Source organism: Eulemur rufifrons, chromosome 14, assembly GCF_041146395.1.
Source record: "Eulemur rufifrons isolate Redbay chromosome 14, OSU_ERuf_1, whole genome shotgun sequence".
Classification (NCBI taxonomy): Eukaryota; Metazoa; Chordata; class Mammalia; order Primates; family Lemuridae; genus Eulemur; species Eulemur rufifrons.
Window position 1 is genome coordinate 17,700,240 of NC_090996.1, and position 125,049 is coordinate 17,825,288.

The 125,049-nt window shown below is 52.5% G+C and overlaps 4 protein-coding genes and 1 non-coding gene across 11 annotated transcripts; 4 read left to right on the top strand and 1 right to left on the bottom strand.

The window, feature by feature from the left end:
* The first annotated feature begins 4,532 nt into the window (after window positions 1-4,532).
* On the top strand, window positions 4,533-16,320 carry NFATC2IP (nuclear factor of activated T cells 2 interacting protein). Of its 5 annotated transcripts, XM_069485884.1 has the most exons (8): window positions 4,533-4,943; window positions 5,709-5,781; window positions 7,276-7,396; window positions 8,389-8,469; window positions 8,566-8,752; window positions 9,738-9,882; window positions 10,015-10,124; window positions 14,339-16,320. In XM_069485884.1, the coding sequence occupies exons 1-8, from the start codon at window positions 4,566-4,568 to the stop codon at window positions 14,495-14,497; spliced, it is 1,254 nt and encodes a 417-aa protein (XP_069341985.1). In that variant the 5' UTR covers window positions 4,533-4,565; the 3' UTR covers window positions 14,498-16,320. The 5 variants fall into 5 exon arrangements, with proteins under 5 accessions (XP_069341985.1, XP_069341986.1, XP_069341988.1 ...); XM_069485885.1 differs by lacking the exon at window positions 8,389-8,469; XM_069485887.1 differs by lacking the exon at window positions 14,339-16,320 and having other exon boundaries at window positions 9,595-9,882; window positions 10,015-10,079.
* A 7,512-nt stretch (window positions 16,321-23,832) lies between these two features.
* SPNS1 (SPNS lysolipid transporter 1, lysophospholipid) lies at window positions 23,833-31,585 on the top strand. 2 transcript variants are annotated; one of them, XM_069486754.1, is made up of 13 exons: window positions 23,833-24,166; window positions 24,254-24,458; window positions 24,556-24,621; window positions 26,304-26,440; window positions 27,406-27,557; window positions 27,651-27,717; window positions 28,480-28,625; window positions 29,109-29,264; window positions 29,583-29,772; window positions 30,120-30,185; window positions 30,425-30,523; window positions 30,848-31,019; window positions 31,247-31,585. In XM_069486754.1, exons 1-13 carry the CDS (start codon window positions 24,068-24,070, stop codon window positions 31,339-31,341), a joined length of 1,650 nt encoding a protein of 549 aa, XP_069342855.1. In that variant the 5' UTR covers window positions 23,833-24,067; the 3' UTR covers window positions 31,342-31,585. The 2 variants fall into 2 exon arrangements, with proteins under 2 accessions (XP_069342855.1, XP_069342856.1); XM_069486755.1 differs by having other exon boundaries at window positions 23,833-23,919; window positions 24,167-24,458.
* Window positions 28,862-29,010, top strand: LOC138394937 (small nucleolar RNA SNORA57). Its single transcript, XR_011235446.1, has one exon. It is a non-coding gene; the product is annotated as a small nucleolar RNA SNORA57 (small nucleolar RNA).
* An 865-nt stretch (window positions 31,586-32,450) lies between the features above and the next one.
* Window positions 32,451-36,442, top strand: LAT (linker for activation of T cells). The gene is given in 12 exon segments (XM_069486756.1): window positions 32,451-32,587; window positions 32,771-32,798; window positions 32,900-32,934; window positions 33,205-33,292; window positions 33,427-33,491; window positions 33,601-33,690; window positions 33,693-33,777; window positions 33,851-33,945; window positions 35,556-35,618; window positions 35,805-35,864; window positions 35,955-36,040; window positions 36,226-36,442. Coding segments are annotated over 11 exon segments (792 nt in total). The 5' UTR covers window positions 32,451-32,484; the 3' UTR covers window positions 36,035-36,040; window positions 36,226-36,442.
* Window positions 36,443-68,169: 31,727 nt separating this feature from the next.
* SBK1 (SH3 domain binding kinase 1) lies at window positions 68,170-118,092 on the bottom strand. 2 transcript variants are annotated; one of them, XM_069486763.1, is made up of 4 exons: window positions 117,297-118,092; window positions 73,927-74,159; window positions 72,477-72,679; window positions 68,170-71,797 (listed from the first exon to the last, which is right to left on the bottom strand). In XM_069486763.1, exons 2-4 carry the CDS (start codon window positions 74,150-74,152, stop codon window positions 70,964-70,966), a joined length of 1,263 nt encoding a protein of 420 aa, XP_069342864.1. In that variant the 5' UTR covers window positions 74,153-74,159; window positions 117,297-118,092; the 3' UTR covers window positions 68,170-70,963. The 2 variants fall into 2 exon arrangements, with proteins under 2 accessions (XP_069342864.1, XP_069342863.1); XM_069486762.1 differs by lacking the exon at window positions 117,297-118,092 and adding an exon at window positions 92,495-93,226.
* Window positions 118,093-125,049: the final 6,957 nt, after the last annotated feature.

Sequence of the window (125,049 nt, forward strand, 5' to 3'; positions counted from 1 at the left end):
TATATATATATTTTTAGTTGTCCATATAATTTCTTTCTATTTTTAGTAGAGACGGGGTCTCGCTCTTGCTCAGGCTGGTCTTGAACTCCTGACCTTGAGCGATCCACCCGCCTCGGCCTCCCAGAGTGCTAGGATTACAGGCGTGAGCCACCGCGCCCGGCCAAGAAAGCCATTTTTAAAAAATTCTGAGACAGGGTCTTGCTATGTTGTCCAGGCTGGTCTCAAACTCCTGGGCTCAAGTAACCCTACTGCCTCAGCCTCCCAAGTAGCTGGGTTTACAGGTGCACATCCCTGTGCTCAGCTCTAAATAGCCCTTTTTCAGCTCCCAGCTTTGTGCAGGAAGCTCAGTTTCCGCTCCCTGCTGTTCTGGGGGCCTCTCAGCCTTGACCTCTGTCCCTATGTGGGCATTAAAACTCCAATCATAGAGATTCCAGGATTCCAGCATTCCCACGGGCTCCTTGACTTCACACCCTGAGCTTTTGAGCTCGGCCATCTTATTAAAGAACAAAAAAGGCTGGGCTCGGTGGCTCACGCCTGTAATCCTAGCACTCTGGGAGGCCGAGGTGGGCGGATCGTTTGAGCTCAGGAGTTTGAGACCAGCCTGAGCAAAAGCGAGACCTCATCTCTACTAAAAATAGAAAGAAATTATATGGACAGCTAAAAATATATATAGAAAAAATTAGCTGGGCATGGTGGTGCATGCCTGTAGTCCCAGCTACTTGGGAGGCTGAGACAGGAGGATCGCTTGAGCTCAGGAGTTTGAGGTTGCTGTGAGCTAGGCTAACGCCACGGCACTCACTCTAGCCTGGGCAACAGAGTGAGACTCTGTCTCAAAAAAAAAAAAAAAGAACAAAAAAAAACAACACTTCTTATATTAATATTTTGCTGAGTGTATGTATGTGTTTGGGGTTTTGGGTATGAACTTCCACTATTTCCTTGGGCTTTCATCTTGAACACAAGTCTCTGTGACTAAAAAAAGAACAAATTCCAGGTCTGCCTCAGGATTTATCCCCCCAGCTCTTCACATGGCCACAATCCCCCACCTTCCCCTTCAGCTAAAATGAGCTACTCACCACCTTGCACCCTGCCTGCTCCATTCATTTCAGTTTCTTGCCTGTGCTGCAACGTGTAAGGGTGTGACTCCCGGTGAAAACATTCTGCCTTCTTGGAGCCGGATCCATGTCCAAGTCATCTCTGTGTCCCCTGGTACCTGGCCAGAGAGTGGCAAAGATCAGGAGCTCAGGAAAGGATAGGGAGGGGAAGGAGGAGTGAATGGAGGACTGTGGGAAGTGCTGGGGTGGGTGTTTCATGCATTCAGGGTGCAGAGGAAGAAGGCACCCCGTGGTCTCGCCCACCCAGGGCAGTCTCTGGGGAAGTTGAAGTTGGAACAGAGGTGTACCAACTTCCAGCCCAGTGCTCTGAATCCCAACACCACCCCTTTCTAGCTATGTGGCTCAAGCTCTCTGTGCTGCAGTTTCCTGGTCTGTAAAATCGGGATAATAATTAGAGTTTCCTTAATGAGTCTGAAATGACATGGAAAGCACACGACAGTGGCAATTATAAGGACTCAAACATTAGCCATTATTATTATTTGGCATTTATCAAGGGCCTACCGTGTGCCAGGAGCCAGAAAGCACCCAGGCCACTGTGCAGAGAAAGACCTTCCCCGGAAGAAGCCACACTCCAAAGTTTCTCAACGTCCTGTGCCATGACTTGGTTTTCTGGCAGGACCTGGACCACTTTCAGCTCTTGAGCAAGGCTTAGGGAAAAGGAGACTTGAGGGAAGTTTTGGGCCCTCAGGACCACCCCTGCTTCCCTAGTGTGCAGTGGCCTCCCAGGTGGGGCCCGGGGCTGGCATGGGGCCTTTGGTGCATTCTCCATCCTCCAGCCTGGCTACTAAGAGGGGCTGAAGGGCTCCTGGGCTGGGAAGGCCTTGGAGTACCCGCTGTGGGAGTCCTGGCACCTTGGTTCCCGGGGAGACAGCCCCACCTGCTGGGGGTTATGTGCCTTCAGGCTTGGCCTGGGCTGGGTCTGCATGGGGACCTGAGATGCAGGCTGACCCAGCTGGGTGGACACGTAGGGGACAGCATGTAGCGGTGGAGGTGGAGGTGTACGGGATGGGAGTGGGCGGCGGTCAAGATGCTGTTCGGGATGGACCTGTGAGCTACCGGTTACGTGAACATCGTGGTGTGTGAGGGGCATGTGGCATTGGGTGTGTGCTGTGGGGGCATCCTGTGTGAAGTGTGGCGTGGGATGTACGTGCGAGTGTCAGAGGGTTATGCAGTTGGGGGCAAAATGGAAGGTGTGAAGTACTGAAGGGGTGTTTGGGTTGTGTTGGGATGTATGTCATGCAGGAGCTGCAAAATACCATGGATACGTGGAAGGGAGGTAGTCTCTGAGGTGCATGATACTATCTGTGTGAAGTGTTGGTGAGTGTGTTGGGGAACTATAATTAAAAAAGAAAATCTCTGGCCAAGCTATGGTGGTTCACGATGGTAATCCCAGCACTTTTTGGAGGATCGCTTAAGCCCAGGAGTTCAAGGCTGCAGTGAGCTATGATTGAGCCACTGCACTCCAGGCAGGGTGACGGAGTGAGACCTTGTCTCAAAAAAAAACAAAAAATAAAAAATAAAAAAAAATAAAATCTTGCGACCCACGAAGATAGTAGAGACAGAAAACATTTTTTGTTTTGTTTTGTTTTTTAAATTCAAGCAAAAGGATCTTGCTCTGTCACCCAGGCTGGACTTCAGTGGTGCAATCATAATTCATTGCAGCCTCTAACTCCTGGGCTCAAGTGATCCTCCTGCCTCAGCCTCTTGAGTTAGCTGGGAACACGGGCATGCACCAACACACCCAGCTCAATTTTCTATTTTTTTTTTTTTTTTGAGACAGAGTCTCACTCTGTTGCCCGGGCTAGAGTGCCGTAGCGTCAGCCTAGCTCACAGCAACCTCAAACTCCTGGGCTCAAGCGATCCTCCTGCCTCAGCCTCCCGAGTAGCTGGGACTACAGGCATGTACCACCATGCCCGGCTAAATTTTTCTATATATATATTTTAGCTGTCCATATAATTTCTTTCTATTTTTAGTAGAGAGGGGGTCTCGCTCTTGCTCAGGCTGGTCTCGAACTCTTGAGCTCAAACGATCTGCCCGCCTCGGCCTCCCAGAGTGCTAGGATTACAGGTGTGAGCCACCGCGCCCGGCCTCAATTTTCTATTTTCTGTAGGGACGAAGTCTGGCTGTGTCGCTCAGGCTGGTCTCCAGCTCCTTGCCTCACACCAGGCCTCGGGCTCCCAAAGTGGTAGGCTCATATAGCCATGAGACACTGTGCCTGACCCCGGCAAATTTTTAAAAAAAAATTTGTAGATGGGTCTGAATATACATTTTAAAAAAATACATATGTTTTTGGTAGAGACAGAGTCTGGCTATGTTACCCAGGCTGGTCTCGAACTCCTGGGCTCAAACAATCCTCCTGCCTCAGCCTCCTGAGTAGCCGGAACTATAGACATGCACCTCTGTGCCCCGCTAATTTTTCAATTTTTTGTGGAGACAGGATCTTGCTCTTGCTCAGGGTGGTCTCAAACTCCAGGGCTCAAACGTTCCTCGTGCCTCGGCCTCCCTAAATGCTTGGATTACAGGCGAGAACCACCGCGTCACAGCATCTTTAAGGGCTAAAGGCAAATCTCGGGAATTTGAGGTTGCCTTGAACTATGAATGGGCCACTGCACTCCTGCCTGGGCGACAGAGAGAGACCCTATCTCAAAAAAAAAAAAAAGAAAAAGAAGAAGCTTTTGAAGTGCGTTATGCTGAGGTGTACGTAGTGGGAGCGTGTTCTATGGGTGTTCGTTGTGTTGACTTGAAATATAATCGTAGGGGATGTCTGAGGTGAGGGAGGATTTACATGTGCGAGAGTGTGTGTGGCGTTTGAGTGGAATTACTCACCCATCATGCGGCGGGGCGGACAATACTGGGGATACCCGCGAAACCTCAGGCCTCATTCTGGGGTTTGTAAAATAATTCCCATCCCGCTTTCCTGCTTTCCAGAGCCTTAGGGATTGAGGACTACAATTCCCAGGATGCTCCGCTCCTCCACCAATCGGGAAGACGGGTCTCTTTAATGGGCGGGTCCATGAGAGGTTCGTCAGAGAGGAGAGGAGAGAGAGGGGGGGGGGAGAGAGAGAGAGAGAGAGAGAGAGAGAGAGGAGAGAGGAGAGAGAGAGAGAGAGAGGAGAGAGGAGAGGGGGAGAGAGAGAGAGGAGAGAGGAGAGAGGAGAGAGGAGAGAGGAGAGAGAGAGGAAGCCCAGCCAATGGGTGAGCCGCCCCGCATCGGAAGCTACGCTGATTGCGCCGAGGTGATTGGAATCTTTGGCGCCTTGGTTTCAGTGGTGGATGCGTGATGAGCGGGAACACTGACCAATTAAAAGGCGGAGGGGCGGATCCAGCGGGTGTAGGCGGGAAGAGGTGCTGACTAGCAGGCTGTTCACCCAATGAAAGGCGGAACTCGCTGGAGCGGGGGGGGTCGACCAAAAGGAGTAGAAAAGGTCGTACGCGGCGGCAGAGCTTGTGTTATGGCGGAGACGGTGAGGAAGCGGGGTCCGCGGTCCCGAGGTGGCGGCGTCGGCCGAGGAGCTCGGGGGGCCCGGGGCGGCCGGGGCCGTCGTCCTCGCGGCGGCCAGCGATCTCCAGCCCGGCGCACTCTGGACTCTGTGCTTGTGGACTTGGTCAGCGACAGCGATGAGGATATCCTGGAGGTCGTAACTGCGCGCGATGCCGAGGACCGGGTTGAGGTTCCGCCCCCGGAGCCCCCAGTGCGAGCCGCTCCCCCGGACGACAGCGACAGCGACAGTGACAGTGAAGCAGGGCCCCCGCGGGAACTGGTCAGGCGGCGGCGGCGGCTGCTGCTGGATCCTGGGGAGGCACCGGTGGTTCCAGTGTACTCCGGGAAGGTGCAGCCAGGTCCCCGGGGAGGGCTAGCGTGAAAGGGCTGAAGGGCTTGGGCGACCAGAGAGGGGCCAGGGGTTCGGGGGAGGGGCTGGATTTAGGGAATGTGGAGGTCGGGGTTCTGGGGCTGGTATCGTGGGGCTACACGGAAGCCAAGGGGCAAGGGTGTTGGAGGCCGAGATGCAGGGCTCCTGGAATTTCTGTAGACTGGAGAGGTGAAGGATTTGGGGGCGTGTTGCAAGTCTGGGTTGTGTTGCAAATTTGGAATTCCTGGGAGCTGTAGTCTTGGGGGCATAGGGCGGCTTGAGGGGTGGGGGTCTCTGAGGGTTCAGAGAGGACCTGGGACTGGGATTTGGGGCGGGTTGGATTTTGAGGTTGGGACCCATTGCTAAGGAAGCCCAGGAGCCGGGGTATTGGGGGCTGGGGCCTATGGGAGTTCGGAGAGGACTAGGGGGCTCCAGGAGGCTGCGGTACCAAGATGGTAGGGTGAGCTAGAGGCCCGAGAGTCTAGAGTAGGGGAATGGCTAGCAACCTAGTTAAAAAGGAGAACTAAACCTGCCTTTTCAGAATGCTTTAGGCCAAGGGGGTACTAGAAGGTACTACAATTTTGGATTGTGGGGAAGCTGGACTCCCAGGGCCCCAGGAGAGGGCTGTGGAGTCCATGTCCTTAGGGAAGACTTGGGAGCTGGGTGTCAGGGAAGAATCATCCCATTTTCCCCTTCCGTAGAGGGAGGACTTGGGACTGACCCTCCCACTTTTTGCTTTTGCAGGTGAAAAGCAGCCTCCACCTCATCCCAGATCACCTATCCCTCCTGAAACTCTACCCCCCAGGGGCTGAAGAAGGTAAGAGAGGGCTTCCAGGGAGAGGCGCCCTGTGCTGGCTTCTTTGAGGAGACTTCCTAGAATTTATATCCCTGCAGTCAGTTGTCACCTGAGGCTCAGGGGAAGGTCATGGGAGAGGGGACTCCTGCATCCTCACCAGGAAAAGGTTCTAGACTGAAAAGGAGCTGAATTGTTAACCAGAAGGCACAAGAGCTGACTTAGGAAGTTATGTCAAACCACCCTCCTCCCTACTCTTACAGGCATAAGAATGTTAAAATACACAGATTTCTGGTGCCACCACCAGAGATCCTGATTCTGTAATCTTGGGAGGCAGGGAACAGGGAGGTGTTGGGAATCTATGATATCTTGTTACTTCTGCAACAAGTTCTTTGGGAACATTTGGAACCAGCAGGGTGTTCTTTGAATCTTATCAGGGCTGCCCAGTCTTTGTCCTCCCCCACTGGTGTCATTTTTGCAAACCACGCAAGGTCAGGGAATAGGAATCAAGTCTAATAAGGAAGTGATCCAGTGGGCAAAGGCAGACGTTGGACTAAGACTTCCGTACCATGAAAGGAGTATGGTCAAATGATTAAGAGCAGACTTAGGAGCCCTCTGGCCTGGGTTTGAATCCCAACTATGTCTTCTCAATAGCTGTGTGACCTTGGGCAAATTACTTAATCTCTCAATACTCCAATTTCCTCATCAGGAAAGTAGGGTTAGTAGCAGGTGTATGTCAAAGGATTTTGGTGAGAATTAAAGGGAATGTATAGAGAGCCATCTCTTGCTATGTATATGGTTTAGGACAGCACCTGGAATGTAGAAGTGCTATGTGAACATTACCTCTATCCTTGCCACTCAAAATGTGGGCCCAGCAGTATTGACTGTCCTCAGGGAGCTTGTTAGAAATGCAGACTCTCAGGACTCTGGCAGCTGCCATATTTAGCAAGGACATGATTTCTCAAACTCAGCATTACTGACATTTTAGACTAGAAAATTCTTTGGTGTTGGGTGCTGTCCTGTGCATTGTAGAAAGTTTAGCAGCATCCTGACCTCTATCCACTAGATACCAGTACCACACCCAAAGCTCCTCCCTTTCTGTGTTGTGACAACCAAAATTGTCTCTGGACATTGCCACATGTCCCCCTGGAGGCAAAACTGCCCCTGGTTGAGAACCACTGATCTAGGGTTTATCATCATTGTTTATTTTCACAGTATTTATGTTTATGGTCTATAATGATCTTTTATTAATGGCAAGCACACGAAAATATATTCTAGGTAATACCTGGCTTCCTTTTATAAGAAATTTAAGTTAAAATGAATGATTTAAAGAAAGATATTAAGCAAATAACAGTCATGCCCCTTGAGTCCTTTCCCATTATTATTCTGTGTGTGGGGGGGGGCTCCACAGTCCCTTCCTTTCTGGGACCTTCTTGAAGCCTCCAGCTTGTTTCTCCTTGGTCTCCCCCTGCCCTCTCTTGGCTAACCCTCTTCCACTTTCTCCTCCTCTGCCACCAGAGGTGGACATGGCAGATTCTAGCAGCCCCCACCCTGAGGATCCCCCATTTCCAGACTCTCCCTGGAAGAAGAAACTGAGGAGTAAGGATGAAGAAGAAGAGAAGAAAAAGAAGGTGTTTCTGTGAGTGAGGCCAGAGCACTTGTGCCCTGGGAGCAGGAAGGGAGTTGGAAGGGTAAGCTGAGGAAGGCAGGACCCTTGGATGGTTCCTGAAGTGTGAGAAGGGATGAAAGGAGTTTTGAGGCTAAGGTGGGGCGTGAAGCTCTTGGGAGAAGAGGTGGCCCACACTGGGGATGACAGAGGACCCTTCAGGACCAGCCATGGGAGTGGCATCTGAGATGCTAGTACTGTAGGTTAAGGGTGTGGTTCCAACCCAGACAGCTGTCTCTTCCCTGTCCTCTCTGGGCTTCTCTTTCCTCTTCTGTAAAATGGGGGCAATAGTGGCATCTATTGCTGAGAGTCTAAGAATTGCTGAGTAGATCAAAAATTAACACTTGATATATAAATACAATAAGTGCTCACTGGCCGGGGATGGTGGCTTACACCTATAATCTTAGCATTCTGGGAGGCTGAGGCAGGAGGATTGCTTGAGGCCAGGAGTTTGAGACCAGCCTGAGCAAGAGTGAGACCCCTGTCTCTACAAAAAATAAAAAAATTAGCTGGGCATGGTGGCACATGCCTGTAGTCCCACCTACTTGGGAAGCTGAGGTGGGAGGATTGCTTGAGCCTAGGAGTTTGAGGCTGCAGCGAGCTATGATGACACCACTGCACTCTAGCCTGGGTGACAGAGCGAGATCCTGTCTCAAAAAAAAACCAAAACAACAATAAGTGCTCACTGTCTGTTGGATGTTATTGGACACTCACCTAAGAAGTGACTTATCTTAAAAGTGAGGCATTTTCCTCCCTGATATTTGGGTCATGGAAAAATAAAAATGATGTCTCGGGCTTCCCCTGTCCCTTACCTACCCGTCTTCCAGTAAGATGGATGTTACCCGAAGGTGCCTCCTCTTGATTCTGTGTGACCCTCTGGTTCCTAGGGGTCCAGAGCCTATGAAGAGAGGTGTGGGGCTGGCCCTCTCCTTTGCCTCCATCCTTCCCCTGTCCTCTCTCTACAGGGATCGAGACACCTCTCCATTGCCCCCACCTCCGCCAAGGACCAAAAGCAGGAAGCATACTCGAGCACTCCAGAAGTTAAGGTGTCGGGGGCAGGGGCTCTGGCTGGGGTGGGGAGGGGCAATGGGGGAGGGTGGGTGGCTGACTCCAGCTGACCCAAAATCCTGTCTGCACCCCAGGGAGGTGAACAAGCGCCTCCAGGATCTCCGTTCCTCCCTGAGCCCCAAGCAGCAGCAGGGCCAAGACCACCAGAGCCCAGAGGATGAGGTGGTCCTAGTGGAGGGGCCCATCCTCCCAGAAACTCCCCGACTCTTCCCGCTCAAAATCCGGTGCCGGGCTGACCTGGTCAGAATGCCTGTCAGAATGGTGAGTGCCTGAGGCCCATGCGAGGACCCTGGAGCTGCCTTTGGAGGGACGGTGTCCAGCAGGGGTATACTGGCAGAAGGGACTGTGTCCTCCTTTTCCCACCCTGCCCTCTGAGCTCCCCATCACTCTTTAGCCCCCCCCCATTGCCTCTGTGCCTGCTGTTCCCCCTGCCTGCATTTTTCCTCACTTTCCCCTCTTTTTCTGGCAAACTTCCTGTCCATTCTTCAAGGCTCTGCTTAAGCGCCCTGTCTTCTAAGAAGCTGGTTTTGGTTGTCCCTCCCTAGGGGGAGTCCCCTCCATTCCTCCCTAGGACCCTTCTCCTGTGCTTACCTTACTCTTACTGCATTGGACACAGCAGATGTCACTCAGTCATTCTGAGCTGCCCCAGATTCCTGGCGAAGGCCTATAGTTTTGTAGGGATGGCCCCGGTTCAACACCAAGAATAACAGAAATGACCATTTAGTGAGCACTAACCACGCTGCAACTAAGCCCAAGGTTGCAGACAGGCAGCCCGTGGCCTTGTCAACAGTGTATCTGTTTCCTTTGCCCTGTAGACTGCTTTCGAAATAAGAGTTTGCTGCAAGCTTTTGCAATGGGTGACTTCATATAAAGGTCTAGACTTCTGGCTTCGCTTAAAAATAGGAAGATACAGTCTCACTGGCTCCCACGTGGCACCAATCAGCCGGAGCTGCCGAATAGCTCCCCTGTTTAGATGGGGCATGTGGGTTCCAGTTTGCTGGGGGTCCCACCACTCCTTTGCTTCTCCTAACCCACGGCTGTTGCCTTTCTTAGTGTTACTCTCCTGAGCCCCTTACTGACACGATTTTATTCTATCCTGCCAGGTAAATATGATGACACTCACAGCTGAGGAGCTCAGCAAGTACTTAAGGCCAGAAACTTGTGTTTGGGGAGGTGGTATGGGGGTGGGAGGGGTGGGGAATGTCAAGGCAGGAAGGTCTCCTTTGCTTCTTGTCCCCATCCCCAGTCGGAGCCCCTGCAGAGTGTGGTGGACCACATGGCCGCCCATCTCGGGGTGTCCCCAAGCAGGATCCTCTTACTCTTTGGAGAGACAGAGCTGTCCCCCACGGCCACCCCCAGAACCCTAAAGCTTGGTGTGGCTGACATCATTGGTGAGAGGAAAACAGGGAAGCGGGGCCTTGAGGAGGCTTTTGCCAGGGGAAGAGGCTCTGGGGAAAGCTCCAGAGGGGGCCCAGCTTTGAACCCCCCACTTAGGCCTGGCTTCTCAACCCTGCCTCCCACAGACTGTGTGGTGCTAGCAAGTTCTCCAGAGGCCACAGAGACATCCCAACAGCTCCAGCTCCGGGTTCAGGGGAAGGAGAAACACCAGATGCTGGAGGTCTCGCTGTCTCGAGTGAGTGGGAGAAATGGCTCCCCACGCCCCTCACCCTTTCTTTCCTCTGTCGTCTCGTCTATCTATCAGTTAATGGAGGATCCATTCTTCCTAATCCCGACTCACTGGGGACACTGTCCTCCGTACTCTTGGGTTCCCGTCCATCGTCCAGTGGAAAAGCCCATTGTTCAACTTCCCTCCCCACTACTGGGAACCTCTGCTCTGGTCTGTGGCCGCTCAGTCTCCTGACTCCTAATGGTTAAAACGGAAAGGACCTTTGGACAGTAATCAATAAAACCCATCAAAATAACAATGACAGCCACACATCTAAGTGCCAGTCTCTGTGCTAGGGATAACTATTTCACATTCAGGATGTTATTTAACTTCACAGCAATCTATATGGGAAAGCACTGTCGTTACCCTCATTTAGTGAATGAATACTAAGGAAATTGAGGTCTAGAGAGGTGAAGTAACTTGCTGCATTATCTTATAGCTGCTGTAACAAAATAGCACAATCTGTGTGGCTTAAAACAACAGAAATCTATTCTTTTACAGTTCTGGAGCCTAGAAGTCTCAAAGCGAGGTGTCAGCAGGGCCTTGCTCCCTCTGAGACCCTGGGGAGAATCCTTCTTGCCTCTTTGTAGCTTCTGCTGGTGGCCAGAGCTTCTTGGCTCATAGCCATATCACTTCAGTCTCTGCCTCTGTCATCACATGGTGTCCTCCCTGTGTCTCTGTTTGTTTTTTTTCTTAAAGAGATGGAGTCTTGCTCTGTCGCCCAGGCTGGAGTGCAATGGCACGATCATAGCTCGCTGTAGCCTTGAACTCCTGGCCTCAAGTGATCGTCGTGCCTCAGCCTCCTGAGTAGCTGGGACTACAGGCACACACCATTGTTTCTCTTCTAATAAGGACATAAGTCATACCGGATTAGTGCCCACCCTGATCAAGTATGGCCTCATCTTAGCTTGATTACATCTGCAAAGGTCCTACTTCCAAATAAGGTCACATTCACATTTACCAGGGGTTAGGGTCACCAGGTGTCTTTTTTGGGGGAAGTTGGGGGCTCAACCCATAACAGTCTGCCTGCCCTCTAGCCTCCCAAGATACATAGCCTTCCCACATGCAAAATATATTCACGCCATTCCAAAAATTCCCAAAAGTCTTAAGCCATTCCAGCATCAACTCTAAGTCCAAAATCTCATGTAAATATTATTAACTCGAAAAGTCCCAATCTTATCTTCTAAGTCTGCAGTCCCTAACCCCTGGGCTGCAGACCAGTACCAGTCCACAGCCTGTAAGGAAACACCCCCCACCCCCCAATCCATGGAAGAATTGTCTTCCATGAAACTGGTCCCTGGTGCCAAAAAGGTTGGGAACCACTGTTCTAAATCATCTAAATCATTATGGGTGAGACTCGGTGTGGTCCATCCTGAGACAAAATTCCTCTTCATCTGTGGACCCATGAAATCTAGAAAACGAGCTATCTATTTCTAAAATATAATGATGGGACAGGCATAGGATAGACATTCCCATTTGAAAAGGGACAAACAGGAAAGAAAAAGGAGTCACAGGTCCCAAGCTAGTCCAAAACCCAGCAGGGCGAATCCTATTAGATTTCAAGGATTGAAAATAATCCTCTTTGGCTTTGTTCTGTCCTCTTGGCCCAGTGTGACGGTGGCTCTACCCTCTTGACCCAAGGAAGTCTTATCGGCCCAGTCTCTGGGCCTGTGGCTCTGCCCTCTAAGTCATTTTTCCTTCATTTTGTCCTGTCCCTGTCTCCTTCACTCCAGGTGGACAGTGTTTATGCTGGGATACAATTCTCAAAAACCTTACAGGTCTTCTGTGCATATCAAAGGGATTCACACCATTAGACAAAGATGAATTCCTGACTTTTGCTGATGTGGTTGATTGGATCCATAAATCGGCCATCTAATCTCTTTAGCAAAAAGCTACACTCTTAGCCCTCTTTCCAGAGCATGCTCTGGCTAGGCTGAGAGTGTTCCAAATCACCACGCACTGCTTCCTTTTTGCTTAACATCCTTCCTCTGTTTATTTCTTCCTCCTGCATTAGGCGAATAAGCAACAAGGAGAAATCAAGCCACACCTTCCACACTTTGCTTGGAAATCTCAGGTAGAGATCCAGGTTCATCACTTACGAGTTCTGCTTTCTGCCACTGAACGACGGTAGAACGTAATTCAGCCAAGTTCCCTGCCACTTTATAACCAGGATCAGTTTATTTCATTTTACTCCGGCTTCCAATAACATATGCCTTATTTCCACCAGAGACCTCACTGGAAACACCTTTAACGTTCATATTTCTAACAACCTGTTCATGACAATATATGTATTCTCTGAAGACCACAGAACCTTTCTCTGCAGCTCCTCTTTGTGAGCCCTCATCCAAATTGCCTTTAATGTCCGTATTTCTACCAACAGTCTCTTCAAGGTACTCTAGGCTTTTTCTAACGTGCACCTCAAAACTCTTCCAGCCTCTCTCCAATTCTAAAGCCACTACCCACTTAGCTAGTTATTACAGAAGCACCCTACTTCTGTGTTTTGGCTGCTGGAACAGAGTACCACTAACTGGGTGGGTTAAAACCACGAAAGTTTATTGTCTCATTGTCTCTAGAAGTCTAAAATTAGGTGTCATCGAGGTCATGGTTTCTTACGACACAGGAGGAAAAAACTCAGTTTTTTCTATACTCTCAAAACACGCTTCTGACACCAGATGTGTGGGGATTTTCCCCCATACATCAGGCAAGCAAGCGATTCTGCAGGGGATACCAGATGTCCTTTTAATTCAATTCTGACACTGTCTACCTGGAGATAGCATGAGGCCACACAGGGTGAGGACTTAGGTCCACAAGACTGCCAGGCCACCACTTCCCATGCAAATCGCAAGCCCCAGGTGGTTTGCCCTGTGCATCTGACTGATTGGCTTTAAATCAGGGTTCCTACAGCTCTGTCCTTGGGTTCGATTAATTTGCTAGAGCTTCTCACAGAACTCAGGGAAACACACTTACTGGTTTGTTATAAAGGCTATTACAAAGGATACAGATAAGAGATGTGTGGGGGCTGGTGTGGGGGATGGGCGGAGCTTCCAGGTCCTCTCCAGGCGCACCACCCTCCAGGAACATCCACGTGTTCAGCCAGGGGAAAGCTGTCCAAACCTAGTCCTTTTGGTTTTTTATGGAAGCTCCCTTATGTAGGCATGATTGATTGAATCACTGGCCATTAGTGGTCAGCTCAGCCTTTAGCCCTTCTTCCCTGTCTGGAGGTGGGACTTTCAGCCCTACCCCTCGAATCCTGCCTTGGTCTTTCCATTAGCCAGCCCCCATCCTGAAGCTCCCTAGGGGCTGCCAGCCACCAGTCAACCCAATAGCATCCAGGAAGACACTTCACACTTTGAGGATTCCAAAAATTTAAGAATTTTATACCGTGAAATATATGGAGATGAGATATGTTTCATAATATCACTTGGTCCCTCTGAGACTCTGGGTAGAATCCTTCCTTGTCCCTTTCTAGCTTCTGGTGGTGGCCAGCAGCCCTTGGCACTGCTTGGCTTGCAGCTGCATCACTCCAGTCTGCGTCTGCCATCACATGGCTCTCCCTGTGTGTCCCTGTCTGTGTCTGTTTTACAAGTACACCAGCCATTGCATTAGCCCCCGTCCTAATTGAGTGTGACCTCATCTTAACTCAGTTACATCTGCAAAGGCCCTACTTCCAAATAAGGTCATGTTCACGTTTACCAGGGATTAAGACCACAAGGTATCTTTTTCTTTTGTGTTTCACAAGGTATCATTTGGGTGGGGGGCACAATTCAATCAGTATCATTTGTCTGAGGTCACACATCTAGTAAGCAGTAGGGCCTGGCCTCCAGCTCAGCTATCTTACTCTAGAATCTGGACTGTCTTATTGTGATATGTGCTTCCATTTTATAGATGAGGAGATTGAAGCTTGAATAACTTGCCTAACTCAGATCCTACACCCCTGAACCTTGGGCTTGAGGCCCCCACTCTATCTGAGGAACAGGCAGCCCAGAGGGGTGAAGGGGCTCCTCCTGGTTCCCAGAGAGGGCTATGCTGTGCTGGCTTCTTAGTTCACTCACTTTTCCCCCTGTGGGGCTCTGACTGCACTGATTCGGCCCCTTGCCCTTCCTGTCCCAAGTTCTCTGTCCCTGCAGGATCTTCCTGGCCCCTCTATTCATATTCTCACATCCATTTTTCTCTCCTTCCAGGACTCTCCTCTCAAGATCCTCATGTCCCACTATGAGAAGGCCATGGGACTGTCAGGACACAAGCTCTCCTTCTTCTTCGATGGGACAAAGCTTTCAGGCAGGGAGCTGCCGGCTGATCTGGGCATGGAATCTGGGGACCTCATTGAGGTCTGGGGCTGAAACCCCACACCCCATTTGGAGGCCCAGCCTGGACTTGGGGAGAACATCTCATGGGGCTGGCAGAAGCTCAGGTCGAACGTAGCTTTCAGCTGAAGCAAAATCAAGGAGTGACCTTTGACCCCCTCTCCTGCTGACCCTGGTTTCAAGCCGTTAATTACTTGGTTAGTTGTGTGGGGGTTGTTGCTGCCCCAGGTGGCCTGTTGGTCTCATTTGGGAGTTAGGAGTGATGTTTGAGGCACATACACTGGGTGGTTCCTTGGCTTGCAGGAAAAGAAATGATCACACACCCACTGGCTTAAGCATAAGCAGCTACTGGGATGCTCTTTTGAATGACAAAGCTACTGCTTTCTTAGACCTGGGTGTCTTCCTTGCCCCAAGGGCCCCAAGAGCCATCCTTTTAGTGTACTCTTCCTGGTGCACACATTTAAAGCATAGCTGAGCACATTTAGTTGTTTTGTTTTGGATCTTGGGAATATGGTCCCATGCAAGGATTCTCTGGTTTTATGGCTTTCTCTTTCTTCACAACATTGTCTTTAAGCACTCAACCTAATACATTTATTACTTATCTTCAAATATGAATGTAAAATATAATATTTTATGTGTGAATATGTGCTTTTAATGCACATGGTGGTGTTGTGCAATAGAACTTGTATTGTTTTCCCTCAATATGTATTAAGATCTAGCCCTGTTGCCTATTCTAGACAAGGGTGATTGCTTTAATCTGCCTTGTGGTACTCCACTGTGGCATCGACTGCATTTTACACACATTGCCTTAAGTGGTGGACACCTGGGTGCTTCGAACTCCTTGGCACCATATACAAGGCCACGATAAATATTCTTTTATCTGTGATTGTGTGAAAAATTCTCTGGAATATATTCCCGGGATGGGCTTACAGGCCATGTAGGTTAATTTCTCTATGGTTTTCCAAATTTTTCTTTAGAATAGTGATTGACCCACTTAGGGCTTCCCACTTCTCCTAACTTTCTCACTGGCACTTGGCATCGCCCAACTTGCTAATTTTTGCCAGTCTGATGGGTACAAAGGGGCACTGTGCTTTAATGTACATTCATCTGATCACCATTAATTTGTGGAATTTTTTTCACCTTTCAGCCTTTCTGGTTTCTTTCTGTGACCTGCTCATTTTCTCCTGTGGGCTTCCTGTCATTTTGGTTTATTCTCAGGAGTTGCTTGTATATTCCTGGGTAGTTGCAAATAACTCTTAGAGTGGAAATTTGTTTGTGTTATCTGGGGCTGTCCTTCACCGAACATAAATTCTTAACTTTAATGTAGATGATTTAACTGTTTTGTCTTAAAGTTTGTTGCTCTTTGATTTCTTATTTAAAAGTTGTTAAGGTACTTTGTATCTTCTTCTGTTAGCTCATTAGTTTTTCCTTCCTTTAGTGGAGGCCACTAAATACGAGCTGAAGTCCAGCTAGTGCCCCTTGGGGTGGTGCGTTGGCTGCGTCTGCTCTGAGTGGTCAAACACTTGTTCTGTTTGTTTGATGGCAGGCTATACTAGTTGCTAAACATTGAACATCACTTTTAAACTATTTGGAATGCACCTTTGTGAGACCTATGTTATATTCTTTACCATATAATGAGCCAGTTTTCTCAGTACTGTCTACTAAAAAAGCCATTAATCTTCCACGGATATGTGGTATAATTTTAGCAATAGTATGTCAACTTGTTTAAAAATGTTTTTTATTGGAATGTGGCATTCCTTTGAATTTTATAACATTTCAATAATCCATGATACGGTATAGCTGTCCATTGTTTCAGTTCTTTTGTGTCCATTAATAAGTTTGAACACATTAACATTATGTATTCAATCTCAACAGAATAAATGCAAATACATTCAACTTGTGTGTACTTGAGGATTTTTGTGTTTGTGGACTTCATATGACACCCCTCTGATATCCTTGTGGCAGAGACCATGAGTTATTCCTTCATATCTATTCTTCCTCCTTCTAAGGTAATAGAACCCGTAGTTTTTGGTGGGGTTTTTTTTTTTTTTTTCCCTGAGACAAAGTCTCACTCTGTCGCCCAGGCTAGAAGTGCAGTGAGTGGTGTGATCATAGCTCACTGTAGCCTCAAACGCCCAGGCTCAGGCGATCCTCTGGCCTCAGCCTCCTGAGTAGCTAAGACTACCGCCATGCACCACCATGCCTGGCTAATTTTTAAATTTTTTTGTAGAGATGGGGTCTCACTATATTTGCCCAGGCTTGGTCTTGGACTGGCCTCAAGTGATCCTCCCGCATCGGCCTACCAAAGCGCTGGAATTACAGGTGTGAGCCAATGCACCTGGCCCTAGAACCCATGGTTTTTAGTGAACCACAGAGACACTCAGAATAAGGACAGTATTTCCTACCCTCTGTCGGAGCTAGATGTGGCAAGTGCCAATTTGGGCTCCTGAGCTGTAAGTGGAAGAAGGGTAGCACTTCCTAGAAGTGTCCGTAGCGGGCAGCATGTGTCCCTCTTTTTCGCTTGCCTCCTGCTTGCTGACTGGAGGTGGAGGAGCCCTACTGATGTGAGGTGACCTCCAAAATGGAAGCCATGCAGGGCAGGATGACAAGAGAGGAGCCTGGGCCTCAGGCTCTATGTAGCACCTCACCAGCCACGCAGTGCTGCCCTCTGGGCTTTTACATGAAAGAGGTGTTACTTTAGGGTTTCTGTCACTTGTAACCAACCCAGTTCTAACCCAGGATGTCACTATTGCAAGCACTGTCGTAGTGATCCTCTTTGGGTACCTGTGTTAGATTTTTCTCAGAGCTTTCTATCCAGGAGAGAAACCACCAGTCACTAGTTGAATGTGCACCTACCCAGCTTCTCTTGCGTACTGTCAGGTTGCTAAGCAAAAGGGCTAGGCGCCTTTGTAAGTTCATTAGCAAGTGCAAGAAGGTTCCAGTTTCCTCATACCTTCTCCCGACTTAGGAGGATATGGGAAAGACTACTCATGGTGAAAGAATTTGCATTTCTTCTACGATGAGAGTTCATTCTTTCACATACCTAAAAGACTTTCATTGGGTGATCTTTCTAAAACCCGCCTAGAGACCTTTGAAACTTGAATGAGCCTTTCCTTGGTGCCATATACCAAGCTTGGCACTTTTCACAATCTCATCCATCCTCAGAGCAATCCTACAAGGTAGGTGTTATTGTTCCCATTTTACAGAAGAGGAACAGCAGCTCAGATGAACTAACCTGCCCCGACCACATGGCCATGCACTGCAGAGCCAGGTGTAGACACAGGTGGGCCTGACAAATGGCTGAAGATTCTTGAGGAAGAATCTTCAGCCGTTCCCACACTTTCAAGTGCACACAAGTCGTCTGGGGATCTTGCTCAAGTGCACATGCTGCATCAGCAGCTCTGGGGTGGGGCCTGAGATGCCGCATTTCTGACAAGCTCCCAGGTGGTGTGACGAAGCTGACCCCACCTGGAGTAGCAAGATGGCATTTTCCCTTTTTTCTATATACCTTTATGATCTCCCGTCTCCACCCCTGCCATGTCCTCCAACTCAGAGGTCAGTTCCTCCCTGAGGCCTGCCAGAGGACTGGCCAAATCCTCTTGTGTGTCCCATGTCACAGGGAACGGGGCTAGCGCAGCACACTCACCCACTTATCCAGGTCTTGCTCCTCTGCTAGACACAAGTTCCTTGAAAACAAACTCTTGTTCTTTTCAAAGATCCCTTGCTCAGTGTCTGACACAGTAGTTACCTAACAAATGTTTGCTGAGTGAGTAAGTTCCCTGTTGACGGACATGCAGGTTTTTTCATTTTTTGGCTACTCTGAATAATGCTTCTTAAAGTATCCCGCAGCCATGCATCTCACTGCACGAGCCGGAGGAGCTTTCCTCGCAACGTCTCGCTCATCCCCCACACCCGCCCGGTCAGCTGCCCAGCTCGCTCCCACATCAGCTCTCTTCCTCCCTCTCTGTGGGGACAAAAGTGACTTTATTTTTTTATTTATTTTTTTTGAGACAGAGTCTCACTCTGTTGGCTGGGCTAGAGTGCTGTGATGTCAGCCTAGCTCACAGCAACCTCAAACTCCTGGGCTCAAGCAGTCCTTCTGCCTCAGCCTCCCAAGTAGCTGGGACTACACGCATGTGCCACCATGCCCGGCTAATTTTTTCTGTATATTTTCAGTTGTCCAGCTAATTTCTTTCTATTTTTTTTAGTAGAGACAGGGTCTCACTCTTGCTCAGGCTGGTCTCGAACTCCTGGCCTCAAGTGATCATCCTCCCACTTCGGCTTCCCAGAGTGCTAGGATTACAGGCGTGAGCCATCGCGCCGGGCCAAAAGTGACTTTATTTTTAAATGTTAATCCACCTGACTAACCCCGAGTCTGGGAATGCCTCCAAATGTCTAGCTGATGTTACTCTTTATGTAGGAAAACCCTATTCAGGAAAGGAAAGTTTCGCTGTTCCTCCAGAACAACCCTTGATGTTGTTACATGCATCATAGGCTGTGACGCCCATAGCCACCTACACATTCCTTCCAGAGCACAAACACTTTTCCCCCAAGATACAAGCCCCGAGTCTGGGGGGTTGTGGTGCAGAGATCTACTTGTCTTGTGGCCACCCAAGACCATGCTTCTGTCTGTAAGTTCCCCCTAATAAATCATCCTATACTGACACATCGGATTGTCAGCCTCCTTCTTTGGTTTCTCATCTCCTTTCAACATTTGGGGGTCACTTTGCATATATGGCCTTTTCATGGAACATTCCGTCCCTCCCCAGGCCAGGCCACCACTGCCTGCAGCCTCAGCTAGTGCCACAGCCTTCTCACAGATCACTCTACTTCCCCTCTGGCCCCTCCAGTCCAACTTCCCTGCTGCAGCCACAGTGATCTTCCCAAGTGCAAATCTGATTTTCAAATGAAGGAAATCTTTACCATGGCTTAGCCCAGCGTCTCCCTCCCTCTCTCACCGTTCTCCATGTGACCTCCTTTCAGATCCTGTGTTTATCATGCTTCCTTCTGTCAATGGGGCCTTTAGACACACTCTTCTCCACCTGGAATGTTCTTCCTCCTTGGTGCAGTTATTGCTCCTGCCCTAGTCTGAGCTCAAGAACCACATCCTCAGAGACACTCCTAGCCTCCCTGACCAGGTCTTTATAACACCTGTTTGCTGGATGTCTTTTTTGTGGCACTTGTCACAGGTGAACTCTTTTTTTTGGAGAAATTTCACATGTACTTAGATTTCATGAATCACAACTTCCAAAGCAAACAGAGCAAAAGTTGGGCTCCAGTTTAAACCAAGTAGACCTATACAGACATATTTATCTGACCTTAAAGGAATTTTAATCAAGAGATCCATCAAATTAAAAAAAACACTTGCACTCAGAGAAGAGCCAAATATTTTGCCCATTTGCCAAACCAATTAGCATTATAATATTTGCTTTTATACCCAGAAAGGTTTATTTTTATTAATGTCCAGTGGTATCATGTTTGGACTACAGGCTTTTTCTTTTTTACTTAATTAGCACGTCCAAACATTCACTTAAACTGTATTTAAGCATACAGTTCAATGAATTTTAGTATAATAGATATACACTGATGTGCAGAAGTTTCCTCCTCCCACTGCCCCTGGGCAACCACTAATCTTTCTGTCACTTTAGTTTCACCTTTTCTAGATTTTCATAAACATGGAATAATACAATATTATGTCTTTTGTGTCTGGCTTCTTTCACTTAGCACAGTGTTTTTGAGTTCATATCAGTAATTCATTCCTTATTGCCAAATATGAATAGTATTCCATTGTATGGATGTACTATTCACCTGCTGATGGACATGCAGGTTTTTTTTCATTTTTTGGCTGAGTAATGCTTCTGTGAACATTCATATACAGGTTTTTGTTTGGACATATGTTTTTTATTTCTTTGAGACAGAGTCTCGCTCTGTTGCCCAGGCTACAGTGCCGTGGCGTCAGCCTAGCTCACAGCAACCTCAAACTCCTGGGCTTAAGCGATCCTCCTGCCTCAGCCTCCCAAGTAGCTGGGACTACAGGCATGTGCCACCATGCCCAGCTATTTTTTTCTATATATATTTTTGGCTGTCCGGATCATTTCTTTCTATTTTTAGTAGAGATGGGGTCTCGCTCTTGCTGAGGCTGGTCTCTAACTCCTGCCTCGGCCTTCCACAGTGCTAGGATTACAAGCGTGAGCCACCGCACCCAGCTTTTCTTTCTTTCTCTCTCTTTTTTTTTTTTTGAGACAGTCTCGCTCTGTCACCTTGGGTAGAGTGCAGTGGCATCATCATAGCTCACTGCAACCTCTCAAACTCCTGGGCTCAAGCGATCCTCTTGCCTCAGCCTCCCGAGTAGCTGGACTACAGGCACACACCACCACACCTGCCTAATTTTTCTATTTTTTGTAGAGACAGGGTCTCACTCTTGGTCAGGCTGGTCTTGAACTCCTGAGCTCCAGCAATCCTCCCGCCTCAGCCTCCCAGAGTGCTAGGATTGATTACAGGTGTGAGCCACCGCGCTTGGCCTGGACATATATTTTCATTTCTCATTGATGGATACTGAAAGAACAGTCTTGCTAATGGGCTAACAAGAAAATAAATTTCCAACTCGTAGCCACTTAGAATAGCATAAACCCTTCCTCTGAGGTTAGTAACATAAATATCTCTCCTACAGAGATGTTTACCTAGCAGTTAAAAGAAGCTGAGCTGATAAAAGAAGGTATAAATCCTCATTAACATTAGTCAGAGCTGGTCAATTCACATTCCAAAAGCAAAGAAAGTTTCTGGGGAAGGGTGGAAAGGGTAGACTATCTGATGGACAGTCACCAAAAATTCACTGCCTGTAAAAAGTTTTTTTGAGTATTGTTTAAACAGCCTTGAAAAAGTTCCTGAATGGACAGTAGGAGTGTGAACGCCCCCTGCTTCCTCAAGAAGAGACAGTACCAGATGCCTTCTGCTATCAAGAAGAAAGAAGAAACAAATTTCTACTATCAATCTGCTACATGAGAAACAGAAAAAGCCAACACAGCAGCTTCGCAGCTTCTTTTGTTATCAGTCCCCTGGAGCAGAGAGAAAAAAAAATTTCTACCCTTTAAAAGCACCAAGCAACTTTCCTCACCCCCTGATATTTCTTCCTCCCTCTGTGTGTCGTGCCACTCTCTCTCTCTCTCCCCCTTTATTTCTTTCTTGGGAAAATAAATAAACTCTTACTGCTGTATATTCTAATCATTGTCTGAAAATTCTTTCTCCCCTGAATACAGACTTTGCACCCTAACAGATACCCAGGAGTAGAATTGCTGGGTCGTATGGGAAGTATATATTTAATTTTTAAAGAAACTTCCAAACTGTTTTCCAAAGTGGGTGCACCATTTGCATCCCCACTAACATTGTATGAGGCTTCCAGTTGCTCCACATCATTTCCAGTACTTGGTATTGTCAAGTTTTTTTAAAAAGCTATTCTAGTATAGTGATACCTAATTGTGGGTTTAATCTCTATTTTCCAGAATGACCAATGGTATCATATACTTGCTGGCCATTCGTGTATCTTTGTGAAATGTCTGTTTAAATCTTCTTTTTCCCCACAGCCCCCACTAGGGGGAAAGTTCAAATCTTTTGGTCATTTTAAATATTGTGTTTTTGTCTTATTATTTAGTTTGGAAATTTTTTTTTTTTTTTTTGAGACAGAGTATGGCTCTGTTGCCCTGCATAGAGGGCACCAGCGTCTGCCTGGCTCACTGCAACCTCAAACTCCTGGGCTCAAGGGATCCTCCTGCCTCAGCCTCCCCAATAGCTGGGACTACAGGCATGAGCCACCACACCTGGCTAATTTTTTCTATTTTTGGTAGAGAGGCGGTCTCACTCTTGTTCAGGCTGGTCTCCAACTCCTGACCTCAAGGGATCTTCCTGCCTTGGCCTCCCAAAGTGCTACGATTACAGGCATTAGCCACCGTGCACAGCCTCATGAAAAGTTCTTACTGGCTAATTTTTTTTTTTTTTTTTTTTTTTAGTAGAGAAGGGGGGGCGTCTCACTCTCGCTGAGGCTGGTCTCGAACTCCTGAGCCTAAGCGATCCTCCCGCCTCGGCCTCCCAGAGTTCTAGGATTACAGGCCTGGCGTGAGCCACAGCCCTTGGCCTAAAAGTTCTTTACATATCTGAATACAAATCCTTCAGCAGATACATGCTTTGCAAATATTTTTTTCCAATCTGTGGCTTGCCTTTTCATTTCCACAGGTGTAATTTTACACGTGTATTGATATCTGTCTCCTCCAGATAAACTCCAAAAGGGATGGGACTAAGTCAGCTTTTGCCTGGCACCTGGCAAAATGCCAGGCACATATTAATAGTAGCTGCTCAATAATATTTTGTTGAGGGAATTAAATGACAATAATCTGAAGTTCTCCCTGTCCACCAGGGGAGACCAGGCTTAAAGTTCTGAAACATGAGACACCTCCTGGGGGCAACGCCAGTGAGGCGTATTCAGGACTCAAAATCGTTTCTAATAAGGCATTTTGAGGGCCCCATGCTGTCTCCGTGAAACCCCAGAATTTCAGTAAAGGGGCTTAGAGGTCTGGTTGGAAGAGGGGTCTTGAAGCTGCGTTTCCATGTAACTACGCTAATTTTTCTTAGACTGCTTCTTGTTTACTACATGAGCTTGGAGATTATGGGGGGCCGCTAAAGAACCACTCGACACCCTTTGGTGCCACGGCCCGCGAGGCTCTGAGCCCCTGCCTGGCCCACACGGGACCACAGGAGGGCGCCCGGGCGCACAGAGTTGGAGTGAGGAAAACTCGCCGCAGCGCGGGAGGTGGGGACGCTTCAGCAGGTATTTAAGGTATTTAAGCGTCCCCGTGAAGGCTCGGGGGTTGGAAGGGCGAGCGGGCTTGGGGAGTCCGAGGAGAGGGAAGGGGGCCCCGGCTCAACCTCCATTCGTTCAATATTTACTGAGTGTGTACGAAGCCGCCAAGCAGACACGGGGAGGAAGAGAGATTTCCGAGAGGGAGGGCTACTTACTGGCATTTCTAGAGATATCACTATTTCCAAAACCCTTTGAGATCTCGTTGGATCCGGGCGTCCGCCAAGTGGGCGTTCCAGATAAGGCAACTGAGATCCGGAAGGGATAGGCGACTCCACCACGTCAGGGACGCCCTCAGGTTGGAGGTCCCCGCAAGAAGCGCGGCCGGGTTGCCAGGGCGCCCAGCCAGCTGAGGCTTCCGGGCTGCCGGGTCTGGGAACCGCTCACTGGTTACCCCGGCGACCAGTCGGCTGTCACGTGACGCGGGAGCATGGCGAGATACCCAACAGGCTTCTGTAGTCAGGCGGCCGGTCACGTGTGGAGGGCTTGCAGGCCGGGACGCGTTCCCGCCGGCTCCGGTATCACATGACCGGCTCTAAGGCAACATGGCGGCTGCCGCGGTGCAGCTCCAGGACTGAGCGACAGCGAGTGCAGTGGGCTCCTACCTGGGGTGAGGCGTGGCCTTAACGTGGGATGGGGGATCGGGCCCTCCGCAGCCCTCCCCTGTGCCCGACGCCACCTGAATTCCACAGGCCCCCTCCGCGCGGTGTGTCAGCTGAGATGGGGAGGCGTGACAGGGCCCGGGTCTCTTCCCAGCCATGCTGTGTGTTTCGGAGCAAGCTCCTACCGGTCTCCGGGTGCACTTCCCTCGCCTGGGTTCCCTCCATCTTCCTTTTTCCAGCTTCCTCTCTTTGCAGGTGAGATCGTCGGTGGGACCGGAGCGCGGCCGGGCGCGGCCCCCCGGGACCATGGCCGGGTCCGACACCGCGCCCTTCCTCAGCCAGGCGGATGACCCGGACGACCGGCCGGTGCCCGGCACCCCGGGGTTGCCAGGCTCCATGGGGAACCCGAAGTCCGGGGAGCCTGAGGTCCCGGATCGGGAGGGGCTGCGGCGCATCACAGGCTTGTCTCCAGGCCACTCGGCTCTCATAGTGGCGGTGCTGTGCTACATCAACCTACTGAACTACATGGACCGCTTCACCGTAGCTGGTAGGTGAAACTTCTGGGTGGAAGATAACAGGGAGAAAGGAAGGGGGTCCCGTGGGTGGAGCTGCTTCTCCGGCCTATCCCTGCGTCTCTTTCCCAGGTGTCCTTCCGGACATCGAGCAGTTCTTCAGTATCGGAGACAGCAGTTCTGGCCTCATCCAGACCGGTGAGTAAGGGCAGCTCTGCTTCCTTTAGTACCCCAACTGGGGCCATATGCTGGCCTGCCTGCGACTTCATTGATGGGGTTTAGTGGCCAGAGCTGGGGGTGGTCATAGCCCTGATTTTGCTCTGGGCCGGTCCTGTTCAGCCAGGACACCACATTTAAAGAGAGAGTCAGTTTAGCGTAGAGGTGAAGACAGACCTGGGTTTAAATCTCAGCTCTTCCTTACCGTGCAAAGGTAGGCAAGGCATTCAACCTCTCTAAGCCTCATTTTCCTTGTCTATAAGATGGACCTAGTAATAACACAGGTCATCTCTGAGGGCTGATGTGAGGATTAAATGAAATGCCTTTGAAGTGCCTAGTGCAGTGTTTGGCACATGGTAAGCACCCAACAAATCCTGGCAGGAGAGGGTGTCTGGAACAGAGGTGAATTTTACTTGTTCAGAACTCTGGGGTTTGCGGGAGAGGCAAAGCCAGAGCCACGGCCTCTTTTCCTTCCTTCCCTCCTTCGTTCATTTCTCAAACGTTTCCAAGAACCCACTATGTGCCAGGCCCTGGAGGAAGTGACGAGAACAACTATAGGACTTTGCCAATACCTTTTATGTCCTTCGTCTTGTAATCCTTACATCAGCCGAGGACTAGGTGTTATTATTCCTGTTTTATAGAGGAAGTGGGTAGTGTTATCTACAGTTTGTAAAGAAACTGAGGCTTGGAGAAGAGTTAAGACTTGCCCAGGGTCACACAACAAGTTAGAGGCAGAACAGGAATTTGAAACCAGGTCTTGCAGTGTTCTTTTCTCCCCACGGTTCCGGGCCATCATATGAGGAACTGGAGGTATTTAGGGGGAAGTCTGGAGCAATGAGAATGGGATCAGAAGGCAAGGTCTGCAGACCTCTGAAGAGTTGCTGAATTAGGGAAAAAGCAGACCTTTCTAGGCAGCCCCGTTTATTCACTTTTTCATTCAGCATGTTTATTGAGCACCTGTTTTGTGCTAGGCTATGTGCTAAGTGATAGAAGCGCAGTCATAGCCAATACAAGCAAGGTCCTTGCCTTGGGAGCCGACTTCTGCTGTGCACGAGGGGGCAACAGTCAGTAAAACCCTCAATTAAAATGAAACAGTTTCCATAGTCATAAGTGCTATGTAAAAGGAAACAGTAAATATGTGATAGAGGGGGACCAGATATGTGGTGGGCTGGGAAGGTATCTGAGCTGCAACATTAAGGAGCTAAGTTCTGCAAAGCTCAGGGGAGAGGAGAGAATGTCCCAGAGGGTACAGCAGCTGCCCGAACCCCAAAGATGGTATTGACCTTGGCATTTGGGCCATTGGGATGCAGACAGAGGAAGGGAAAGTGGGTGGCCGTGAGGTTGGAGAGGTAGGCAGGGGCTAGATTGGATGGGGCATTGAGGGCCAAAGTTATGGTGTTTGGAGTTTGTTCTTGGTTAGGTGGGAGGAAGTGACAAGTTAGCAGGACCATCCATTCTACAATGGAAGGTGTGGAAAGACATTGAAGATGGGGCTGGACTGTGCCCCTAGCAGGAAGCTCTGATGGGTTTCAGGGTTGGGACATGTAGGTGGTGTGCAGTCAGGGAGAAGAAGGTGGGCGTCTCTTTGCTTTAGTCATTCTAGCTGGGGGTGGGGTAGGGGCACGGGCACTGGGGCTGGGCTGTGACTCTCTCCTTCCCCCCAGTGTTCATCTCCAGTTACATGGTGTTGGCACCTGTGTTTGGCTACCTGGGTGACAGGTACAATCGGAAGTATCTCATGTGCGGGGGCATTGCCTTCTGGTCCCTGGTGACACTGGGGTCATCCTTCATCCCCAGAGAGGTGAGGCCCCAAGCCAGCTCCTGCTTCTGCCCACCCCCACGCCCCCAGTCTCTGCCGCTGCTCCCGGGAGTCATTTCAGACTGGGCCTAGAGACCTCTGCAGTTTCCTTGGCCTATGCCATCTTATACCCCCTCCTGGCCTGAGTTAATCTGCCCACCCCACCCCCTTTCCTTTTCTTCTAGAACCTTCTGTCCATCCCCTCTTCCCTGACCACTGACTCCTTCCACTCCTTCCACCCTATACCTAGACACTCATGCTTCTCTGCCATGGCAAAAGCCTTTCCTAGACTGCCCCTCTCTCCCTCTTCGCCTTCCTGAAAGGCCCCCTGGATCCCTCCCTCACCTCCCACTCACTCCTTGTGCCCACTGCTCTGGGACCCTGCTCTTTCCAGAGTCTGCAGCGTCCTCCTGGTGCTAGATCTCTGGAGCCTCTGGCGCTATTGACCCACTTCCTCCTTCCTGAAACTCTTTTCTAATTTCTGTGACGCCACACTCTTCCAGTTTTCCTCTTGCCTCCCTGGCAGGTGCTTCTTTGCTCTTTTGAAGTCTCCTCTGTCCGTTCTCACTGTGCCCAGAACTCTGTCCTCAGCCCCAAGACCTACATGGGTGATGTACCCATCCTTAGCTTCAGGTGTCTTTGGTAGACAAATCATCTCCCACCTAAAATTATTATTCACCACCAGGGTATCTTATTTAGACCTCTTATTATCGAGTCCTCACAATAGCTATGTGAATAAGTTGTTATCCTCCTTTTGCAGATGAGGAAACTGAGGCTCAGAGAGGTTAAGTTACTTTCCCAGAGTCACAGCTAGTCAGTGGTGGAGCCGGCATTCAAGCTCAGGTCTGTCTGATTGTAAAATCCAGGCCTCTCCTGCCGTCCCTGCTTCCTCTCCGGAGCGGGCTGGCGAGGTGGCCCGGGAGGCCACTGCAGGGCAGGGCGCCACCTCTCCGCATCTCGTTCCCCAGCGTTTCTGGCTGCTGCTCCTGACCCGGGGCCTGGTGGGGGTCGGGGAGGCCAGTTACTCCACCATTGCCCCCACACTCATCGCTGACCTCTTTGTGGCCGACCAGAGGAGTCGAATGCTCAGTGTGTTCTATTTCGCCATTCCGGTGGGCAGGTGAGGGGGCCTTGGGTTGGTGGGGAGGCTGATGGGCCTGGCACGGGGGACTTGACTGACTGGCTGTCCCCTCTTTTCCCCCTCCCCCCACAGTGGTCTGGGTTACATTGCAGGCTCCAAAGTGAAGGATGTGGCCGGGGACTGGCACTGGGCTCTGAGGGTGAGTCTAGTCATGGCCTGGGGCAAGTCAGTGCCATTCTCACTGATCCCCCTTTCCTACCGTTAGACACTCCCTTTTTGAGGCAGTGCTCACTCTGCAGGAAGCTGGCTGCCCTCACCATGAAGCCATGTGCTAGACAGAACTCTTGCTTGCAGGTGTTAGAAACCCATTGTAAGCCCCCAAAAGGGACTGTATTGGCTTTCTTCTTGGAAAGTCCCAGGGTGAGCTTCAGGTAAAGCTGGATCCAGGCTCCCACACCATCATGGGAATTCAGTCGTCCTCTTCTCAGCTTTACTTTCCTGTGTGTTAACTTCATTGTCAAGCATATGAAAGCTCCAAATAGTTATCTTCCCATTTAGAAATGTCAGCACCTTGGATCCTTGAGCTGTAGTGCTGGGACGGTGTCTGATTAGATGAGTGTGGCTCACATGCCTACTGTGGAATCAGTCATCGAGGCTGGGCTGGGTAGCAATACTCTCACTGGCCAAGCCTAGAATCCTCCTTGAACGATGTGGCTTGAGAGAAATTGGGGGAGTGGTTTCCCAAACGAAAATTAGGATGCAGATACCAAAAAGGAAGCAAAGTTAGGCTTACAAAAATAGGGTGGCCCCTAGTAGCAACACCTGCCCCCCACTACAGGTCAGCTTATTTGAGCAAGCATGTGGGTGTTCGAGGTCTTGGGGCCCGAGTTGTCCATACACACTCACTCTCCCCAGCCCCAGGGGTTGTGTCTACCTGTCCTGAAGCCCACTCTCTCCCCAGGTAACACCAGGTCTAGGAGTGGTGGCTGTTCTGCTCCTCTTCCTGGTAGTACGGGAGCCACCGAGGGGAGCTGTGGAGCGCCACTCAGATTCGCCACCCCTGAGCCCCACCTCGTGGTGGGCGGATCTAAGGGCTCTGGCGAGAAAGTGAGTTTAGTCCCTTTCTAGACCGACATCTGAGGCCCCTGGGGAGGCCCTGACATCTGAGATTTCAGTGGGCATGTTCATTGTTTTCTTTTCTGCCAACTGGCACACCACAAGGCCAGGAATTCAGTCACAACTGTCCCCGTGTTTCAGCTTCTTGAATTACAGGCCCAGGTCCTGGGAGCCAGGATAGCCTTCATGTGGTCCCAGTATTCTGATCTTCCTGAAATAAGCTAGACTGTCCTTTTCTTGGCGGGGACTGGGCATGTGGTCCCACTCCCCATTATGTACAGAGGCAGAGGGGAAGGGCTCCAGCCCCCTCAGAGTCATGTTGTCATTGCTGGTGGCTTCCCATCTGCCCGTTCTATCCTCACGTGCCGAGACCCTGGGCAAGAAAAAGAAAAATAAGCCAGAAAGGAGGAGAGAGGCCCCTCCTGCCTCAACACCTTGGTGGAGTCTGACTTCTGCCCTCCCAACTCTCTGCAGTCCTAGTTTCGTCCTGTCTTCCCTTGGCTTCACTGCTGTGGCTTTTGTCACGGGCTCCCTGGCTCTGTGGGCTCCTGCATTCCTGCTGCGTTCCCGTGTGGTCCTGGGGGAGACCCCACCCTGCCTTCCTGGAGACTCCTGCTCTTCCTCTGACAGGTAACCAGAGGGGGCTGGGCTAGGTGGCCTGCAGGTGGCAGGGGTGGAACGAAGAGGGTCCATGATTCACACCCAGGCACGGAGTTCCAGTCCCAATTCCACAAGCTACGTCTTCTCCCAGAGTCTGTTTCCTGGTCTGGGAAGCACGTGATGGGATGACGCCTGCGTCTCAGGGCTGTGTGACCTTGGGGTGCTGTGCCGGGATGGACCCGATTGTGGGGGCGGCTGGAATGGGCTGTCTTCCTCTTCAGGCCATGGGGGCCAGCCTGGGGGCTGTGCAGGCAGGACTGGCCCCCATGCCCCTTCCCCACCCCCTAGTCTCATCTTTGGGCTCATCACCTGCCTGACCGGGGTCCTGGGTGTGGGCCTGGGCGTGGAGATCAGCCGCCGCCTGCGCCACTCCAACCCCCGGGCAGACCCGCTGGTCTGTGCCGCTGGCCTCTTGGGCTCTGCGCCCTTCCTCTTCCTGTCCCTCGCCTGCGCCCGTGGTAGCATCGTGGCCACCTATGTGAGTAGCTGGCAGGTGACAAAAGGGGTGCTCTGGGTCCCCAGGGGAGGAACAGTGCATCAGGGCAGGACTGGGGTTAGCCAGCGTGGTGGTTCCAGGCCTGCTCTCGGTGCAATGCCCAATGCCTGGTTTTGAATCACAGCTCTGGCCCTTCCCAGCTGTGTGACACTGAGCAAGCAGCTTAACGTCTCTGTGCTCAGTTTTGTCATCTGTAAAATGCAATTAACAGTAGTGCCCGTATCACAGGGGTGTGGTGATGATTAAGGAGTTAATAGAGGAGCCTGGGATGGGTGCACACCCGTGTGTGGCCTTGGTGTGATAGGACCCTACCCACTCCTGTGCCCCAGATTTTCATCTTTATTGGAGAGACACTGCTGTCCATGAACTGGGCCATCGTGGCTGACATCCTGCTGGTGAGTAGCTGGGCAGCTCCGTGGTTAGCCCAGAGGCTAGTGCAGGAGGCCTCACCGGCTCTAGACTGTGGCCTCCACCCTCCTCAAAACCCAGTCCCAGGCTGACTGCAGGGTCCAGCCCACAGCCCTGGCCTGCCCTGTGACCTCGTCCCCAGTCACACCTCTGACCCCAGCCTTGGCCCTGACCTGGCCCCCTGCCCCAGCTCCCAAGAGCCCCACTGAGCTCCTGCTCCCCCTAGTACGTGGTGATCCCCACACGACGGTCCACCGCCGAGGCCTTCCAGATTGTGCTGTCCCACCTGCTGGGTGACGCTGGGAGCCCCTACCTCATTGGCCTGGTGAGCACTGCCCCTCGGCCGGGATGGGGTGGGGAGTAGGGGACCTGGCACGGGCTCTCCTGCCACTGCCCGGTGGCCCGAGCCTGGCCAGATCGGAAGCTCTGGCCCCTTTTAGGCGTCCGTGTCCCCTGTGCTCACCTTCCGTCCTCAGCTGGAAGGGAAGGATTTTGTCTTGGGAGATTCTACCAGTGAGGCCGGGGAGGACCTCACCTTGGTGGCCCAAACTGTCCTCCCTTTTCCAGGCTCCATTTTCCTTTCTTCCTGGAGTTTGGGGGCTCCTCCCTGAGTCTCTCCCTGACTCCCCTGCCCCCCCATATCCTGCAGATCTCTGACCGCCTGCGCCGGGACTGGCCCCCCTCCTTCTTGTCCGAGTTCCGGGCCCTGCAGTTCTCTCTCATGCTCTGCGCCTTCGTCGGGGCGCTGGGCGGTGCGGCCTTCCTGGGCACCGCCATCTTCATCGAGGGCGACCGCCAGCGGGCCCAGCTGCACGCGCAGGGTCAGTTGGAGGCTGCACCCTGCCCAGCTGCTTGGTGCTGCCTGTCTGTCCGTCTGTCCATCTGTGTCCCTCAGTCCACAGTTCTCCCTTTATTCAGCTTTGGGCCTGTCTGGGTCCACGGGTCCAGTGCTCTTTGCTGCTGCCCCATCTGTGTTCCAACGTCTGTTTGTCCCTGATCTGGCTTTGTGTCTGTCCACTCAGCCCTGACTCTAACCCTTCCCCTGCAGGTCTGCTGCCGGAGGCAGGGCCCGCGGATGACCGGATCGTGGTGCCCCAGCGAGGCCGCTCCACCCGGGTCCCCGTGTCCAGTGTGCTCATCTGAGAGGCCGTTGGATACCTGTGTGCACATCTGTCAGCAGTGGCCCAGGGCTTGCCCCACGGGGTACATGGACCTAAATGTTTGGCCTGGCCCAGCTTCCAGGAGGGACCATGGGCCGTGTCCCAGCTCCCAGACACTACATGTGCAGCCCAGGGGAGGAGGTGGGGGTCCAGAAGCAGAATCCCCTCCACAGGGGCAGCCCCAGGGCCTCGGTGCTATTTGTAATGGAATAAAATTTGTAGCCAGACCCCAAGAGCCTGCTTGAGTCTTTCTCTGGGTGCTAGTGACCTCTGACCTCTGGACTGTAGGGGATGCCCTGTCTCTACCCCCAGGGCTTCCGGGGACTGTTGGGTCTCATCTGTGGGGCCTTGGGTGAGTCTCTGCCCTTCTGGGCTGGGTGATCGAGAGGGAGGACTGCTGTCCTCTGAGCTGTCTCTGTGTGACCGTGAGTCATCCCCGTGCTTCCCCGGAGCCTGCCCCTGCTGGCACGCAGGCCTCGGGGAGGTGGGGGTGGGCACGGCCCTCTGTACCTCACTATTCCCACTGCCGGAGCCTCTCGGCTTGCTGCCTCCCCAGCCCGTGGACGTGGAGGCCACAGCTGCTGGCCGGCCTGTGAGGGTCTCTCCCCCTCCCCCGTGACTTGTCCCTTGTCCTGGAGGCCAGCAGACCCTCTTGAGAGCCTGGGGGTGGCCCCTTGGGCCTCCCTCTACCCCCTCCCCACTGGCTGGGTGGGGGTGGGAAGGGGCGGGCGCAGCCAGCTGAGGAGCCCGATGATTTCCTGCCCTCACCCGGCGCTCACCACAGCTTCCTGCCACGGGCAGAGGGGAGGCAGGCGCCAGCGAGGGGCAGGTACGGCGGGGGTGTGGGGACTGAGCAGCGGGTGGCTGGAGCCCCGAACTCCAGCCCAGGGCCTGGCCTGACTGCCCTGGGACCAAGGGCTCCCACAGCCAGCGCAGACCCCCACTCAGCCCATCTAGAGAGGGGGTCCAGGGACCCCCAGGGCGGGGCAGCTGCCTCCCCATAGCACCCCAGCCTGCTGCCTCCCTGGCCCCTGTGCCCCACTGGGCCCAGTCCTCTCCTTGCTGTGGCTCTGCCCTTGAGGGGCCCGTGGGGTGCAGCCAGCCTGGTCCGAGCTCTCCCCTGCAGATGGAGGGGGCCGTCCTGGTCCCCTACGTGCTGGGCCTGCTGCTGCTGCCGCTCCTGGCCGTGCTGCTGCTGGCCCTGTGTGTGCGCTGCCGCAAGTTGCCAGGTGAGAGGGGAGCTGGCGGTGCGCTGGATGCGAGGGCCTACCGACAGGGCCCTCACCCGCTCCGCTTTGTCCACCCAACGCTGTCCCTGCCTGTCCTGCTCCCAGGGACCCAGAACCCCCTGGGCTCTAGCAGGCTCTCCCCATAGAACCCCCTTTCTGCCTCACCGGCCATCTCTTTCCCAGGCTCGTACGACAGCGCCTCCTCAGATAGGTGAGTCTACCCTGTCCCCCTGGGGTTCTCCCTCGACACCCGCGGTGGGACGGGGTTGGGCCTCTCCCGGCCCCACACCCAAGCTGTGTCTCTCCCACCAGTTTGAACCCAAGGAGCATCCTGATCAAACAGCCGTGTGAGTACATGGAGGGTCCCCCACCTTGGGTGTAGGGGAGAGGGTCCCCTGGCATGTGAGCGAGAGTGCACCTTTGTTCAGCGCCCCCCTCCCCGCCCCCGGGACTGTCCACGTGGCCTTGGCCTGAGCTGGGCTGGGGGCAGATGGGAGCCCCCCGGGTGTGTCCAGGGCACGGGGGTTTCAGGGGGTTAGTCTGCCCTTTGAGGCCTTGACCAGGGTAGGAGCAGGATGCCTGGAGTCCGTCCTTCAAGCTTGGTTCTGTGTCCTCAGACACACCTGCTCCTTGGCCGCCTGCCACCCCCTACCCGCCTGTCAGCTCTTACCTACCCCCGAGCCAGCCGGATCTGGTCCCCATCCCGTGAGTAGCCCCTGAACCCCTTCCCCTCCAGCTCCTACTCTATCCCCTTACTCTGGCCTCCTTCCCTGTTGCAACTCCTCTTGCTCACCCCCTGAGCCCCACCCAATGCATGACCCCTGACCTTTGACTCCCAGAAGATCCCCACAGCCCCCCGGAGGCTCCCACCGGATGCCGTCTTCCCGGCAGGATTCAGATGGTGGTAAGTGTCCCATGTGGAGAGGGTCTCTGAGGGCTGGGGCTGGGTGGAAGATGGACCCCCCCCCCACCGCCTGAGCTGACTCAGTTTACCTCTCGCTCTCTCCTGGAAGCCAACAGCGTGGCGAGCTACGAGAACGAGGGTACGTCCGGAACCTTAGGTGCCCAGGTGGGGTGGGGAGGCTGGGGCCTGTCTCACATTAGGTGACCCCTATATTATTACCCCCAGAGCCACCCTGTGAGGACGCAAACGAGGATGAGGATGACTACCACAACAGCGAGGGCTACCTGTGAGTGTCCAGGTGGGAGGTGGGTCTGAGGCCAGCCAGGGTCCTTGCTCACCTGCCTGTTACTTCCTTTCAGGGTGGTGCTTCCTGACAGCACCTCGGCTGCCAGCACGGCTGCCGTGTCAGCTCCCGTGCCCAGCAAGCCTGGCCTGCGAGACAGCGCCTTCTCCAGTGAGTCCGGCGGTCCTGGCCCCTGCCACCTTGTGTGACATGGGCTCCTTACTCGTCTCTCTCCGGTGATTTCTTTCATGACTGCTACCCTCCTGTCCTCTTGGATCTCCCTTTTGGGAACTACTGTCCTTCAGATATTGGGCTTCCTGCTCTGCTTCTCTGATTTTGTTACTTTTTCTCTTTTCTTTCCTCTCTGTCTTTTCCGTTTACTCTTTAAGAGATTTCCTTGACTTGATTCTTCAACCCTCCTACTAAAATTTCATTTCTCCTGTCCGAAAGCTCTTTCTTGGTCTCCACATGTTCCTTTTTCATAGCCTCCTGTTCTTGTTTCATGGAGGCCATATCATCTTGTAAATCTCTAAGGAATTTAATTAGAAGCTCTGTGTGTGTGTGTGTGTGTGTGTGTGTGTAAGTTTTCTTCTGCTTCCTGTGTTGTCTCAGTTTCCTTTGAGCTGCTTTTCTGCCTTCATCATGGTGTCATTCGCCCGGTCGCATCCTCTGAGCTTGCCTCAATGTCTGCGGATCCTGTTTTCTGTTTCTCTCTCGTCTCTGCGTATACTTGTCCTGGGCTATCACTTCCACATTCTGGCTTCATTTGTCATCCAGATACCCAATTTGCCACCTCTCTCCTGAGCTCCAGAGTGTCTGTCCACGTGCCTTTTTCATGCTTGCATTCATCCATTCACTTACCGGGTGCCTCTGCTGGGCTGATACCGGGGACGTAACAGTTAACGAGGCCGGCTGTAGTGACAGCGTTCATTGAGGGTCTCCTTCCTGCCCCGCTAAGAGTCTTAAGTGTGTTAATTTATTAAACTTCATGGTTCCTGGGAGCTCTTGGGCCTGCTCCTGCCCCTGCAGTGCTCAATTGTCCCCTCTGTGTGATGGCAGGGGGTTATTTGTTTAATAGACACTTGCAGCACCTACCAGGTGACAGGCCCCGTTTTCCTATTCTCTGCTGTAATCCTCACTACAATCCCATGAATCCGGGACTGTAGCTAGCCCCATTTTACGGAAGAGAAAGCTGAGGCACAGAGAGCTTAGGTCACTTGTCTGAGGTGACGTGGTTGGTTGGTGCTGGAACTGAAGCGGCCTGTCTCCAAAGCCCGCCATGTCCACGTGCTCATGGAGAGACCAGGTGACACAGAAAAGAACCACATAACGTGGACAGTGATGGGTGCCACGGGGGCTATGACAGGACTGGCTAGGCAGTGGCTGACGGGCAGGGAGTGGGGGCCAGGGCAGGCAGCGCCTGCTGGGCTGAGTGTGTCCTCTCCCTCCACACATGCCACCAAACTCTTGTGGCCCTGAGCTGCCCTCTGTCCCTGCTCCCCAGTCTGGGGGCCGTGCCAGAGTCTGCCATCTTGTGACCCTCCTGCCCCCCCATGACTCCGTTCACTGTAGCCAGCCCTCTCTGTCTGCACGCCCGCGTTCCCGTCCAACCACCGTCGCTGCCAGGCTAGCGTGCTCTCGCTGCATCCTGGGGGGCTGATGCGGGGTGTCTGCCCTTGGGGAGCCCTGGACACCTGAGGGTGGGGGGTCTCTGGGAATCTGCGGCTGAGGGTCTCTGGTAACAGTGCTGGGGTCGGGTGGGCCCCGCGGCTTTCCTGCAGTGGAGTCCAGCGAGGATTACGTGAATGTCCCCGAGAGCGAGGAGAGCGCGGAAGCATCTCTGGGTGAGTGGCCGGCGCTCCCCATGCCTGCCCTGAACCCCTCTGCCCTACTCCACTCTTGGTGTGGCCTGACCCCACCCTGGGACAGCCACATCCCTCCCCCTATGTCTGGGGGTCCTCCTGCCCTCTCCCCCTCAGTGTGGCCTGCCCCTTTGTGTGGCCATCTCTTCGTCTGACCTGTCCCCACAGATGGCAGCCGGGAGTACGTGAATGTGTCCCAGGAGCTGCCGCCAGCAGCCAGGACCGATGGTGTGTGGGGTGACAGGGGTGGAAGCTGCTTTGGGCTTGGGGGGATGGCCTGCAAGCTAGAGACCAGCCTCCTCCCCTCTCCCCTCATAGTGACCCTGAAATCCCAAGAAGTGGAGGATGAGGAGGAAGAGGGAGCTCCAGATTATGAGAATCTGCAAGAGCTTAACTGAGGCCTGGTGAGAGGCCCTCCCCACCCCGGCCCTGCCTTCGGCCTGCAGGCTCTTCTCTGCCCCTAGAGGAGCCCCCTCCCAACCCCTGCCCGCCACCTCAGGCCCATCCTCTGGGACGCTGGGTGCCCTGCTGGCGCTACTGACCTGACCCCAGGACCCCTCCCTTTCTCCCCTGCCCTGTTGTGTTTCAGCGTGAGGCCGTGTCTGTCCTGGAACCAGCCTTGCCTGGGAGGGCTGAGCTGGGCAGCTGGAAGTGGCTCTGGGGGGCCCCACTTGGTGCCCTGCCCTGGCTCCAGCCTGACAACAGTTTGAAAATTTCCCCCGTAACTTATTGTCACCTTGGGGTGCAGTCTGTGTTCCCCCAGCAACTCTGCACCTTCTGACGCAGCCTGAGAATGAACTACCCTGTCCCTAGCCCTGTTGTAATAGAATAAAGGCCGGCGTGGTCTGGACTGCTCTTGGCTTTGGGGAGCCCGTGGGTCAGACTGGGCCTGCGGGCCTGCGTGTGTCTGTGTCGAGTGTCTGTGCTGAGCATGTCTGTGCTAGTCTGACCCAGGGAGCATCGGACCTGTGCGTGCGTGTGTGTGTGTGTGTGTGTGTGTGTGTATCTGTGTGTGTCCATTCTCCAGGGGGCCCCGTGCTCCTGACGGCCCTGGCATGTGAGTGGCAGCAGAGAGTGGCTGGGACACTCACTGAGTGAGGCCTTTTGGCTCAGGCTGGCACTTTTGGGGCTCAGAATGCATCTCCCCGTGAGCTAGCCCACGGGAGTGGCCACCACTGGCTGTGACGATGGCAGTGCAGGGTGCGGGGGAGCCCTGGGTGGAGAGTGGGTGTTACCAGCAACACCCTTCTCCGCTGGCCCTTGGTTTCTCTGTCTTTAGATCAAGGGACTGGACCTGGTGACCTCAAAGGACTCTCTTTGTTCTTACCTTTTTATTTTTATTTATTTATTTATTTATTGAGACAGTCTCACTCTATTGCCCTGGCTAGAGTGCCGTGGCGTCAGCCTAGCTCACAGCAACCTCAAACTCCTGGGCTCAAGTGATTCTCCTGCCTCAGCCTCCCAAGTAGCTAAGACTACAGGCATGCGCCACCATGCCCGGCTAGTTTTTTTCTACATATATTTTTAGTTGTCCAGATAATTTCTGTCTACTTTTAGTAGAGACGGGGTCTCGCCCTTGCTCAGGCTGTTCTCAAACTCCTGACCCCGAGCGATCCTCCCGCTTCAGCCTCCCAGTGTTCTTACCTTTTGTGGTTCTCAATAAAATAGAACTTAAAAATTGCCAGAGTAACTAAAAAAGTTAATGTGCAGCACAGCACTTTCAAACTTTGATGTGCAGGCGTGCAGGTGACTCACCTGTGGGTCTTGCTGCGCTGCAGGGTCTGACTCAGTAGGGCTGGGATGGCGCCTGGGAGTTGGCGTCTCTAAGGCGCTCCCAGGTGATTCTGATGCTGCTGCTGCATGAAGCCCACCCTGAGCAGCGAGGGTGATGGATCCCTGTTGTTTTCACTGGATCCCCTCCTTTCCCACTCCCCTTCCGTGTGGCAATGCAGATTGGCGGTGATCATGTGACCCAGACCTGTCCCCTGGCCACCACGACTGGCCCAGGTGTGGGCAGGTGGCCCCACCTGAGCTGGGGAGGGGCAGCCCAGGGATCTGGGCGGGGAGCGTTGCGGGGAGAAGCCGTTTTTGCTCCTGGCAGTTGTTAAGCTGGGAGGAGGCAGGCCCGAGAGTGACGCCGGCGTGGAGGAGAGAATGGCGCAGAGATGGATGGGGCCAGATTCCTGACGGTGTCATTAGGACTCCTGGGTCTGGTCACACCTGAAGCAAGACACCGGCTCCCCGAGACTTCCCAGCTACTTGGGCCAATAAATTACAATGTTTTTCAACTGGGTTGGCTTAGGGTTTCTGTCACTACAGCCAAAGTAGTTCTGGTTGATTTGCGAAGTTGTTGGCAATTGTCTGTGGACGCCAACGGTAACAACGGCTTCTCCCTGTGGAGCACCTGGTGCCTATCTGTGATTATCTTACTGAATCGCTGGGCCGCCTGTTGTCAGTCATTGTTAGCGTGCCCATTTCGCAGGTGCAGATTAAAGGGACAGGGAGGGCCCAGGCCACTCCGGTCCTGGCCTTGGATGGGGGTGGTGACCTTCCCTGAGGTGCTCATTTGTGTGTCTTGGACTTAGAGAGGGGATGCGGCTTTGCTTCCATCAGTCGATGAACCACAGACAGAGCCATCAATGTGGTGGGACCTCTGGGACCGGAGCTGGGGGAGGGAGTCTTAGCACGTTGGGGTGGTCAGGGGCAGAATCCCTACAGATGGAAACTGGGGAGCAGACACAGGTGAGGAAACAGGCTCAGAGAGGCAAAGCAACTTGCCCAAAGGCAAACAGTTTAAGAGGTAAATCAGGGATTAGGTCTGTGGCTGTCAGCCCCCAGGGCCTTGTCCTGGTTATTGTACAAAGTACCAGCTGCCTTGAACAGGGAAACTCAGAAGAGGTCCAATAGCAGAAGACGGTGCAGGAGGGTCTGGGAAAGGGACCAACAGGTGGACTTAAATCCTTTTCTTTGGGGGCAACAGAAATGAGTGGAACCCCCTTTGTGCTGGACTGAAGGACAAAGAACAGTTTCCCAACAGGGTATGTGGCACAACCAATCTAGCAACATCTAGTAAAGCTAAAGACGGGTGCATGTCCCTGTAGCTAGCAAATTCCTGGGTATAAACCCTGACCCACTCTAGCACATGTGCTAAAGAGGCATGTACACACAGGCACGGCTGCACCGTAACGGCTACAGCTGGAAACAACTGAGACATCTGTGGCTGTAGAGTGGACAGACAGGCAAAGGACAGCCACATAGCAGGTGCTCCCTGCAAACAGAACAAGTCAAGGGGCAAGGCCCAGCAACACAGGTGGATGTCACCAATAGAAGGTGGAGTAACACAGCAAAGCGAGTCACGTATATAAAGTTAAAATCACGTACGAATGATACCAATTTTTCAGGGATATGCATTTACCTAAAAGCATCAAGACAGGTGTAGGAGTGAGGAGTACCAAACTCAAGACAGTGCTCCCCTGGGGAGGAGTTCAAGGAGGGCTCCATGAGATGTGCAATGTCTTATTCTTGAGTGAGGGAGGGGGACACAAGTGTTTGACACATTATTCTTTTAGCATTTGCAGATCTGAATGGTTTCATAACAACTAAGAGAGATCAAAGCCTGAGGAGAGAATGGATGGGGGTGGTAGGGTGTGGCATAGACAGCTTTAGGAGACAGTGAACAATAGGCCAAGAGTCACTGGCTGGTTTGTGCCCAGTGGATGGAGTTGCACGTGGTGCTCCAGCCCTTGGGAACAGCATATGCAAAGGCCTTGGGGTGTGTTTGAGGAACTGAAAGAAATTCCGTGTTGTGGGATTGGAGACGGCACAGAGAGGTGAGAGTGGGTGGAGATGCGGGCTGAGCAGGTATATCCTGAGACCCATGAACCACCCTTGGAGGCTTTGGAGCAGAGAATCATGTGATCAGATTTGTGTTTTAGCAAATATCTCTGGCTTGGCTAATGGGGAAGGTGGATGCTGTGGGCTGTTAGACCAGAAGTAGGGAGGCTGTGAGGAGGCTACTGGGACAAGCCACTTGGGAAACGGTGGTGGGACAGCCAAAGAAGCGGCAGGGCTTTGGAGAGGGGTGGGAGAATTAGGAGGTGTTTGGGAGGTAGAGTCAAGGGACCATCGTGTGCTATGAGGCATGGGAGGGCCCGGGGTGACTCTGGTCCTTGCCTTGGTGGATGGGGGTGGGGACCTTCCCTGAGGCACTAAGCAGCTTCTAATTTGTGTGTCTTGGACCCAGATAGGGCTGTGGCTTTGCTTCCATCAGTCAACAAACCATGGACAGAGCCATCATGGGATGGACTCTGGGGCTGGAGCTGGGGGTTCTTAGCACATTGGGGTGGTCAGTGGGGAGAATCCCTACAGATGGAAGCTGGGGAGCACAAATAGATTTTTCTTGAATTCTGGGGTTCTAGAAAAGGTAGATTTAGTGACGAGTGTGAGAGAGATCATTTTTCTGGAATCGCTTAGGGAGACATCTGGATGCTTGTAAAAGCTATGAGGAGGTAACAGCTCTCTTGATTTGGGTTCTCCCAGAAGCAGACCTTGAGATGACGGTGGCAAGGAGTCTATTTGGGAAGTGGTCCCAGAAAACACTGGCCGGGGAGCAGGGAAGTGAGACAGGGAATTCTCTGGTGCCACTGTGGGCACCTGCAGCTCAGGCCTTCGAGGGAACACAGGGAACCAGTGTGGGGTTGTCCTGTCTGGGGGAGGGAGCTGGGGTACTTATACACCCCCTTCCCAGAAGTCACTGGCTGAGGGCTCTCCTGAGGGGTGTTCGGTCTCCAGAACTTCCGGCCTGCTACTCAGACGGGCACAGTGGGCCCTGGTGGCCAGGGCAAGCCCTTGGGCAAAGGAAGGCAGAGGCTGGTGGCAGAGGCAGGGCCAGTGGGAACCGAACTGGTGAGGGGGCAGGCCTGTGGGTGAGGCGGCCACAGCGAATGCTGCAGTAGCTTGCGTTTGTGGTGGTGAGCGACATTTTCCCCAAAATGTGTGGCCCCTGAGCTGTGAGAAGCTTCTCAAGAAAGGCTTCTGCAGTCGGAAGAGTCTGGGAGAAGTGACATTCTATAATACCCCCTGCAGAGTCAAAATGCACAGTAATAAGGTAATGGCCCTGAGCAACCTGTGATGAATATCTTCATTTCTCTTTGCCTAACCTAGTACCTCCCAAATTTATTTGACTTCAGAACCTTTTAAAAATGTTATTTTTATATACAAAAAAAAAAAAAAATTAGCCGGGCATGGTGGCACATGCCTGTAGTCTCAGCTACTCGGGAGGCTGAGGCAGGAGGATCGCTAGAGCCCAGGAGTTTGAGGTTGCTGTGAGCGAGGCTGATGCCACGGCACTCTAGCCCGGGCAACAGAGTGAGACTCTGTCTCAAAAAAATAAATAAATAAATAAAATGTTATTATTAGCGTTTTGCAGACCCCCTTTGACATCTAGAGAGGACATCTTTTGTTTTTGGCTTCCCAGCATCCATTTCTCCTTCCAGTGATGCCATCTGAGTTTCCTCCTGGAAATGTCTATGTCACTCAGGCGGAACTGACTTCTTAGAGGTGCCTGTGACCCGGGATGGGCCAATCATCATATCCCACTCCCTGGCCACCATCATTGGTTGATACAGGGGCACATGACCCCATCCAGGCCAATCAGACATGTTCCTGAGGCTTTTGGCGGAACTAATGGGAGAGAAAAGCTCTTCATCCTCTGGGGTTGCCAAGCTGGGAGGACAAAGGGGAGGAGCTCTTGCAGGCGTCCACGTGGAGAGAGCCTGCCTGAGAATGAAGGCACCGCAGAGGACAGCAGTGTCAGAAATGGACAGTTGAGTCCTGATGGCAGGTCTAGCCCTGGATCCAGTGTGCCTCAGGCCATTACTCCTAGATGAGACCATCAAATGCCACCTCCCCTCCTTAGGCCAATTTGAGCCAGATTTTCTGTCACTTGCAGAAAAATATTCCTAAATGACAACCACGGCTACTATCGTTTCCACCAAATCACAATCACAATCCCTGGTGGCCAATCTAAGAAACTTCCAGACTGACTTTTGTCCTCCTTCTGCACCTCTTCTTACTGCCCCTGAGAGACACCCAGACAGACATTCCCTCCAGCTTTCACCATCCCACCTGATCCCTCTTACGGCAGGGACCTTTCTTGCCCACGCTCACCTGTGTCCCACGCACCTCCTCCATCCCCTCTGGAAGATCTCCACGCCTCCCTTCCTCTTGCCTCCCTTCCTCTTGTTTTACGTATTTGGTTTTATTAGTCTCAGAGATGGCAAGAAATGATTCCAAAAAGAGGACCACATCTGGCAGAACAGGGGTGCGGAAATACAAGTTAGGAGACTTAAAGTGTTAGTTCCAACTCTGCCGCTGGGCCTCGGGGGGCCTTTGTGGACCCCTGAGGATGTTGGACTCCAGTTCTAAAACCTTCTCATTTCGGGGTGCTTAGCCCCGGAGGGGGTCCCTGAAGGTAAAAGAATAGGTTCCCTGCTTTGGGTTAATGAGCACCCTTCTCTGGCTTGGCTGAGCTTCAGCTGGGTTTCTGTCATTTGCAAATGAAAGTGCCCTGACTCATCTAGACAGGATGCTGTGGGAGCACCAGCCTTCAGCAACAAGGCCCCGTCTTCAGGCGCCCGCCATCTGCCACGCACAGTGCCACTCCCTGTACACACACTCGGTCCCCACTGTGACCCTTGAGTGGGTTCCCGTTATCACCCTTTCACAAGTGAGAGAACTGAGGCTCGGAGAATGCGGGTGGCCGGTGCAAGCAGGGTGGTGGCTCTCCCTCCCCGAGCAGCCCAGGGCAAGCCCTGCTCAAGGTCCCTCCTATCCAGACCAGCATGTCCCTCCTTGGGCCCCTCTGTCCACATCTGTCCCTAAGCATCGTGGGCAGGTGAGGCTGCTCAGAGCGTACCTCCCTCTGGACTTCTCACTGGGGCCCTGGGGCTTTGAGGGGCTCCATAGCCAGGCCTAAGCCGAGTCCCTGTCCTGGAAGACACAAGGGTTATGTGAGCCCAGTGGGGTGGACACGTAGAGCACCTGTGCCCGAGATGGGGCTGGAGAGCTCCCAGAGCCCCCGGAAAGAGGGGTCCTGGAGTCTCTGGCTTCCTCCCCCTGGGAGCCCTCCTTCCTGCGTGCTGGGGGCCTCTGTCCCTGTCTGCCTCCCTCTCTGTGCACCTGGTGGGCCTCTGAGCATTTGTCACCCTCTCCCACCTGGCTCTCAGGCTCACCAAGTTTCTTTCTGTTTCTGGGTCCCCCCAACCCCTCACATCCCAAGCCCCTCTCTCCCTGTCCCACTTGCTGCTTTCGTTTCTGCCTGGTTCTCAGTCTCCCCGCCTTGTGTGTCTGGGATCACCCCTCCCCTTTCGGGCTCTGTCTCTCTCCGTCTCTGGTCTGTTTGTGTCTCTGTTTCTGTCTCGTCCTTTGTCTGTCTGTCTGTCTGCCTCTCTCTGTTTCTCTCTCTGTCTTGGGAGTGCTACCTCCCCCATCTGTCTCGGAGTCTCTGCCCCGTCTCTGTCGTTCCCTTGTGTCTCTGTGGCTCTCTGTCTCTCTTGTGATCTGTCTCCCTCCTCCTCTCCCTGCCCCTCCCTCCCCACATCCTGAGTTGTCTTTGGGGAACCGGAAATTTGGGGGATCAGAGAGATACTGGGAGGCTGAGCTGCTGCCACCTAGAGATAATGCCGGGTGGGGTGGGGGTGTGGGGGCGGGAGCCCAGAATCCGCCGCATCCTCCTCCTGGCCCTGGTCCCACGCGGAGGCAGGCAGAGGGATTCTGTCACTTCTGCAGGCCTCAGTGCTAGCCTCTGTGACCTGGGCCTTGTGAACCCGCCTCCCTCAGGGGCTGGGGGGCTTGGGGTGAGGGTCGAATCAAGCAGCCCGACCGAGCAGTGATGTGGGCAAGTGAGGGCGCCCTCCAGGGGTGTCTGAGGTCCCAGCAGGGGCTGAGAGGAGGGGAGGCTCTGGCCTGGCACTGGGAAATTTCCAGGCACTCTGAGCCTGTCCCCTCCCCTCCCTGTGCCTCTGTTGTCCCATCTGTACTTGGTAGGCTTACTGGGCTTATTCGTTTACCAGACACTTAGCAGCACTCTGTGACAGGCCCCGTTCTAATGTTCACTGCTTTAATCTGCACAACAACCCTACGAGGTGGGTGCCATTATTAACTCTATTTTACAGATGTGGAAACCGAGGCACAGAGAGGTTGAGTGACCTGCCCAAGGTCACACAGCTAGGATCCCTTGACATATCAGGACTCTGAATTAGGTTGATCATTGCCAAAGTCCGGGTTGGCCATATGCTTGTCCATTTCAAACAGAGGCAGCGTTAATTCACCTTAAATCCTGGGGAGAGAGTCGTTTCCTTCTCAATTTGGATTATTGTTGCAGAGAAAGTCTCCTTTGGGTGCTGCTGTTTAGCACCCTTAGGCACGTGCTAATCTCCCGTCCACACAGAGGGAGGAAGCCTCGAGCCCAGTGCCCTGAGCAGGCAGCTGTATAGAATTGAATAATTTGTTTTGATTTTGTGGGATTTGCTTTTTAGGGTCTCCCTTCATTTAGGGCAAGCAACACCAGTTTTCCATTTAGGGTGTTACATGCAGTTGCCTTTGAAGTGAATTTATGTTTAAAAAGGAAGTCATTTTAAAAGGAGGTCATTTAAAAAGGAAGAAAACTAATAAGAAAATCAGGTACAGGCAGTTGTAGTAATGGTAAAAGTTATGAATGTGGATTCAGAAGAATTGCATTTTAAGGCTGGGTGTGGTGGCTCATGTCTGTAATCCTAGCACTCTGGGAGGCGGAGGTGGGAGGATCACTTGAGGTCAGGAGTTCCAGACCAGCCTGAGCAAGAGCGAGACTCCCATCTCTACAAAAAATATAGAAAAATTAGCCAGGTGTGGTGGAGTGAACCTGTAGTCCTAGCCACTGCACTTTACCTGGGGCGACAGAGCAAGACTCTGTCTCAAAAAAAAAAAAAAAAAAAATTTGCATCTTAGGAAACCCAGAAGCCAGTTGGGGACCAAGAGCCCATTTCTGGCTGTGCCACATCCTAATTCCAGCCCGGCAGAGTCTGGGATTGCCTGCCCGAGACCACATGGCTTGTCACTGGCAGATCTGGGACCCTAGCAGCCATCACAGGTGCTGTAGGGATGATTGTGGAGGTGCTGGAGCCTGGGAGACCCTCTAGATCCTTCAGAATCCCTGGGGGCAAGCAACAGAAACCTCCTGGGGCCGTTTGATGCCAAAGAGATTGCCCAGAGGGCTGGCTGGGCACAGAGCATCATGGGAGAGGGGAAGCAGGCTAAGAAAGTCAGCAGGAAGCAGGGGGTGGTCCTGCCCAGACACCCCCATCCCTGCAGTCAGGCCACTGGCTTGTCCCCTAGCTGTCCCTCCCTCTTTGGTCACCAGCACTATGCCGTTGGCCCAGCCCAGCCCCACACCCACCCCCAGGCTGTTGGGGGTCGGGGAGGGGAGGTCTCCCTATAAAGGATGTGGGACCCAGGTCCCTCCAACACCCCACAGTTAGGGCGTCTCCCACATAAGTAAGGGCCGCTGGCTCTAGAGCCCTCCTTCTCCCGGGCCTCCCCACCCCCGCTCCAGGCCTACCTCCTGCTCTGCGCCCACCTTGCTCTGCCTGGAGCCTCCTCCCCACTCTGGGCCTCGGTGGGAGCCGCAGGCGTCAATCAGGTCAGTGGTTTGTAGATAACCCGTCAAGGAGCTAACTCAGGCGTTCAGCAGACACTGGATGTATTGAGGCAAATGTGTGGCTTTAAGGGGTTTCCGTTGATCTAGGCTTTCTCTAGGACAAAACAGGTTGTTGTTATAATTTATTTATTTTGCCATAAAAGCTAATGAATAATACATTTGAACTCACAAAACAAGCTTATGCTGATTAAGATTTTTTTTTTCCTGTTTCATGTATCTGGGGCCTCTGGGCCCCCCACCATCTGCCTCCAACTTGCTCCCTCAGTCAGTTACCTGGGCCTTTCAGCCCCCCACCCCCACCCCAAATACACCAGGTCATTTCTGTCCCTGGGCCTTTGCACTTGCTGTTCCCTCTGGCTGGAGCTCTGCTTCCGTGTCCTCACGTGGCCGCCCATGCGATTTCAGCTAATTTCCCCTCCTTGGAGCGCACTCGCTGTCCACTCCATGTGATTTTTGTCTCTGTCTCACAGCCCTCCCCCTATATGGCTTCGTGATGCTGATCTTTTTATGCCTTTGGTGTTTCTTTTCTGTCTCCTTCTAGACTGTGAGCTCCTTGTTCGTGCCTGTCACTCCAGGGCCCAGCATAGAGCTTAGCACGGAGTAGGTGCTCAGGAAATATTGATAAGTGAATGCATGACAGAGCTTAAGACAGGCACATGAGCCCTTAAGTGACAAGTTCCCCCAGGTCCTCCCAGTCCAAACATGTGCTACGTGCCCAGTCTCGGGGAAAGTGCTGTTTAAAGATGAGATCGCAAACTGGTGGCCCACCGAAGTGTTTAATTTTTTTAAACATTGTGGTAAAAAAAAAAAAAAAAGCCACACAACATAAAATTTGCCATCTTAACCATTCTAAGCGTAAATTCAGTAGTGTTAAATATATTCACATGGTTGTGCAGCGGATCTCCAAAACTTTTTAATCTTTCGAAACTAAAACTCCGTATGCGTTAAACAATAACTCCCCAACCCCTGGCAACCACCATTCTACTTTCTGTTTCTTGTTTTTATGTGACTGGCTTATTTCATTTAGTATAGTGTCCTCAAGGTTCATCCACGTTGTAGCATTTAACAGGACTTCTTTCCTTTTTAAGGCTATGTATGGTGCTATGGTTTGTTTGAATGTCCCCTCCAAAACTCATGTTGAAATTCACTCAGGCGTGGTGGCTCTTGCCTGTAACCCTAGCACTTTGGGAGGCTGAGGTGGGAGGATCGCTTGAGGTCAGGAGTTTGAAGTTGCAGTAGCTATGGTGACACCACTGCACTCCAGCCCAGGCAACAGGGCAAGAGCTTGTCTGAAAAAAAAAGAAAAGAAATTTAATTGCCATTGTGAGGGTATTAAGAAGTGGGACCACTAAGTGATTAGGCCATGAATGGATTAATGTCATTATTCTGGGAGTGGGTTCCTCATTGTAAGCGTGGGCTGTTATAAAAGTGAATTCGGGCCGGGCGCAATGGCTCATGCCTGTAATCCTAGCACTCTGGGAGGCCGAGGCGGGTGGATCGCTCGAGGTCAGGAGTATAAGACCAGCCTGAGCAAGAGCGAGACCCCGTCTCTACTAAAAATAGAAAGAAATTATCTGGCCAACTAAAAATATACATAGAAAAAATTAGCTGGGCATGGTGGTGCATGCCTGTAGTCCCAGCTACTCGGGAGGCTGAGGCAGGAGGATCGCTTAAGCCCAGGAGTTTGAGGTTGCTGTGAGCTAGGCTGACGCCACGGCACTCACTATAGCCCGAGCAACAAAGCGAGACTCTGTCTCAAAAAAAAAAAAAGTGAATTCAGCCCTCTCTTGCTCTGCTGTGAGCTCTCTCTTGCCCTTCTGTCTCCTGCTATGGGATGATATAGCAAGAGGGCTCTAGCCAGATGCAGGCCCCTCGACCTTGGACTTCTGGCCTTCAGAAGTATAAGAAAGAAATTTATTTTCCTTATTAATTACCCAGTCTGTGGTATTCTGTTATAGCAGCACAAAACGAACTAAGGCATATGGATACACCATATTTTGTTTATGTCCATTCATCCATCAATGGACAGTTGGGTTGCTTCCACCTCTTGGCTACTGTAATACTGCTATGAACATGGGAGTACAGATACCTCTTTGAGACCCAGCTTTTAATTCTTTAGGATATATACGCAGAAGTGGGATTGCTGGATCATATGGTAGTTCTATTTTTAATTTTTGAGGAGCTGCCATATTGTTTTCCATAGCAGCCGCACCATTTTACATTCCCACCAGCATAGCACAAGGGTTGCAGTTTCTCTGTGTCCTTTCCCAATACTTGTTATTTTCTGGTTTTTGAGAGTAGCCATCCTAAGGGGTATGAAGTGGCATCTCGTGGTGGCTTTGATTTGCATTTCCCTAATGACTCGTGGTGTTGAGCATATTTTCGTATGTTTCATATGTTTGTTGGCCATATGTGTATCATCTTTGGAGAAATGTGTATTCAAGTCCTTTGCCCATTGTTTACTCTGGGTACTTGGTTCTCTTTTGTTGAGTTGTAGGAGTTTTTTAATTTTTTATATATATTCTGGATATTAACCCTTTATCAGATATATGATTTGAAAATATTTTCTCCCATTCCATAGGTTGCTTTTCACTGTTGATTGTGTCCTTTGATGCACAGAAGATTGTAAATTTGATGTAGTCCCATGTATCTATTTTTCTTCTGTTGTCTATACCTGTCTTGGTGTCATATCCAAGAAATCATTGTCAAATTCAATGGAGAAGCTTTTCTCCTATGTTTTTTTCTAGGAGTTTTATAGTTTTAGGTCTCATATTTAGGTCTTTAACTCATTTTGAATTATTTTTTGTATATGGTATAAGGTAAGGGTCCAACTTCATTCTTTTGTGTGTGAATATCTAGTTTTCCCAATACTATTTGTTGAAGAAACTGTCCTTTTCACATTGGATGGTCTTTTTTTTAAATTTTTATCTTTTTTTAAATTTTTTTTTTTTTTTTACCACCCCACCCCACTCAGCTGAATGGTCTTGACACCCTTATCAAAGATCACCATGTTTGTGACAGTTTGTTTCTGGGCTGTCTATTCTATTCTGTTGGTCTATATGTTGGTCTTTATGCCAGTACCACACTGTTTCGATCACTATTAATACATTTTGAAATTAGAAAGTGTGAATCTTCTAACTTTTTTCTTCTTTTTCAAGATTGTTTCAGCCATTCAGCGTCCCTGGAGATTCCATTTAAATTTTAGGTGGATTTTTCTATTTAATATTTAAAAATTAGTTTTATTAGTTAGAATTAAAAATTTAAAAATTAATATTATTTTTAATAGACAAATCATAACAGTATACCTACCTTTAAGGGTTATGGGATTCAACGTGATGTTTTGATATAGAACTAAATTTGGAAGCAACAGAGATCTGCGTACAGCAGCTCAAGCAATATAATAGTCTAATTCTTTTGGACATTAAAAAAAAAAAAGTCTGGAAGCAGGCAGCTGGGTCTTTGTGCAAATTAGAAAAGTTCCCTGTTCTCCAGACACTTTATTTCCACCTGTTCCTACATGGTAACTACTGGCCAGTGCTGAGTATTGCCTACTCCATTTTATTTTATTTTCTAAGTTTTTTTTTTTTTTTTTTTTCTTGAGACAGAGTCTCACTCTGTTGCCCTGGCTAGAGTGCTGTGGCGTCAGCCTAGCTCACAGCAACCTCAAACTCCTGGGCTCAAGCAATCCTCCTGCCTCAGCCTCCCAACTAGCTGGGACTACAGGCATGTGCCACCATGCTTGGCTAATTTTTTCTAAATATATTTTTAGTTGTCCAGCTAATTTCTTTCTATTTTTTCAGTAGAGATGGAAGTCTCGTTCTTGTTCAGGCTGGTCTCCAACTCCTGAGCTCAAACAATCCACCCACCTCGGCCTCCCAGAGTGCTAGGATTATAGGCGTGAACCACCACACCTGACCTCAAAGTTTTAAAATTAAAATTTAATATGGTTTTTTAAAAAATAGGCAGTCCATTACTGTGGTTCAAAATTCCAAAGGTGAACCAGGCATGGTAGTTTGTGCCTGTAATTCCAGCAACTCGAGATACTGAGGAAGAAAGATCGCTTGAGTCCAGGAGTTCGAGGCTGCAGTGAGCTATAATGGCACCCTTGCACTCCAGCCTGAGTGACAGAGCAAAGCCCCGTCTCTAAAAAACAAAACAAAAACAAAACAAAAACAAAACCCCACAAATTTCCAAAGGTATAGAAGTTATACACGGAAAAATCTCCTACCCCATCCTCAGCCACCGAGTTCCTGTCCCAAGGCGTGTTCATTATCCGTTACCCAAAGATTTTCCATGTGTCTGTAAGCAAATACACGTCTGTGCATATTCTCCACCCCTCCTTTTTTACATAAATGGTATAATTCTATACGCTGTTTGTATCTTGCTTTTTCCATGTAAAGCTGTATCTTGGATATTGGTATCATTACCCCAAATCTTACCAATTCTTTTTTATAGCTGTATAGTATGCCATTGTATGGATGGACCTTAACTTGTTCTCCAGTGATAGATGTTTAGATTGCGTTTAATAGTTTACCAAAAGAAGCTGTGGTGAATCATCTTCCACATAAGTCATTTAGCATACGTGGGAGGGTCTCTGAATAATGAATCCCTAGTAGTGGAGTCACTTGGTCAAAGTGAATGTGCATGTGTGATTTTGATAGATAGTAACAAATTCCCCTTGGTGGAGGGAACCAGCTGACACTCCCACAAGTGGTGGCCCACAGTGCCTGTTACCCCACATCCCTGCCAGCTCAGAGTGCTACCAGACTCTTTAATCTTTTGCCAAACTGGCAGGTAAAGATTGGAGCCTTACTGTAGTTTGAATTTGCATTTCTTGTGTAATGAAAATATTTTCGTTTTTCTTTCTTTCTTTCTTTCTTTTTTTTTTTTTTTGAGAGACAGGGTCTCACTATGTTGTCCAGGCTCATCTTAAACTCCTGGCCTCAAGGATCCTCCCACCTCAGCCTCCCAAGGAGCTGGGATTACAGGCAAAGCCACCGTGCCTGACTGTATTATGAAATAGATGAGCATCTTTTCATATGTTTAAGCATCGTTTATATTTCCTTTCCTGTGATCTATCTGTTCATGTCCATTGCCATATTTTTGGAATAGTCTTTTTCTTATTTATTTCACAAGGAGCAAATATATTTTCTCTGTCACTTATTTTTTTAAAAACCTGTTTCTGAAGTATAACATGTGCAGTATGGTGAGAATTCAGCAACGTGCAGCCTGATGGGTTTTCCCAAAGTGGGGTCTCCTGACTCACTTGTCATTTAACACCGTTAATACGCATTGCGGTTTCCAGGAGAACTCTTTTATTTTTACATAGTTGAATTTGTCAGTCTTTTATTTTATGACTTTTAGGTTTGCTTAGGCCTTTACCATTCTGAGATTTAAAAAAAAAATTCTGATATGGGTGCCAGGTGTGGTGGCTCACGCCTGTAATCCTAGCACTTTGGGAGGCTGAGGCAGGAGGATTACTTGAGGCCAGGAGTTCAAGACCAGCCTGAGCAAGAGCAAGACCCCGTCTCTACTAAAAATAGAAAATATTTGCTGGGCATGGTGATGCGCGTCTATAATCCCAGCTACTCAAGAGGCTGAGATAGGAGGATTGCTTGAGCCCAGGAGTTTGAGGTTGCAGTGAGCTATGATGACACCACTGCATTCCAGCCTGGGTGACAGAGTGAGACCCTGTCTCAAAAAAAAAAGAAAAAATCCTCACATGATTTGTTTTAATATTGTTGCTGTTTTATTGCTTACATTTAAATCTTTCATGTCATTTATGCTGGTATAAGGTGTGAGGTGTGGAGCAACCTTATTAGTAATTTTTTCAGATGGCTAAACCTTGTCCCAATGCCCATTTACTATATAATCCATATTGTCCTTGCTAACTGGAAAAGGTGCTAAATCCTATACTAAATCCCTGTTTCTGGATGTTCTGGTCCATTCCACTAACGGCTCCGTTCATGGGCCGTTTGAGTTGGTGCCCCCTGATTTATCGACCAGTTCTGTGCTGTGTGATTCTTGTATAAGCTGCGGTAGTTAACACAGTTCGGATACTGTCTCAGTTGCCATGTGAACTTGAGCGAGTGACGTCATCTCTCTGGCTCAGTTTCTTCATCTCTAACATGGGGCTGATCATAGTACTTACCCCATAGAGTGGTTGAGAGGTTATTCAATAATTCACTGTATTATGTAAAGAGCTTAGAGCGATGTCTGGCATATGACACACAGTAAGTAAATGTCAACCATTTATTTAAGGGCATTTTTAAATCCTCCCTTCAGCCCTGTGATGTATGTAGAAAGTATCGTTGACCTCATTTTTTGGATGAGGAAACTGAGGCTTGGAGCCACGAAATGACTTGCCCGGCGCCTTCGTGACTGGTGGCATGGTTCGAAGAGAGGCTTCACCCATTCCCGAGTCCCATGTGCGGGAGCCCGGCCACCTCGTGCAGTCTGAGCTCTCTGAGTTCTTCTCTTCCTCCCTCTCCGCCAGCCTAGCACGGCTGTGGCTGATCCCCGAAGAGGAAATGTCGCAGGAGGCCCCACCAGCTGTCGGGGGTGGGATGAGGCTTCCGTGTAAAAGGCCTCAGGGGTTGGGGGAGCTGGAGCCGCAGCAGCTCAGCCCCTTCCTGCGGGCCTGCTGAGTCCCTGCGGGGACCCCAAGTCTCTGCCTGGGCAGCCCTAGGGCCCTGGAAGGAGACACCCTCTCCTGGCCCATCACTCGCCAGCAGGGGGGTCTGGGTGAGGCCTTCACCCCTCTGGGCCTCAGTGTCCTCATCTGTGAAATGGGCAGGTTGTAGCAGGGCTCGAGGGTGTGTGCCTCGCGGGTTGGCGGAGAGAGTGGATTTAAGATGGCAATGCTCTGTTTCCCACCAGCCCCCACAAAAGCAGCTGGGAGTGAAGACAGACGCCCAAACTGCCAGTTCAAAGGCTCCTGTGCCAGGTGTGAGGCAGACAGGACCAGGGAGCATGGGCCAAGGGGGAGGAGGGGTTGCTCCTGCCAGCAGGAGAGGAAGCAGCTAGAAGGCGAGCACAGGGGGAGGGCCTGAGCTTCTCCTCTCCACCTCCCCGTGCAGCCAGTCCAGGGAGCGATGGGGGGGGGGTGGGGCAGAGGGCAGGGGAGGAGATACAGAGGAAGGGTCCGCCAGGGAGTTTGGGGTATTCGAGGGAAAGGCAGACCAGCGATCCTCTCCTTGCCTGCAGTTTGCTGGGTTGGGTCTTTGAAGACAAATCCAACCCCATAGCTTGGGCTGCCAGATTCGGCAAATAAAACTGCAGGCAGGACGCAGTGTGAGGGACACACACGAAGACATTATTTGCTGCTCGTCGGAAGTTCAACTTTAACTGGGTGTCCCGTATTTTATCTGACCAGCCTACCCCTGAGGCACGAAGAGGACCGGGCTGAGAGGTGGTAGGGTATTCCCATGGCCTGTGCATGGTGCAGAGGTTTTGCAGACGTTTCTGCAGGCTCTGATGGGGACACAGAAGGTAGCTGGGAGGACATGACTTGTAGCTGAGGGCTGGTCCCAACCGAGCATCGAGCAGGAGGCTTGAGGAGACTGAGCAACAGCAAACGAAGAGAAAAGCCTCGAAGCTGCAAGAGAAACCACAGCGCTCCCACCGCCTCCTGCCGCAGCCAGGGCAGGTGGGAGGTGGGGGAGCAGCGCGCCAGCCCCAGCCCCGTCCAGACTCCCTCTGCCCTCCTCCAGCACCCAGCCACGCTAGTGGGCTCCCGCCCTGTGGCCTAGGGGCCAAGGCTGTCCCAGGGGCCAAGCAAAGACGAAGAAAGAACATTGTGACAGTCCTTGTAAAATGGCCAGGCCCCAGAATCTTCAATGTAACTGAAAAAAAAAAATCACCAATTTGGACCAAATTTACCCAAACGTGTCTCGATTATGGTGTCAGAGGTGGTGAGGGTCTGAGAGAGAGAATTATGTTTGGTTGGGAAACAAGGGTCTGTTGTTTTCTAACGTGCCTGTGGCCCGTCCTGCTTGCTCCGGGGTGAGCACTCGGCATGGCCAAGACACCGGGCCCCTGATGCTCCGGCAGAAGCGGGGCCTTGAACTGGACTTGAACAACCAGGGCAGGTCCTGGAGAGCTGTGACCCAGTCCCCGAAGTCACCAGGGGTGGGAGGTGAGAGCTGACACACACAGGGCCATAGCCACTCGTTCTTACTGAACTAGCACTCCTACAGCCTTGACACTGGGCCAGCCCTGTCTTAAGAGCTTTATAAATATCAATTCAGTTAATCCGCATAACAGCCCTCGGAGGCAGGACTATTTATTGATTTCCCCATTTGGCCAACAAGGGCGCTGACTGCCAAGAAGTCCAGCGTCACACCCTGAAGGCTCAGCCCTGCCTGGCTGCCCAGCGAGGGAGGGGGCTTGTTGCCATGGTGACGATCAGGCGTGCCCGGGTGAGCCACAGCATTTTCCTGACATCCTGTTGGTTCCAACTCTTTCCCTGCCCAGCTGTCAACTAGGGCTGGAGCCCAGCCCTCAGCCAAGGTTCAAGGGCAAGGCGCTGGATCCTGGGTCTGTCAGTCAATAAGTAGGACGTGTATTGAGACGTCCCTGGGGCAGGCCACGTGCTGGGCTCTGGGACAAGCATGGGAAGAGGACGTCGCTTCTGCTCTTGCAGGGCACTTGGTCCAGAGGAAGAGACAGACACAAACAGTTGCACCCCCGTGTGACCAGTGCTATAAAGAGCAGAGTTTATTGAGTGTTCACTGTGGGCCGATCCCTTTATAAGCACATTGCCTGGCCGTCTCTTCCTCCTCACAACAGCCCCTTGAGACGTCATTGCCCCATTTTGTAGACAAGAAAACGGAGGCTCCGACAGGTTCAGTCATTTGCCTGTGGTCACATCAAGCAAATGGCAAATATGGGACTCACATCCAGCAGGGCTCTACGGGAGCACATCCCGGAGGACTTCCCGGAGGAGGTGAAACCGCCTGCCCGCCCTCCAGAGGTTGTACAGAAGGGACTTATTCACAGAAGAGGGGGTGTTTCAAGCAAAGGGAAGTGCCATAAAGTCTGGGAGGTGACCAGCCTGGCACTTTGGGGGAGCTACGGCTGGTGGGGTGCCTGGCCTAGTGCTCCACCGTGGTCAACAGAGCTGGTGCCCACCCACCCCTTCCCCAGAGGGCGGCCCCTGCCCACCAGTTCAGGGGCTCTGGCTGGGCTGGGCTCAAGGGGCAGGACAAGGCCCAGGGCAGGATGCCACCTGGCCTGGCCCTGGGGACAGTGTTGGTGCAGGAACAGCAACCATGGAGGGAGGGGCAGGGTCTTGTGGTGTGTCTGTGCACAGACTTCCTGAGTTCCACTGCCTGTCCTGTCCTCTGCTGGCTCTGTGACCTTGGACTAGTCACTTTCCCTGTCTGAGTCTCAGTCACCCCATCTATAAAATAGGGACAATAGTACCTCATGATACTATTATGAGGGTTAAATGTCTTCATAGCTGCAAAGGGCTTAGAGCAGGGCTGGAAGTGAGCACCTAGTGTCAGCTGTCATTAGTCCTGAGCCAGCACTTGCGCAAGTGCTCTGCTTTCCTTAGGGGGAGGGGAGCCTAAGGGTGCGTTTGCAGGGCTAGTGTCACCGCAGACACCCTGCTGACACCTCAGGATCAGGCCTCAGGCTCTTCTTCACCAGCTCTAATGCCAGCCCCGAACTTCACACTTCAGGCCTGAGTCCACTGGGGGTGTCACAGGCGGCTCCCGGCAGCCGGGGGAGGGGTGGGAACCAAGAGCAGTGGTGACTAAGACGGGAACCCGAAATGCACTCACATGGACGCCTCCCCCAGGGAGGTGGGTTCTTTCGCTGTGGCTCGGTGGGTGACTCATGCGGGGGCAGGTACGGAAGGTGTCAGGACACGGGGGTGGCACACCTCAATCCCAAGAAGCAGGTGGTGCGGTGAATGCGGAGGGCTGGTGGTGTCTCTGGGGTTCTGGGAGTTGGGGGGCCTGGAGTGACCAGGAGGCCTGGAGTCAGAAAGACCTGGGTTCAAATTCCAGCACCGTTAGCTGTGTGACCTTGGGCAAGTGACTTCTCCTCTCTGTGCCTAGTTTCCCCATCTGTAACATCTGGTTAATCCCACATCCACATCCTGGCTAAATCCACTTCCCAGCACTAAACCTATGGTGCTCATGGGGACTCCCCACCTCAAAGACCCACAGTGGCTCCCTCTTGCCCAACAAAGTGCAGCCCGATTCTGTTGGGGCAGCAGGAGGAGGGACAAGGAGGAAACAGGTCTGTGGAACGTCTGCTCTGGAGCCTGTGGCTTATGTAAACCTCACACAAACCTATCTTACAGCTGAGAAAACCAGATTCCACAGGTGCCAGGTTGCCCAGGGCCACGCTGGGGCAGAGCTGGGCTTCAAGCCCTCATCTGTCCCACCCTCCGGAGTCCATCTCAGCTGCCCACACAGTTTCACTCAGTCAGTACACGGCAGGAGTTGAAACGTGAGCACGTTTTTATTACAAAGACGAACAGAAGAGGAAAGCAGAGAAAACCACAAATTGCATTGCAGGGTCTCACCTCCCTGCGAGTAACACTCGGCGACAAAACCTGCCTGTTCCCGCACCGCAACACTAGAGTTGGGACAAGGCGGAGTGTGTCTCCCTCTCCCTTGCTCTTTCAGTCAAGGCGAACCTTGGTGACACGGTAAGTAAGTTATACATGTACCTTAACTTGGCTCTTGGGTCTTCATTCTGTGTGTCCTAAATTATGTGTATGTTGCATGCCATTTTTATACGTATAAAATTGTTTGAAAAGGCCCCAGCCCCTGAGGGTTTCAAAGATGAATTGACAGCCTGAGCATGAGCAAGACCCCGACGCTACAAAAAAAATAAAAATAGAAAAATTAGCAGGTCATGGTGGCCTGTGCCTGTAGTCCCAGCTGCTCCAGAGGCTGAGACAGGAGGATCATTTGAGCCCAGGAGTTTGAGGCTGCGGGGAACTGTGATGACGCCACTGCACTCTACCCAGGGCGACAGAGCAAGACCCTGTCTCAAAAAAAAAAAAAAAAAGAATTGCCCTAATCACCAGATAGTTTAAAGTGATAAAAAATAAAGTTAATTCCAATGTTACCTAAACCATTCTAGATCATAGAAAAAGATGAAAGTCAGATTTATTTTATAAAGGCAAACATGACCCTAATATAAAAATCTGAGAAACACAGTAAACCAACAAACAAATTGCAACAAGAACAAAAAAAGGACAAGCCAAGAAGAGGAAATCACAGATCAATCTCTCTATGACTTGGATGTAAACATTCTAAATAAATTATTAGTCAATAAAATATAATTGTATATGAAAAGAATAACATACCTTGAGCAAATAGAGTTTATTTCAGGAATGATCAAGTAATTGAACAACATAATTGTATATAGAACACTAAAGGAGAATGATGGTGTGATTATATCAATAGATGTTGAGAAGTCAGTTGGAAAATTCAACAGCTTTTTCTAAAACAAATAAAAAAACCACCAAAAAAGGGAGTAGCAGGCAGGTGGCATGTAGTCCCAGCTACTCCTTGGGAGGCTGAGGTGGGAGGATAGCTTGAGCCTAGGAGTTCGAGAACAGCCTGAGAAACATAGCAAGACCACCCACCCCCATCCATCTCTTAAAAAAGAAACTGAAAAAGGGGAATAAGAATAAACTACTTAAATATGATAAAGGTTCTTTGCCAAAACCTAACAGCAAACATCATACTAAAACCATTTCCTTTAAAATCAAAACAAAACAATATCTTGGAGCTTCTTTGAAACACTCCAGAATAAAAAAATGAATTAATACCGAAAAAGAAGAGATAAGACAATTTGATATTTAAGAAATCATTGGCTGGAAGTGAAAAAAAGAAAATATTTCATTCATATTCATATTACTGGGGGACACATTGAGCAGGGAAGGTACAGGGTCTCTGTGAATAAAAACGTGTCGAGGACAAAGAGTTAGAGGCTAGCATCAGAAAATGGGAGACTTAGAACATCAAAAAAATATGAATGTCCCCAAATGCAATTCCAATTAAAATACCAGTGGGGACCTTTTTAATATTAGATAACACTATATTAAATTTCATATGGAAAATGTCAAAGATCTGCACCCAGAGCAATCAAATAGCTACTAGCGTCTATGGGAATTTAAATGATGACAAAAGTGGAACTTCAGGCAGGAGAGGACAGTTTACTTAGTAATAGATGCTAGCACAGCTAGCTATCCATTTGGAAGAAATAGAGAAAGAAAGTTGGATCTATCTTCACACCATATGCAAAAGTAAATCACAGATGCATTAAAGGCTTAATTCTTAGAGGCTTAAGTCTTAGAGGAAGACTTAGGGAACTATACTTATAACTTGGGGATGGGGGGAAAATTTTAAATCAGGAAAAGCAGGCCGGGTGCAGTGGCTCACTCCTGTAATCTTAGCACTCTGGGAGGCCGAGGCAGAATGATCGCTTGAGGTCAGGAGTTCGAGACCAGCCTGCACAAGAGCAAGACCCCATCTCTACTAAAAATAAAAAGAAATTAGCCAGACAACTAAAAATAGAAAAAATTAGCCAGGCATGGTGGCACATGCCTGTAGTTCCAGTACTCGGGAAGCTGATGCAGGAAGATTGCTTGAGCCCAGGAGTTTGAGGTTGCTGTGAGCCAGGTAGATGCCACAGCACTCTAGCCCAGGGGACAGAGCGAGACATTTTCTCAAAAAAAAAAAAAAAAAAAAGTAAATAAATAAATAAAAATAAAAGAGAGAAAAAGAAAAGAAGTCCAGAAATCACCAAAAATCTTTTAGATGAATCTATGTTAAAATTGAAGGGAAAAATTATGGGAAGACACTCTACATACAGTCAAAGGATGACTTGTATTTGCAAATATGGCAGATGAACAGTCCATACTTGTGCCAAATAACAGGGCTTCCAGGTTGACAGCAAAAAGACAAACAGCCTAAAAGAAAAACAGCATAGGGTATGAAAAGGCAATTCCCAAAGGAGCAGATCCAAACAGCAAACAAATCAACAAACGATGCTCTGCCCACTAGCAATCAGGGAAACACAAGTTAAGGTGCCAATGAGATAGCACTTTATACCCATTAGGGAAGCAAAAATCAAAGAGCTTATGGGCTTCTGGGGGAAGCGTACTCTCATGTATTTCTGGGGGAAATGCAAATCCCAGCAAGCATTTTAGAAATCAGTCTGACAATACTCAACAAAAATAATTTTTTGCAAGGTCTCAAAAAAGTGACTTCTTATGTCCCGTTTATCGGGCACAGGAGAAAGCACTCCACCAAAACAAGAGCTTAAACCACATAAGAGGAGCATAATGCCATATGGGAACAGGAGATTCCACATAGGAAAGAGGGGAGGGGACTCGGTGGGGATAAGAAGGACCCCGAGATGACACTGTGCAACTGGCCTGGGGGGCAGTCGGCTCATATTGGAGCAGGGCTGGAGGCTCCTGAGGATGAAATTCATAAGCCGCTTAACCCAACTGAACATCTCGAGAAACGACAGAAACAGCGGGTGGAGAGTTTGGGATTGAATTAATTAATAATAAGGACATAGGACATAGAATATTTTAAGCAAAAAAACAAAAAGAAAAGAAAATTAGTAACCCTAGGAAAACAAAAGTTGTGCAGAAAGGAAGAGAATCATAATTTACCACATGGTTGAATCCTAATCTTGGCTATTGTGAATAGTGCTGCAATAAACACAGGAGTGCAGACGATTCCAGTTCTTTAAAACAAAAAATAACCTGCTTTATATGCATATATGTGCTTGGTTAGGATCAGTGAGAATGGAACAGGGATGAGAGGAGACACACTGAGTTGTTGGCTTTGGCCACTGGGGAAGGATGGAACGGGGGAAGAGTCGGGAGCGGGGAAATAAACCAAAAGAAGAAAGAAGGCAGCCCACGACAGACAGTGCCCATGTTATGATCCACTAATATGTCTCCATGTGTTTGTATGGGTGTCTGTCCCCATAAGGAAATGCTCAAACAGTGGTCACTCAATGAAACGGCAGCTATTTCAGGGTAATGGGAGTCTTTCTTTCTTATACTTTTATATTATTTTCATTTTTTATAGTGCAAATGGATCATTGCTATAGTCAAACAATTCAATTATTCAAAAGAAAAGACAGTTAGAGATCCTGAAGTCCTGATACGGCAGGTTTCTTTGACCAGAGCCAGGGTCTGTCTGTACGTGGGAGAGGACAGCATGAACTTGCAGCCTTGTGCTCAGGGACTCCGGGAGCCCGTCCCTCACAGGCCTGCTGGAACTTGTCACCCTGGGACGGCAGCCCCGCCCTGCTGCAAGTAAAGGGACCTCTGACACATCCTGGTGCCGAGGAGTCTGATTTAATTGGTCTAGGCGGTGCCTTCACCTCTGTAGTATGATTATTATTTATAAATGATCATGAGTTTTTATTTTCACACCGCTCTTGGGAACCAAAGAATTTAGGCGTATTGAGAACAATCAGCCATGGATACGAGAGGCCACTTCTGGTTTATAATTTGCTAACTATCCTTTCCTGGTGCAGACATTAGCGGCTCTCCGGTGCGTGGCCATGCACCATTTTCTACATGATCCATTTTTCCAAGCTTCAAAAGGATAATGTTTTTATGAGACAGACACGCTGCCTACTTTGCTAAGGAGGCTACTAGGGACAATGTTTTTAAATAAAGCTATAAATTAAAAAGAAATCAGCTCAGGTCACACTGCTTAAAACCTTCAAGGGCTTCCACATGTGCTCGGGACAGACTCCAAAGACCTCGACACGACCCAGAGGGGCTGACACAGTCGGGCCAGCCTCGTCCCATGGTAGCCTCCTGCCCGCTCAATGAGGCTGTGCCACACTGGCCCCTCCCCTCCCCCTCCCCAGCTTTATATTTTTAAAATAGTCCCATACAGAAGAGTTGAAAGAATGGTGTAAATGGTCACACATATGGCCACCCCAAGATTCAATAATTACCATTTTGTCATATTTGTTTTCGCTATGTGCATGTGTGTATTTTGCTGAAATATTTAAAAGTTCGTTGTAGATATCATGATATTTAACCCCTATATTTCAGCATTAATTTCCTGAAAATAAAGACATCTTTCCCCATAGCCACATGCCATCATACTACCCCCAAAAATGAACAGTAATTCTCTAACCTTGGGACTACATTCAAATGAACCCAGTTATTTCCAAAATGCATTTCATAGATGTTTAGTTTCCCAATTAAGATGCAATAAGGTTTGTATATTGTGGTTGGTTACTCTGTCTTTTTAGACTCTGTGGTTTGAGACCGGCAGCAGCGTGACTGTCACCTGGGAAAGTGCCAGAAATGCGACTTCATGGGCCCCACTTCACACCTCCTGAATCAAACTCTGGGGGTGGGGTCCGGGAATCGGTGTTTTAACAAGCAATATATTCATGCTCAAGTTTCAGAAGCCCTGAGAGAACCATCCCCCACCTTTTCTCACCTTGATTACTTTTGGAAGAGACGAGGTCAGTAGTCTAGGAGAAGACCCCACAATCCTGATTTGCCAGACTGTTCCCTCACGGTGTGGCTCCATCTAGCAGTGTTCTGAAAACTCTCCAAGTGGGGGGTGCTAATGAGCAGCTGGGTTACGGACAGCTGTGACAAATTCCTGGCCGCACCCAGCACTACCTTAAGTAACACATTGACTTTCCTGCTTCTCTAGGTCCTCAACTAAACATAGCTGCCCCGCGACTTCTGAGTTCTCGTATTTTTTTAAAATAAGAATCCCATGACAGATTATAAATTCTCATAGGTTTAATTTAAGCAGATACCGATCGGCTTCTCAGTCTCAATCCTAACCCTCTAGGAGAGAGGCTTTAATTGGTCCAGCTCGGGGCCACGCCCAAAGCTATCAGCTGTGGCTTGTGAGCAGGGTCCAATGTCCGAACATGACAGCAGGTCCCTCTCCGTGCCAGGGGAAGGGTAGGGCCATTCTTTTCTTTTCTTTCTTTCTTTCTTTCTTTTTTTTTTTTTTGGAGACAGAGTCTTGCTCTGTTGCCTGGGCTAGAGTGCCGTGGCGTCAGCGTCGCTCACAGCAACCTCAAAGTCCTGGGCTCAAGCAATCCTCCTGCCTCAGCCTCCCAGAGTGCTAGGATTACAGGTGTGAGCCACTGCACCCGGAAGGTAGGGCCATCCTTAAAGAAGATGCCTACTGCAATACTTTTTGATTCCTAAAATACATACATATGTAGGTAGACATGAAGGAAAATAAGGAAAAATACAAAGGCAGTTCTGCCCTGTCGGCAAAGAAGCCACCCAATTATTTTATAGAACTGAACCTTCTTGTACCCTGTAAAGATACACAACTATTATGTACCCATAATAATTTAAAGTAAAACATTTTTAAAAAAAGAAGTGAACCTTCTCGGCTACACCTCTGCCCTTAGCCCGAAAAGATATTTTTCACGAAAATTTCATATGGAAGCCGTGAAAAATGTTAGGGCTGAGATCCTCCCTGACTTTCTTGGAGTCAAAGCAGTAAGAGATTGCTAAGATGTGTCTTGCAGCCCCCATAGCTGAAAGTCAGGTAATATCACCTTTAGTGATGGCAATTCGGGTAGCTGGTGAGTGTCAAAGTGGCATCTGATAATCAAAGAGACAAGAAACTGAGTGGAAAATAAGCACAAAAGCTCAGGACAACTTTGCAAGGTCCAGAACATCTTTTACCTGTGACTCTTCGTATAGGTTAGTTTTTGCTCGCTAACAAACAAGCACAAACCCACAGTGGTGCGCAACAGTAAGTGCGTATAGCTCAGGTGTCTAGAGTGCGCTGGAAGTGGTTAGGATGCTCTGCTGATCGTGGCTGGGTTCATTTGCATGCCTGAAGGTCATCTGGCCGCTCCGCTGTTGTAGACTGGTTTCAGCTGGGATAACCAACTGGGTTAACAGAGCTGTGATCCATACAGCTGCCAGACTGCCGTGCACTAGCCCAGGCTTGGTCTCATGAGGATGCAGAGAGTGGGAGCTGAAACCACCACCAGTGCACAAGCCCCGTGTTTGACTCCAGGTTCAAGAGATGGGGCACGTCATCCTGCCCAGGGTGGGAGGGCTCTGCAAAGTGACATGGCACAGGGAATGGGTACAGGAGAACTGAAATGTTGGGGCCAAATGATGCACCTGCCACACCTGACCTGATTTCCCACTGGAGATTACCCTCTTAGTCAATTACTCTGGGTGGGGCTCCAGCTCAGAGGTGGTGCATGTGACAAAGGCCTCAGCCAATCTGAGAACTACGTTGCCCAGCCCATGGCGACTGGATCAGTGATGGATGTTCAGGACCCAGTCAGAGCCAACCAAGCACAATGCAAACACTAACTGGGACAGGAGGGCTGGGAAAGGGATTCCCACTGGGGCCACTGGCAGCAATCTCAGATCACTAGGAGAGAGGAAGACGTCTGAGAAAGAAGTCAGCCCAGAGGAAGGAGAGCACATAGAGAGACCTACCCTGGTGTCAGAGTTTAAAGCCCTCCATTAAGCTGCACCAAAGGTTGATCCCACCCGTGGACTTTTCCTTTTCAAACACACCAGTTGGGTTGGGTCTTCCGTCATCTGATGAGTGCTGGTGAGTTCGGCAGTCATCTCGGTATCAGTCACAGAGGGCTCAGCAGCTTCCGGTGATCAAGGTTACTGGCATTGCTCAGGAGATGTTACAGGGCTTGGTGGCTCATGGGTCTTGGTGGCTCAGGGGTCTCACAGATCAGGTGTCCCTGGGCACCAGTTGGAACTCCTTTATTTGCAAGTAATGGACACCAAACTCAAATGAACCCATGAGAATATACTGGTTCATGTACGTGAAAAAGAACTTTGAATCTAATTTCAGACATGGATCCTTGTGTTCAAACAATGCCGTCAGTATCCATCTCTCCTCATCTCTTGGCCCTGCCGCATTTACTCTGTGTTGGCTTCATGCTTGGACAAAATCTCCCCTCGTGGTGGCAAAGACAGCCACCAGCAGCAGGTCCACACGCTCAGCAACTCCAACGAAAGAACACTTTTCCCGTACTAGGGGTAGAAAAAGGCCAGGTGCTGCCTAACTTGGGTTGTGTGTCCGCGCCTGAGCCCACAGCTGTGCTGATTTCAGCCACCCCGTGGGCCTTAGGAGTGGAAGGAGGTTCAGCTGAGCCACATGGCCCCAGAACATGGGAGGGCTGGTCCCCAAACGAAGCTTAGGGTGCTGTGACCCCAAAGAAGGGGAAGTGAACGCTGAACAGGCAAAAATGCAGATATCCACTACATCCCACATTAATCTTAGCATCTTGTGGCCCTTGTCACATTTTTAATGAACTGTGACCCCAAATTTTCCGCCTTCTACCATCAATCACCCTGTTGTCCTTTAACATCGAAATCAAATGGCTTGAGCCCCGTTACCGCATACTAACCAAGCCCCTTCCACGATCTCTCTGAGGATTGCCTAAGTGGGGCTCACTGTCTTCCGAGTCAGGCCACGCCCAGCCTCCTTCTTGGCTATCCCTGTATGCCCTTGGCCTCTGGAGCCACTGTTCTTTTTCTGCGCTTCTTTGGCTTCAAATCGAAACCTCTGAATCCCTCCATTGCCCCAAAGCTCTACTGACGCCAGGCTGAGTGATGAACATTCTCTTCCCCTCGGCTGCCGGTAAAGACCTCTCAGTTACGTTTCTTACACCCACGTTTCCACCCTAAACCGACACTAGATGGGTGTATAGGTTTTGACATTTTTGAGAGAGAGACATGCCATGTGGGGACTCTCCCTTAGCGAGGCACATGGAAGTCACGAAGTCATCTACTTCGCCGTGCAAGAGTATGATGGGATCTTTGAGGCTGCTCACCTTGGCATGCTTACCTGTCACTGGTGAGGAGTGGGAAAATCTGCAGAGGGCTCGAGGAGCACCTTGGGGGAAAGGAATCAAGACTACAATCCCCTTTCCTTCTGAAGGTCAATGCTATTGGCATCTTTTCGATGGACTGAATTAGTCCAGATGGAAAGGACACCAAGCGCCCTCAAGAAGTAATTTGCTGTGACCAAAGGGAGGTGACCCAGGCTAAACTGAAGGACCTAAGGGGAAAGAGGGGTAGGTCTGATGCAGCATGTGGGTGAGGCCGGAAACCCGCCTGGTCTACGCCATTGGTGTGGTAGGGCAAAGGCTTTGTCCCCTAGAGGCTGCCTGAGGCTGCCTGATGAAGTTCAGCCCCAACACCAGAGGCAGAAGTGGCGATTGTAGGAAGCCACCGCCCCCTAGTGGCAAGTCCTGGCATTCCGTGATACGTTGGGGGTGCTAGAGAGGTGACGTTTGCACACCAAGCTGGGGAACCGGTCATGCTGTTTGTGTGTGTACATTTCAATCTACCCCTTAAAAACCCACTAAATTAACTATTAACCATTGCCCCTAAGTATCTGCCCTTATCATTTCAGGGAAGTGGCAGACGCTTTGAAATGACAGAGTTTTTCTTTAACATACCCTGGACATTCTTGGGCAGGAGTTCTTCCACCTCTGATCTGGTTAGAATGGGGCTTTTTCCTCCTTTTCTTCTTTTTGTCTCCCCCCTTCATAGTTATGTGACCTATTTAATGTCTGTTTTCCTCTCTAGAAAGTAAGTTTCAGGAGGTGGAATAAGGATCCTTTATCTTGTTTATTGCTGTATCCTCAGCCTCTGAAATAGTACTGGACAATCATTCATCAATTTGACAAATTGTCATGGAGTGCCCATCACATGCCAGGCCCTGTGCCAGGCGTGGGGGGTGGCAGAGAGTAGCAGTTTGCCACACGCTGTGTCTGCTCTTACGGGACTGCGGTTCTAGTTGGGAGAGGTGGGTAACTAGCATATTTGTGGGACTGCAAGTGGTGGCGAATGCTCAGCGTGTAATGAAGCAGGCTAAGGGGGCTTCTGCCCCACTGAGGCGGGTCAGGACGTTTTCTCTGGCCCTCTAGCATTTGAGCAGACACCGGGAGGGTGGGACCCCGGGGGAGAGTTGGGAGAGTCCAAGGCAAAGGTAAAGGCCCTGAGGTGAGCACCTGCCTTGCTGTCCTCAGAACAAGGGGACACAGGTCAGCTTTAGGTAGGAATTAGAGGTGAGCAAGAGGCCAGTGTGGCAGCAGGCAGTACAGGGGACATTAGGAGTGAGGCTGGAAAGTGCTGGAGCCAGACCCTGTGGGACCTTGGACACCACTCTAAGGACTTCAGCTTTGATTTTAGGTGGAATATAGGGAGCGATTGTAGGGTTTGGAACAGAGTGATAGATCTTATCAATTTTTCCCCAATACCTTCACTCGCCTTTTTTTTTTTTTTTTTTTGAGACAGAGTGTCGCTTTGTTGCCCTGGCTAGAGTGAGTGCCGTGGCATCAGCCTAGCTCACAGCAACCTCAAACTCCTGGGCTTAAGCGATCCTACTGCCTCAGCCTCCTGAGTAGCTGTGACTACAGGCATGTGCCACCATGCCCGGCTAATTTTTTTCTATATATATTTTAGTTGGCCAGATAATTTCTTTCTATTTTTAGAGACGGGGTCTTGCTCTTGCTCAGGCTGGTCTCTAACTCCTGACCTTGAGCAATCCACCCGCCTCGGCCTCCCAGAGTGCTAGGATTACAGGCGTGAGCCACCGCGCCCGGCCTTTTTTTTTTTTTTTTTTTAAATTCTGTGTTCTTTCTTTAAAGAGAGGCAGATGAAGAGTTCAGAAAAGAAGCCACTGTCACAAATGAAGATATTTGAAAGAGAAGTTGGGCCTCTCTTTCTATTTTCTTATACTATTAATTTCTTTCACCAGAAAATATAGTTGAATCAAATTGCAATAGGGTTCACCTAATGGACTCCATTATGCAGTTCACCTGTGCTTCCTACTAGGTTCTCATTTCCCTATCTGATAACAAAGGCTCCTGAACTCCCATTCTTTTCCTTGGTGACAGGCCTAAATAATCTATAAATACACCTTAAGGTCTCCAATTCAGGGTTCTGGAAGCAACTATTCCACCATAATTCACTCGCCTTTTGTTAGGGTGGAAACTTACTAGGTGTTCACGACAGGTTGGAGAAAGAATTCTCACACAGAGTTTAGGATAGAAATAAGTACAAAGTTTATTTTCCCAAGGCAGGAAAGAGAGAGAGAAAGAAAGGAGAGAAAGAAAGGAAAGGAAGGAAAAAAGGAAAGAAGGAAGGAAGGAAGGAAGAGAGGCCACGGCTCTGAAGAAAAGGTAGAGGGTAGTGCTGGGGAGCGGAGGAAAGTTGTTTGGTGCTTTTAAAGGGTAAAAATGAATTGTTTGTTTCTGCTTCAGCAGACCAACAACAGAAGTGGCTGTGAGATGTCAGGGAGTTCTTTATTTCTTTTTCTCTCTCTATGAGCCTGGATTATCTGAGTCCTTGCAATATGGTTTTTTTGGGGCAGGAACTGAGATACAGAGCTGGAGGGGGTTGGTTAGCATCGTTCCTGTCTGCTAGGGCTCTTCAGGGCGGAGAAAACCGAGTCTTAGAGATAACCGGTTAGATCACAGGTGTTTTGATTAAACAAAACAAAGGCAATGGTGGTGAGTTTATTTCCCTTGCTTTCTGTTTGAAAATTTACTTTTCCTCTGTTAGATGGGTTATTAGTAAGACTTCCTTTCACTTTTAAAGTCTTATTAGCTAAAATAGTCTGGCCATCGTACCGAGAAGAGCCCACAGAGGCTCGGGAGAGGAGCTGGGAGGCCGGAGGGCAGGCTCCCGCACTAGGCCAGGGAGAGACGCAGCAATGCCGCCGTGGGCAGTGCTGATTCTGGATGCACCTGTATTTGAAGGCAGAGTCAACAGACACAAGTAGGTAACTAGTAAAGATTTGTTTGATGGGCCAGGTGCAGTGGCTCATGCCCATAATCCTAGCACTCTGGGAGGCCGAGGCAGGAGGATCGTTTGAGCTCAGGAGTTCGAGACCAGCCTGAGTAAGAGCAAGACACTGTCTCTACTAAAAATAGAAAAAATTAGCCAGGCGTGGTGGCGTGTGCCTGTAGTCCCAGCTACTTGGGAGGCTGAGGCAGGAGGATCACTTGAGCCCAGGAGTTTGAAGTTGCTGTGAGCTAGGCTGACGCCACTGTGCTCTAGCCTGTGCAACAGAGTGTGACTTTGTCTCCAAAAAATTTTTTTTTGCTTGAATTAATGTTGAATCATGAAACTTCCTACAGCTCGTCCCAACTCCCCCTGCTTTAGAAGAACTTCCACTTTGCCTGTTGCTGGAGTCTGCACCCACCGCCTGTTCAGCTTCCTGCTGCCCCCGCCATGCTGATGCCTGGAGAACTTCGAATCCTTTGAACTTGTCTTCAGGGAGCCTCCAACCACTCCTCTTAACTTGGATGGGCTTCCCAGTTCCATACCTTCACAGCGCCCAGTCTGCTATCTGGGTGATGTCTGTCTCCATCACCAGATCGCCAGCTACCCAAGGGTAGGGGCCCTATCTGTCCTGCTCCCAGCTGTGTCCCTGTCCCTAGTAGGAAGCCTGGCACACACAAGTTGCTTGGTAAATAACTGCTGAGTGGAGAACTCGAGGCCTACTCTGGTCCTTGGGCCTTTTGCCTCTACTTCCTGCCCAGTCTGAAGGGCCGTAAGCTGAAGCTGGACTCCAGGCCAGGGAGTCCCTTCCCATCCCCTCCCCTAGGCCCCACGTCCTGTTCCCCTCTCGCTTGAACCCTGGCCTGAGCCTACTGGAGGCCTGCGAGGTCACGGGGAGCCTGGAGCATTTGTCAAGATCAGACCTTCAGTTTCCAGGGTGCCCTCCCACCTCAAAACCGAGACCAGACAGCCACCCAGTGGTAATTTTTCTAAACTTTTGTTTATTTTTTAGCAATTGTCATGTTTAGAGATGTAAATAACACATTTAAAAACCTTCTCAGGGCCAAAGGCTGCCAGAGTATTTACAAACACAGGGGGTGGGAGGTGGCAAGACATGAGGGTCTGGGGCTTTGGGACATCTGGGATTCCACCCAGACCCCTGCCCCAGTCCCTGAGCCAGGCTCGGAGGCTGATGCCAGCCACCAGGACTGTCCCACCGGCCACAGCATGGGCTCAGGGAGCATTGGGCAGCCTTGGGGCTCTGCTCAGTGGGCCTGGTGGGAGACCCTCTAGCTGACCTGTGGCCCCGCCTCCCGCCCGGGGGCTCCCCACACCCCACAGGCCAGCTCAGAGGGGCCTCTGGGAAGCACCGGAGGACAGGGGCAGTATGGGGGACACAGGAGCTGGGACAGAGGCCGGAGATGACCTGGCCTGCCCAGGGAGGGATAGACGCACACGCACACACACACAAACACACACACTGTACTTTCACAGAGAAATCGCAAGGGGGGAGATTTTGTGTGTGTGTGTTTTGTCTTCTAAGTCTTCATGTCTACGGTGTTATTTTTTGCTATTATTTTTTGTTTCTTCGACAGTGACATAAACTGAGGTAAACATCTGTGACCAACACCTCTCCTAAGGGGCAAAGGGTCCCAGCCCGACCAGCAGAGGAGGCAGCGGCAGAGCCCTGACCTGTGATCCAGTTCTGCTCTCCGGTCAGGTTTGTGGCTGCCCTCCTGGCCCCTCTGCAAATGAGGGCTGAACTACGTCACTACAGTCCCTTCCCGACTCTAACATACTAGGTACTACGACAAGGGAGACGACTCCCAAACGGGATCTTAACAAAGAGAGGGGGGGTGTGCACGCAAGGGACGTCTACTGTGGAATCTCGCTTCCTTGTTATTGCAGGAGAGATCAGGATGTCGCGAGGCCTAAGGCAAAAGGAGAAGTCGCGGCTGGGAGAGGTGGCCCGGCTGGGCTCCAGGTGGGCTGGGGCAGTGATGGGGCCTTCTCTGAGACTTGGCCCTTGGTGGGAGGAGGGGTCTGCTACTTACCTGGCATGTGGAGGGCCCATGCCCACGGGGGAGGTGGGGTCTTAGAGGAGTGGGCTTACCAGGGAGGGGGGGCCAGGCCCTGGGGCAACCGCACACTGTTTGTAAACTGGACCCGGGCAGGGCAGGGGGACCTATAGCCCTTGTTCGAGGTGGGACTGAGGGGTGAGTGGAGAGGTGGGGGCTCCAGGCCAGAAAGTGATGGATGTCCACTCTGGCCAGCCTGGCCCACCAATGAGGCCCCTCAAATGCCCCAGAACCCCAGGAGGGACCCAGGCAGGGGTGGCCCAGGACAGTTGCTAGGGCACTGTCAGGCACAGAGGGCAGCTTCACCCGTGCTGAGGTTATTGTGGGGGTCCCGGGCCACTACAGAGAGGGTCGGAGGTCCCCTTGAGGGAGCGCTGGGTGAGGCTGGTTCCTCTTGTCTGTTTTGCTGCCTGGGGGCCTGGACCAACCAGCAGGTGCCCCCCTGCCGGATTCCCTGAGGGTGGGGGAAATGCAGGCCTGGTGGGAAACCGGGGCGGGGCGGAGTGGCTGAGGCATCGCGATGCGCAGTCGCAGGAACACTCAAGGCTGCGCCCACACGCCTGCACTCTGCGCGCACACCTGTTTCCACGCGTCCACGGCCCCCCCGTTCTCATGCCCACACACGCGGCTCCTGCCTCCTGCTGCTCCAGTAGCAGAAACATGGGAGATGTGAGGATGGGGTCAGCCCGGTGTTGGAGGGTGGCATGTTTGACCCCGATAAAAATCTCAGAAGAAATTCCTGGCGTAAGTCACCTCGCTGCCTGCTGGAAGCCCAGGCTACTCTGTCCAGGCTGGGGCAGCGAGGACTGGGAGGATCTGGGAGAGGTCCCTGGGCCTGGAGAAGATGCAGCTTGGGGGGGGCGGGCTGGGCCCGGCCCTTGGCTCTGCACTGGCTGCCGGCCCTAAGGATGCAGGGCGAGACCCCTGCCCTGAGAGCCCTTCTATCCCCGGGACTTGTCAGGACAAGTGGGGAGGGGAGGGGAGAGAGCTCTGCCTCTCAGTGGCTACTGGCCCACGGCAAGCCGCCTTCCTTACTGGGCTCAGTGTCCTCACCGGTGGAATGGGGGCGTGGGGGTCACTAGGTTCTTGGGGCCCGTACCTACACACAAACACACCTATGCGACATCCAGAGATTTGCTACATTTCCCAGGGCTTGTCCTCTCCCCTCCAGCCTGCCAGCAAAGGGGCAGGACGCACCGCCTCCCCTCATTGCCTTCGGTCCTAGCCAGTGCCGGGGAGAGGGGGAGGGGCCTTAAGCCCCTTCTCTGCCCAACGTTTCAGTCCTTTTCTGTGCCCAGGGTAGGAAGGGGGAGAGTGGGGTGGCCACTCACAGGAGTGCAGGACCTGGGTGGGACTGCAGGATGATCTGCCAGGGGTGTGAAGGGCCAAGAAGGAGCAACTAGTTGGGGTTCCAGGGCTCAGGGAGGTGTCTGGGAGTCTGGCCCCGCCGCTCCCTTGCTCCTGTTGTGGGCGGGGCTCTGAATGCTTGGGTCCGCGGGGCGGGGCTTCTCTGGGCCGCGGCCCCGCCCACCGGGCGGCTTCGGAGGTCTTTGGTGGCTATCTCGCCAGCCCCCCGCGGACCGAACCGGACCGGACCGGACCGCGGGGACCCGCAGCCAGCGGTCCTGCCTAGTCTACCCGCTACGCCCTCCAGCCCAGCGGGCGCCGGTCGCTTTCCTGCCGGCCGCCGGCACCGGCTGGGAGCAGGCCCAGGGCGGCTCCCCCCGCTGCGTGCCCGCCCCGGGAGGGCGGCGGGGGCGGCTCAGACGCAGATCTCGATGGCCGTGGCCAGCACCACCTGCCCTTTGCTCTTGTCCGGGCGGCCGTCGGTCCTGCCGGGGGGTGCCGGGGGAGCCAGGCCGGCCTCGGGCACCGGCACCGGGACGGGCACCGGCACCGGCACCGGCACCGGCCCGACGGGCGGGGGCGCGGGCCGGGAGCCGCTGCCGCTCTCGGTGAGCACGGTCCGCTTGAGCGGCCCGGGCGCCTCGAGCCGCAGCGGCCCAGCGGCGGGCAGGCGGTCCCCGGGCGGCTTGCGCGCGCGGTGCGAGGGCCGGCGCCGCAGCTCGGACGTGAGCTCGTGCTTGAGGAAGCGGAAGACCTCCTTGGCCGGTCCGCGGCGCTCGGGTTCCAGCGCCAGGAGCCGCTGGAACATGCGCAGCGCCGGCTCGGTGAAGCGGCGCCACTGCGACGGCAGCCCCGGCAGGCGGCCCCGCTGCCAGCGCACGAACTCCTCGAAGAAGGCGTCGGCACCCGACGCCGCCTCCCACGGGAAGTTGCCCGTGAGCACGCAGAAGATGAGCACGCCGAAGGCCCACACGTCCACGCCCGTGTCCACCGCGAAGCCGTCGGCGCGGCCCGCCTGGCACACCTCGGGCGCCGTGTAGGGGATGGTGCCGCTGACGCGCTTCACGCGGCAGCCCACGCGGCGAGTCATGCCGAAGTCGGCCAGCTTCACGCGGCGGCACTCGCGGTCGAACAGCAGCACGTTCTCGGGCTTGATGTCACGGTGCACCAGCTGCCGCCCATGCATGAAGTCCAGCGCCAGGCCCAGCTGCTGCACGCAGCGCTTCACTGTGTCCTCGGGGAGCCCAACCTGCGGCCGGGGCGTGGCGCTCAGAGGTGGCCTTCCCCTGCCGCCCCCTGCCCCAGCCTTCCCGTCCCAGCTGCGCCCGGCATCCCGCACCCGCACAGCTCCAGCTCCCTCTCCGTCCCGCGCATCCTCGCCTCCCACCCTTTCCGCGGTAACCGCACCGCAGGGGCCCCGAACGATCGGAGCCCTCGCTGGTGCTGCGCTAGGCGACCTTTCAGCTCTGACTTCATCAAACCCTCGCGGTGGCTATTTCCCTGGGGGGACATGGAGGCTCCGGGAGGTCTCATCACTTAGCCAGCAAATGGCAGAGCAGATGCAAACCTAGCGCCTGGATCCTCCCCCACTCTCCGGCCAGCTCCAGGGTCACCTGCTCTGGGGCCTCCTTCCAGGGGGACCTGACACCTCCCCTCTTGTGCAGTTCCAGAGGAGGGCGCTGTTGGACCTTATCTCATCTTTCTGGCTATTTCCTTTAGTGCTTATCTCAATCTGATGTTTGGAGCGGCTTGTTGTGGGTGTCTGGTTCCCCACTAGAGCAGGGGCAGGGCCTCTGTCGTCTTCACTGTGCGTCCCTAGCCCCCCAACGGTAACTGACATACAGTAGGCACTCAATAAATACTTACTGATTGACCGCCCCCCACACACACACACACACTCTTCCCTCGCCATGCTACCGCCCTAATACCTGCGGAGGGATGATGTCAAACAGGTCCCCAGCGGGCGCGTACTCCTGGGCGAAGACGTAGCAGTCCTCTGTCTCAAAGACCACGTCAAAGACCTTGATGATAAAAGGGCTGGAGGAGAGGCTGTTGGTGATGCTCACCTCCCGCAGGAAGTTCTTCAGCTTGGTTTTGCTCTTGTTCACAAACTTCAGTGCCATTTTGGTGCCTGATGGGAGTGACAGCGACTGTGGTGAAGCCCCCTGTCCCTGCCGTCCTGCGCCTGTCATGCCCATGCCTGTCTGCACAGCCTGTCCTAGTGACAAGGCACAACCTGGGCCCCAGCCTGCATGACTGTCCTCATTTTCCAGAGGGGAGACCCAGTGAGAGAAAAGGACTTGCTAAGGCCCTGCAGCAAGGTAGGATCACCTGGGTCCCCTACACCCAGGCTGTACCCTTCACGAGGGAGTGTGAGGAGGGCCTGCCGCATCCTCCACCTGCTCTCCTTTTGTCCTGCCATACTGTGTGCTTATTTATCTTGTCTGTGCCCCTGAGTGCAGGGACCTCTGTCTTGGTCCTCGCTGTGTCTCCAAAGTCTGGCACATAGCAGGTGCTCAGCAAATGTCTGTTAAAGGGATGAATGAATAAGAAGAAAGGAGACACTTCAAGGCACACATCGGCGACTCTGTGCTTGGGCAGGCATCTGGGCCCACCTGGTGCAGTTGTGTGACACACAGCATGTGTCCACAGAGCACTCTCGCATCACAGGCCCTGCCTCCAGCACTTCACATTTACAACCCATGCCTCATAAGGGGGCAATAATGTTACCCTATTTTACAGAGAAGGAAACTGAAGCACAGAGAGGTCAAGTCACTTGCCCAAGGTCACACAGTAAGCAAGTAGCAAAGCTCAGGTGGCCCCAGGTCCAGTGCTCCTCCTGCTGCCCTCGGTTGGCACAGAGCCCCCTGCCCCAGCTGGCTGAGTGGGTACCACAGTGAGCCTCCAGCACGGGGGGGCAGCCAGCTCAGTGGCTAAGCGAGAAGGCTCTGGAGCTGACTCCTGGGGTTTCATCCTAGTTCGAACCCTCTGTAGCTGCATGACCTTGGCAAAGTGACTGAATCTGTCTAAGTCTTACTGTCCTTACCTGAGAAATGGAGGTGGCTATACTGACCCCACAGGGTCATCTCCCTCCACCATTTAAGTGCAGTGCCTTGTTCCCAAGCACCTACCCTCAGCTCTCTGTCCACCTCCCTAGGGGCAGCAGACGCCGCAGAGGTCCCTGGGCACGTCCCTCAGCTTCCTCTCTTGCCCCATTTGCCCAGTCTCCTCCTCCCTGAGCAGGGTCAGGCCTCATCCTGTCCACCAGGCCCCTGGCTCCGCCTCCTTGCTGGCCTCCTGGCCCCACGGAGAGAACTAGAGAGCCCCGGTCATGCCCCCCACCCCAACCTAAAACCCTGCCACCCTGCAGACACTAACCTGTGCCCTTGTAGGCCACCAGATCGACCTTCCCATAGGTGCCTTTGCCCAGTTCCCGGACAAGTTCATAGTGCTTGGTGACGTCACTGGCTGCCAGTGTGCGGAGGGTCAGCGCCTGCATGTCTTCAGTGAGAAGGGGCACGCCAGCACCAGGCCCAGGGGCGGTCCCCGGCCCACAGCAGGGCAGGGAGTGGGGCGGCTCAGGCTCTGGGCAGCCCACGCTCATCTTCTCCCTGTTGGGGTTGTGGCATGAAGTGTGTCATCAGGCTAGGGCCCTCCCCCGACTCCCCAGCGCCCAGAAAACTTGAGGCTGGACCCAGATGCCAGGCCCAAGATGACCACAAGGGGGCGAGAAGCATCCTCCCAAAAGGGCCAAGCCTGAGCCAGCATTTCCCAAGACAGTCACTGTCCCTGCCCTCGCACTTGGGTACCACCAGCCCATCTGCCTCATGCTGTCACCCACACGGCGGCGTCAGGCAAGGCCCCTGTGTTTATGTCACACAGACACAGCCAGATACTGAGTTCACACGAGTGCTCCCATTCACAAGCATCAATGAAGCACCCACTGTTTGCCAGGGCCGTCCAAAACCTGGGGACACAGCACTGAACACACGCCTAAGAATCCCTGGCTTAGGCTCCAGAGGGAGACGGGCAGTAAACACAGTGACACGTGAACCAGAGGAAGGGGAGGTCTGAGGCAGTGGCTGCCGCATAAAACACCTCGGCTGCACAACGTGGCACAGCCACACACGAACACAGCCTGGCAGTGCCTTCCCCACCGCAGATGACACACAGGCACACACACGACAGCTGTAGTCCCAGGGCCCCACCCAGCCCCCTGCCCCCAGACTCAAGGCCAGAGCACCCACCTCACGAAGACCTAGCCCAGTGGCATCACCATAGCTCACAGCACCCTCAAACTCCTGGGCTCAAGCAATCCTCCTGCCTCAGCCTCCCGAGTAGCTGGGACTACAGGCACGTGCCATCATGCCCAGCTGATTTTTCTATTTTTTGTAGAAATGGGGGTCTCACCGTGTTGCTCAGGCTGGTCTCGAACTCCTGACCTCAATGAATTCTCCCACCTCAGCCTCTCAAAGTGCTGGGATTACAGGCATGAGCCACTGCACCCGGCCTGGGACCTGACTCTTCAAGGCTCTGAGTGGGTGACAGTGAACTAACTCTCCATCTGGGGCCTTCATTTCTTGTTTTTTCCCTTATTTTTTTCACTTCATTTTCCTACAGTTTTATTGAGGTATATTTGATGTACAATAAGCTATACATATTTAAAGTGTACAATTTGATGAGTTTTGACACACGTATGCATTTATGAGGCCATCACTGTGATCCAGATCACGGACATATCCATCACCCCAAAGCTCCTTCTGTCCCCTTATATGCCCCTGTCCCTCCCCAGCCCTGTCTTCCAGGCAGCCACTCTGGGACCCTCCTTTCTTATCTGTGAAGTGTGGGGGTGCAGGGGGAGCTGAGCCCTTGCTGGGTGCAGGTGTGCGTGTCTGTGCGTGCACTGGCCGGAGAGGCCTCCAGCCGCTGGGTGCCCACCTCCTGGTGCAGCCTCCCTCTGCCCTCGCCTCACTCCCTTCTCCCTCTAACGACAGATGCATCACCCCAGCACCCCCAGCCTGCCCCTCATCACCACCCCCCTCAGCAGGACAACCACCACAGCGCCATCTGGGAGGAGGCACAGATTGGGAGCCAGACAGCCTGGGTCTGAATCCTGATTCCGTCACTTGCTAGCTGGATGTCCTTGGGCAAGATACTTTGTCCCTCTGTGCCTCAGTTTCCCCATCTGTAAGAAGGACATAATAACAGTACCTTCTCCCCATGGGCTGTTGCCAGGATTAAATAAGTTAACAGACGCGAAGCGCCTGGTGCCCGGCACACAGTGGGTGCTTGTGGGTGCCGGTGTTGACCTGCTGCTAACATTGTTACTCCCCGCTGTCCCCGGCTGAGCCAGGGCTGCTGGCCATGGCAGGGGGGCTCTGGGGAGGGGAGCACAGAATCCTCACCCCGGCCCAGCAGCTCTCTTGCAGGCCCCAAGCACCCCCTGCACCCCCAACCCCCCCGCCTTCCCCTTCGCTCCGGCACGACCCAGCCTCCCACTTCACACGGAGAGGAGGAACATCAGGAGGAACTTCCTGGCCTCCCACCCAGCCCCAAACGGAGCTCCATCTGCACCGTCCTCTCAGCTGGCTGGGGAGGAGGCAGCCTTCCCCCCAGCTCCCGCCCTCTGCTTCCTCGGGATCCTCTGCCCGTCACCCCTCTGCCCACCCCTTCCCTCCGCTCACAAGCCTGCCCGCCCGTCTCCCCTACTCTAACAGAACCCACCGCCACCCCCCTCCACCCCATCCCCCGCCCAGCTACTTACTGCCTTTGCTTTCCTAGTCATTTTCAACCTGAACGCGTGCCAGGGACTCTGGCTGAAATGCCACATACTGTCCTCGGAGAGTCTAGTCTGTAGCCTGCACCAGCCCACTCCACATGCCCACGGCGGCCCGGTCCTGCGTGCCCTTCCTCTCGACCCTTAGCGTGCTGACCCGAACGCGGACACGGCCCCTGTCGCCAAGTCTCCATGCAGTCCCAGCTCTGGCTGCACGGCACTGGGTCTGTCCTGGGCTGCCGTGGGGGGGCATCTCTCTGTGAGAGTCTCTCCCTGGTTTTGGGGGCTGGAAAAGATCTGCTCTTCCAACCCCAGTCAAAGGTCCACCCTGGGTGAGGAGGCTCCTGAGCTAGGAAACCGAGGCGACCGCCGCAGTGCCAACAGGGAGAGGCACGGCTGCTCCTGTGCCGCATCCTCAGGCCAACGCGTCCTTGGACCCTTTCTGTGCGCGGTGTGGGGCTGTCCCCGGGGGGTTCAGATGAGTGCACAGCCCTCTTTGCCTCGAGCTCCTCCCCCGCCCGCCGGGAACGGCGCGGCTGCTCTGCTGACCTACTTCTCCTGAGGTGTGTGGACACCCCGAGGGCTGCTGAGGTGGGCGGGCCACGTGCGTGCAGCATGTGTGCACATGTGTGCAACCCTCCCACCTTGGGTTTTGGCCCTGACAGGTCACTTTGGGCAGTTCTGCACCCCCTGGGTGCGGGACTGGCAGCTGCCAGTGGCTATAAGCCCTCCCTCCCCCAGGGACTGGGGGGTGCCTGGCTCCTCCCTGCACCCTCGGCCTCAGCTGCCCCAGGTAGGCTCTGGGTGGGGCAGGGCACAGCCACATAGGCCGGGTTAGGGCCTTGCCCATGCCCCACCCCCCGCCCCAGCTGCAGCTCCCCGCTCTGCCCACTGCCCCACGGCTGTTCCACAGCTCTGGCGTCCCCTATTCCATGTCCTCACGGCTCCTGAACAACCTCTCCTGCCTGTTTCACCCTCCCAGGCCTCATTACCCTCAGGTCCTGCTCCTCCAGGAAGCCCTGGAGGGATACTCTCAGCTGTGTCCCTCTCTGTCCCATCGACAGGCCAAGAGCTCCCCAGGGGCAGGGGCTAGACTAGATTCAACCCTCTCCCTCATTCCTTTCCTTGGTTTGTAGGGTCCAGTTTTGGGGTTCTCCCCACCACCCCCTCCTTCCCCCTTCAGGCCTGTTCTCCGCAAGGTGCCAGCAGGAGACAAGGAATTAATCCACACGCCCGCGCGTCATCCCCCAGGTACACACTGCCTCTGACCCAGTTCCGACGCATGTGACTTGAGAGGCGCAGTGGGGAGTGACGGGAACAGCGCAGGCCTTGAGGCTGGCAGGATTGGCCTTGATCTTAACGTGCGCCACTTTTTAGCTGGGTGACCTTGAGCAAGTCACACCACTTCTCTGAGCTTCAGCTTCCACATCCGTATGATGAAGAAAGTAACAGGAACAACAGCAGTAATAATAATGGCACCAACATTTATAGGACGTACGACATGCCGGGCCCTGTTCTAAGGACTAACTCGCTTAATCTTCACAACTCTAAGAGTCAGGTATTATTGTCACTCCCACTTTGGAGAGGAGGAAACGAAGCACAGAGACTACGTAACCGGCCCAAGGTCACACAGCTAGCACCGGGATTGGCTCCAGAGTTGATGCTTTTAACCACTGTGCTTTCCCAAGGATGTTGGGAACATCCGCCCAGATCCCTCTGGAGCCAGGTAGGGAAGAAGAGGACAGAGTCTCAGTGGGAACTTGATCCTCAAAGTATTTTATCATCACCATTGTCACTGCACCCACTTCCAGAAGCAGCTATGGGCTTCATGGCTGTGATCGTGCCAATGCCAGGCAGGGGAGGCCTCTGCTGACCTCCGTTCGTGCCGTGCGGTTGGCCCCGCACCCACCCACGCTAAGCTGACTGTGCTGCTGGGGCCTCCACCTTGCACCTCAAGGGTGTGTCCTCGCTGGCCCCAAGGGGGGCCTCCACCTGCTATTTGTGTTGCTGAGTGCGGGTGGGGTCCCCCAACTTCACGGCAGAAGTTGTGGCTCTGCCACATGCTTGGAGGGCCACCGTGGTCGGGGAGGGTTCCCCAAGGGAGGTGCAAGACCGAACCACCTACCACTTCCTCTTGACGGTCGGCTGGAGCTGGGTGCCACCCGTATGAAACTGCACTGACCTCGTCACCCAACTCAGGCCTACTTTGGAACCCCTGTTCCCCACCGCACACACGAACACACGCACGCGCACACATACACACACAGTGCCACCAGCTTGGCAAAGTCTCACTCACTGAGTCCTCACAAGAACCCTAAGAAGGGGGCAAGATGGTTCCTAACTTTAAAAACCAGCTTGAGGTGTAACTTACATAGCACAAAACTCACCCACTGAGCGTACAATTCAATGATTTCAGTGAATGTACAGAGCTGTGCAGCCCTCGCCACAGTCGAGCGGCGCTTTCTGTGTTACAGATGAAGGACAGAGGCCCAAGAGGGTGGTGATTTGCCCATAGTTGTAGCAAAGACAGCCACTGTCCACCAAAAATGTGTTTCCTCTTCTCTACTACAAAGTCGCTGCTGGAAAGTGGCTGTCCAGCAGGGCACTACGTTCTCAGCCTCCTTTGCATCCAGGGCAGCCACGTGACTGCCTTTCCCCACGGGGCTGTGAACAGAAGTGGTGCATGTCGCTGCCAGCCTGGGGCTTCCAAGAACTGGGGAAGCTTCCCTCTAGTCTCTCTTCTTCTGCATGCTGGCTTGCTGCAGAGCACTGCAAAACCCTAAAAGATGGCGAAGCCACAAGACAGGAAGAGCCTAGGTCCCCAAATCACAGTGAGGAGGATCACCCACTCTTCACTGTTACGTGAGCCAGAAGGGAACTTCTTTTTTTTTTTTTTTTTTGTTGAGACAGAGTCTCACTTTGTTGCCCAGGCTAGAGTGAGTGCCGTGGCGTCAGCTTAGCTCACAGCAACCTCAAACTCCTGGGCTCAAGCGATCCTACTGCCTCAGCCTCCCGAGTAGCTGGGACTACAGGCATGCGCCACTATGCCCGGCTAATTTTTTCTATATAGATTTTTAGGTGTCCATATAATGTCTTTCTGTTTTTAGTAGAGACGGGGTCTCGCTCAGGCTGGTCTCGAACTCCTGACCTTGAGCAATCCACCCGCCTCGGCCTCCCAGAGTGCTAGGATTACAGGCGTGAGCCACCGCGCCCGGCCCAGAAGGGAACTTCTATTGTGTTAGCTGCTGAGATGGGGGGCTTGTTTGTTTCCGCAGTGGGCACAGCCCCGACTCAAAGGTTATGTTGTAAGTAAGCAAAAGAGCTACAGTATGAACCTCAGTGTATTCAAGTGCCTGGACAGTGGCCAGAGAAGGCTAACCAGGGTAACACTGGGGACCAAGTGACAAGAACGCAGTGACAGGAGTGGGTGGAGGGTGACCAGCCTGCTAAGAGAAGGGGGCCTGCTCTTATCCTGTCTTGCAGGAGAAAAATAACCCTGGCAAATGTTTATTGAGCATTTACCACAGGCCAGGCACTGTGGATTCGATCACAGAATAATCACTGCAACCCTGGGAGGTAGGTACGGCTATTATTACCCTTGTTTTACAGAGAGTGATACTGCTATGGTTTGAATGTCTCTCCAAAACTCATGTTGACATTTAATTGCCATTGTAACCGTATTAAGAGGTGGGACCTTTAGGAGATGATTTGGCCATGAGGGCTCTGCCATGATCTCAGGAGAGGGTTCCTTATAAAAGAATGAGTTTGGCCCCTTTTGGCCAGTCCCTCCCTCCCTCTCTCTCTTTCCTTTCCGCCATGGGAGACGTAGCAAGAAGGTCCTCACCAGATGCTAGCACCGTGATCTTGGACTTCCCAGCCTCTAGAACTATGAGAAAAACCTTTCTGTTCATGATGATCACCCAGTCCGGGCTATTCTGTTACAGCAGCGCAGAATGGAGCAGGACGGATATGGGGGCACAGAGGGGCTGAGCACTTGCCTAGGTGAGCAGTCAGCAGTGCTGGGACTGACCTCCAGCCATCGGGCCTCAGAGCCCACGCTCTCCTGCGAGGCCCCTAAAGCCAGACCCAGACAGGCAGCAACTCAAGACGCAGCAGAGCAGAAGGGGTAGGAGCTGAGGGGTAGGAGCAGCGGCTGGATGCTCATCTGTTGGGGAATCAGTGGGGACGAGGCTGGATCTAGTAGTGATGCCAGCCAGGCCTTTCTGGTTCTCTCTCTGGGATGCTAAGATCCTCTGTCCCTATGTCCAGTCCCCTCCCTCAGGGCACTGGGCCTGTGCTGCCGTGCCCCTAGCGTGGGCAAACTCCAGGGGTATCCTCAGCAAAGCCCCAGCCTGGAAGGATGCCACTGACTGGTGACTGTCCCTGGGTGGGTCACCTCACTTCTGGGTTAGCGTTATTATAAGTCCTTGTGAAAAACGCAGCCCTGTGATGGTACTCCAGGCCCCAGGGGGGGACAGGGAGCACCTCTGACCACTCTCACCCACTTCACTGTGCTCCTCTGTAAAGCAACGGGGGCGGGGCCTGTGTGACCGAGCCACCCCTCCACCCCCTCTCCACATGCCCTCGCCTGCTTCTAGGTTCATCCCCCCCGAGTCCTTCTGATACATGTGGTCAGAGAAACTGTCTTCCGATCAGATTTGACCCAATCCTTGACTCGCTCACGCATTTTCTGTGGTTGTTTGAATGGGCACGTGCTGTTTCTCCTGCTCAGCACCAATGTCCCTTTGGGTAATGGCCCTCCCGTCCCATGTGGTTCAGCAGGGGTGTCTCCACCCAGGCCTGGCCAACCAGTGGACCCATCCCATCATCTGCCAGGCCTCTGTGACTGGTTAAGAGATGAACAAGTGACCGAAGGTGACCCACTGAGACCTAGCCCTAGGACTTTTGCTGCAGCCATCAGGAAAGAGGTATCCTTTCACTTTGGGCTGCAAAACTGGGGGACGTAGGTCTGGAGCTGCTGCGGGTTGGCTCTGCCACCATGCGGAGGGGTGGGGGGACCCGCTGGAGAATAAAGCAACAAAGATAAATAGAGATGAGAAAGGTGGAGAGATTTCTGATGACTTTGAGCCCGGATCCAGGCACATCTAAAGCCAATTATGCTCCTCAACATTTGTTTCATGAATGAATACACTTCCTTTTTGGCTTAATTAAGCTTGTTTGACTTGGGTTTATGTAACTTGCAACCCACTCGGGCCAGGCACCGTGCTGGGTGTTGGCATGGGGTGCAGGTTAGAGCAGCGCACCAGACAAACGAGAATGCGCCTGCAAACCAGGGTGCCAGTGAAAACACGGACGCAGGACAATGGTCAGTGCTCCAGCACCTCCAAGGAGGGTCCTGCCAACGGGGATCAGGGTGGCTTCCGGCATCAGAAGGTGACACCTGAATGGGCCTTGAAGGGGATTAACCACCCAGCAAGAAACCCAAGAACTCCTTGAAAGCAAGCCCCATCCATGCCTTAATCATCTTGCTATTCCCAGCACTTAGCCAGGGTGTGACAAATGCCGAGTGATTAATTCTCTACGTGTTTGGGAAATTGTAACTTTTTATATCTTGGCTTTCCTGAATGTGACCCTATAGGGACATAGCTATTTTCCCAGGGACAAGCCTGAAGTATCATTAGCACCATTTTACAGATGCAGAGTCTGATGGCCGGGAAGGAACAGTTACTGGCTCAAAGGCACGTAGAGAGGCAGTGACAGGGTGGGCTAGAAGCCGGGGCACCCAGGGGGCAAGGTGCTGTCTCCCTCTCACAGCCCCAACCCCAAGCACAGCAGACAGGAGTGGCTGTGAGTAACATGGTCACTGTGAGCAGAGAGGCTGGAGTGCTGTCACGAGACTGACGATGATGACAGGGAGCAAAGTGATGATAAATCGCTAATACTTAGGGAACCCCTGTCATATGCCAAGTGCCTCATCGAATCCTCACAATATCCTATGACATGGGGACTATCATTAACCCCAAGTTACAGATGAAGAAACTGAGGCACGGAGCAGTCATGTCACTTGATCAAGATCATCCATCCAGTAAGTGGCAGAGCCAAGATTCAAATCCAGGCACCATCACTCTGGTGTCCAAAAGCTTAACCACCATGCTTTGCTGTCTCTAACCTGATACAGTAAAAATGACCACTTATTTTATCAATGTGCCAAAGCTTCACACTGCTGCTGCCATTCAGTCTTCACAGCAACCCCATTTTATAGATAGGGACACTGAGGCTCAGAGGGGTTAAGCAACTTGCCCAAAGTCATTCAGTTCCTGAGTAGCAGCGCCAGGCGTTGAACCCTGAACGTCCTCCTGCTCTATCTCCCCTTCTCTACTCTTGGTCTCAGGTTCACAGCACCAGGCCTCCCTCCAGCCCCACAGTCTTCAGCACCACAGGCATGGACAGCACCCAGGCCAGCCCAGCGCCAAGAGCAAGGCCCAGGGTGGCTGTAGGAGCACGGGGAGCCAGGCAGGAGGAACCGATGCAGCACTGGAACTCAGGTCCCTAGGGCTGGAAAGGTACATACGGACATGCTGCCATCCGTTTAACCAGACTCCTACCGGGGAGACTTGGGTGGCGGCTACCCTCTCGCTATTATCATAAACAATGTACAGAAGCCTCGTACAGAGCTGTTTTGCAGTGCACAGGTGTATCTGTGTGATATAACTCTATAATAGGCTTGCTGGGTTAAAGTGTGGGTGCATTTGGAATTTCTGGAGGGTGTCCAATGACCCCCAGGGAGCTGTGCCACTGGCCCTCCCCCAGCCACGTGGGAGAGGGGACACAGCAGCTGCCCCCAGCTCCCTTGCCATCTCTGGGCCTCTGTGTCACTCTGGGACGAGGCCAGACAGTCCCAGGTGTTTAGCAAGCTACCTTGAAATGAAGGGAAATAAGGTTTCTCATTTGCTTGCATTTGCATAAAATAACTTTAGAACCAACACCAGACATTAAGAAAGGTGTTTGCCACCCTCAGTGGCCACTCACCTCGCGCTTCCACTGGTCACCTCATCACCTCTCAGCCCCCGGGGGCAGTGCCTTCCTAGCTGGTCCCCTGCCACCCACAGTCCATTCCTGACACAGCAACCAGGGAGTGTCACGTTACTCCCAGGCTCAGCACCCTCCATGGGCTCCCATCTTGTTCCAAAGCCCTCCACTGACCCTCTGACCTCCTCCCGGTCCCCTACTCAGCACACTGGTCTCCCTGCTGTCCCTTGAACATGCCAGCTCCCTGCCTGGGGGCTATTCCCTCTGCCTGGACACCTCTACCCTCAGATAGCCACACGGTTTCCTCCAAGTTCTGCTCAAATGACACCTTCTCAACTCGGGCTGCCCTACTGCACTCCCGACCCCCATACCCCGCTCTGTTTTTTTCCCCAGTAGAACGTATCACTTTGCATTATGTAACTTACCGACTTCTGACATCTATTGTGACTGTCTCTTTCCCCCAGTCGAACTGAAGTAGCTGGAGGGTAGGGACTTTGCTGTCTGGCCTTGTTCACTGCTGCATACCCCTGTGACTAACACGGTGCCCGGCACTTAGCAGGCACTTAATAAATATTTGTCCAATGAATGAATGAATGAACAAATGACCCTCTGGGGAGATGGGTGGGAACCGAGTGAACAGAGGAAGGGCAGGAATGAAACTTTTCCCACGGTACAATCCTATTGCGTCTAGGGAGCAAACGGAACCAGGTGTGGTCGGGGATCCGACAATGCCAGACACAAGTGCCACAGGAGGTAGCACCTCCCTGCCCACCTGGCATGAGGGCTGGTGTCTCCCGAGCGGGGCCAGAGGAGGGTGACTGGTCCATCTTGGCTACCCTGAATGCCCGCAGTGGGCTGCTGTGCTCGGGAAGGTGGGGGCATCTGGGAGCCCCTTAACACCCTGCCTGAAGTGGAGCCCTCCCTCCATGTCCCCAAAGTGGATGTCCCAGCCTGGCTCTCTGCCTCTTAACACCTCCCCTGAAGGATGTCCCCAGCTTCCCATTGTCCCTGGGCTCAGTACTTCAGTACAGAAATCTGCCTGCACGTGGACTCCCCTGTTTGCTGCCAGGGAGGAGGGGACCCAGAGGTGCTTGGAAAGACTCTGGCCTGTGCCCTGGTCATCAGGGAGCCCTGGCCAGCCTCTCTCCTCCTCAGTCTCCCAGTCTATGCAGGGAGCTAAGCTAGTGGTTCTTATTCCTTCGTGGGTCAACATAAAGCCCAGGACCTTCTCCCCTGAAAAATGTCCCCATGTAGCACATGCATTATTCTGCACACAACATTGGCGGGGGCGGGGCGGGGCTCTAGATAAGGCCTCTTCCTCTCCTTGGTCCTTTGACACAAATATAGACCGCACCAAACATTCTATTCTGGTTCAAGAGGAGGAGGAGGAAGAGAACATTCTCAAATCTCCTCCTCATACGGTAGATTCAGGTTCCACCCCTTAGCTGTGTGACCTTGGGCAAGTGGGTGCCACCTGCCCAAGCCTCAGTGTGCCCATCAGTAAGATGGGGCTGAGAATGCCCGTTTAACATGCTGGGCACAAAGCAGATGCTCAGCAAGTTTGCTGGACGGCGGGGCCCAGGACCTTGCTTCTGACATTGACCCTGCAGGTGAGCTGGGGTGAGGCCACACCCTCACCGTTCCTTGGTTTTCTATTCTATAAGTGAAGACCATTAGGCTCTGCTAAATCTTACCCCTAGGACCGACTCGAGCCAGCAGGGGCTGTGGGGATCATCTGACCCAGGCCCCCATTTCCCAGGATCAAGCCTCAGAAACCAGAACCAAACATCCTCCCCACTGCCCTCCCCACTGGGGTGGCCTGGGTTCCCTGTGCTGTGAGGCCCCATGTTCGGCTCCAGGCCCTGCCTCAGCCTCCCCTCCCAGCTGGTGTACAGTGTGCCCCTTTCTCGGGGCACATCCTTGGTGGCTATTAATAGTCTGTGACGCTGCCTGCCTACAGCTGGTACCCAGAGCTGGAACAGGCCTCCAGCCTCTTCTGGCCCGCCCCAGCAGGGCCCTGGAGGAGGTGGAAGCCCTTGGCCTGGCCCTCTTGGCTACTTGAGGGCCCAGGGCCCAAGGTGGCCCCTGGGGGAATGTGGGGGCAGTGAGCTGGAGAGGTCTGCCCAGCCTAGCTGCATGGGAGGCTGGCAGCCAGCGGTCAGGGGTGTCAACAGGAGTGGAGGGCAGAGAGCACATGGTCACCCACCACTGGCTGACATGCCGGGGGCCTTGGCTGGGTGTCCACCAGGGACAAGTGGTGGCCCCCGGAGAGATGGCTGAGCAAGCAGAGGCTCCCAGAAGAGACGGGCCCTTCCTCAGCTGCAGCCCTCACCTCCCTGCCCTCCCCAAGCTCCCACAGAGGGAGCTGCAGCCCAGCTTCAGGCCGGGCAGCCAGTTGCAGCCAGGAGGCTTTGGGCAGGCCACTTACTGCCTGCCTGCCCCCACCTCCTCAGCAATGAGATGGGGTAGTAATGGTGCAGGTTAAAGTATTACTAGCCATAGCCAACACCTACGAACAACTTAAAGTATAAGCACTTAATATATATATCAACTCATTTAAACCTCACAACAATCTTTGGATGAACTGCTATTATTTTTCCCATGACATCTCTTACAGCTGCGGTCCCTAACCCCCAGGCCGTGGCCTGGTACCAGTCTGTGGCCTGTTAGGAACCGGGCCATGCATCACCGCCTGAGCTCCGCACCCCCTGCCCCATCCATGGAAAAGTTGTCTTCCATGAAACTTAGGAACCCAGGGCCGCACAGTAGGTGAGCGAGCGGTGGGCGAGCAAGCTAAGCTTTGTCTGTATGTACAGCCGCTCCCCACCGCCACCCTCTTCCTTGGGCCGTGGAAAAATTATTCTCCCTGAAATGGTCCCTGGTGCCAAAAAGGTTGGGGACTGCTGTCTTACAGCTCAGGAAACTGAGACTCAGAGAAGGGATGATTAAGTTGTATGTCCAGTGTCACACAGCTAGGAAGTGGCTTAGAGGTTATCTGTATGGCTCCAGAACATTCAAGGAATATTTGTTGAGCACCTACTATGGACTTGGCACTGTTCTTGGATCTGGAATACATTCGTATTCGGAACCAAACAAACAGCCTTGCCCTCGAGGAGCTTCTACTCCAGTTTGGAGGCAGACAATGACGGAGAAGATGAGACGTGTGTCTGACAGTGAGAGGTCCCGAAGGGAAAGCTCAGGGGGGACAAGGGTGAGGACACTATCGGGGGTGGTCAGGACGAGGCCTGGTGAGAAGGCTGCAAGTGCGGTGGGTGCTGCTGGGGACAATGTGGAGGCCCAGGGGAGGGGTGGCTACCAAGTGGTGGGTGAGGGGGTGGGGGCAGGAAGTGAGGATAGAAGTGAGGAGGGGTGGCCATCATCTTAGGAGCCATCAAAGGACGGGTGGGTGGAGGCCACAGCGGGGGACCTGGCTTTCTCTCTAAGTGAGATGCACTCCAAACCCCAGGCCTGGGCAAACCCTTCCTAAAGCCAGCCCGCACACCGGGCCCTGAGAGGTGGAGAGAGAGCATGAACCTGGCCCGGGCCTTGCACTCAGGGACTCTGAGGCCAGCCACAGCGGCACTGCACCACTGTCCTTGGAGCAGGGCTGAGGAGGGGCTGCGGGAAGACTGAGAGGCTTCTGGGGGAGCCCTGGGGCCAGAGCCACAGCTTCGTCTCTGCTGTGAGCAGAGGCCTGGGGCAGAAAGGCAGGGAAGATGTTCAGGAACGCAGCTGGGGCCCAGGCTGGGTCCTGTCGGCTCCTTTAGGCTGGCCTTGCCCCGTGGACTGTGTGAATGGTAGAAAGGTGGGCAGAGTCTTCCCTGAACCCCAGATACGGAAACGTCACCCCTGAGCCTCCATTTTTTTAAATCTGCTAAAGTGGGGCTAACATTCCCTTTCTGCTCAGGGCTTTTGAGGACATATATTAACAGCAAACCCTTAGTGGGTACTCGATGCCATTCACAGCACCGTACAAACATCCATTCATGTACTCCTCAAAATAACCCTATGAGGCAGGCACTAATATCATCCCCCTTTGTTATAGATGAGGAATCTGAGGCACAGAGAGGTTAAGCACCTTGCCCAAGGTCACACAGCTAGAGATCGGATCTAGAGCCTGTGCTTTTTACCACTAAGCCGTGTTAACTGTGGGTCCCACTGTGCCTCCTGAAGACACTGGGGGCCAGGACTGGCAGGCACCTGAGCTCCAAAGCTGGGAGGGTCTCCTCCCTGCAAGGCCTTGAGCCTTGACTCAGAGTCAGAAGCCCCTTCCTGCTAAGGCAGGGGCCCTAACAGACTCAGGAAAGCTGCCTTGGAGGCAGTGGGGGCCAGGATGCCTGCAGCCTCTCTGGGGCCGGGAGGATGGGGCAGCTCTGTCCTGTCCAGCACTACCCCTGCCCTGTCTCCCAACCCCTCAGGGCCATTTCAATGCCCAGAGGCAGTTGGAACATTCTGGGCCCCTCCGGTGACTGTCTGAAGCCACAGGGAAGGAGTGCTAATGCAGAGGGAAGTCACAGCAGGTCCCCTGGCCTTGCATCAGCTCATCTGCATACCCCAGCAGGGTGTGACAGAAATACTAAGAGCAAACACTTAAGCAGCAGGCACAGCTAAAAGCACTTTACCTGTAACAGATTCCTTTAATCCTCACAACAACTTTAGGGGGTAGGAGCTATTATTATCTCCATTCTGTATCTGAAGAAACTGAGGCACAGAGGATGGCTGACTTGCCCAAGGTCACGCAGCTAGTGAATGGTAGAGGCGGGATTCGAACCCTGGCAGTCTGCTGCAGGTTTCACACAAACCTCAGGGGGTCCTCGGAGCTGGGCTCAAATCTCTGCTCTGAGGCTAATGCCGTGCTATTCTCAGGGCTAAATGACAAAACGATGTCCAGTGCCTGGCACAGAACACTTGACATTGAAAAATGTTCCACTGCTTCCTTTCCAGCTCTGACATTACAGGGTTTCCCGAGCAGGGGCTGGGCGGCAAGTCTGGACCTGCTCCTTCCCCAGGTGTGGCCGAGCTGTGGCAGGGAGAGGGGAGGGTGGGTGAGCAGGAAGGAGGAGAGGGGACTTTAACCGGGCCCAGCTGCCACTGCTTCCTGGACCTGGAAGGGGGAGCAGGGGAGTTGGGGGTGGGGGGAGGGGGTGGTTTGGGGAGAACTCTGGCCTGGAGCAGAAAGCCTTGGGAGCCACCCCAGGAAAAAGCCCAGAAGGCACCACACCTGGAAAGCAGAGGCTGCGAATGCCAATGGCCTTGACTCCAGAACCAGGCCACCCAGAGTCCCATCTCTGGCAGAGCTCCACGACAGGCTCAGGAAGGGCCCTCCAGCTCTCAGCCTTGAACCCTCCTCCCCTCTCCCCCAACCCGGAGCCTGGGCAAGCTCCATGTTCTTGACTACATGCTACTGCCTCTCAAAGACCCCTGCCCCTCCCTGGGGATAGTCCCAAAAGGATAACCACCAAGGCTTAGTCATCCACATGCTGAGACCCCTTTTAATAAGGGCCAGCGGTTATGGAGCCCTTTTGATGGGGCAGCCCCTGTCCCAGACCCCTCTCGTACTTTAGCCTGCTCAATACCCCAGACTACCCTCTGCGGTAGGTATTATCCCTGTTTTACAGATAAGTAAACTGAGGCCCAGAGAGGGTAAGTGACTTGCCAAAGGTCACACAGCAGCTAAGTGAGATTCCAACCCAGGCAGAGTCCAGAGCCTGTTCTCTCAACCATGGTGCTCTGCCATCTCTCTTGAGCTCAGGCTGCAGACGACTTTTGTCCAGGAAGAGGGCATACTCCCTTCCAGGGCCATGCCCAGTGGCTGGGGCCCACTGCTGGCCCCTGGCCCCTGGCCCCGCTATGGGGCAACACCCATCAAGATGCTTCATTACTCTTTAGAGAATGTGATATTTCAGTGACTCCTGCATCTAGGCCCCACCCTCCTGCCTGACCAAAACTTAGAACAGCTTGGACTCAGCCCTAGAAAGTAAGAACAAGAAGGAAGTTTGCAGCCAAGGGAAGCTTTAATCCAATTCTCCTCTGGACAGAAGGGTAAACTGAAGCCCAGAGAGCAGCCCTCCCCCAAGAGTCCCCAGTGGGACCTGTGCCTAGAACCTTGGACTTTTGCTCCTGGGCAAGTGGGACAGTGAAAACAGGTTTTTGGTGGCTGAATGCCTCTCGCACAGGGGTGAGGGTGCGAGATGGAGCTAGGAGTGGAAAGTAGGAGCAAGCTGGAAAAGTTCAGCTCACTTCACCACGTAGCCCTACCAACCCCGGACGGACACCGCTCTGTGCATGTTCTAAGCTGCCACGGGGGAGACAGGGAACACCCGTATGTGCAGCACACACAAAGGTCATCCACTGAGCAAACATTTTTCTACCCTCTATCCTGGGACTGCAAACCCAGATGCCAGCAGCGGGGGCAGTAGGTCATATATAAATGAATGAATAGGTCAGGTGGGGCCTGGGGCGAGCTGGAGGGCATGGGCCCTGTCCAAAGAAGGTGGTCATTCTTTGGCTCTGACAACAAAAACAAACATGTAAAATACAGTGGTGCTGGGTGCGGTGGCTCACACTTGTAACCCTGGCCACTCGGGAGGCTGAGGTGGGAGGATGGCTGGAGGCCAGGAATTTGAGACCAGCCTGGACAACACAGAGAGACCTCATGTCTAAAAAAAAAAAAAATTTTTTTTAATTAGCCAGGCATGGTGGTGTGTGCCTGTAATTCCAGCTACTTGGGAGGCTGAGGCAGGAGGATCACTTGAGGCCAGAAGTTCGAGGCTTCAGTGAGCTATGATCACGCCACCGCACTCCAGCCGGGGTGAGGGAGAGAGAGCCTGTCTCAAAAAATAAATAAATAAATAAATAAAAACCACTAGATCCACAGAAAGCATCTGGAGGCTATATTTTACAGCACGTGCTACACAATGTGCTGGGCTCTGGGTTAGAAAATGCTGATGAAGTATGGGCAAGACAAACCCGGTTCCTGTCTCCTGGGGCTCAAGTCTACATGTGGAGACAAACTCTCACAGCAGTCAGACACATGCCACCATCTCCAAGCCACCAATTCATCAACCAAATTCAGCTCTCTACTACGTGCCAGCCCAGGTCAGCTCAACAAGGGAGGTGGAGGCAGAGAGCGGCTCCTGAGCTATTCTAGAGTGGGGCTTTTCAGGTCGGGGAGTGGCATGTGAGAGAGGGGAAGAATTAGAGGACACGGAGGAGATGAGCCAGGAGCAGAAGAGGGTGACTGAGGAATAAGAGGTGATGCCTGGGGCCAGACTGCAGAATGAGTGCAGACTCAATAGGGAGCCACCGCAGCTTAATGAGATGGGGAGGTCCTACCCCCTGTTCCCCTCTGGCCTTGTAGCAGTTTTCCTTGGTTACAGTGACTCAAATTGCTGCTCTTTATTAGCCTCTAGTTCCGTTGTCTTGCCTGTGGGGTGTGTGACAAGGTCCTGGGCTCCTGCAAACCCACGGGGGGCAATGAACTTCTCCAGAGATGGGTAGGACACACCTGGATGCTTCTCATGGCCCAACTTCCATCTGCATCCGCCCCGCCAGCTGCAGAGCAAGTGGCTTGCTCTCTGCCAGTATCTCTGGGAAATGTCACACGTTTGCCCAAGGTCACCCAGTCTTCAGGGCAGCTGGCTCCCCCACAGCCTGTGGCAGGGGGCTGCCTCAACTGTCCTTAAATTTGAGGTCTGGCCTGAAGCACCCCTCACCCTCCTCTCCTGCTGGTCACATATTCACCCTTGAGTCAACGCCAGCAGCAGATGGGGGTGGGGACACTAGGTGCTGGGAAGAGGGGAGAAGATGAATCAGCTGCCCAGGCTCAGTGCTCCCAAGTCTGCGGCAGGATGGGGACCAGGTGCCTCAGGTGTGGGGTCAAGAACTGGTTGGCTGGATCTGACCAGGTGCACCTCAGCTGGCCCAAAAGGCATGGCCTGGGCAAATTGAGAACAGCCCATCAGGGCTGAAGTGGGAAAAAGGACCCTGCCTCCAGTGCATGGTCCACCACAGATACTACCTTAAGGTGTGTTGAATGAATATCTAAACAAAGGAAGTACTGGTGGGGCTCCTGGTAACCAGGGCCCTGCCTTCCTGAGCCTCAGTTTGCTCATCTATCAAATGGGTTCAGCATCACTGCTCGCCTGCAGACGGCTCAGAGAGAAGAGACTGGGAAATCCCAGCAGCTCAGCGTGGTCCAGCCCCTTCTCAGGCTCTCTGATCCAGAATTTCAGGGTACAACATCCCCCACGGCCCCTTAGCTTTCTCATGAGCTGCAGGGTCCCCAGAGTTCAGGACCTCACTGAGGGCCAGGCTGGGGTACTGCTTTGTGTATTACCTGGAAAGCTAAAGCGAGAACCTGGACTTGCCCCCAGGCTGTCTACGACATACTGACCCAACCTGGGTTTGGCCCTGGGTGTTTCAGAGGTCAGGAGAAGGGAAGGCCTTGGGCTCGCTGTCCCTGGGGCATATGGGGACAGAAGGTGCCCTGACCTGAAATGGCTTCTTCATCTAGACTAGCTCCCCTCCCCAGAAACTAGCACCTCACTTTGGGAAGGGCTTGCCCCTTCCCTATCCTGCAGAGAGCACAAAGTATGGCCTGGGTGAAGACCCCCACTGTGACCTGGGTGGGGGGCAGTAGAGAAAATAACGGATTCCCACCCATTCTCTCAAACACACCCCTTCCCTGCTCTGTCACAGACAAAGACACACACCCAAAGCCCCAGTCATCACCCTGGGCCACATACTGCAGGCCCTCTCACCTGTGGACACCCCTAAATTTTCTCCTCCTATGGGGGACTTCACTTGAGAACTCAGCCTGGCCTTGGGGGGACGGGTATATAGACTCCAAAAACCTAGGGTCCAACACGCCAGATTCACAGCTTTTGGGGGGGACTCCCCACCGTCTTCCTCCCACTCCATGGCACAAGGGGCTTCACCACCACTTCCCCGTGGGGCCAGGGAGCTGAGCCCAAACCTCAAGGCTAGGGTGTAGGGTGGGGGAAGGGAGAGGAGGAGGGGGCGGCTCCTCCAAGCGAGACACAAAGAAACGTCCTTCAGCCTCGGCTCCATGGCGACGCTGGGGAGGGGGAGCGCACCCAATACTTCCTTCCCCACCTGCAGGGCTATAGGGACCTCAGTGGCCACTCACCTGCCGCCCCTCACCTGGGCCCGGCTTACCTGGGCTGGGGCCGCGGGGACGCCGCGGCAGGGGGCCTGGGCGCCGTCTCGGTCTTCGTCAGCCCGGCCCGGGGGGGCTCAGGGCGCCACAATCATGGGCCGGGATACGAAAGGTGCCGCAAGGGGCTCAGTCGCCCCAATCCTGGAGCTTTGAGAGGGCGCCACGAGGCTTCTTGCTGGTGAGGGGTATTTTTTGCTGTCCTCGGGTCCCTAGATTTGGAATTTCTGTGTACCGGAGTTGGGGGGGGGATTAGGATCCTCTGATCTAGGGGCGTTCTGAGCTGGGTCTTCGTGTCTTGAGGTGTGGAGTTGTAACGACCAGGATCTTGGGAGGGGGTTCCCGCAATCCCGGACGGGGGGCCCTGCGTTCTAGGTCTTGGGGGGCCCAGGTTGAAGGGGGGAGTCTTCGCGGCACCGTAGAGGGGTCGCTGTCTTCTAAATGCAGATGAAATCTCCGCTTCCCCCAAAGGGGAGTCGCTCTGTGTTGAATCTGGAGAGGGCCCCCCTCTTTCCCGAAGCTCGCTGGATCCTGGATGTGGTGGGGGGACCCCCGCGCTCCCCGGCTGCGGGGGCTAGCTGGGTCCCGGCCACCGGCAGGAGCTGGGAGGAAGCCCCTCAGCCGCTGGGGGGCTCCGTCGCCGCCGCTACGAGCAGCCCGGCCCTGCGGTCCCTGACCCCGGCCTGGCCCGGGCTCCGGCTGCGGCTCCGGCTCGCGCTCCGCCTGGTGCTTGGGCCTCGGCCCCGGCGCCCGCCCGGGCTCCGCTCCATCGCGGCATCGCGGCTCCGCCCTCCGGCCGGCGCGCACCTGCCCGCCTGGCCCGCGGCTCCGCCCCCCGGCTCGCGCGCCGCCGCCCGCCCCTTTGTCCGCCCCGCTCGGCGCGCGCCCTCGCGCACGCGCACTGGCCCGGCGCGCGCTCGCCCTCCCGCCGCCGCCTCCAGCAGCGCGCCGCGGGGCGCAGATTCTCCCCTGGCAGAGGGAGCCGCACGCGGCGCCCCTACCCCGCCTTCCGGCCGCGCCGGGTCCTAGCGCCCGTGGGCTCCCTGTGTGTCCTCCCAGCCCCGCTTTTCTAGGTCAGAGCCCACGAGGGGGCGAGAACGAGGTTAGAGAGGGCTCGGGGGAGTCTGAGAGGGTCACCTGGTCCGGCTTGTTGGCCCCTGCGGGACCAGACTGCCCCAGACTGTCCCAGTCTAGGCTTATGGGGCGGAGCCTGTGTCTGTTTCAAGGAGGGAAAACAAATCCAAGCCCTGCAGTTGGATATGCATTCATTCATCCCTCTGTCTGTCTGTCCGTCCGCCTGTCTGTCCAGCCATCCATCACCCACCCATCCAACCTATTTCTAGCGAAACCTCCAACTAACAGTCTACTGGGGAAGAGGGGGTACACTTGGGCCTTGGGGGTCAGGTCCAGCTCAGGTGGCGTTTGCAACCCCTGCTGTAAACAAGAATTCGGCCGGGAGAAAGGAGATTCTGGACAGAGAGGTAGCAGCAGGTGTACAGGCACCGGGTGTGAAGGAGTCATTATCTGTGCCGTAACCGGAAATTGGTGGCCTGGATGAAGAGGGGTAGATGAGGACAGAGATGAGATAGGGACAGCTCGTCCTTCGTGGCTCTGTTCTCTCTCTCAGCCTCATCCCGGCTGCACGTTCTTTCCCTCGTGAGAAAGCCCCCAGCACACCCCATACCTTCCCTGTTTCCTCTAAGCCTTTGATTGGGTTGTTTTGTCAACCCAGTGTAATCTTCCCAACCACTCCCATTGTTTCTAGAGCTTTTAGAGCCAGTGATTGTAAACGCAAGTACCTACAGGTCTCATAAATTAGTCGCTGGGGTCCTGTGTAAAGTGATAGGGAGCAGTGGAGATGAGACAAACAGGGGGCCTCGTGGGCTGTGTGTGGCCAGATGATATTTCAAGAGAAGCAGGAAATCCATATTCTAACATGAAATCTTCCAACTCTTAAGTGTTTGGAACTAATTCCCCAAAATCAGAAATACCGAATGGGCCAAATGAGACATGCTTTCGGGAACAAATCTGGTCAGGGGCCATCAGTTTGCAACCTCTGCTGGTGAGAACATTGCCTCGGTTCCTGACTTGTCTTCCTCCTACCTCTATCTAGGCTCTTTTTTCTAGAATCCCATTCCTTTGTGACCACTAGCTCTATAAAATACAAATTGAATTGGGTTGCTCTCCTACGTAAAACTGCCACGGAGTCCTGTGTACCTGCAGGGTACAGTCTAACCTCCTGGCACCTACAGCCCTTAGCATTTGGAGCCTGCTTACCATTTCCCTATTGAGGACCTCTCTTCTCCATGTGGCCTTTATTCTGTTTTTTCCTTTCTTTCTTTCTTTGTTTCTTTTTTCTTTCTTTCTCTCTTTCTTTTTGTTTTTTTTTTTTTTTGGAGACAGGGCCTCCCTCTGTTGCCCATGCTAGAGTGCAATGGAATCAAGATGCCCTGAAAATATGCCACCCAGACCTCTGCCTTCAGGAAAAGCAATTGACCAAGGGCAGCAGCTGTGAAACCCATGGGTGGTTCACCCAGGGGGCTCTGGTTGGTTTCCCATGAGCTAATGCCAGCCAAGGCACTAGGACGCACCTCATGCTTAGGGACACAAGGCTCCTCTAAATGGGCAACTTTGGATCAAGGGCTCCCCCTTGGCTTTGTGGACACTTTCTTAACACCGCACGGCAGGCTAAGACTCTTCCTACCCCACCTTCCTTACTTCTGTCTCTCTCTGCCCAGTGTTAGATCTACTGCTGTCTGAGAGTCCTCCCAGCCTCCTCTGGCTCCCTCTCCATTTCTCCCTCCCAAATGTTTTCCCTAATAAATCTCATCCCACCTTGCCTGCTTCGCAGAGGACTGAACAAACACAACGTATCTGAAGAGAGGAACGAAAGCAGCTGTTTGTAATGCTCTGGTCCTTTTTTTCCTTGACACCTGGGGCTAAACCATTCTTGCCAGCTCACAGGTGTGTATCCACAGCAATGCTACCTTCCCAGAGAGCGGGTTTTGATGGGTGCAATTTAGATAGCAGCACACAAAGATAAAACTTGGCCATGATTTTCATAGCAACACAGAAGAAACACTGGAAAACAGAGATCTACATTTAGATTTCCTCTGCCCAGAGCCCACAACCCTCTTCAATAATGTCACGTCTTTGTGCTCCTGGGCAATTAGTCCCTGCTCCCTGCACAAGGAAACGCGTGAATCCAGGGACCCTAGGGACTTCTGATTATTATGTATGTTCCCTTTGGCTACATTTTATATTCGCTGGATATGCCAGAAGTTTCTGCTACTGTTGGAGGGAATGAGGAAGGCATTGCAAGAGTCTTTCCCTGTCTTCTAGGATCTGTACATTGCAAACTGTATGCATTTGGGTAACTCTACTGGCTGTACTGGAAGTAATCTGTTAAGATATTGTATTGGCCATATTGATAGACTCCATGCTGGGGGAAAACGATGGCGTTTGGGGATTACCCCAGTGTGTTCTGTGATGCTCGTTAGTGCCATGTCCCCTGTCATGGCAGAGAGAAGACATTCCTGGCTCGCTGGTCTGCATTACCATGGTCTTGTGGTACAGGAAGAACCCCCACCCTCACCCCACCCAGGGCCACTGGCAGACACAGGTCAAGTTATTGCTGATAAGAAAAACCAGGGGGTCCGCCAGAACCCAAGACGCATCAGACAGAAGATGGCTCGGCAGCTCGGGATGTACGGCAGCTGGAGGCGCTGGATCATTGACTCCCTCAATACCTTTTTGGAGAACATATTCTGAAGTGAGAAATGCCGTGTTCCAGCGGGAGTGCTTAATGAGCTCCCCAGTCCCCAGGTCGACATACAACTCTGTCACTGTGGCCAGCAGGACACCACTGATGATGGGAAGTGCCCTGTGATCGCAGTGCCCAGGGAGAGAAACTGCTTCTCTGTGATAGCGCAGAGCTGCTGAGCTGCTCGTACTCGGGCCGCTTTGAGCTGGAAATTCTGTTTCTTGCAGCTGAAAGTGTGCCAACCCGAATGAGAAGGACAGCCCTAAAATCCTGAGTGGGTTGCCCCAAGGATGGAGTCCAGGAAATGGGGCTGGGAGGGGTGTAGCAGGAATTCATTTTTACCTGTCATGTTTTGTCTTTTTTTTTTAATTAAAAATATCTGATGCAGGCTGGGCAAGGTGGCTCACGCCTGTAATCCTAGCACTCTGGGAGGCCAAGGCGGGCAGATTGTTTGCACTCAGGAGTTCGAGACCAGCCCGAGCAAGAATGAGACCCCATCTCTACTAAAAATAGAAAGAAATTATCTGGACAACTAAAAATACATATAGAAAAATTAGCCGGGCATGGTGGCGCATGCCTGTAGTCCCAGCTACTTGGGAGGCTGAGGCAGGAGGATTACTTGAACCCAGGAGTTTGAGGTTGCTGTGAGCTAGGCTGACGCCACGGCACTCTAGCCCAGGCAACAGAGCGAGACTCTGTCTCAAAAACAAACAAACAAACAAACAAAATATCTGATGCAAATATAATAAAATGTTAACATCGATTCTAGCTGTGGATACGCACACATTTAGACTTTTGTGTGATTTCTTCCACTTTTTTCAAAATAATTAAAAATCATTCAGCAGAAGTGTCTTAAAATGGGATCTTAACAAACAGGAGGAGGAGGGAGGAGAAATGAAAATTTTCACTCTATGATTCTGTTTTTTTTCTAAAGCCAGGTCCAAGAACCAGCTAAAATGGCCTCGTCTGTCACACTCTGGGCAGCACTAGGTAATAGGTTTGTCTCCCCTGGGACTGCAACACAGACATACTGCTCACGATGGCCCTGAATGCCCGTGCCCAGGGCCGGGTGGTGGCTGTCGCTCTTGGAAGTCACGCAATGAGGATCTGATGGGTCTCGGCCCCACCCACGCTTATCGAGGGGGAGCAGGGAGCATCCTCTGGAACCCTCAGAACTGAGGCAGGATTCCCAGGGCTGGTTCAGTCCCAGCTCCTTTCACAGGGATGGGTCACCAAAACCATCCCCAGGAATTGTAGACATTTGGCAGGAAACAAGCGCTGTCTAGAACACATCCCTAAGGGTCTGGCTTTAATGATGTCCTAGTTTGGGTTTCCCAGAAACAGACCCTGAGAAAAGGATTCCAGAGCAAGTAGCTTATGGGGTAGATGGTCGGTCCCAGGTGGGGAGCGGAGAAGCAAAGCAGGAAGACAGTGACAAGGGGTGTGTTACCAAGCAAGTCACCACGGTGGGCAACTGGAGGTTAACCCCAGCAGGGAACTCTCAGAGACAGTGCAGAACATACTTCTTGGAGCTACCCATTCAAGGGCAAAGCAGCTGGGGTATTTATCAGTCACTTGGGAGATCTCCAAGGCAGGGAGCATGTCGGGGGCAGTGCCAGAGATGTGGGCAGAGCAGGTCTTCAGGAATAGAGATGAGGACACTGGTGGCAAGTAGAAGCTGGGAAGGGAGTGAGGGACAGGCTGTGTCTGCCACCGATGCCTGGTGCTTAGAACAGTGCCCTGGTGGGTCTGGCACGATGCCCCCATCTTCCAAGTGGAGCAGACAGACCTCTGTCATCCAGCATCTGTCCCCCGTCTTCTGACAACAGAACCCCAGTTTCCTTTAGGAACGAACATTCCTTGACATACCCTTCCCTACTCATTAGGGGTTCTGATGGCGGGGCTCACCTGTTTGACTCTAGGGATGGTCTTGTGACCCAGCCTCCACCAACCAGTGCCCAACAGCCTCCTGGCCACGGCTGTTATTTCTGAGATGGGTCTATGGCCCGAGCCAGGCCGGTAGGACACAGGCTCTCTTTCCATGGCACTGAAAGGCGGTCGGATGTAAGCCTGGGGTTGCTACCATCATGGAGGCCACAACCAACACAGCAGACAGCAGAGCCGAGAAAGGCAGAATCCCTGTTCTCATGTGAGCCCCTTGGTCTAGCCATGCCCAAAGACTCTGGACTTTCCACTTATGTGACCCAATAAAGTCCCTTTTGTGCTCAAGTCAGTTGGATTTGGGTCTCTGTTACTTACAACCCCAGGCTCTCGATATTATGTGTCAATGTGGGGTTCGAAAGTGTTGAAAAATGCAGGAGTAAGTTTAACATTCTCTCTTCTGTCCCACATCATCACTGTTTCCTCGGCATCCTGGGGTGTACAAGGGGATTCTCAGAGGAAGCCCAGCCTGCCCTGGAGCAGGAGGTTCGAATCCTCTGGAGTCCAGCTGCTGCTTCCTAAGCCTGATTGTTCCTGGGGCCATGCAAGGAACTGGGGGTTCACAGCTGAGCAGGTGGGCCAGCTGCCCGGACTGCCATGTGGGGCCTTTTCCCTTTAAGCTCCAGAGGGAAACCTCTGGGCCAAGACACTCATTCATTCCTGGGCACCTCTACTGCGAAGGCACTAGGATGAAAGGACAGGCTAAACAGCACTGTCCTTGCCTTCAGAAGCTTCCAGCCTAGCAGGGGTGACACTGCACTAATCATACCAATAAACGTAAACTTCTGACTGAGACCAGGGTACAAAGGAGAGACAAGGACTGGGGGCTTCCTGGAGGAGGTGAGGCCATGCTGAGTCTGAAGGGTGAGCAGGAGCTGAGTGGGTCCCTCAGTTGTGGGTACTGGTCATCTCTCCCCAAGCCTGCCTGGCGTCTTCTCCCTCCTGCCTTGGAGATCTTGGGCTCCTCAACTCCGGTAAGTCCTGCCTAATGTCTAACCTGCATCCTGCCTGCTGCCTGCACAGCCCACTTTCTTCACTTGGGTATCATGGGAGGTAAAGGTCACCTTCACTGAGCATTTCCCTCCTAATGCTTTTTGGGTCATCTCCCATCTCAGGGAAGGGTCTCTAGACTTTGGGCACCTAGGATACCCTGGCACTTTCTCAAAGGTAGAGTCTTCCCCCAATGGGGAAACTGAGGCATGGAGTGCAGAGGTCCTGGACTAACAAGGCCAGCCTCTTCCTCCCCCTGCAGAAGGAACGGGACACCCTGTCCTGAGTCCTTCCTGCTCACTTCTCATCTCTTTAACCTCTCCCAGGCTCAGTCTGTTCCTGGCACCTTCCAGAGCTGTCCCCCCGGAATGTCCCTTCCCCTCCTCCAGCTCCTGGCTCTGTTCGTGCCCACACACTTATTTAACAATCACACACTTGTGCCAGGCCAGGTTCTAAGCATTTTACACAAATTAACTCATTTAATCCTTACAGCAACCCTATGATGTGGTGCTCTCATTGTGTATCAGAGACAGAGAGGTTGAGGAGTTGGCTGAAGTCACACTGTAGCTGGGACTCAACCCAAGACCCTAAGCACCTCCCTGCCCGGCCCTCCCCACCCCACGCCATCCCCTGCCAGCCTCACCTACTCCCTGCTGATTCCACTGTGTCCCGTTTCCATCCCTCTCCCCATCCACCTGCCTGTCCCCATTTCCATTCCTGCCTCTGGGCTGCTGCCTGGCAGGGGCGCTGTCCTGGCGTCCTGGAACCAGGGGTGGGAACAGCATGGAGGCCTGGGTGCTGGAGGGGCCCAGCCACACCCTGCTCCACTCCCAGCCTGGGGAGGCTTGGCTGAGCCAGGGGCCTGGAGGAGGCAGGCCGGGTGGGAGCAGTAGGGGGCTGGGTGGAGCCAGGCCTGCAAGCCCTAATTAAGTCAGTTAATTAGGAAGGGAGGAGAAGCCTTGTGGGAGTTAATGAGCTTGGCTAATTAGGTGGATCCTGGAGAATGGCTCGAATTCTAGTGGCTGGGGAGAGACAGGGGCTTAGCCACAGTGGAAGGAGGGGGGATGAGATGCCAGGCACCTCCCGTGTCACCAGGGTCCATCTGAGGCCACTCCAGGGTCTGGTTTGAAGTTATTTATCATCAGGGTCTGAAGCCCTTACCAGGGCCATGTATGACATCAACATCTGAGCCTGACGTCACCACCAAGGCCTGGCCCCTTGTCATCCATCCCTTGGGGGGTTCAATCTAGATCCCCTTTGAACATTTCAGGGAATGGGGCTATAGACCGAGCCCTGACCCTGGGACCCTTCAGAGCAACCGCGACAATCCCTGTGATCCTGTGATGCGTCGGGAACTACGGCTGCCACCCACACTTCCCCCGATATTTCAGTTGGCAAAGATGTCCGCACCCTCTGTCACTATTGGAAGGGGGGTGACAGCTGCGGCTCGGGGACAGAGGGGCTGGCCCTGGCACATCTCAGCCTGCTGCTCCCAGTGCAGACGCATGCAGGGCCAGAGGGAAGGCAAGGGAATGTGGTCTCTAGGCCTGGTGCCAGTCACCTTGAGGGTCACCAGCTGTCCCAGGAGCCTGCAGGCTCTCTCCTGCTCGCCCTGTTTCTCTCTAATCTGGGATCTAAATAACCGGGGACAGAGCAGTTACCACTGTGAGGTGTGAGTACTTGACCCAGGGCCAGTTACAGAAGGAGGGGGCACAGAGAAATTTAAATGTGGGCCTTTTGTTCAGAAAGCAGCAAAAAGCTTTTTCTTTCCTCCCAAGGACTCTCTCCCAGCCTGTCATGGTGGATTTTATTTCCTGTTCAATGTCACGCTCCCGTGGGCACAGGGACACTAGTGGGACAAGTGCAGACCCTCACATGTGGCCAGGGCCACGTTGCTGCACACCCAACACCGATCCTTCCCTCACCCAGGTGCCTGGCAGCCAGGGGCAAAGGGCAGCAGCAGCGGGTGGGGGCGGGGTGGGGTTGGGGGACTGGGGGGGATGGGGAGAGTGTAGCCGAGGACCTGCCCAGGGGAGGCGGTGGGCTGTGCTCGCTCATGGAGTAAGGTAGAGGCTCCAAGTCCCTGGCACACATTCCACTGTCCCATCAGACTTCCCGTACAAAGCACACGCCCTGGTACCCTGTGCTGGTCACGTGCCCAAGAAGCCAGCCCCGATAACCCCCACGACCTGGTTGGGTCCTCACAGCTGCCCTGCACACTTGGTACTGCCAGCGCCCTCCTTTCACATCTTTGCTCCTTCACTCAGTTACCAAATATTTACTGAGCACCTCCTATGTGCTGAGCACTGTTTGCAGTGAGCAAAACAAAGCAAAACCCCTGCCCTCACGGAGCCTCCACTCTAAGGGAGGGAAGAAGGCAGCCGACAGAAGAAATAAGTGAATGATTATGTTTCGGGGGGGTTAGTGCCAGGGAAGAAATAAAGCTGGGAAGGGGGAAGTGCGCAGGAGATGGTGACATCTGAGCAGAGACTTGGAGGAGGGGAGGGAGGGAGCTGTGCAGATAAGGGGCAGGAACAGCCAGTGCAAAGGCCCTGAGGCCTGAGTGCACTGGGAACGTCCAGGACCAGTGTGGAGGCCGATGTGGCTGGGAAGCATGGGAGGAGATGAGGAGTGACAGAGACAGCTCGTTCAGGGCCACCATGGGCCTTTGGCTTTGACTCTGAGTGAGGTGAGAATGGCTGGAGGGCTTGAGCAGAGGAGGGATGGGGTGTGTCTTGGGGTTTAAAATGCTCCGCTGCTGCCATGGGGAGGACAGACTGTGGGCTAGGTTGGAAGCAGAGAGACCAGTGAGGAGGCCACTACACCAGGCCAGGGGGAGAAATTCGCAACTCAGCCCAGGGCAGCAGGCGTGGAGGTGGTGAGAAGTGCTGGGTCCTGGATCTGTTTGGACACAGCCACCAAGATGTGCTGATGGACAGGGCAGTGGGGCAGGGGGCTCTGAGAGGACACAGAATGACCCCCAAGGCTTTTGCTCTGGGCACCTGGGCTATGAAGTCCTTTGGACAGCTGAGGACACCAAGCAGGTGTCCCCCGGGATTCCTTGCCCCAGAGGGTCTTCTCTCATTTCTGGGACACCCCACCCCTCCAGCTCTGCATTCCTAGGTGCTTGGGACCAGCAGCTGCAACGTGGAAATGTATACACAAGCCTGCTTGGGCACAGATCCCCCACACAGGGTCACAGGTGGAGGTGCTCGCAGGGGCCAGGAAGGTGCCATGAATGGAGGACAGGACCTGCGCAGGCGCAGTGGTGAACCTGAGAGCCCTGGCCTGTGTGTGGGTGTCCCCCCAACCCCCGGCCCCGGCATTGAGCCCACTATTGCTCCGAGGACTCAGGTTCTTGGAGCTTCCAAGTTTTTAAGAGAAGTTGGAAATCTGGATTTTGAAATACTGGCAAATCATTTGAAAAGGTCAGAGCAGGTTACATGCTTCTGTGGGACCAAGGATAAGATGGGGGGCTGCTCTTGTGCACCTTCTGTCCATGGCAACCTCCACACCGGGGGTCTCTGAGTCATGCCAGCCGCAAACCTGGGAATGCAGACACCCCTGGGGTCTGGCTGCGTGGGTCAGTGCTTGGCTGGTCTAGGGCAGGAGAAGGGGTAAGGGGCAGTTACAACAATGGCTGGGAGGAGCCTCTTGGGTGCTGGGCAGTGACACTGCCCCAGGGATGATGTAGTTGCCAGGCAAAGGCAGCTGCTGGTCCCTTGGGCACCAGGGCTCGAGAGCGTGAGACCAAAGCCAGGAATAAGCCGAATAAGCCACAGGGCGAGGTTTGTGCTCAGACAAGAGCACCAGCAAGGCTGAGCAAGAAGGGAAGGTGACAGGGCTCCTCTCTTTCCCTGCCCCAGAGACCGCATCTCTGCCCCCTGCAGCTGGCGACCTCATCCACCCTCAGAACCACAGAACCCTCGCTGTACCCATTTTACGGCTGACCAAACTGGGTCACAGAACCTTTAAGTAACCCGGCCAGGGTTAGGGCCACATGACCCGGAAGTAGCTGGCCTGGAGTAAGACACAGGGGTATGTGGCTGCAAACTTTGATCTTTGAACACCGAGGTTGGCAGGACAGGGGCCAGGGCTGCGGCCCGTCCCCGCGTGTGTGAGCGCAGCGCGCCCTCTGGTGGCCGATCTGCCGCCATGCAGGACGGGCCGAGGGACCGCTGCGGGGCGCGTGCGCGCTCTCTGGCTGGTGCCTCTGTCTCTGTCTCTGTCTCTGTCTCTTTCAACAAGCACGTTTATTATCTGGTTCTCCAGGGGAAGACCACGCCATTTCCATCTTCTGCTCACCTGCGACCCAGGACATTCAGCCGCCCCTACCCAGCTGGTCCACTCAAAGCCCCTGTCCCTGGTTGAGGCTTCTACGGCTGTGCCAGCCGCAGGGGACCTTGTTGCCGGTTTGTCTCTCCCCCAGCCCCCTCTGGCACAACCTTTGTCTGCGAAGGTCTCTTTGTCTGCACCGTGGTTCTCAAACTCTGCTCGCGTTATAATCTACCGGGGAGCTTTCAAAAGCCCTGCTGGGGCTCGGTGCGCCATCACGGACCGGCACAGCCCCCCGGAGAGCACCCCGCCCGGGCCACCGCTCCTGCCGTCGTCCCGCCTGGCACGGCCCTGCGCCCGCTCTCTGCCCCCTCCGAGCAAGCCAACGCTGCGGGGGGTGGGTGGGGGGTCCCCTCTCAGCTATCAGTGTCCCTTCTCATTCAGGGGCACAGGTCTCTGCGTGCACTCGGCCCCGCCCCACAGCCCGGCGGTGCCTGCCACTTGCCTATTCCTGCCATCTCCGAGCAACGCTTCTCCAACTTTACTTTGCCTGTGACCTCCTGGGGATCTTGGCGAGGCCAGAGACGCCGCGCGTCTAACCAGCCCTAGGGGCGCAGACGCTGCGGCTCCGCAGACCCCACTCCGCCTGGCAAGGTCTCTCCTCCCACCGCGGCTCCCACGTCGCCGAGAAAGCGGGCGGATCAGACACAGCTCCCCGGCCTCCGCCCGCGAGCCACAAGCGCACCTCGCGCCTCCCTCCTGCTCGACCTCTCCCCACCCTGGGCCGCAGGACGGCCCTTCTCCCGAGCAGGCCGGGCCCCCACGAGGGCTGCGGGGACTTGCTTCTTACCCTGCCCCGCCTCATCCCCCTGTCCTTTCTCCGGGACATTCTCTAGGGCCCGCGGCTCTAGCGTCTCCTCCTGACCCACATCACATTTCTTGCCTCTCCTGATCTGCAGAGCTTCATGATGGAGTTGGCTACATTGTCTCTGCCCTGCCGCCTCCCAGTCCCTTTTTTTCTTATCTCCGCTTCTCTAAAAAAAATAATAATAATAATAATATATATAAAATAAATATACTTTTAATTTTTTATTCAAGTTAAATGTACCCATAGTTTAGAATCAATTAAACAGATGGCCCCACCTCCACTGCCCCCTTAAGGGTAACCAGCCCTTTTAGCTGACGATTAGTCACTTTTACCACCGCCTTTCCTACGTGGCAGGTTTACATTGTTTCCTTTCCAGTTTTAGGCGTTACCTACCAGCTTCCCACTTTAGGAGAGGAGAATTTAGCTCCTCACATCCAACCCTCACCCACCCTCCCCACTTCCCATCCTCACCCTCAACATACAGTTGCATAATTATATCAGTCCTATTACTAATGTTTACATATTGTAGAAACCTTATGTACAGCCCTATATGGAAGACGATGATTTCTTTCCCTTTTCCCCCTTTTTTATAATGGGCTTTATTTTTTAGAGCAGTTGTAGGTTTATAGAATAGTTGAGCACAGAGTCTTTGAATCTACCAAGATGAGATTTCCTTTTTGGTTCTATACTCTCTTTCCAGAGCATTACAATCAACACATTTTTTGCCAAACAAGAAATAAATTTGTTTATTCCTGTAGCGTAAAAATCCTTGCTTCGTGATTTGACGAACTCTTGCAAAGCATTTTCTGCATGCTGCTGGTTGTGGCAGCGTTTTCCCTGCAAAAAGTTATTGAGATGCTTGAAGGTGTGGTAGTTGGTTGGCGAGAGGTCAGGTGAATACGGCAGTTGAGGCAAAATTTCGTAGCCCAATTCCTTCAACTTTTGAAGTGTTCGTTGTTCGGTGCATCTCATCAATTTGCTGAGCATAATTCTCAGATGTGATGGTTTCGCCGGGATTCAGAGAGCTGTAGTGGATCAGACCGGCAGTGGACCACCAAACAGTGACCATGACCTTTTTTGGGTGCAAGTTTGGCTTTGGGAAGTGCTTTGGATTTGCTTCTTGGTCCAACCACTGAGCTGGTCATCGCCAGTTTTAGTAGAACATCCACTTTTCATCACACGTCACAATCTGATCGAGAAATGATTGTTATTGCGTACGGTAAGAGAAGACGACACTTCAAAATGATGATTTTGATAAGTGGGTGCTCATGAGACACCCACCTATCGAGCTGTTTCGCCTTTCCAATTTGCTTCCAATGCTGAATGACTGTAGAATGGTCGGCACTGAGTTATTCAGCAACTTCTCGTGTAGTCAGTTGCAAGAGATCGGCTTCGATAGTTGCTCTCAATTGGTCATTGTCAACTTCTGGGGGCCGCCACTGCGCTCCTCATCTTCAAGGCTCTCGTCTCCTTTGCAAAACTTCTTGAACCACCACTGCACTGTGCATTCGTGAGCAGCTCCTGGGCTAACTGCGTTGTGGATGTTGGGAGTTGTCTCTGCTGCTTTATGACCCATTTTGAACTCGAATAAGAAAATTGCTCGAATTTGCTTTTTGTCTAACATCATTTCCATAGTCTAAAATAAATATAAAATAAACAGCAAGTAATAAGTCATTAGCAAAAAAAAAAATAAAGCAAGGAATGTGCGTTAACGTGATGTATAACATAACCACATTTATTTAAGAATGTATTCCAATGTCAAATGGCAAATTTCAACAATGCTAAAAACCACAATTACTTTTGCGCCAACCTAATACACTGTTATTAACTAAAGTTCATAGAGAATATTAGGGCTCATCCTTTGTGTTGTACAGTTCTATAGGTTTTGACAAATGCACAATGTCACGGATCCGTCATTATAGTGTCATACAGAATAGTTTCACTGCCATAAAGATCCACTGTGCTCCACCTTGTCATCCCTCCCTCTTTGCCCCCAATTCCCTGGCAATCACTGACCTTTTTACTGTCCTTATAGTTTTGGCTTTTCCATATTTTCCACATATTTGTCATATAATTGGAGTCATACAGTACTTTTCAGACTAGCTTCTTTCACTTAGTAACATGCATTTAAGTTTCCTCCATGTCTGTTGGTGGCTTGAAAGCTCATTTCTTTTATTGCTGAATAACATTCCATTGTATGGACATATCTGTCGAAGGATATTGTGGTTGCTTCCAACTTTGGGCAATTATGAATAAATCTATTATATACATTCATTGCAGATATGACACCAAAAACGCAGGCAACAAAACCAAAAATAGACAAGTAGGACTACATCGAACTAAAAAGCTTCTGTGTGGCAAAAGAAACAATCAACAGAGTAAGAAAGCAACCTACGGAATGGGAGAAAATATTTGCAAACCATATATCTGATAGAGTTCATCTCCAGAATATATGGGGAACTCCTACAACTCAATAGCAAAAAACTAGTAATTCGATTAAAAAATAGGTTGAGAACTTGAATAGACATTTCTCCAAAGAAGACATACAAATGGCCAACAGGCATACGAAAAAATGCTCAATGTCACCACTAATCATCAGGAAAATCAAAACCACGATGAGCTATCACTTCATGCCTCTTGGGATGGCTGTTATCAAAAAAACAAAAGACAGGCCAGGCGTGGTGGCTCACGCCTGTAATCCTAGCACTCTGGGAGGCCAAGGGGGGTGGATTGATTGAGCTCGGGAGTTCGAGACCAGCCTGAGCAAGAGCAAGACCCTGTCTCTACTAAAAAAAAAAAAAAAGAAAGAAAGAAATTAGCTGGACAACTAAAAATATATAAAAAAAATTAGCCGGGCATGGTGGTGCATGCCTGTAGTCCCAGCTACTCGGGAGGCTGAGGCAAGAGGATTGCTTGAGCCCAGGAGTTTGAGGTTGCTGTGAGCTAGGCTGACGCCACGGCACTGTAGCCCGGGCAACAGAGTAAGACTCTGTCTCAAAAACAAACAAACAGACAAACAAGACAACTTTTGGCAAGGATGTGGAGAATTATTGATGGGAATTCAAAATGGTGCAGCTGCTATGGAAAACAGTATAGAGGCTCCCCCAAAAATTAAAAATAGAACTATCATATGATCTGACAATCCCACTTCTGGATATTTATCCAAAGGAATTTAAATCAGAATCTCAAAAAAATATTAGCATTCCTGTGCTCATTGCAACAATATTCACTATAGCCAAGATGTGAAAATAACCTAAATGCCCATCAACAAATGAATGGACGAAGATGTGGTATGTACATACAATGGACTACTATTAAGCCTTAAAAAAGAAGGAAATTCTGCAATATGTGACAACATGGATGAAACTAGAGGACGTTAAGTGAAATAAGGCAGCAGAGAAAGGCAAATATGATTCCATTTATGAGAGATATCTAAAATAGTCAATTCCATAGAATTGGTTCTGTGGTTGCCAGGGCTGGGGGGAGGGGAACACGTGGCATAAAGTTTCAGTCAAGCAAAATGAATAAGCTCTAGAGATCTGGTGTACAGCACTGTACCTACAGTTCACAATAATGTATTGCACATTTAAAAATTTGTTAAGAGAGTAGATCTCTTGTTAAGTGTTCTTATCACAATAAAATAAAATAAAATAAAAAGATATTCATGAGCAGTTTTTCTGTGGATATAAGTTTTCAACTCATTTGGGTAAATACCAAGGAATGCTTCATATTTTCTCCCATGCTATGTTTGTCTTCTCATTCTCTTGGCAGTGTCTTTTGCAGAGCAGCAGTTATTTATTTTAAATTTCTTTCCCTGTTCTGCACAAAAGTTTTGTTTTCCTGGGTTGAATAACTTTTTTTGGTGGAAGAGGGTACTTGATTTCCTGTGTGTTCATGCCTAATTCAACCACATTCTCTCCAAGTTGTGTGTATTTCTCAGAAGTTCAAAGACATTATTCTATCAGGTTCACCTTCCTGATGAAATCTCTTCTAGAACCTTCTGACTTATTCCACGTCCACTGTCCAGGGGGCCTCCTCTGGGATCTCCTTTCACCCTCATCTGGGAGATTCCCTTCACCTTTCTTTTGTGTTGGATCCAAGTTTCCTGGAGCCCAGGTCTTACTCTTTATTGTTTTTCTTATTTTACTTTTTCTTGTTCTACTTGGTTTACCTCCTTGTTTTAGTGGAACACATCCTCCAGTAGCTTTCCTAAAAAAAGGTGCATGGGAGGTAAAATTTTTGAGCTCTTGCAAATCTGAAAATATCTTTTTTCTATTTTCACTTTATTAGTGGTTTGGTTAGGTATAGAATTATAGGCTGAAAACAATTTTCTTTCATACTTTTGAAAACATAGCTCCATTGTCTTCTGGTTTCCAGGATTGCTGTTGAGAAGTCTGATGCCATTATGATTCTCAATACTTTGTAGAATTTTGCAGAAATTTAATGGCGAATTGGCCTTGGCATGGGTCTGTTTTTATCTTTTGGATGGTCACTCCATGGGCCCATTAAATCCGGAAACTCAGGACCTTCAGTTCTGAAAAATATTTCATTGACTATTGCCTCTCTTCTGTTTTCTCAGTTCTCTCTTTATGGAATTCCTTTGTTCAGGTGTTAGATTCCTGCTCTGTTCTATTTTCCACATTGTGACAGCTGTGGTCGTGCCTGCTAGGTTGTCCCTTCAAGAACGAACTTGCTATTCAGCTTTAAGGAGTGCAGTTGGCTGACAGCCTCCAACTATAGCAGCTTTGACATCTGCCCAGTGGGTTGAGCCAATATGAAGGTCTTCTTGGGCAGCCCCAGCCAATAACTGAGCATAGCAGGGACACCAGGGCCTGGCCATTTCTTCCAGCGTAGGGCTCCTCTCATGCACAGTCTTTGCTCTGGGGCTCCCTGCTGGGTTGGCCAAGACTTTGTTAGGTTTACATCAAAGTCTGAGGCTCTCTCTGCCCAGATCTGGTTCTTTCTCTTTTTCCTTTCACAGGTATCACATTTACATCATGGTCTGAAGACTCTCCCCACCCAATCTGGCTTCCTCCTCCTTTATTTTTCCCAGGCATTAGGGCCCCAGAACTTCTTGTACTCCTAACTCCATCTCAGCATCTGTATACTGGAGGACTCCAACTGACACATATGTCTTTATCTCTTTGCTCTATGCTATGCTCTGAATGTTTGTGTCCCCCCCAAATGTTGAAGTCCTCACCCCCAAGGTGATGTATTGGGAGGTGGAGCCTTCGGGAGGTGATTAGGTCATGAGGGAGATCCCTCATGTCATGAATGGGATGAGTGTCCTTATAAAGAGGCCCCGGAAAGATCCTAGTTCTTTCCACTGTGTGAGTTATAGTGAAAAGATGTCAGTCTAAGAGTGTCACCAGACACCAAATCTGTGATGCCTTGATCTTATTTCTGATGCCTTAAACCTTTTAAACAAGTTTTCTATTTCTGCTATGATATTCTTAATTTCCAAGAAATTTTTTGTTTTGTTAATTCTAGGAGGTTCCCCCCACCCCAAATAACTTCTAGTTTTTGTTTCATAGTTGCAGTGTATATTCTTAAATCTCTAAATATAGTAATAATGGTTTTATTTTTAAGTTATCTTTTCCCTGCATATTGTTTCCTCCAAATTCTGTTTTCCTGTTTGTTTTGGTTCTCGAATTTCTCAAATGTTGATGTTCCCTGCTTGTCTCGTATTTAAGAAATTTTAAAAGTCATAGAGGCCAGGCGTGGTGGCTCGCACCTGTGATCCTAGCACTTTGGGAGGCTGAGGCAGGAGAAACGCTTGAGCTCAGGAGTTCAAGACCAGCCTGAGCAAGAGTGAGACCTCATGTCTACAAAAAATAAAAAAATTAGCCGGGCATGGTGGCATGCACCGATAGTCCCAGCTACTTGGGAGGCTGAGGCAGGAGGATTGCTTGAGCCCAGGAGTTTGAGGTTGCAGTGAGCTGTGATGATGCCACTGCACTCTAGCCCGGGCAACAGAGCAAGAACCTGTCTCCAAAAACAAAAACAAAAACAAAACAAGAAAACAACAGAAATCACAATAACGGTTGCGTGTGTGTCTTCGGGGGGGTGGGAAGGAAGTGTTGACTGGGGGCATGATGAAACTTTCTGGGGAGACAGAAATGTTCTACATGTGGATTGAGTTACACAGGTGTATACATTTGTTGAAACTCAATCTGACCACTTAAGATCATTGTAGGGGATATAGCACCTCTTATTTTTCCTGGATAGAGCTGGAACCCATTCTACTAAGTGAAGTATCCCAAGAATGGAAAAATAAGCATCACATGTACTCACCATCAAATTGGTTTCACTGATCATCACCTAAGAACACATTTAGGAATAACATTAATCGGGTGTCGGGCAGATGTGGGGGGGAGGGGATGGGTGTGTACATACATAATGAGTGCGATGTGCACCGTCTGGGGGATGGACACGCTTGAAGCTCTGACTCGGGGCGAGGGGCAAGGGCGGCAATATACGTAACCTAAACTTTTGTACCCCCATAATATGCTGAAATTAAAAAAAGATCATTGTAATCCACTGTAAATAAATTTTAAAAACTAAAAATACAATTATAAAAGCAAGCTGATGAGAAGCGCTGTGCTGGGGATGGGGGTGGCTTATTGACTCAGGGGTTCAACGTAAGGAAATTGGTTGGGCTGTTCCGCTGGGAAATCCCGAGGCCAGCACGCCTTGGTAATCTTTTCTTGGCTGGTCGGACTCTAAGATAAAAGGCAGAACAAATACAAACAGAGAGAAAGCAATTTGGAGGACACAGAAGCTGTGCAGGGAAAAGAAAACTAAAACAAGAAGGAACCAATAACAAATGGCTGACATTAATATATTTGGAGATTGAAGGGAGCAAACTCTGGAATCTCCCCGAGACTTCTGGAAAGTTGAGGCCGGACCCCATGGTTCTGGGAGCCAAGATGGGGGAAAAGGCCTGGGAAGAGGGGGTGAGGGGCCAGGGCTTTCCGCATTCAGGTCGGATACAGAACTCTCCCCTCATTAGCGCCTGGTGCCCCCCAGCTCAGAGACCCTGTGTCTGACCCTCTCTGGGGCGAAAGCTCCAGGCTTTGTCGGGGCGGGAGAGGCAGGGCCAGCTGTGCCACGTGGGGCAGGACGTCTGAGGGTTAGAGCCCTTCTTAAACCAATCCTGGTTTCAGCCCAGCTTTACTCCCATTTCTAGAAGGACCTAGTCTAGTCTACGGGCACCTTTTAGGGGGTTTTGTGGGGTGAATTCGGGTGCTCTTGTCTTGTTCCTCTACCAGCTCAGGGTTCACTGAAGGGACAACTTCCTCAGTCTGCTAAGTCGGTTACCACACGTTCTTCTGCCTTCCAGAGTCCAAAATGGTGTTGCCGTTGCCTCCTTTTCCAGCTGATCTGTTCCTGCTGATTTGCACTCCGGTAGGCAGAGCGACACCCCTCCCAAATGTCACGTCATAGTCCCCAGAGCCCGTGAATATGTTGCCCTCCATGGCCAAAGGGACTTTGCAAATGTGTGTTCAGGACCTTGAGATGAGACGAGGATGTGAATTATTCAGGTGAGCCCACTCTCATCGCATTAACCCTGAAAACCTCTCCCAGCTGTGGTCAGGGGCAGCCATGGACGCTCGACTCAGGGTCAGAAAGATGCACCTGGCTGGAGGGAGGGAGCCACGGGCCAGGAGTCACCGGTGCCTTCTGGAAGCCGGAGAAGTCCTGGAAATGGATTCTCGCCCCTGTAGCTTCCAGAAAGAGCTTTCTACAGCAGTCCTATCAACACTTTGCTTTAGCTCAGTGAGACCTGTGTTCCTGCTGATATATAGAACTGCAGGAATTAATGTGTTTGGTTTTAGTCCACTAAGTTTCTGGCAATTTGTTATGGAAGCAATATAAGACTCATATGCACACCTTAAAAAATATCCACTCACTATTGTTTTAGTGGAGTTTAAGGACACAGAAAAATTACCTGTGTGTGTGTTCAATGCACCATCTGTAACTAGAAGTCACCACTCAAACCTACTTTTGTCTCCACCCCTTCATGACATGTTCTTTTTATTTATTTATTGAGACAGGGTCTTGCTCTGTTGCCTGGGCTAGAGTGTCAGTGGTGTCATAATCATTCACTGTAACCTCCAACTCCTGGGCTCAAGCGATCCTCCTGCCACAGCCTCCCAAGTTGGCTGGGACTACAGGTACGCATGACCACGCCCAGCTAAGTTTTCTATTTTTTTGTAGAGATGGGGTCTCACTATGTTGGCCAGGCTGGTCTCAAACTCCTGGCCTCAAGTGATCCTCTTGCCTTGGCCTCCCAAGTGCTAGGATTACAGGCGTGAGCCACCGTGCCCAGCTTCATGACACGTTCTAATCAAAGACTTGTACGTGGCTAAATCTAGTCTGGCCTCCCTTGACCGTTCAGCATCTCTGACGCCAGAGGGCCACACCCTCCCTCCTTCTTGCCCCACTCTCCCGCTGGCTTTCATGGCAGCATGCGATCCTGGCTTCCCTCCTACTTGCCCAGATGCTCCTTCTCCGCCACCCTCACTGTCTTCTCCACTACATGAGCTCCGAAATGTGGGGTTCCTCAGGGCCCCCTCCTGGAGCCTCTTCCCCACCCCCCGCAGTGTGATCTCACGGCTTCCAACGGCATCTTTATGCTGACGACCCTGATGTTCTACCACCGCTGGGACGTCCTCCTCTGATATCAAGTCCTGCCTTGACATCTCCACTTGGACACCTCACCTGCTTCTCAAATTGAAAATATCTGTGGCAGGATTCTTGCATTTCTCACCAAACCTCTTTCCTCCCTGAGTCTTCTCGGCACCCAGGTATTTATCCAACCCCCAAGGCCCAGGGTCACCCTGACTCCCTTCTTCCTCTAACCCATCCGCGAATTCTGCGGATTCTGCCTCTGAGCGATGTTTAGAAGGCGTCACTCCCCCCATCTCCAACACCCACCCCCGCGTCACCACTGTGACCTCCACCCAATGTCCTGTGTCCACTCTGGTCCAACAGCCATTGATTCTCCCCAGAGCAGCCTGAGACGTAGTTCAAAATGCCAATCAGATTATATCACTTCCCCCACTTAAAAGCTTCCAAAGGCTTCCCAGTTCCATCTAGAACAAAATCCATTCTCCTGCCCATGGCCTACGGGGCCTGTGTGATCTGGCCGTTCCTGTCTCTCCCGCCTCACCTGGTCACTGTCCCCGTCACCTGCTCTGCCCCAGCCACTCTGACCTTTGTTCCCCACACTCTCGCCTGCCTCTGGTCCTGTGTTTGCTTGGCCTGGACTGCTGCTGTGTGTCCCCACCCTTCCCATGGCCGGCTCCTGCCCTGGGTCTCAATGAAACGATGAAACGTCCCGAACTTCCCTGGTCAAACTGCGCTGGTCGCACACGCAGTGCGATGTGCTCTAACAGCGGTGCGAGCACCATACCCTCGGCTTCTGTTGTGGGACGATGCAAGGGACAGCCCCGCAGAGAACACATCTGCATTTGTTGAAAATTTCCACCTTCTCAGATGAAACGTCCCGACACATACAAGGTGGGTGTCTTCTCCACCACGACTGGTGGTTTCCTTCACAGTGGGTTTTGAACTTTGATGACCCTATTTTTTGTTTCCTTGTGTTTTGTTTGACTCCCTCATCCGATGAAGCCCCAAGAGAGCAGGGATGGTGTTCTCAGTCCGGTTTCTGGTGCCAGCCCACTGAAGGCGCTCGATGGACTTTGTTGGGTGAAGGAAGGAAGGAAGGAAGGAACCCACTGGGCACCTATGATGTGCCAGATGCTTTCACATATACCAAATTGTTTCATCGTCATGACGACCCTATGAGGCTGTCCCACTGGACTACATTTCCCAGCCTCCCTTGCAGGGGGCTGTTCTGGCCAATGCACGTGGGCAGAAGCGAAGGCGGCTACTTCCAGCTTTGGCTCATAAAAACTTCATGTGTGATATCCACTCTTGCTCTTCATCTGCTGGCTGGATGCTGAAGATCCTGCAGTGGATTCTGAGGCTCTGGGTGACAGCAGAGTCACGACATGAAGGGAACCTGACGGTGTGGAGCAGGGTCTCCCCCGACGTCCCCCACTTGCCTTTACATAAGCAGGACGTAGAACTCCACTGTGTTGAGCCATTACAACTTCTGAGTTTATCTGTGACAACAACTTGCCTCACCCTAATTAATACACCAAAACACCACATGTAGGTGGCTGGCCAGCAACACCGTGGGTGACACTTTTGCTGATAGATTTTCGTCGAGTGCAGATGTGTTCTCTGCGGGGCTGTCCCTTGCATCGTCCCACAGGAGCCGAGGGCACGGTGCTCACACCTCTGTTAGAGCACATGGTGCTGTGTGTTCAAGGGCGTGCTGTTGTGTCCCGTTAGGCTGTGAGCCCCTCCAGAGAAGTGCCCGTGTCACGTTCACCTCTGGCCTCAGCAGCCAGTCCCCAGGGCGCCACAGGGAGAGTTTGTTGAATCCACAAATAGGCGAACAGATCACCTGCACCCCTCATTGCCTCTGTATCCCTGAAAATGCCCAGGGAAGTCCAACTCTTTAACTTTACAGAGGCCCAAAGAGAAGAATGACTTCCCCAGGGTCGCGCAGAAGCAGGAGGCGGCAGCAGCAGCCTGCCCCAGGGCTGTGAAATGTGGCAGCAGCTATTTGGGAGTGAAGCTGCTTGGCACTTTCCAGGGGCTGGAGAAGGCTGGGACAGTGGTCAGGGGCAACCACAGGCTCCTCTGAGCCCCAAGGTGACCCCACCCAGTCTCACTTCCCCACTGCCCCACTGGTCCTCCCCCGGCAGCAAAGAAATAGCCCAGAGCCTTCCCTCCCACCCTCCCCAGCCAGCACTGCCTGCTCCCGCAGCCTGGGCGGGCACATCACTCCGTATTTTTAGCTTCACCACCTGGCACCTGTGGTCACTGTCTCTGCCCAGCCTGGCCATGTCCCCTCCCAGGCCTTAAAGGGCCAGAGCCTGCCAGCTAGAAAGGAGACCAGTTCCTGCAAACATAGGCGGAGGGCAGGAGACAGAGGGACACCCCCTACAGAAGGGTCCCCAAAGTTGGAGTCGGGAGATGGAGGGATGAGGAAGGAGGGGGCAGGATCTCATGGTTGCCTGTGCCTGTCTCATGTTGGGGCTCCCCAGTGCTGATTTGCTCAAGTTGCTCACTGGGGGAACGGGTCAATGTCACACGTCCATCCCCCCTGAGACCTGAGGCCGCAAAAACTCCAAGGCAGGGCCTGGGAGTGTGTATTTTTAACAGTCAACTCAGGTGATTCTGATGCCCTCTCTCTCTCCATGTCATATTCCTTCATCAACAAGCATTGGGGCTCCCACTATGAAAACGGTCGTTCTGTCATGAGTCTGTTGCTTTGGGCACCTCCGCACCTGTAATTCCACGGAGTCCCCTCTGTTGCCCTTGTTTTGCTTCAGGCCCTCAGCACCGCCTGCCCCTGTGCCTACGGATCAAGTTCTTGGCTCAGCGGTCAAGGCCCTTTGTGATCCAGGCCTTCTGTCCCTGCCAGCCTCACCCCTGCACGATTTCGTTTTCACACCACTGAGCCTTTGCTCTTTCCTCAGCTTCACTCAGCACGTGGGAGAGCACCTGCACTTCAGGATGGATCTGGTGGGTCTCCTGCCGTTCCTGCAGGCAGAGGTGGTCCGTCCTTCCTCCCGACTCCCTGCCCACCGTGCACCCACGCCCATCAAGGCGCCCACCACTCTGTGCCAAACCGATCTGTCTCCTCCTCTCTCTCCCAGCAGGCTGGGACCCTGTGAGGGCTGGGGCCAGGTCCCAGTCCCCGGCTCAGGCACTGGCAGGCACTCTGCGGGTGCCCAGTGGCCATGGCAGGGAGCAACCCTCCCATTTCACAGATGAGAAGACAGAGGCCCACAGAGGGGAATTTTGAACCAGGGTCCAACAGAGAGAGTCAGGGAGGAGCCCGGCCCAGGCTGCAGGAGCCCACACCCCGGCCCTCCTGTCCCGCAAGGGGCCTGGGCGCACCCGGCTTGGTCCCGCGTGCCCTTTCCCCCACCCCGGGCAGTGCTGACTCAGTGCGGATGGAGGCGTGGGCGGGCTGGGCTGGAGCAGAGGTGACCCCTGTCTCCTCTGCAGATTGTCCAACCATTCCCAGAGCCTGTGGTCACGGCTTGGGTAACGCACTTGGCTGGAGTCTGGTTTCCCTGTGGGTGGGGCTGGGGAGAGCCGGCAAAAGGAACAGTGGCCCCTAGGGCGTGAATCCCCACTGGGCCCCTGCACAATCCCTCTCTCCACGTATGTAGAAGTCACACCTGCTCCCACAAACACGGACGCACACTCACAATCACACACACTCACCCCCACATACCTCATTCTCTCTCTTCCTCCCCCTCTCTCTTTTACACACACACACACACACACACACACACACACACGAGCATATACACACCACACATTGTCACATATTAATTCAACAAAGACCGAACACCTGTTAGGTGCCAGTGGCGTGCAGGAATGAAAGGTGGCTCTCAGATTGGGGTGGGGCAGGGGCCTCCAGGAGGGCTTCCTGAAGGAGGAGGCAGGCATTGCAGCTGGGCCTGGCTGGCGGAGAGCCAGGGGAAGGGAAGTCTAGGCAAAGTTTCACCGGAGGTGGACATAGGGGAAACAGAGTGCAATGAAGTGGCAGGTGTCGTCAGCCTGAATCACCCAGGCCTTGAACGCCCAGCAGAATGTTGACTTCATGCTGTGGGAGCTGAGAGCTATGGAGGCTTCTGAGCAGAGGAGGGACATGACCACAACAGGAGAGGACTGAAGAGTCACTCTGGGGCCAGGATGGGAGAGACAGGGGGAGGCGGGGATGACAACCAGGTACGAGATCTGAGTCTGGAGCAGGAAGGTGGCCGTGAGCAGTAAGCAGCGTCAGACAGAGAGACTCAGAAGCAAGACCACCAGGCCCAGAGGGGCCCTGGCCGATGCTGTGCCCTCCCCTGACCCCGACGGCACTGACCTCCGCAGTGGGACCTCTTCCAGCAGCTCCTCCTCCTCCTCCCTGTGGAAGCAGACGAAGCAGAAGGCTGGCACATCGTCGGTGCCACAGCCCGTGGGCCAGGCCAGGGGCAGCTCCAGGACAGGGCAGGGGTGGCTGGTGGCGGTCGGGGGGGCATCGTCCCCAGCCTGGGCAGGAGTCCCTGAGCCAGAGCGCTCCAGGGTCAGCAGCCTGTCGGCCTCAGGGCCCCGCACCGGCCCACCCACCACCTGTGCCTTTGCGCTCAGGTTGCCCGTCGCCTCGGTGGGTGGAGGAGCCTGTGGCTCTGTCTGACGGAGACTCTTGTCCTGACCCACGGGGGCTCCAGCCACAGGGCTGGGCCTCGGGCAGCGGCTTCCAGTCGCCCGAACTCAGAGGTGCTGGCCGGGGGACAAAGGTCCGGCAGGGCCCCTCACCACCCCCTGTGGAGCCCTAGGCCCCTGGGTTGCCCACTCTGCTGCTGTCTGCCAGAGGCGGGACTGGGAGACAGGCTTGCAGACGACCTGTCCTTCTGTCCATCTGTCTGTCCAGCTGTCTGCTCCTTCCTTTCCGGCCAGCACGGCCACAGAGGTGGCTTCCCTAAAAAAGTTTGTTCTCCTCTGCCAGGGTGGGTGGCACGGGCGGCCCCCAGGAGAGAGGGTTTGGAGCTGCAGCTGGAAGGTGGGCGAGATGGGCGAGGCTGGCACGGTGCTCACGCCGTCCTCGAGAAAAGTTCTGACCCTGGATTCCGGGTCCTGCTCGGCTCACTCCGACTGACTGGAGACTCCCTCTGCTCCCGGCTCCCTCCGACTCCAGTGGCTGCTCTGGCAGACCGGCTGGGCTGTGGGTATTAATAGCTCCACATTCACGCTGAGAAGCCTGGAGGTTAACTCCTTCCCTGCCAGAGCTGGGGAGGCCGGCAGTGTGGCCAGCCGCCTGCTGAAGTGGCCACCAAAGGCGGCGCCTTCATCCCGTCCCCGCCCTGAGCCTGGCTGCCACGGCGGATGCTCAGTGCCACCTCCTGTCACCGAGGTTCTCTGCAGTGGTCTTGGTCAGGGTGGCCTGGCCACCTGACCCCTCCACATGCACCTCCAGGAAGCCGGGTGGGGCTGTGGGCTCCGGGCAGCACTCCTGAGACGGGCAGGGCTCTGTGCTTCTGGGAGCAACCCAGGGCTCCCCAACTCACACATTTACCCCTCAACTCACTGGGTCCCCCCGCGTTCCCCATTGCCAACTCTGGGCCCCGCTCTGTGGCTGCCTTCAGTGGCCCCAGAGATGAAGCTGCATAGTGCCTGGTGTGTTTAATCGAGGAACGTGGGCAGGGGGTGGGAATGGGGGAATCAGAGTAGAATTTGTTTGCCTGAAAAATGTTTATTGAGTACCTGCTATAGACCAGGCCCTGTGCTGGGCATGGGGCACACAGCAGTGAAGAGGGCAGATGCCGTTCCTGCCTCTGCGGGTTTGCACGTCACTGTGGGAGGCCAAGGGGCCTTCGGTGTCAGTGAGGACAAGACGCTTCCCACCAAGCAGGTGCAGCCCCAAGGCCAGCTTGCGGTGTGGACCCCGACTGGGTTTCAGCCCCACCCACCTCCTTTGCAATTTACGACATGCACAACCATTCACAGTGGCCCTGGAAACACCAGCAAACAAAGGAAAAATAAACTCCGATTGTGAAAAGTACTATTAAAAAAATAAAACAAGGACATGTGAGAGAGGATGATAACGAGGTAGTTAGATAGGGTGCTCAGGGAGCACCTCACAAGGAGGGGACATTGGAGCTGCAAAATGCAGGAGGAGGAGAAGGGAGGAGGAGGAACCAGCCAGAAGATCTGGAATGTTCCAGGAAGAGAGATCAGCAAGTGCAAAAGCCCAGAGGCAAGAACTAGCTGGTGTTTGACGAAGAGAAGGAGAAGCAGAGGAGAAGATCTTCAAGCCAGGCTTATAGAGTACGTAGACTTTTCCAGGGGGTTTGGGAGGTGGGCCATCACCAGCAGAGGGAACAGAGTGTGCAAAGGCTCAGAGGCATGAAAGGGAAGGATGGTGCGCTGCAAGGCAGGAACACTACAAAGGTGACACAGTCAGAGATGAAGGAGGTATTCTTTCCAGAGTTGCCCCGCCCAGGGCTCTGAGGAGGAAGGATGGGTGAGGAGGAAGGTGAGTGTGGGAACTTGGGTGGGCTAAGAGGCTAAGGAGTTTGGAGGAGGGGAAGCAGAGAGGCTTGGAAGGAACCACCCATATATGTGGAACTGGATTCCAAGGGCTGGAAGAATAGGTCTGGGCTTCTTTGGCCGAGAAAAGGTAGGGCCTGGAAACAGAATGGCCATATACAGTTGTTTAGGCTGCGCACACTGCACAAGGACACTCTGGTAGATGGTGGATGGGGACTGATATCCAGCTGTTCCTCTGCTCTGCCAAGCTTTGCACTCTTGAATTGCGACAGTATGGTGGTGTTGCCTTTTTCTAACTGCTCCACCTCAAGGGGTGCCTTTTTCCAATTGGTCTATCCAAAGCGGGTGTTTTGGCCAGTCCCGGTGGCTCATGCCTGTAATCCCAGCACTCTGGGAGGCTGAGGCAGGAGGATTACTTGAGCTCAGGAGTTCCAGACCAGCCTGAGCAAGAGTGAGACCCCATATCTACTAAAAATAGAAAAAATTAGCTGGGTGTAGTGGCACACACCTGTAGTCCCAGCTACTCAGGAGGCTGAGGCAGAAGGATTGCTTGAGCCCTAGAGTCTGAGGTTGCTGTAAGCTAGGCTGACGCCACGGCATTCCACCCAGGACTAAAGAGTGAGACTCTGTCTCAAAACAAAAACAAAAACAAAAATGAAAAATACAAAAAAGGGCATTTTTTTCTGATTGGCACAATCACAGGCTGGTCCGGGGGAGATGCCCCAGGGGCCCAGGCTCTGGTACAGACTTGCTATGTGGCTCCGACCAGTCACTGTCCCTCTCTAGAACCATCGACTGACAGACCTAGCTAGAGGCCAGCTGGTCCAATCCCTACACTGCACAGAGGAGACAAATAAGCCCAGAAAGGGGCAGCAACTCCCCTGAGGTCACACAGTGACCACAGCAGAGTGACACCCCTGACTCTTGTGTTTGTGGAGAAGACAGGGAATGAGAGGGGACAAGAGGAGGGCAGGGGAAGGCAGCCCAGGTTACGCTCCCTGGGGAGGGTGTCAGATGAGGTCGGGGTGCCCCAGGCCTCTAGGTGCCCCTTCCCCCTCCGCCAGGCCCCATGGGGCTGTCATTTGCAGATGTTAATTATTCATGTTGCTGCTGCTTTGCCTGGTTTTAATGCACTTTGATGGCATTCTCTAGCTAATGGGGAAAATCAATAGATTTTAATTCTCAGTGGCTGTGAAGCTCTGTCTGTCTCCTGTTTGGGTGGCTTGGCCAGGCTCTTTGGCTGGGGGTTGGGGGTGGAGGCTCAGGCTGGGTTCACAGGAGCCTGAGACTGGACTTTTCCCCCATCTCACCCCTCACCATCTTCTGCCTGCAGCCTGGGGAAGGGGGATTAGAGTCACAGGCAGCTCCAAATTCTGCCCCAAACATCTTGAAGGGGCTGAGCCCTTAAATCTGCCACTTGCCACCCATCCAAGAGGGACAGCAGCTCCTCCTGGCCCTTGTGGGTTACAGGGGCTGCTCCACCAGCTCCGGGAGGATGGAGTCAGGCACTTCCTGCCCACCACTCAGGCTCCGCCCTGGCCATCCTCCAGGGCACAGGCCCAGCTCACAGACCTGTCTTAGAATGTCGGGGGGATCTAACCCAGGCCCCACATTCTTGAGGAGCCTGAAATACAGACTTCTGCTGTTTTCTCTGCAGTTGTACACTCAGGCATGACAATTTCTCTAACAGGATTAAGAGCTGAGATATGCATGGGACAGCGTTGAGGGAACCCCCGTCTCAGACCACACCCTTCTCCCTCCTCCCTGTGTGGTGGCCCAAGTCAGTGTCCTTTAGGAATCCTGAAATTACCTTGTGGCTGGAGCAATTCTATAGCACTGTATTTGTTTGTGCTAAGAGTGTTCATGAGGTCAATGTAAACACTTAAGATACACCATGGTCTTCATAACGCTGTTTTTGGTATTTCTCAATGTTTCCAAAACACAATGAGCCCCCCAAAAAGAAAGAGGCCTGAGATGTCCCAACCTTGGAGAGGCCCTGCCTGCTTCCCAGGGGACCCAGGGCCCATCCCTGGCTGGCAGTGCTCGGGCTATCTAAAGGGGCCATCTCCTGGGGCCCGAGCCTAGAGCCAGGGCCCTCTGGAACCCAGGACCTGGGACCTGCTCACCTGTCCTATCCACCTGGGCCCCCGCCTGGTTGCCTCCCCTCTCACATCTGGGCCCCAGCAGACATGAGGCCCAGTCCTGGGTCGGACAAAAAGCGTTTGTGGTGTGGGCTTCACAGTGGGGTAGACCTGGTTTGAGTCTCCCTCCAGCACTTAAGTTCTGTGCTCTTCACACCCCCTGGTTTTGCAGGTGTCCTCTCAGGTGTGCAGAAGGCTGAGTTAATCCCTCTCTTTAGTCCATGGCACAGGGTCACGCTTGGTTCATGCAGGGCCCCTGCCTTGTTTGTATCCATATCTTTATTCCCTTTTACCTCCATGGATGCTGGGCAGGAAAAAATGCCAAATACCACCTCTTGGGACCCCTGGAGGATTATATGAGCCAGAGCATGTCAATGTTTAGGGCGGCACCTGGCACACAGGGACCAATCAGTAAAAGGTCCCGTTCCATCTCCTAAAGTGGTTCTCTCCCCCAGGGGACTTGGAGGTTTGGACAAAACACCTTCCCCTTTGGCACACCCAAGCATGGCTGGTGTTTCTCAAAGTCCTTCACCAATGACCCGAGTGATCCCCTGGGGAAGAATCTACCATGCTCATAGTCTGGGAGGGAAGCAAATATGGATACAGCAAGCTCTCATTTCAAATTCAAATTCAGTAGTGACTGGGTGCACACTGCAGGCCAGGCTGAGTGCTGGGCGTTATACATGGAGGCCCAGATGGGCTCAGAGAGGAAAGGCTCGCACAGGAACTCTCGGTCCCGGGGGGTGGGTGTGAGACGGCCTTTCTCTTTCTGCTACGTAGGGTACAGTGAAGCTGCTGGAACAGAGACCACACGTTATAGTGGCTCAGACAAGTCTTCTAACAAATGAATTAGGGGCAAATGCCAAAGTTTTATCTCAGGTTTGCCATGACGGAAGAGGCTTCTGGGTCAAGCTGGTTCAAGCAGTCCTTGCCCTTTTACAGGAAAGAGAATGGTCGGATATTGCTTTTGTTGACTAAACATGAGAAAAAAGAAAGTCTGATTCCAGATCGTTAGAGCCCTGACTGGCTGACAGCTGAGTGGATGGGAGAGGCCGGTTTCCTAGAAGAGGTCTTACCTGAATTAAAGTCTATCAGCATGTTGCTTAAGGATCTCGTCAAGAATGCCATCGTCTTCTCAGAAGGAGCTTATGAACGAAATCACATGGAAAAAGTTATATCCTGAACCAGGTTTGGTGCCAGTTTTCCTTACAAAGAGGTGGGATTTCCTTGCTCGGGTAGCAGCCCAGAGGCTGCAGCTGGCTTGTGGGCACCATATTCTCACTTCAGTCCTCAAGGAGGAAGAAGGATGGAGCGTTGCAGAAGTGGCATCCCTCACCCCCACGCATTTTCTATCAGAAACCAATTGGGCCCTAGCTGTGTGGGAGGCGGGGAAATGCGTAGCCTTACGTATTGCTAAGAACTGGGGCAGAGGCGAAGTACCACCGAAAGGAGGAAGGAGAGTAGGGTACGGTCAGCAGCCACGAGGGCCTAATTCGTAGCTGGAGCTCTGAACCCTCCTCTCCCCTTCCTGCCACAAACTCCGTTTACTAACCCATTTATTTGGTCTTTTTAATTGAGGAAATAACCTGGAGCAACCAGTCTATACAGGACCAAGAGGACAGAGGCTCCAAGATGTAGATTATATGATGTGTTTGCATCTACTAAGAAGAGATTTTCGGTTTTGTCAGGAAGGTTTGTGAAGGCACTAATGAAAGGGAAATGAAGAAAATGAAGCGATAATTAACTCCAGGGAAAACAAAGAGTTGCACAAGAAAGGAAATGTAATCATAGTATACTATGTGGCAGAGCTGTGAATATTATCTACAAAGGTACAATGACATAAATAATAAAAATTATTGTATCCCAAAAGAGTATATATAAGCATACTGGGAGGATGCACACAAGATGCATGTGTGTGGGAGAGGAAGGCAAAGGGTATAAGAGAGAAACAAGGCTCGATGCAGTGGCTCATGCCTGTAATCCTAGCACTCTGGGAGGCTGAGGCGGGAGGATAGCATGAGCTCAGGAGTTCGAGACCAGCCTGAGCAAAAGCGAGACCCCCGTCTCTACTAAAAATAGAAAAAATTAGCCAGTCAACTAAAAATAGAAACAACAACAAAAAATTAGCCAGGTGTGGTGGTGAGAGCCTGTAGTCTCAGTTACTCAGGAGGCTGAGGCAGGAGGATCGCTTGAGCCCAGGAGTTTGAGGTTGCTGTGAGCTAGGCTGACGCCATGGGACTCACTCTAGCCTGGGCAACAGAACCTGACTCTGTCTCAAAAAAAAAAAAAAAAAAAAAAGAAAAGAAAGAAAGAAAAGAAAAATCAAGAAATTGCTGCATTAGCATGTTATCTAGAATCTTATCATTGGAAGAATAATCCATGGACCAACAACATGGGCATCATCAGGCAGCTTATTAGAAATGTAGAATCTTGGAACCTGCCCCAGGCCTGCTGCATCAGAACCTGTATATTAACAAGATCCCGGGATGGTTTTCACGTTGCGTAAAGTTTGAGAGACCGTGACTTAGAAAGAACAGCTAAGAATTGAATTCATTGCCTCACTTAGGAAGAAAACAGCTGGAGTGCAGAGTGGTGGAGTACTGCTAATTTTTTATTTAAGTCCTGTAGTTTGAGTTTTTAACTGTGTGGAAGATTTATTTTGTTGAAAAAAGGTAAATTATGTGCATGATTTCAAATCCCAACAGTGCAAAAGTGAATGCAAAGTCTTCCTCCTATTAGAGACCGGAGGCTCCCCTTGCTTTGTCCACAGTTTCTAGTGTATCCTTCCAGAACATTTCTCTGCATCTCCAGCCTTTGTATACGTGGCCATCCTGTTTATTTTACTGAATTTTTTTTTTACAGATAAGAGCACATGCAATGCACTTTTGGGCATCTTGCTATTTTCACTCAATAATATCTTGGAGATTATTCCATATAAGTACATATAGATCTGCTTAATTCGTTTATAGGTTGCTTTTATAAGCTATTACAGGATGCCTAGTATGGTAATTTATTTAACTGCTCCCCTACTGATGGGAAATCAGTTTGTTTCCAGTCTTCCTCTGTTACACACAATGCTACAATAAGCATTTTGTAACCACAATGTAGCGAAGGGCTAAGAGCACAGAATGCCTGGAATTGGAAACCCAGGGCTGCCACTAAAGCCAATTATTTTATCTTTATGGACCTCAGTTTCTGTAGCTGTGAAATGGGGATAAAAATGATACTTATGGTGCCTACCATGTGCACTCATATACTAGGCACAGCAGGCTCAGTAACAAACAAAACAGATAAACAGATAAAAGTCCCTGCCCTTGTGGAGTTATATCCTTGTGGCAGGAGACAGATAATAAACAAGATAAATTAATAAAATATGTGACATTGTGATCGGCTCCTCCACTGAACAAATTTCAATGACCCCCATAGAATCCTCTCCCTTAACTAACT

Coding starts and splice junctions, on each gene's coding strand:
- NFATC2IP (XM_069485884.1), top strand. CDS start 4,566: ATGGCGGAGACGGTGAGGAAGCGGGGTCCGCGGTCCCGAGGTGGCGGC. Junction 8,753..9,737: donor TCAGAATGCCTGTCAGAATG/GTGAGTGCCTGA, acceptor CCCCATCCCCAG/TCGGAGCCCCTGCAGAGTGT. Junction 10,125..14,338: donor TGGAGGTCTCGCTGTCTCGA/GTGAGTGGGAGA, acceptor CTCTCCTTCCAG/GACTCTCCTCTCAAGATCCT.
- SPNS1 (XM_069486754.1), top strand. CDS start 24,068: ATGCTGTGTGTTTCGGAGCAAGCTCCTACCGGTCTCCGGGTGCACTTC. Junction 30,524..30,847: donor GCCCCTACCTCATTGGCCTG/GTGAGCACTGCC, acceptor CATATCCTGCAG/ATCTCTGACCGCCTGCGCCG. Junction 31,020..31,246: donor GGCCCAGCTGCACGCGCAGG/GTCAGTTGGAGG, acceptor CTTCCCCTGCAG/GTCTGCTGCCGGAGGCAGGG.
- SBK1 (XM_069486763.1), bottom strand. CDS start 74,152: ATGAGCGTGGGCTGCCCAGAGCCTGAGCCGCCCCACTCCCTGCCCTGC. Junction 72,680..73,926: donor GGTGGCCTACAAGGGCACAG/GTTAGTGTCTGC, acceptor CACTCCCATCAG/GCACCAAAATGGCACTGAAG. Junction 71,798..72,476: donor TTGACATCATCCCTCCGCAG/GTATTAGGGCGG, acceptor CCCCGGCCGCAG/GTTGGGCTCCCCGAGGACAC.